Below are 121,896 nucleotides of genomic sequence, written 5' to 3' on the forward strand. Positions count from 1 at the left end.
AACCTTGAAAAGTGATAGCTTGAAATCATGGGGAAATCCAGTGGTCTGGCAGCCCACAGAGGGGTCTGGGTTAGAGCTCCTTAAAAGTCTCCTTCCCCGAGAATTCTCATAATGTGACCTAACTTGTGGTTCCCTGGAAGACCACTTGCAAGGCTGTTCTTATTTCATCTGACTTGGAGCTCCCCCCATGAAAAAAAGCCTTTTCCCCAGGGGCGCTTGTCAAAAACATTTAGAGATACTAGGTTTACTTCATAGTTGCCTAAAGTGGTGGTAACAGCTGGGGCAAACAACAGGCCTTTTTTTAAGAGCTTAAAAGGAAAAGCTGGGTTATGATATTTTCATAGAGCTTTGACAAGCTCTGATATGTTCTTGTGAATTCAGAAGCCATCGTGTGTAAGGTCATGTGAATGCTCAAGAATGACACAATAAAGCCCTAAGTTCTTACCTCTGACTGACCTTGAGGCTCTACACGTGCAGAAGTGAAGGCTGAAGAGGAGTTATCAACTGCCAAGCTGAGTATTGAAAGCAAGCCCCAGGGGCACCTGGGTTGCTCAGTCAGTTAAGGATCAGCTCCTGACTTTGGCTCAGGTCATGATCTCAGGGTTGTGAGCCTGAGCCCTGTATCGAGCCCCACATCAAGCCCCACATGAGGTTCCATGCTCAGTGCAGAGTCTGCTTGAGATTCTTTCCCCCTCCCTCTGCTCCTCCCCCTGCTCATGCTCTCTCTCCCTCTCAAATAAATAAATAAATAAATAAATAAATAAAATCAGAAGGAAGGAAGGAAGGAAGGAAGGAAGGAAGGAAGGAAGGAAGGGAGGGAGGGAGGGAGAATGGAAGGAAGGAAGGAAGGGAGGAAGGAAGGAAGGAAGGAAGGAAGGAAGAATGGAAGGAAGGAAGGAAGCCCTGCACAAACACAAAGCCCCTCAACAAAGACTTATTAGTTCCAGGCATTTAAGGAAATCTCTGTCCCATCATTAGCTGACACTAAGCAAACCAAACAGAGTACAGTGACCAATATGATCAAGGAAGACAGACTTTAGAGAATTACTTCAATAAGGTCACTAAACAAAAAAGCAATAACAACATATAGCAACAACAAAAAACCCTGGTGGGAGAGTGTATGGGAACTGATTTCCAGATTTACCAGATTATATTACTTAAAATGTCCAGTTTTCAATTAAAAGTTGTGGGACATTCAAAGAAACAAGGAAGTACAGACAGTTCCCAGCTTACAACAGTTCGACTTATCATTTTTTTTCTTACTTTATGATGACGCTAAAGAGATATGCACTCAGTAGAAACTATCTTTGAATTCTGAATTTTGATTTTTCCCTGGGCTAGCAATATGTGGTACAATACTCTGTGGTAATGCTGGACTCTCATTCAGCTATGTGATAATGAGGGTAAACCACCAGTACACATTCAACCATTCTGTGCCCATATAACCATTATTTTTCACTTTCAGTACAGTATTCAATGAATTACATGAGCTATTCAATACTTTGTTATAAAGTAGGCTTTGTGTTAGACGAATTTGCGCAAGTGTAGCCAAGGTAAGTGTTCTGAGCACATTTAAGGTTGGCTAGGCTAAGCTCTGAGGTTAGGTGTATAAATACATTTTTGACTTATGATATTTTCAACTTACAATGGGTTTATCAGGGCACAGCCCTGTTGTAAGTAAAGAAAGGTCTATATAATCATACACAGGAAAAAAGCAATCAGTAGAAACTGCTCTTAAAGAATCCCAGACATTTGGCTTATTAAACAGGCTTTAAATCAGCTACTTTCAGTATGTTCAAGGAGCTAACTGAAACATTTATAAAGAACTGAAGAAAAGTCTGAGAATAATGTCTCACCAAATAGAAAATATGAAGAGATGAAATTTATTTTAAAAAGAACCAAATCAAATTTTAGAGTTGAAAAGCACAATAACTGAAACAAAAAAAAATTCACTAGAGGAGGTCAATAGCATATTTAATCAAGCAGAAGAAAGAATCCGAGAACTTGAAGAGAGGTCAACTGAGATTATCCAGTCTGAGGAAGAGAAAGAAAAATGAATGAGCAAAGTGAATAGAGCCTCAGAGACCTCTGGGGTATCATTAAGTGTGCCAACATATGCACAATGGGACTCCCAGAAGGAGCGGAGAGAAAGGAGCCAAAAGAATATTTGAAGAATAATGGCTGAAAACTCCCCAAATTCAATTTAACAAATTAATCTGCAAATCTAGGAAGCTCAACAAACTCCACGGAGAAGAAAGAGAAAAAGAGCCACACCAAGCCACGCCATAATCAAACTTTGAAAGACAAAGAGAGAATCTCAAAAGCAGCAAGAGAGAATGGAGCCATCACATTCAAGGGAGCCTCAGTAAGATGTATAGCTAATATCTCATAAAAACCATGGAGGCCAGAAGCAACAGGACAACACATTCAGAGTGCTAAAAGAAAAGAAAAAAAGGTCAATCAAGAATTCTATATTGGCAACACTATCCTGCAAAAATGAAGGAGAAATTAAAATATTCTCAGATAAATAAAAAACTGAGAGAATTCATTAGTAGCAAACTTGCCCTGCAGGACGGATCAGAGTCCTTCAGGCTGAAATGAAATGATACTAGAAATCACCTGAACCACATGAAGAAATAAAGTAAAGGCAAGTATATAGGTAAACATAAAAGACAGTATTCATGTATTTTTGTTTGTAAGTCTCTTTATTCTCCTGTCTGATTTGAAAGACAACGGCATCAAGCAATAATTATAAATCTGTGTCACTGTCACTTATTTATAAAGATGTAATCTGTATGACAACAAGAGCACAAAGGAGGGAGGGGAAGAGAATGAAGCTATATAGGAGCAAAGATTTTATTACTGAGATCAAGTTGTATGAGTCAGAATTAGATTCTGACAGAGTACGATGTTCATTGGGCAACCAGCAAAACAAAAACTGAAAAAGAAATGACAAAGGCATTAAAATGACACAGTAGGAAAAATATATTTAACACAAAGACAGTAACAGAGATGTTTGAGGAAGGGCATGCAGAAGTGCAGCATGAGAAGGTAAAACTGGAGGAGGGGGATCCTATTGGTCTTGCAAAGCCTGGTAAGCCACAGCTGGGAGTCTGGCGTCTGTTCAGAGGGCAGAGGTGCAGGATTCTGTTGTCTCTGTCTCTCCCTTTGTTTCTCTCTCTCTCTGTGTCTCTCTCTGGTACATAAAATGAATAGCAGGCAAAGTCTAGAGTGTGCCTCCTGTTTCCAGGGGACCCACACCAGATAGAAGTGTAAATCATGTGTAGAACCAAACTAAGAAACTAGGATGGTTTAGACCATTATATAATTAATCATTCAAGGAAAGAACAACTTTGCACAAAAGTAATGTATAATTAACTGTTTTGGTGTGTTGCTGCAGAGGTGGACATTTTTCTATACAGAGTTTCAACAATTTTCCTGCATTTTTGCTCACACTGCTCATTTCTTCATTTGCATTTTATGTGAAGTCAAATGTCAACTTGGATGCCTTCTGGAGTATCGTAGTGCTGATTAATGAGGCTTAATTTTATGAAATACTTCTTGGTGGCAACCTGAATAAAATCCTTTCAAAGCCTTTCCTAATGTCTTGGTATGACTCACAAAAGGTGAAGCCATACTAATCCTTGCACTTCATCAAAGTTGCAGGAAACAAAAACAGGGCAAATTCTTGAAAGTATGTCACCATGTGAGCTGAGTAACTGGAGACCTAGAAGGGTCTGGGTTACTGTGTTTCAAAACCAGTGGATTTTATAGGAAGCTTCAGAGAAAACTGAAGGCTTGCACCTCAGATTTAAGCAGAGGGATTTTTCCTTCTTCTTTTTTTTTTTTTAAAGTAGGCTCCATGTCCAACCTGGAGCCCAACGTGGGGCCTTGAACTCACAACCCTGAGGTCAATACCTGTGCTGAGATCAAGAGTTGGATGCTTAACTGACTAAGCCATCCAGGCACCATGGATTTTTTCTTTCTAACTGTACTTTTAAGAATGGATACTTCATGTCCCATGCCTTGTCTTTGTCAGAGCTCCTACATTACAATAACATCAGGCAAATTAAAAGAAGACTTTAAATGGGAAACTATCCCCCCCTTACCTTCCACAATTCTTAAAACATACTCATTCTTGTCCTACTTCCTCCTTTGGTCCATCCATCTATAAGGTATATTGATGGCTTATGAGATTTCATCATTCATTCATTCAATGAACATTTACTAAGCACGAACCCCAGTCTTTGGGTATGCAAAGATGTTAGTTACGACTCTTGGTTGTAGGAAGCAGAAACAAAAAAGAATATTCTGGAAGAAATAGATGGGAAGCAGGAGAACTGGGCTTGGAAAATGGACAGGAGAAGGAGCAGCTGTGGAGAACCAGTAAGCAGGAGGACAACCACCATTTTTTAGCAGAAACCACTTGGTCGGAATGCTACCACTGCCACCGCAGGTCACTGCTGGATGCCACCATCACCGTGAGCAAGGCCTGCTCATCTCATTGTCTTCTATGTCATTAGCTCAATATTCTGGGTGGGAGAAACGACTGGCCAAGCCAGGTCCCATGTCCATGCCCTGGTGGCTGGAGACAAAGAGTGTTTCTTGTCCTTTTATGCTTCCATAGTGAGAGGTAAACTATGCAATGGCAGGGGAAGGAGGGAGCTCAAAAAATGGGAAGGGCCTTGGTAGCTAAAAACAACTATACATTTCAAAAAAGGAAGGCAGTGACTTTGCTATTAAGACATTCCAAGTCTTGAAGGAGAGACAGACAACAAATAGAGCAAACCCAACACAGAACATGATACCAGAGGCATGATCAAGAAAAAGTACAGTGCCAAAGTTCTGAGCACAAACTTGCAGTCAGTTGAGCTGGGGTTAAGTCTTGGTTCTACTAAATGTAAGCTGTGTGACCCTGAACAGTCATCTAGCCTCTAGTTGCCTCCTCACTTACAAGGAGAGATGAATAATAGTAATCTCTTCAGAGAACAGTCATAAAATGTACAAAGCGGTTGGCATAGTGCCTGGTCACAGTAATACCCCAAAATATGTTAGCAATGAGTATAACTGCAGAAGGCCATGGGAGCCCTACCAGAATTGGCCGAAAAGTTCATTGTTCACACACACAAAACTCAGACCTACAGGCTCGATCCACTCACTTCTTTCCAGAAAATAGAATCATTTTAACTTTGTCTTTAGAAGCAGGTAAGTGACTCTGTCTAAAGCAGGGATGTAGGGGCGCCTGGGTGGTTAAGCATCTGCCTTCGGCTCAGGGTGTGATCCCAGCGTTATGGGATCGAGCCCCACATCAGGCTCTTCTGCTATGAGCCTGCTTCCTCCTCTCCCACTCCCCCTGCTTGTGTTCCCTCTCTCGCTGGCTGTCTCTATCTCTGTCAAATAAATAAATAAATAAATCTTAAAAAAAAAAAAAAGCAGGGATGTAAACTACCAGCATATCTTCCTACCTTTCACCTGTTCCTCATTTAATTCATAGAAAAACAGGCTGGGGGGGGCAGGGATGGGTCAAAATACTTGCCACAGATTCACAGAAGGTTTAGCAACTTCAGGAACAAAGTTGGGAGCCCCCACCCTAGAAGGAAACTGTGCAGAAAGAGGTTTTGAAAATCGTGATGTTGGGAGAGGAACTAGAATTGTATGCACATACCCAAGTAAGGGTGTCCAGAGACGTCAGCTCAAATTTTAAAAACATTACCCGCCTTCCCTGCCCCTCTATCATCCTACATTATCGAATATTCTGGGATTATTTCAGAGAAGAGCATTTCTCTTTGTGGTTCTACTGGCTTGTCCTGTGATCTCTGTCAAACCAGACGATCTTTCCATTTCTCTCATCCTCCGAAGTAGCCCTGTCCACTAGACTTTTCTTCAATGATGGTAACGGTCTCTATCTGCACTGTCCAACACAGTAGCCACTAGTTATTAAGTCTAGTTATTAAGTGCTTGAAATATGACTAGCATGACTGAGAAACTGAATTTTTTATTTTAATTAATTTAAATGTAAATAACTATGTGTAGCTGATGGTTACTATGTGGGATGGTTAATTTTATGTGCCAATTTGTCTGAGCTAAACGATGTTCAGGTGGCTGGCCAAACGTTATTTCTGGCTGTCTGTGAGTGGGTTTCTGGAAGTAATTAGCACTTGGGTCAGTACCCTGAGTCAAGAAGAAAACCCTTACCAATGTGGGTGAGCATCAGCTAAACTGTTGAGGGCCCAACTAGGACAAAAGGTGGAGGAAGGGTGAATCAGAGCATAGTCTTTAGGAGTTTGGAGCCAAACTCTGCCATTACCTACAGATAACTACTCTGCTTTTGAGAAACAGCTCTTGGCTTCCTACCAGACCCCAGTAGAGACTAAATGCTGAATGATGGGTCATTAAGTTATCATGCAACTTGAGCTGCCTGTGAACTGGGGGTGTTCTATGCCATACCACGCCATAAGGTTGGATGTGCCAGGCAATACTCCATCATCAAATGGAAGTGGTATATATGTGATCAGGCTGCAGCAGGTTCTGAAGGCCCAGGAAAGCTGTGTGACTGAGTGGCCCAAATGCCTATGGTCCCTACTCCTGCTATGCTGACTTCCTTCTCCCAGGCTGCATCTATGGCTTTATAGGGAGTTCCCTATAATTAGTTGACAGAGAAAGAAAAGACTCAGGCCTGGTTTACGGATCGTCCTGTATGATATACAGGCACTGCCCAAAAGTGGGCAGCTGCAGCACTACAGCCCCTCTCTGGGACACTCCTGAAAGGTAACATTGAAGGGAAATCCTCTCCGCGGGTAGGACTTTGGGCAGAGAACCTGGTTATGCACTTTGCTTGGAAGGAGAAATGGCCATACATGCAATTATGTACCAATTTATGGTCTGTAGCCACGGATGGTCAGAGACTTGGAAGGAACATGATTGGAAAATGGGTGACAAAGAAATTTGGAGAAAGAGGTATGTGGACAGACCTCCCCAAATGGGCAAAAAATGTGAAGATATTTGAGTCTCATGAGAACACTCACTAAACAGTGACCTCAGCAAAGGAGGATTTTAATAATCAAGTGGTCAGGATGACTTGTTCTGTGGATACCATTCAGATTCTTTCCCAACCCACTCTTGTCATTGCCCATGGGCTCATGAACAAAGTGACTGCGGTGGCAGGGATGGAGGTATACTTGCATTCAGCAACACGGGCTTCTATTCCACAAGGATGACCTGGCTACAGACACTACTGAGTGCCTAATCAGCCAGGAGCAGAGACCAACACTGGCCCTTGATATGGAACCATTCTCGGGAGTGCTTCACCAGCCACCTGGTGGCAGGTCAATTACACTGGACCTCCACCATCATCGAAGGGGCAGCGTTTTGTCTTTACTGCAATACTTACTCTGGATACAGATTTGCCTTCCCTGCATGCAATGCTTCTGCCAAAACTACCATCCATGGACTTAGAGAATGTCCTATCCCCTGCCATGGTATTCCACATGGCATCATTTCTGATCAAGAAATTCACTTCACAGCAAAAGAAGTGCAGCCAGGGCCCATGCTCATTGGTCTTCTAATGTTCCCCCATCCTGAAGCAGCTGGCTTGACAAAATGGCAGCTACAGCACCAGCTCGGTAGTACCACCCTGCTGAGCTATAGCAAGTTTCTCCAGAGTCTATATATGCTCTGAGTCTGTGTCCAATAGATGGGGCTTCTATCTGGTAGCCTGGATCCACTGGTCCAGGAATCAAGAGGTGGGAATGGGAGTGGCACCACTCACTATTACCCCTAGTGACCCACTAGCAACAATTTTGCTTACTGTCCCCACATCTTTATACTCTGCTGGCCTAGAGGTCTGTTCCGGAGGGAGGAACATTTCCATCAGGAGACACAACAATGACTCCACTGAACCGGAAGTTAAGCCTGCCACCCACCCACTCTGGGTGAATCAACAGGCAAAGAAGGGAGTTACAGTTTTGGCCGCAGTGACTGATCCCGACTGCCAAGCACAAACTGGGCAGCTATTCAATAATGAAGATAAGAAGGAGAATGTCTGGGATACAAGAAATTTGTGAGGGGGTCTCTTAGTATTACCATGCCTTGTAATTAAGATCAATGGAAAATGACCACCATCCAGTCCAGGAAGGACTACTAATGGCCCAGAACCCTCAGAAATGAAGGTTTGAATCTCTCCAAGCAAAGAACCATGACCAGCTGAAGTGCTTGCTGAAGACAAAAGGAATACAGAATGAGTAGTAGAAGAAGTTAAGTTGTAAGTATCAGCCATGACCATGTGACCAGCTACAGAAACAAGGACTGCAATTATCATGAGTATTTCCTTCTTGTTTTGTGATGAATATGTCTGTGTGTATATATTCACATATTAGGCAAATATTTTAACATATATTTTATGCATATTATATTTTTATGTATAGTATATATTATATATACACATATACATACATATATAATATACACATATATACATATATATCATATAGAAAATTTTTATTTATATTATATATATTAAAATTATTTATATATTATATATTATATAGTATATTTTATATCTATCATATTTTATGTATATTATATACATATATCTTATATATAGAAATATAGGTATAGGTACAGATATATAGATATAGATCTCTCCATCCTATTGGTTCTGTTTCTCTGGAGAACCCAGACTAACACAAGAACCAAGATTCACAAGCCAGGGCCCCCAAAAAAACCTTAAAAAGGACAGTGTATGGCTTCAGTAATGGGAGGAGAGAATCTAATAAGCTCAGGGAAGACACACTTTCTGATGATAATACCAGTAACAGCTAACATTTATGATGTGTAGATACTGTCCTAAGCATTTTATGTGACTCTTTTTTAATAACAGCTTTATTGAGAGATCATTCACATACCATGCAACTGACCTGTTTAAAGTATACATACAATTGAACGGTTTTTAGTATATTCACAGAGTTGTGCAACTATCACAACCAATTGTAGAACATCTTAATCACCCCAAAAGGAAACCCTGTGCCCATCAGTAGTCACTTCTCATTTTCCCCCAAGTCCTCCAGCCCCTGGAAACACTTCATCTACTATTATCTCTATATTTGCCTATTCTGGACATTATAGAACTCATTTTAATCTTTACAACCACCTTATGAAGCGGGTACTGTGACTGTCCCCCTCTTACGCATAAGGAAAGAGAGACATAGGTCAGGCAGACAGTGGGACAGTGGTGGTGTTAGGGTTTGAACCCAGTTTGTCTCCATGGTCCACATGATATCCCCTAGTTCTTAGCAGCGCAAGCAGCCCTTCTGAGCTATGTTTGAGCAAACCACTCCCTGTATCCCAAGGAGCTTAAAGGTAATGCACCATGTAAATCCCATAAGCCACAAAAAGAATAACAGCTAACATACTTGAAGTGAATACTGCCAGCTAGGCACTCATAGTCCAAAATAACCCTGTGAAGCAGAGGACCTCAGTTCACCAAGAGGGTTGCTTCTGTCTTCCTTCCTAACAGATACCACTGTATCAAGAGCGGCCTACAGAAAAATCAAAATGCACCCCCAATTTCACTGTCAAACTTACAATGCTAGTTGGGGAGGGAGGGATGTCCAGCTTGAGTCTAAATTTTGTGCACCACTGAGATTCACCTATGTCAGGCCCATCTTGGAAGCATTTGGGGAAGAGAAGGGCTAGCGGCCGAACACCAGGTAGCTGTGTGCGTGCCAGGCTGAGAAGTTTATGGGGGAAGCTACCTCTCAGGTGGAAGGGGAAGCAGGAACTGCATGTTTACCTAAAAACAAAGCCTTAGTCACAGAAGTGAATCATCCCTAGGACTGCAAACTACCTTGCCCTCAAGTGTGCCCCTGGCCCAGTCTCAAGTCCCACGCCTGCATCCTAGGGAAGGGAATTATTCATCTGGTTGATTTACTTTTTTAAAAGATTTTATTTATTTATTTATTTATTTATTTATTTATTTAATTTATTTGAGACAGAGAGAAAGCCAGAGACAGAGCAAGAGCAGAGGGGGAATGAGAAGCAGGCTCCCCGCTGAGCAGAGAGCCCAACACCATGCTCACTCCCAGGACCCTGAGCAGAAGGCAGATGCTTAACGGACTAAGCCACCCAGGGGTTCCATCTGGTTGATTTAGGCAGGGCTCTCTGCAACAAACAGTGAGCTAGAAGCCTTGCTTCAGGATCTTTCCGAAAGCAGGAAGAGAGAAAGTGAGCACTCACACCTCTCCTCAGCCTCAGGCCCGGAGTATCTCTAGGGATCTGGTGCCTCAGGAGGACTCTGCGGGGAGCTGGTGAGAACAGCAGAAGAACGGCTCATTTTCCCAAGCACAGCTGTTAAGTGGCCTGCGCCCAACTCCAGAGTCCACCAAGTGGATACCTTGCAGGAAGCCAACCGGACTGCTCTTAGAAATGCACAGCGCCAAGAACCAGTGGGTTTGGGTTTATTACTGCTCATACGACCCCTTGAAACTCAGTGTCCAGCCTCTGACTAGGTTTTAAGAAGCACAAAACTCATCCTAAACAGCCTTCCTACTCTTCCTCTGCAAAATTTTTAGAGTTCCCTTTACATTTTATTTGTTCAGCCAACATTTGTTAAAGCATTCACTACATGCCTGGGGTTATGCCAGGCCCGAGGACATGCAGGTGGATAAAAGCAGTGTTTGTCCTGGGGGAGCTTATGGTCTAGGGAGAGAAGCAGAGACACTATGGGCTGGACCAAGCTGGGAGTGGGGAGAGCACAGTGAGGCGTAGGTGGGAGGCACTTCGCCGGGGGGGGGGGGTAGCCCACATCCCTCAGGGTCTCTCCTCCTTTGACTTTGGAATGACAGTTTTCACCCTAGAAACTCCTCACTTAAGAGCTCAAAAATCCCCTTCGATGACCCAATTCCATTGCTACATTCTTATGGTCACCACCTGCAACCTTCCGCATTCTATTAGAATAAAAATGGAAAGAGTACACATAATCTTCCTTTGGTTACTCGTGAAAACTACATTTGGCCACCTCTACCAATGTCATCCACCTCCCAAAAGTTTGTACTTTTTTTTTTTAAGATTTTATTTATTTATTTGACAGAGAGAGAGACAGCCAGCGAGAGAGGGAACACAAGCAGGGGGAGTGGGAGAGGAAGAAGCAGGCTCATAGCGGAGGAGCCTGATGTGGGGCTCGATCCCAGAACGCCGGGATCACGCCCTGAGCTGAAGGCAGACGCTTAACCACTGTGCCACCCAGGCGCCCCATGTTTGTACTTTTTGAAGGTGGTTATAAGGTACAAACATCCAGTTACAAGATAAGTAAGTCTTGGCTATGTAATGTACAGCCTGGTGACCATAGTTAACAATGCTGTATTACATATTTGAAAGTTGCTAAGAGAATAGATCTTAAAAGTTCTCATCATAGAAAAAAATGTAAGTGTGTGGGTGATAGGTGTTCATTGAACTCACTGTGGTGATCATTTCACAATATATACATATGTCAAATCATTATGCGTGCACGTGAAACAAACACAGTGTCATTTGTCAGTTATATCTCAATTTTAAAAACTGAAAAAAGGGAAGAATACATTTTTAGTATTTACTCTTCCATTAAACAAGATTGAGCATTGCTCACAAAACTTGGTGGTAGAGTCATGCGATGAGTATAAAGCAAACAAATATTCACCCCTTAGAATAAATCAAAGAAAAGGAGAGACATAGTTAAGGACCAGTTTCCTACTAATAACAATGTTTATTCTATTAATAATACCATATTAATAATTACCTTGTTAATTACCTACCATTAGTCATTATACTACTATCAATAACAGTGTTGTTAATTATCAACAATAAAGAATAGATGGACCCTCCTGTAACCCAGATACTCATTAGCCACTCAAACATTCAATGAACCTTCATTTCATGGGATCTTTAGAACTTGAGCAGTTCAAGAGCAAAAGGCATTTTTCTATACTCTTTTTCTAATTACTCTTTTTGAAAAGCATTTCTAGCTAGAACTACTAGTCTAACAAATTGGTGACCCATGTTAACCCTTACAGGCGCTGTGTGGAGAAGTAATAACCCAGGATTTGTCCTTAACTGCCTTCAGTTATTAAGATACCGTTTGTCTTATGGTTTCTCATAGTAGATTGATTTATTATTAGTATTAGTATTAATTTCTTGTTTTTCATAGATTTATTTAAACCTTCTTGTGTTTAGGTCAAGTATTGACTTAAAAAGCTCTGGAGGGCACCATAAAGGGTTAGAGGGAAAGAATCACTGAGAACTTACTCTACTCTCAGGAAAGTAAATCTTGAGTAATAGTGGAGTCATTTTCCAAGGTGGCAAAAATCACTTTCACCTTATCAACACCAACTGCATATCTGCATCATGAGTGACTCTGACACAGTTGTAGCTTTTAAAAGTTTTTCTAGAGGAAGCTGGGTGGATCAGTTGGTTAAGCGTCTGCCTTTGGCTCAGGTCGTGGTCCTAGGATCGAGTCCTGCATCGGGCTCTCTGCTCAGCAGGGAGTCTCCTTCTCCCTCTGCCTCTCCTCCCTGCTCATGCTCTCTCTCAAAATAAATAAAAAAAGTTTTTCTATGTTTCACATGTCCTTGGTCATTAATTTCTCTAAGAGCTGGCCAGGCTGCCATCAAACAAAACATTGACCTTGTGGGGTTCAGGTCAGGACTCTTGCTCTCTTCTCTCTGCCTTAATGACCTCGTCCTGTATTTTCTGGGCCAAGGGAAGAACCTACAACAGTACTTTTATTTGTTAGTTAGTTTGTTTATTATTTGTTTGTTTTGCTTAGTGCTATATAAATTTATTATCTTACAGTTCCGGAGGTCAAAAGTTCCAAAGAGGTCTTTGGGGCTAAAAATCAATGTTTTGGGGGCAACTGGGTGGCACAGCGGTTAAGCGTCCGCCTTCAGCGCAGGGTGGGATCCCGGCGTTGTGGGATCGAGCCTGCTTCTTCCTCTCCCACTCCCCCTGCTTGTGTTCCCTCTCTCGCTGCCTGTCTCTATCTCTGTCTAATAAATAAAAATAAAATCTTTAAAAAAAATCAATGTTTTGGCAGTGCTGTATTTATTCTGGAGACTCTAGGGGAGAATCTGTGTCCCTGGCTTTTCTGGAGGCCACCCACATTTCTTGGCTGTGGCCCCTCCTTCTATCCTCAAAGCACACCACTCCAACATCTGATGGTTACCTCGGGTCTTTTCTTTGCCTCTGACCTTCCTGCCTCCCTCTTATGAGGACTCTTGTGATTACACTGGGCCCATCTGGTAAGTCCAGGATAATATCCCCATTTCAAGATGCTTCAGATTAATTTCATCGCATTGGCAAAGTCTCTTTTACCACACGCTAGAGGCTGAACGTTTGTGTCCCCCAAAACTCATATGTTGAAACCTAATTGCCAGTGTGATGGTATTAGGAGGTGGGGGCCTTCAGGAAGTGATTAGGTCATGAGGGGAGAACCATCATGAATGGTTTCGTGCCTTTAGAGAAGAGGTCCCCGAGAGCTCCCTCACTCCTTCCGCCATAGGAGGACACAGCGAGAACACAGTCGTCTGTGAACCAGGAAGCAAAATCTCACCAGACCCTGAATCTGCCAGCACCTTGACCTTGGATTTCCCAGCCTCCAGAACTGTGAGAAATACATTTCTGTTGTTTATAGCCCCCCCTCCCCCAGTCTATGGAATTCTGTTATAGCAGCCCGAACAGACTAAGACACCATGGAAGAGGACACATTCACAGGTTTTGGAATTAGGATGGGCACATGTTTAGGGACCATTATTCAGCCTGCCACAGTGAGATTTTAAGCTGTAGGCTGCCTACAATCCTGCTTCTACAAATGAATCGAAAATGGAATTTTAGTTCTGGTCTTGATTTTATTAGCTCAGCTGTCGTTACCCAACTTGGCATATGGTAGCCAGACTTAACCAGCCATGGTAACCTCTGAGAGCTGGCAGAATCCCTCTACGGTTGAGCTGCATAAATACCACTTGAAAAGGCTTGAGGCACTGGGTGTTTTTGGCCTCTCTGTTCTATGAACTGGCCAAGATCTGTCCCGTGGCTGGTTTACTCCTTTAGGAAATTTCCAACTATACTTCCAATATTCACACAGTGTTCCCAATGACAAAGTCTTTTAAAAAAAAATCAGAGTCCATGAGAAAAAGGAAGCTATTCCAATCGAAAAGATAAATAAAAGCCCTTTTTACTGTCACCCTTATGAAAATAATAATGCCTCATCTTGCATTCTGTTTTTGCTTGTTTGTTTCAAGTTTTTATTCCAGTTCTAATTAGTTAACATGTAGCATAATATTGGCTTCAGGAGTAGCATTCTACTTTTAAAGAACTATATAGAATTTTTAAAGCTACTGTACAGAATTAGGCAAGGATATAATTTTTTTATTACATTTAGCAGTTTCTAGAATAGTTTGTTATTTTACATGTCATAGAAACTGCAAATGTTTCTATAAGACAAGGACAAATCAACAATGAACATGGACTAAGTAAGCTGAGAGACAGCAATCAGCTCCATCTTTAGATTGGAAATGTGGGGGTGCCTGGGTGGCTCAGTTAAATGTCTGCCTTCAGCTCAGGTCATGATCCCAGGGTTCTGGGATCAAGTCCCGTATCAGGCTTCCTGCTCAGCAGGGAGTCTGCCTCTCTCTCTGCCTGCCGCTCCCCCTGCTTGTGCCCTCTCTCTCTCTTTCTGTCTCTGACAAATAAATAAATAAAATCTTTAAAAAAAAAGATTGGATATGTGTTGTTAACAGAAAGGGAATAATACAGGTTACTTTAAATAATACATTTACCTGAAATCCCCAAAGTCCATTTCAACAAATCAGCGGATGCCATTATTTTATACGACTGAGTGAACAATGACATTAAAGATATTTTTGTGTTTAAGGAAAACAGATGGCACAATTTGTTGCACCATTTTATTTCTGCCTGTGAGCTCATTCTTTTTCAATGATCTCTCACCCATAGGTATGAGGAAATGGAAGAGCAAAAGGTAGGAAGCTAAAGGGTACATGGCATCCACCTGAGATAACAAGATGAACGCCCAAGAACAGAACCAGGTCACGTCCTGCCCACTCCTGGCCTAGTAATCATGGGAAAGTCGTCCTGAGCCATAGCCCTGGCTTCTCAACTGAAAACTGGATATGAGAGACACTTGCTTCATTTCTCAGCGGCTATGTCTTTACCTGAAAAATATTAGTGGGAATGAGAAACGTGAGCAGGGGACACTCTTCACGTTTTATTTGGAGTTCTCAGTTCAGTTGGTCTACAAACAGTTGTGGAATGGGATTGACAAGGTAGACGCAAAAACAGAGCACAGAGTACAGAATCTAATGAGCTCGTAACAGGCAGCAGGACGACTAGCCGCAGCCCAAGTTGGGGCTAGGGAAGGGTCGCCAAATTCCATCTACTTAGAAAGCAAAGACTGGTATGGATGAAATGTCAAAGATGACCAGAATGTCTGATGCCCTGGGTGGAGACACTGTATAATTAATTCCAGTTCAAAGATGTGGGGTTGAGAGCTGGGCTGAAGAAAGCATGAACGGGTCCGTGTGCGGTCTGGTGGACCCAGTTCCCCAGTTCTGGCTCCCCTTCTTGGCCACAGTTGCCCTGAACCATTCCCAGGGGGAGGGGCTAGAAAGCTTGAGAAGTTTCCTGAGCTTTCTGGAAGTGGACAAGTGAGTTTGCAATCGTAGAAAGGCATAAATAATAAACCTACACATGATGAGGAAATGAAGTTTTGATTTAAACTGTCCATCCTGGGGGCACATGGGTGGCTCAGTCGTTAAGCGTCTGCCTTCGGCTCAGGTCATGATCCCAGGGTCTTGGGATCGAGCCCCGCATCGGGCTCCCTGCTCAGTGGTGGGGAGCCTGCTTCTCCCTCTCCCACTCTCCCTGCTTGTGCTCCCTCTCTTGCTGCCTCTCTCTCTGTCAAATAAATAAATAAAATCTTTAAATAAATAAACAAACAAACAAACTGTCCATCCTGGAGTGAAAATTTGTATACATTGTGCTTCTTTTTATAGGCTTTATTCAGTTTTCGATGGTTTGAAACATTTCAGACAATCTGATATACTAGAGAATTTAACATGTAATTTTAATTATAATCCTAAGGAAGATTTAACCAAGTGTGCAGTCAACACTTAAATGTTCAAGAGTTCTGGTTTTCTAAATGTATAAGTTTAATTTTTAAAATATAGAAGTGTTTTAAGATTTTTGTCTTGGGGCACCTGGGTGGCTCAGTTGGTTAAGCGTCCGACTCGCGAATTTGGCTCAGGTCACAACCTCAGAGCCCTGGGATCAAGCCCCGCATAGTGCCTTCTGCTCAGTGGGGAGCCTGCTTCTCTCCCTCTCCCTTTGCCCCTCCTCCCTCAAATAAATAAATAAAGCTTTTAAAAAAGATTTTTATCTTACTAAATGTACTTTTTGATTTATTGGATAAAAGGAATTCAAATCCCTAGCAAAATTTTATTATTAGATTTGTTTTTTCTTAGATGCCTACAAAATTCAGACTTAAGGAAGGGAAAGACCTTACCTTCCTACATAAACCATACAGGAGAATAAGTTTTTTTAGAAGAATACCAGCTAATGAATTCAGAAGGAACGATAGGCTTGGAAAGGCATCTTTCTGCAAACTTTAATGAAGCAATGATTCTGGGCAATGACCCTCACCTGCCAAAATCAGCAGTGAAAAGCTGAGGAGTTATGTTGACAATAGATACATCTGGCAAAACCCTGAATCCATGGATCCTTCTTCACATCACCGAAAGAGAAACAACCAGTTATTATGTGTCTCCTGATGGAAGAACACAACACTGTCCTGAATGTACTCTTGCCAAAAAACCAAACCTGCATATGATCAAATCTCTAGATTGTGGTTGTCAAATGTAGCAAATAAAAATACAAGATGATCAGATATTGCATGGAGCATTCTTACACTAAAAATAAATAAATAAATAGATAGATAGATAGATAAATAAATAATTCACTGTTAAGTTGAAACTCAAATTTAACTGAGAGTCCTGTATTTTCTGTGGAAACCCTACTCTAGGTCTACCCAGAAGTTCACAGGAAATACATAGGCATTCAATCAGCAAAATGTAGAATGTAGAAAATTCTACAGGACAAATGTCCTTCAACAAATAAACTGCAAAGAAACAATAGGGCTTTTTAGCTAATTGGAAGAGAAACATGATTTGTTCCTTGACAGGTAAATTGCAAGAATTGAAAAGGGTGGAAACCTAGAGATCCTTTAGATTCAAAGAGATTAAAAGGCACAGCAATGAATTTAATATATGGATTCTGGATTCTGATTTGAATAAACATTTGAGGCACAATTTAGGAAACTTGAATGCTAATTGAATATTAAAGAATTATTGCTAAAGGTTTCAAGTGTCAGGGTGCCTGGCTGGCTCAGTCGGTAGAGCATGTGACTCTTGGTCTTGGGGGGGTCATGAGTTCAAGCCCCACGTTGGGCACAGATTTAACTTAAAAAAAAAAGTTTTAAGTGTCATGGCTGTGCTTCACAGAAGAATATTGGCCTCCTGAGGATACATAGTGAAGTGTTATGGATGAAATGATATGATGTCCTAGATTCGCTTCAAAACAATCCTGGGACAAGATGGGATGGGAAAGGGGCCGGGCTAGAGATGAAATGAGAAGAGCAGGTGCTGACAGGTGTCGAAGCTGGGTGGGAAATGTGTGAGGGTTCTTTATATAAACCATGTGCTCTTTGCATATATTTGGAATTTTTTAAAAAGTTTTTTTAAAGGGCTGTTTAAGAAAAACTAAAGCTTAAATGTATAATTTAAACAGAATATTAAGAGGCAAACAAGACGCAAACAAACGCCTCACCGACTGAGCCACCCAGGGGCCCCCCTGGATGTCTTCTCCATAGACACATACATGCCCCACAGAAAATGGACAGCATCATATCGTGTGTTTTGCTCACTTGTCTTGAGCGACTTTCTTGCCTAAATGACCCCTGATTAAGGTGAGGAAATCAAGATACTGACTGATAAACACTGTGATAACACTCTTGTATAATTTGTTTAAAACAAACATAAAATGACTCCTAGAGGCTAAGAAGAACTACCAAGAAGCTAAGGATTTGGGTTAGTAGATAAGAACTTGCTCTGTTGCTTTGACAGTGGCATTAGCCTGACGAAATCTGCTATCATCTCAGCTGAGGCAGAAAAGGAGCCCCCTCCATTGTCCCCCCATGGCTGGCCGCCCTCTCAGCTAGGTCCTGCTGTCCTCCCCCTGAGCATCGACAGCCGACAGGGCCACTCTGGGACCAGGACGGAGCCACACAGAAGCCAGACCACTGGGGCCTCATGCCCGATAACAGACACAACCGAGAACCACCCAGCCACCAAGGCCCAACCACCCCTCCCCCAGCCAATGTGAGCGGCCCCTGCTGCTGCTTTACCAACACCTGCAGCAACCTCTCTCGGTGCTCCCCTTCCTGTACTCTTTATCAACGTATCCAATCATAGAACAAGCCTTGCTTCCGACAGGAACCTAACATCCAACTCGGAGCAAACCTTCACTTCCATGGCCCCGCATGAAATCACCTCCCGTGAGTGCAGAGCCTGTAATAAGGTCCCACCATCTCTCGGAGCGAACCAGGGGGCCCTGGGGAGTGTTCGGCCTGTCTCCAAGGAGGAAGCAAGCCAGCTTGTTTACAGACGGGGGTGTTCCTGGTCATCCTAGCCTCGCAAGCTTTTTTTCTTGAAAACTTCAGAAACAGTGGACCCTGCCCTCAAATACTCCTAGATCAAGCCTCATTAACGATTGCTTTCCATAGTGCCTTTAGTAATCGCCTTCCCAATATCCCACCACTTCCCTTCTTTTGGGAAACCATCGCACTCAGCCTACCTGTTCAAGTCCTTGGCTTCCAGGGGCCCCAGAGACTCTGGTCCTCCAGGAGGCCAGTGTAGACCTCCTCTCCTAGTGCCCAGGGAGCCACCGGGTCCACCCTGCAGGGCCCTCCAAGCTGACTGCCAAGCATCTTCCCAGGGCTGGGCAGGCCCAGGGCCTTACTTCACTCAGAGGCAGAAGGCCCAGAGCTGCTCGGTGGCAAAGGAGGGGCAGATGAACTGGAGGTGGAAATGATTCTTATTCCATGTTTATTTTTTTCCCTTATTACATGTTTAAATGTGTCTGTGTGCAGGTTTTTGTTTTTTGATGAAGTTGGAATTCTAACATAAATAAAAGTTATTTGCCATCTTTTTCTTACTTTATCATTTCCTCCAAAGTGCTCCAAATTTCTTGAATTCAAATGTTTGGAACAGACCTCAGCTCATCTGTTTGATGTAAAATCTCTCTCTCTTTCTGTAACTCTTTCTATTCAACTTTCGTGACTACTTTAGAAGAGTCACTGGGGTGCTTAGGTGGCTCAGGCGCTTTAGCGCTGGACTCTTGATCTTGGCTCAGGTCTTCATCTCAGGGTTGTGAGTTCAAGCCCTGTGTTGGGCTCCATGCTGAGTGCAGAGCCTATTTATATTTTTATTTTTATTAAGATTTTATTTATTTTTGCAAGAGAGAGCTAGAGCACTAGCACGAGCTGGGGGGAGGGGTTAGAGGGAGAAGAAGACGCTCCGCTGAGCAGAAATCGTGATAGGGAACTTGATCCCAGGACCCTGGAATCATGACCTAAGCAAAGGCAGATGCTTAACCCACGAGCCACCCATGCGCCCAGGAGCCTACTTATAAATAAATAATGAGTCACATTTTCTTGGGCGCCACTGTTATTCCAAGGACTATGTAATATACACAATGCCTGCACTTTTTAGGGAAGGACTTTTAAAATATGCTTTTGTCTCCACCTATTAACTAAGTTATTAACCTTAAGGTAATGATGAGCCTGCTTACTTTAGACCAAAGTGATGATGCATCTGAAACGGAAAACACACCCGTAAAATTTATTTAGTGATAAATCTGTCCAATAGAACCCTAAAAGCACAAGCACCTATTCTTTGGGTGTGGACTTTTTCGGCTGTATAAGCATATTGCCTCAGGTACAGCTGTCCCATTTAAAACAAAATCGAGGAACTCAAGTGCTTTGCGCCTAGCTGTCTCCAGCGCACAAAATCCTGTCAGTCAGGCACTGAGCAGCCAGCAAAAACCTCTCTTTTTATATTTAAAAAAAGTTGCTTGTTTGTTTGTTTTCGGCAAGGAAGACCTATAATATTTAACTAGGTTTTTTCTTTTTTACATTAAAGATTCAAAGCAACATAGTAAAAAATCAAATAGTACAAAAAATTAAAAATAAAAATCTTTCTTCACCCCAAATCCTTCTGGGTCTATTCTCTAGAAAACATTCCTATTACTAGTGTATCCTTCCATTTATAAATGTCTATGTATATATTATTCTTTTAAAAAAACAGAAATAGGACCACCCCTTATACACAGTTCGAGTCTCCTTTCACTGAACATATATGCCAGCCCATATAACCTGTGTCCATGTTTTTCCAATGGTGCATAATATTCCATTGTATGGACACACCACAGTTTATTTACTCAGGCCCCTCTTGATAAACATTCAGGTTGTTTCATTTTTTTCTGCTAGAAAAAATGTGAAAGTCAACATTTTCTTTTTTTTTTTTTTAAGATTTTATTTATTTATTTGACAGAGATAGAGACAGCCAGCGAGAGAAGGAACACAAGCAGGGGGAGTGGGAGAGGAAGAAGCAGGCTCATAGCGGAGGAGCCTGATGTGGGGCTTGATCCCAGAACGCTGGGATCATGCCCTGAGCCGAAGGCAGACGCTTAACCGCTGTGCCACCCAGGCGCCCCTGAAAGTCAACACTTTCATACTAACAATTTTGTGCATTGATGTATAAGCATCTGTGGAATAAATCCCTACTAGTAAAATGGAGTCAAAGGCTTGGGTGTTGGATCGTTTGAGAGCAATTACCAAAGTGTTTTGCAAGAAGGCAGCCCTGTTAACGCATCTTCCTGCGTATATCACGCATACTGCATGCTGCCTGACATGTGGGCCAACAATGGATTTTCAACTTAAAAAAATTTTTTTTCAGATTAATTTATTTTAGAGAGAGACACAGCACGTGCACACTTGAGCAGAGAGAGGGACAGTGGGAGCAGGAGGGAGAGAATCCTGAAGCAGACTCCCTGCGGAGCTGAGCTTGGAGCCCCACTCAGGGCTCGATTCCACAACCCATGAGATCAACAACCTGAACTGAAAGGAAGAGCTGGAGCCGACTACACCGCTACCCAGATGCCCCTCAACTTAAAAAAAAAAATTTTTTTTATCTTTGCCAGTCTGATAGGTGGGAAATGGTATGAGCACGCCCGCGGACGCTCTTAACCAGTATACGACGACTGCAAAGGTTGCCGCCATTTTTGCACGTGGTGACCCAGTTAAATAAAATCAGGGTAGTAACAGGGATGGAGGCTATTTCAAAAGTTTATCCTTACTCCTAAGCATGAGTAGTTGGCTTTACAGCCTAAATTGGAAAGATTAATTATATACTGAGCATCGCCTCCACGTCACTTTCAGAGTCCTCCTTGATCTTAAAATGTCAAACTAAGAATTAAAGGGAACTCTCCCCAAAACATAAGAAATAATTACAGTTTTGATTCAGTTGTTTAGAAATGCCAGCACATGTCATTTGTAATATTGATAATGATGACAATTCACACTGTTATCTTTACGTGAAACAGGCAGTCTCAAGAACAGGCTAAATAGAAAAGTGAGTATAGTCAGTCTTCAAACTTTTCCTTACCTCTCATGAACAGCTTTGAAAGAAAGTTATTACTGCCACTGAGAGGAATTTTAAATCCTTTCTTGAAATACATTTCAATAATCTTTTTTATTTTAAATATATTTATTTGAGAGAGAGCAAGCACGGTGGGAAAGGGAGAAGCAGACTCCTCAACGAGCAGGGAGCCCAACTTGGGGCTCGATCCCAGGACCCTGGGACCATGACCTGAGCCAAAGGCAGATGCTTAATTGACTGAGCCACCCAGGCGCCCCTAATCCTTTATTTTAGAAGAATTTTAGATTTACAGAAAAATTGCAAAGATGGTACAGACAAGTCCCCATACGCCCCACAGTTTCCCTCTTTATTAACACTTGACATTAGTTGTTCCCTTCCGTCATTTTTCTGTTCCTGGATCGTATTTCGGATCCCACAGTACATTTAGCTGTCATGCCTCCTTTGCTTCCGCTTGGCTGTGATAGTTCTTCAGACTTTCCTTGTTTTTGATGACCTTGACAGTTTTGAGTACTGGCTAGGTGTTTTGTAGAATGTCCTCCAGCTGGGATTTGTCTGATGTTTTCCTCATGATTAGACTGGGCTTATGGATTAGAAGGGAGAAGACCCCACAGGTAAAGTGCCCTGTTCATCACACCATATCCACTATCATACTGTCAGCATGACTAATCACTATAGCTTTTGACCTTGATCACCGGGCTGAGTGAAACACATTTATAAACTTCCTGTGTTGACATAAGCAAAGTTACAGTGATGAATGGAATCTTGAGGGTTTCCAAAGTAAATTGTGGTGGCAAGGCTGAGTATTAGGGGACAGGAGACCCCTAATTCTCTAGGAGACCCTGCCAGGGGAGTGGAGAGAACTCTATGCCAGAGTACACTGAACTTTGACGCAATATTGGAAATATATAAATACAATGTTCAGAATAATCCCAGTGGGGTAAGGACAGTAGTCTTCCCTTATTGGCAGGGGTATGTTCTAAGACCCCCCAGAGGATGCCTGGAATCACAGATAGAAACAAACCCTATATACCGTATTATGTTTTTCCCAACACACACATACCTATGGTAAAGTGCAATTTATATATTAGACACAGTAAGAGATTAACAACAATAATAATAAAACAGAACACTTGTAACAAGACACTGTCATAAAAGTTACATGGATGTGGTCTCTCTCAAAATACCTTCCCTGGACCGAACTCACCCCTCGCTGTGAGGATGTGAGATGATAAAGTGCCTACATGATGACCTGAAGTGAGGTGACTGGTGTGGGCGTTGACCTTCAGGCTACTGTTGACCTTCTGACCAGCTGTCAGGAGGATCACCTGCTCCTGGATCAGGGTAGACTGTGGGTAGTTTCATGGAAGTGAAACTGCAGATAAGGGGGACTACTGTACTGTTACTTACACTTTGCAGCGGAGGAAACGGAAGCACCGTGCCACGGACACCAGCGAGCTGAGATGCAGTCCGCACAGTCTGGGCACAGGGTCCAGGCTCCTACCGCTGTGCGCACCGCCTCACCAATGCTATCGTTAGTCTTAGCTTGCCCTTCCCGGACTATTAGTGAGACCAGATATCTTGCATTTGGTTTATTAGCTAATGGGAGTCTTTTCAAGACCTCAGTGTGGTGCGTTACTGGTGCCAGCAGCTGGGATCAGGATCATCCCAGAGTATAATTTCAGCATGACCCTGGGCTACGGTTGCCAGATTTAGCAAAGAAAAATACAAGATACCCACTTAAATTTGAACTTCAGATGAACCACAAATAAACATGTTCCAACTGAAATTCAAATTGCCTGGCATCCTGTACCTTATCTGGCAGCCTTCCCTCTGGCTCCAGGGCCCCCAGGCCTCACTTCTTAGGCCACCGCAAGTTTCTGTGACTTACTTCTCTTTCAAAAATCTCTTCACTGCTTCAAAAAGCTGTGGCAGAGTCTACTGTATGCCCGTAAAACATCTTACACCGTGACTCTATCAGTGTGGGAAGGTAAGTGAAAGACCTGGAAGGCTGAGGGTTTCAAGAAAAGAATGTTGTTGTTTTCCAAAAAGGAAAATGCATTTTGAATGTCTGTGTTCCCACAGTTAGGTGACAGTTCCTTGCTGGTGCTGCTTTGCCTGATGTAAACACAGTGAATCTCAGTCTTTGACTGGGATGTGTTGAATCTCAAATCTTTGAGCACTCAGTCTAGTAAAGATGTTGTCATGTATAATAACGAGCTAGCTGAATTAACTATGTGAGGTTAACTATTAATAAATTTCAACATTTTTCAAAATAAAAAAAAGAAAAGAATGGGAGAAAACACAATGATCCGAGGAAGAGGAAAAAGTACAGTGTGCTTACTATGCCGTGTCTTTCCAGAGAATTCTACTTCAGGGATCATTATGAAACAAATCGTAACACCTGCTTGCCTCATCTGCTTATGTTCCGTGCTGGAGTTCCACAAGCTTTGGAGTTGGTGACACCTGGAATAGTTGTGCACCTTTGCTTTACAGATGGATGATGAGAGATTTTCAGGCGTCCTGGCTCGCACACAGCAAAGCTGGGGTGAGAGCAAAGGTCTCCAGATTCGTGGATGCCATTCTGTTTTCATTAATCCTACTTCTGACTTCCAGAACTACAGGATAAATCTGTCAGGCCTTAGATATCAGTGTCTCCTGCCTTCTCTTCATCTTCTCTTTACCAGTTCAAAAGTGTCCAATTTTTACAAGAATTCTTCATTTTATATAGTTTCCAAACTCTTCCCTGCCTTGCTTATTTTTTGAACCCTGTTCCTCTAAAAATGCCCAGGAATTGAACAGAATGATCCACAACCGGGCATAAAGAGAACTATTGCCTCTCTCCCTCCATCCAAACAACAGAGGCTGAGATTTCGTTGACTTTTGGTCATAAATGCACATTTGTTGGCGCATGATGTGCAGTTAGCTAAAATCTCTCGGCCTTTTTTTTTTTTTTAATGATTTTATTTATTTTTTTTGGAAAGAGAGAGAACAAGCAGTGGAAAAGGCAGAGGGAGGGAGGGAGAGAGAGAGAGAGCGAGCAGCAGACTCCCTGCTGAGCAGGAAGCAGGATGCGGGGCTCGATGCCAGGACCTGGAGATCATGACCTGAGCCTAAGGTAGACGCTTAAACTGCTGAGCCACCCAGGCGCCCCAACAGGGCTTTTTTGTAAGAACTCTCTCATCCTGTACTACTACATCTAATTATTTCTAACTAACTGCAGAGTTTGCATTTATCCTTCATTAAATGTATCTTTTTAGTTTGGATCCACAACCATAATTTGCTGATTTTCTTCTTTGAAATCTTGATTTTTTAAAAGAAGTTTATCATCATTATTATTATTATTATTTTAGCAATCTCTATACCGAGTGTGGGGCTCGAAATCAAAACCCCGAGATCAAGAGTCCCAAGCTCTACCAACTGAGCCAGCCAGGAGCCCCTTTGATCTTGATTTGATGCAATTATCCAACACCCGAATCACACATCTCAGCTCTGTCTCATGGGCCGATCTTAAATACATTCTCCCATAAACCATCCATCAAGGATTGCTGCTCATTCTTCCTGGTAAAGCAATGACACCTGACCTCGGCTTTATGGGATTATTTCACTTTCTCTTTACTTCAGCTTCCGCCTTTCTCCTTCACTTCCAGAATTGGTACTGGTAGAATTCTCTGAACCACCTCGCCCACCAGACCCCTAGATTTGGTCTGACCACATCCATCTTCCTCATTCATAACTGTATCTTATCTAGGTTTCTCATTTAAAAATGCGATTTAAAATTAATGTTAAAAGCGCATATGTTAGCAGTGTGTGAGAAACATTCAAACTCAAGGTGCGGGACAGAATTTCAAACGGCTTTTCTGCTCTGACGGTATACGTTTGTTCCATCACTGGATCAATGAAGCTAGGGTGAATTACAGGTGAGACAGATCTTCCACGTCACAAGTAGAGAAACAGGTACAGACTAGTCTGGATTAACCTTTATCCTCAACCTCATTTCGGACTGAGGAATGGATCTGATTCTCTGAACGAGGTCTCTGCTGCCACCTGGTGGTAATTATTTCCCGGCTTCCAAGATGTAAACGTTTCCTAAGTCCTGGGCTCTAAACGTTACACCTTGAGCTCCTTTCTGCCATCTCTACTTTAGACTTTCCAACTCTGTCAGAGCCTTTTGTGGAGAAAACGTTTACACTTTGTTGTATCAAATGTGTCCAAAATGTTCACAGAAGGAAAAAAAAGTTTTGATTCCTTTAAGGTTACAGATTGACCCAAGCCTTTTAAAGCCAGCAAAAACATTAGTTACTGGGATGCTTTCCAGATGGGAAAGAAAACTCACCTATATTGAGTTTTCTTTCTTTTTTCTTTTTTCCATTTCTGATTTCCATTAGGAAAAGAAGAAAAAACATAGTATTGCAGGGTGCTCTAAATTAAGAAGGTAACAGAAGAAAGTAAAGTCTGGCCTGGCCCCGACCTTTAAGCCAAAGTACCTCCCAGCTTGGGCCAGTGTGTGCTGGCAAACTTTCAACCTTCCAAAAGCACCAGGGGGTGGGAGAGAATGGCTTCCTGAATGTCAATCCAGAGCCAGGACAGCCAAGAGCTGAGTTCAATGACATGACATAGGTCATTTTTAATCTAACCATGGTCTCTTCCTTTATATGATATCTGGACTTAATGTAGCAAAATAAAGGTAGTAATCAAAGACTGTTTTCAGATTTATGCTACCATAAGAAGTATTTTTATGATAGAAGAAATGCTCTTTTCTCACCGTTTTCTGTTAGTCCAATCTGAAAGAGTTTATCCATGGGCTGCACCCATTACACAGACAGGCAGTCTCCTTGGTGGCAGCTCTGGGGACTTCTGCTCTCTGGTTTGGGAGGTAATAACCAGTCTCCCAGGATGAGCTGTATATTTTCGAAGTGATGGCAGATGCCACATGTATCATTTACTTCTGGGAGTTTTAACTGCTTTTTGGACCACAGGTATGGGTGGAAAATAATTACAACCACCGTAAGGGAACAGAGTTGAAGGACTAAAATCGGAACAAGAAACGAGAACCTAAGATGGGAGAAGGAATTGATTTTTCCTCCCCTACGGTGGGCAGGACAGAACAAGTCCACAAGCTGCTGTGTGACTGGTTACAAGATCCACTGACCGTTACTCAAGAAAGTCTTCGGTTAGGTTCCAGAGCCAGTCTAGCATTGTCTCAGTCAATGCCCAAAGTTCATACTTGTTTCTCAGAACCAACTGTGGTGAATCACAGTGTCTCGCTTTCCTTTCTTTCTCTTTTTTCTTTCTTTCTCTTTCTTTCTTTTCTTTTCTTTAACAAACTTTAAGATAATTATAGATTCCCACGCAGTTTTAAGAAATAACACAGAGACACTCTGTGTACTTTTTGTCCAGTTTCCTCCAAAGGCAACATCCGGCAAGACTGCAGGACAGTATCATACCCAGGATTCCCCCCCCCTTTTTACAGCTTTATTGAGCTGTAATTGATATTTTAAAAATTGCACATATTTAATGTATACATTTTGATGAGTTTGGACATTTGTAAAACTTGTGATACCACAATCAAGGTAATAAACACATCCACATCTCCAACAGTCTTGTCACACCCAGGATATTGACCCTGATGCAATCCACTGATGATTCACATTTCTCCAGTTTTACCTGTACTTATTCACGTGTGATTCTGCGCAATTTTATCATACGTGTAGTGCTGTATGCACCACAATCAATATGCACAACTGTTCCATCATCACGAGGATCTCTTGTTGCTGCCCTTGGACAACCATACTTCCTGCCTGCCCCTCCCCCAGCCCCTGACAACCAGTAGTCTTTTCTCCAGCCTGATAATGTTGTCATTTCAAGAGTGGTTATGTAATGAGAATCATACTACTGTGACCTGTTGGGATTGGCTTTTTTTACTCCGCATAATTCCCGTAAGAGTCATCCAAGTGGTTATGTGTATCACAGCTCATTCCTTGTTATTGATAAGCAGTGTTCACGGTACAGATGTGCCATCGTTAACTGTTCACTTGTTGCAGGACGCCTGGGCTACCTCCATCTGGGGGCTATCACAAATCTTAGCCACTTTAGTATGATTTTCTCTGTTTATTTCTTTTTAAGATTTTATTTTTAAGTAATCTCTACCACCCAAATGGGGCTTGAACTTACAACCCCGAGATCAAGAGTCACATGTTCCACCAACTGAGCCAGCCAGGCGCCCCAGTTTCCTCTGTTTCTCATGTCTTGCCTTCCTGTGGTTACTTGAACATTTTTAGAAACTCATCTTGATGTATGTATATATTTTTTTCTCCTTTCAAGTTTTTCCATTGTGACCAAATACATAAAATACAAAATTTGTTATTTTAACCATTTTTAAGGGTACAGCCAGTGGCATTAAGTGTATTTACAGTGTTGTACAGCCATCACCCTTGTCCATCTCCATAAATGTTTTCATCTTAGAAACTGGAAGCTCGATATTCGTTAAGTAATAACTCCCCATTCCCTACTGCTCCTAGCTGCAGGCAGCCACCATTCCACTTTCTAGGATTTTGACTACTTTAAATACCCTATGTAAGTGGAATCATACAGTCATTTCTGTATGAAATGACTCATTCATTTCACTTAGCATAATGTCCTTCAGGCTCATGCATTTTGTAGCATATTGCAGAATTCCTTCCTTATTTTAAGGCTGAATAATATTCCATTGTATAAATATACCACATTTCACTTACCCATTCAACTGATGATGAACTCTTGGGTTCTTGCTTCCATGTTTTAGCTATTGTGACTAACGTTGCTATGAACGTGGGTGTACAAATAACTCTTTGGGACCCTTCTTTCAATTCTTTTAGGTATACGTATACCCAGAAGTGGAAATGGCCATTAATTCCATATAGAACTGTGTGGTAATCCTATTTTTAACTTTTTGAGGAACCGCCAAACTGTTTTGCACAGCAACTGTACCATTTTACATTTACAGTGTTTTTGAGTGTATCACACTAAGCAGTTTTCTTAGTGGTGGCTCTGCGTATTACAACATACATGTGACGCCACAGCCAACTGGTATTAACATTTTTCCCCTTTGGGTGAAGTGTGGAATCCTTCCTTCCATTTAGGTCCCTTTACTTCCCCACTTTTAAATATCGTTGTTTTGAGTATCAAATGAGGTTATAATTTTTGTTTTGATCGTCAAACATGATTTATATAACTCATGAGGATAATTATTGCATGGACCCATATTTCTTTTTTTTTTAATGATTTTTTATTATATTATGTTAGTCACCATACAGTACACCCATCCCCGGTTTCCGATGTAAAGTTCGATGATTCATTAGTTGCGTATAACACATATTTCTGCTCTTGCCACTATTCCTTCCTCCTTTCTGATGCTCCAACATTCCTTCCTCTACCATTCATTTCTGTTTGAAAACTTCCTTTGACTATTCTTTTAAGGTATGTCTGCAATCACAAATTCTTTTCGTTTCCCCTTCATCCTGCAGGATAGGTTTGCTGGATATGTAATTCTGGGTCGATAGTTCTTTTCTTTCAGCTCTTGGAAAATGTCCACCTCTTTCAAGCCTCCAGAGTATCAGATGAGAACTTCGTTTTCATTTGAATTGGTGTTCTCTTGGAGATAATGTATGGTTTCTCTCTGGTGCTTTCAAGATTTTTCCTTTGTCCGTTGTTTTCCAAAGTTTAATTATGATGTGTCTTGATGTGGATTTCTTTGGGCTTATCCTGTTTTGCCAAATCAATAAATTAAAAATTTTTAGATAAATAAATAAATCCCAAGTAGTTAAACAGAAGGTTTATGTTTTTCACTAACTTTGGGGAGTTTCTGGCCATTATTTCTTTGAATGCTATTTTTTTGAAACTTTCCAGTCCCCTTCTGGGAGTCTGATGCTTCAAATGTATCTTTTGTTATTGTCCCTATGATTCTGATTTTTTCTTTTCCGGTCACCTTTTCTCTATTCAGGTTGGGTAAATTCTACCCTCAAATTCATTAATTCTGTTCTCTGTCATCTCCATTCTACTCTTGACTTCATCCAGCAAGTTTTAAAAGCTTGCTATTGTATTTTCAGTTCTATAAACTCCTTTTGGTTACTTTTTTTTATAACTTCTATTTCTTTGCTGAGACTTTTCTACATTTTTGTTTCAAGAGAATTTGTAACTGGTTGTGGAAGCTTTTTTATGATGGTTGCTTTAAAATCCTTGTCAATGGGACACCTGGGTGACTCAGTAGGTTAAGAGTCTGCTCAGGTCATGATCCCAGTGTCCTGGGATCGAATCCTGCATTGGGCTCCCTGCTCAGCCGGGAGACTGCTTCTCCCCTTCCCTCTGTCTGCCATTCCCCATGCTTGTGCTCTCTCCATCTCTCTGTCAAATAAATAAAATCTTTTTAAAAATTAAAAATAAAAAACCTTGTCAAGAGATTCAAACATCTATTCATCACAGTGTTGCATCGGTCAATTATCTTTTCTATTCAAGTTGTGTCAGCCTGGTTCTTGGTGTGACAGGTGATTTTCTATTGTATCCTGAACATTTTAGCTATTATGTTAAGAGGCCCTGGGTCCTATTTAAATCTTATATTTTAGCAGGCAGTCACCTTATTCAGGTTTAATGTTTATAAGTGGGCCTGGCCTACTTTTCTGGACTGCAGTTCCAATGACAATTTAATTTTCAGAGCCTTTGTGATGTTATTTTGGGATGCTTAATTTATCTGGAGCCACTGGGGCTCCTCTGGTCCCTGCTGGTGCTGTCTGAAGGGGCTAAAGGAGTTTTCCAGGCCGGCTGCCTGGTCCCTCTGGGCATGTGGGAATAAAGAAGCTTCCTGAGCCAGGTGCTGTCTATAGTGAGATTCCCCTTGCCAGTGTCTCTAGCCACCTGGTGTCTCAGTATGAGATTGCTCACTGGTCACCAGGTGTCTTTCAGTGGGAAAGAGAGTCTCAGACCCAGAGGGGAAGGAGAGCATCTCCCCAGTTGCTAGACATAAATGGGACTGCCCTGCTGCTTGGTGTCAGTGAGTTCCCAGCCAGTCTTTCACTGGGGCTGCCAGGCTCACCTGGCCTTGGAGCTCTTGTTCCACCTGGGCTGCTTTCTACTGCTACGCTGGGGGTTGGAAAATGCTGGGTGCAGGTTACTTTCTTCAGCTGTGTGGGGGGTTGTAAAATGTCTTCCCTCTGTGTTGTTCCTCCAGCCCTGGCATCCCTACCAATTCACCTCTCTTTTTCCACCTTGCAGAGTTCTCTGGGTGTTGCCTGTATTGCTTCCAGAGTTAACAGTTACACTTTGCAGGGACAAGCAGGGAGAGGCAAGACTACCCTGTCCTGTCCAGACCAGGAGTCCTGGCGCACTACTGTACCCGTTTTGGTATTTCCTAGGTAGTACTGCTGCAAACGGAAAGTTCTTCTTTTACATTTATTACATTCATAAAGTATTGTCAAGTGAGAAAGGCTAACTGCAGTGTAAAGCATATAATACAACCACATCATTCTACAAACAAAAAATAACCTTCTAGTATTTATTTGTTTGCACATTTGTATGTGAACAAAATGTATAAGGATAAGCACAAGGCTGTTAACGCTGGTTGCTGGGGAGGCAGGAGGAAGAGTATTAATTTTGTTTCCACATATTCTTTCACCAATTGCAGTGAAAACTTTTTTTGTTTTTGAAGAAGAGATTAAAATAATTTTCAAAATCAATTCTGAAGACTGGAAACAACACAAATGTCCTTCAGTAGATGAATAGTTAGACACGCTGTAGTCCATCCATACCATGGAATCTACTAAGCAATAAAAAGGGACAAGCTATTGATACACAGAGCAACTTGGCTGGATTCAAGGGAATTACAATGAATGAAAAAAGCCAATCTCAAAAGATTATATACTGTATGATTTCCATTTATAGAACATTCTTGAAACTACACAATTCCAGATCTGGAAAATAAATTGGTGGTTGCCAGGAGCTTAGGAGGTGGTGGTGGGGGTGGTGCGGGTGATGGTGGCTATCACAGGGCAGCATGAGGGACCATGACTCTATATAGTTGACTGCTGTGGTGGTGGATACATGAATATACATGTGATTATACTGCACAGAACTAAACACACACACGCATGCACGAGGGCATCTAAAACTGGTGACTAAGGTTGATGGAGAGTATCAAAGTCAACTTCCTGGTTGTGATATTTATTACAATTACACAAGATGTTGCCATAGGGAGAAAGTGGGTGATGAGTATACCAGATCACTTTGTACTATTTCTTACAACTGTATGTGAATCTACAATGACCCAAAAATTAAAAGATTAAGAGAATAAATTCTGAAAAACCTCATGGCTACCAGAGGGGAGGTTGGTGGGGAGACGGGTAAAATAGAGGAAGGGGATTAAGAGGTACAAACTTCCAGTTATAAAATAAGTAAGTCACAAAGGTGAAAGGTATAGCATAGAGTAGTAATAACATTGTATGGTGACAGATGCTAACTACACTTACCATGGCAAGCACTGAATAATGTTCAGAATTGTCAGATCACTATGTTGTACATCTGAAACTAATATAACATTGCATGTCAACTATACCTCAATAATTAATAAAAATAAATAAAATTTTAAAAAGAAAAAAAAACCCAAAAAATAGAGTCATGAAGTGCAAAAAAAAAAAAAAAAAAAAAAGAATAAATTCTGACACAATAAGATAGTGGTACAGGGAAGTATAAGCTCCCTGTGCTTGTTCTTAGTAACAGCTGCTCTCACTCTGGGAAGCAGTACCGACGTCGACCATACGTTTTTCCCAAAGAGATGGTTTTCATCTCTTTTTGCCTTAGTGTCTGTATTCCCACTGTCGCCGTCCTAATTAAGGCACAGAAATAGACTTCTAACCAGTGTCCCTTTCCACCATCTCTTCACCTCTAATTTGCACATGGTCAAATTAAAACCTGACCTGTCACTCTCCCATTTAACTCTCTTCAATGGCTCCCCATCATCTACAGCAGTTATTTCTCAAGTAAGAGCCTCAAATCATGGGTGTTCCCAATTGGTCTGCATGTCAAGCCCTCGATGGGAAAAGGATAATTTGCTGTGTGTAGATGTTTCATCAAATTTGACACATGATATTAACTACAATTTTAATAAACATCTCATTTCTTAATTATATGTTCTTAATGATATCCTCAGAGTTTGCACATGTGCATATAAAGACTGTGCTGGCCATTTCACCTTGTCTATCAAATGAGTATGTTGTCTATTAAATTTGCATTTTCACTATTACTAGTATGTAACATATCTCCAATTTCAAAAATGGATCAATGGCTTAAAAAGACTAACTGAAAAATAAAAATAGTGATAAAAGTGGACTAACTTTCTTACACACACACACATAGTCAAAATGGATTACAGACCTAAATGCAGGACATGAAACTATAAAACTCCTAGAAGAAAACACTGGCAATAATTTATTTGATATTGTCTGTCACAACATTTTTCTAGATATGTCTCCTGAAGCAAGGGAAACAAAAGCAAAAATAAACTATTGGGACTACATCAAATAAAAAGCTTTTGTGCAGCAAAGGAAATTATCAGCAAAATGAAAAGGTAACCTATGGAATGGGAGAAGATACCTGCAAATGGTATATCTGATAAGGGGTTAACGTCCAAAATATATAAAGACATATACAACTCAACACCAAAAAACCCCAAATAATCCAAATAAAAAGGGGCAGAGTACCTGAATAGACATTTTTCCAAAGACATACAGATGGCCAGCAGACACATGAAAAGATGCTCAACATCACTAATCATCAGAGAAATACGAATCAAAACTACAGTGAGATATCCCCTTATACCTGTTAGAATAGCTAGAATAAAAAAGACAAGAAACAAGTGTTGGCAAGGGTGTAGAAGAAAAGGAACCCGCAGGCACTGTTGGTGGGAATGTATACTGGTACGGCCACTGTGGAAAACAGTATGGACGTTCCCCTAAAAAATTAAAAATAGAAATACCGTGCAATCCAGTAATTCCACTGCTCAGTATTTACCCAAAGAAAACAAAAATGCTAACTTGAAAAGATACATGTTTACGCAGCACTATTTACAATAGCCAAGACATGGAAGATGTTTTATATAATACCAACTGTCCATCCACAGGTGAATGGATAAAGAAGATGTGATAAATACCATATGAGATGAGGAATCTAGAAAACAAAACATACCAAAAAAAAAAAAAAAAGCAGAAACAGACCCATAAATACAGAGAACATGTTGACTGTTGCCAGAAGTAGGGGGGTGGAGACATGGGCAAAACGGGTGAAGAGGAGTGGGAGGTATAGGCTTTCAGTTATGGAATGAGTAACTCATGGAAATAAAAGGCACAGCGTAGAGAATACAGTCACTGGTATTGTAATAGCCTGTAGGATGACAGATGGCAGCTATACTTGTGGTGAGCATAGCATAAGGTAAAAAGTTGTCGAATCACTATGTTGTACACTTGAAACTAATGTAATATTGTGTATCAACTATACTTCAATTTTTATTTTTTCCTAAGAGTTCAAGTCTACTCCACTTTTTTTTTATTCAACACTTCCATATATCACCCAGCACTCATCATGACAAGTGCACTCCTTAATCCTCATAATCTATTTAACTCATCCCCCAATCGACCTCCCCTCTGGTAACCACCAGTTTGTTCTCTATAGTTAAGAATCTGTTTCTTGATTTGCCACTCTCTCTCCCCCTCTTAATCCCTCTCATTTTTCCCCTTCGCTTGTTGGTTTTGTTTCTTAAATTCCACATATGAATGAGATCATATGGCATTTGTCTCTCACTGACTTATTTTGCTTAGCATAATGCTCTCTAGCTCCATCCATGTCATTGCAAATGGCAAGATTTCATTCTTCTTGATGGCTGAGTAATATTCCATTGAATATATACACCACATCTTTATCCATTCATCAATCAATGGACACCTGGGCTGTTTCCATAATTTGGCTACTGTAGATAATGCTGCTATAAACACTGGGTGCATGGATCCCTTTGAATAAGTATTTTTGTATTCTTTGGGTAAACATCGAGTAGTGCGATTGCTGGACTTGTAGGGTAGTTCTATTTTTAATGTACAGAGAAACCTCCGTACTGTTTCCACAGTGGCTGCACCAGTTTGCATTCCACCAAGAGTACAAGAGGGTTCCCTTTTCTCCACATCCTCGCCAACGCCTGTTGATTCTTGTGTTGTTGATTTCAGCCATTCTGACAGGTATAAGATGATATCTCATTGTAGTTTTGATATGCATTTACCTGATGATAAGAGGTCTTTGAGCATCTTTTCATGTGTCTGTTGGCCAAGTGTATGTATGTCTCTGGAAAAATGTCTATTCATGTCTTCTGTCCATTTTTAATTGGATTATTCATTTTTGGGGTGTTGAGTTTGTTTGTTTTTAGTAGACTCCATATTGGCCATGGAGCCCAATGAGGGGCTTGAACTCACAATGCTGAAATCAAGACCTAGCTGAGATCAACAGTTGGTCACTTAACCAAATGAGCCACCCAGGCATCCCTGGGGAGTGAGTTTTACAAGCTCTTTATATATTTTGGATACTAACCCTTTATCAGATATGTCACTTGCAAATATTTTCTCCCATTCCGTAGGATGTCTTTTAGTTTTGTTGATGGTTTCATCACTGCACAGAAGCTTTAATTTTGATGTAATCCCAATAGTTTATTTTTGCTTTTGTTTCCCTTGCCTCAGGAGACATATCTAGAAAGAAGTTGAGATGGCCCTTGTCAAAGAACTTACTGCCTGTGTTCTCTTCTAGGATTTTTATGGTTTCAGGTCTCACATTTAGGTCTTTAATCCATTTTGAATTTATTTTTGTCTATGATGTAAGAAAGTGGTCCAGGGGCACCTGGGTGGCTCAGTTGGTTAAGTGTCTGCCTTTGGCTCAGGTCATGATCTCAGGGTCCTGGGATCGAGCCCCACATCAGGCTCCCTGCTCAGCGGGGAGTCTGTTTCTCCCTCTCCCTCTGCCCTTCCCCCCACTTGTGCTCCTCTATGTCTCAAATAAATAGATAAAATCATTAAAAAAATAAAGTGGTCCAGTTTCATTCTTCTGCGAGTTGCTATCCAATTTTCCCAACACCATTTGTTGAAGAGACTATCTTTCTCCCATTGGATATTCTTTCCTGCTTTGTAAAAGGTTAACTGACCATATAACTATGGGTTCATTTCTGGGTTTTCTATTCTGTTCCATTGATCTGTGTGTCTATTTTTGTGCTGGTACCATACTGTCTTGATTACTACAGCCTTGTGATATAACTTGAAGTCTGGAATTATGATGCCTCCAGCTTTGCTTTTCTTTTTCAAGATTGCTTTGGCTATTTAGGGTCTTTGGGGTTCCATACAAATTTTAGGATTGTTTGTTCTAGCTCTATGAAGAATGCTGTTGGTACTTTGATAGGGATTGCATTAAATGTGTAGATTGTTTTGAGTAGTACAGACATTTAAACAGTATTTGTTCTTCTAATCCATGAATGTGGCATGTTTTTCCATTGCTTTGCATCATCTTGAATTTTTCTTTTTCTTTTCTTTCTCTTCTTTTCTTTCTTTCCTTTCCTCTTCTTTTTTTTTTTTATGTCTGATCTTATTTGTTACTCTTTAAAAAAAATCTCATTTTTGACTGGACTCAGACTTAAAGGTAAGAAGCTCTCAGAGAGGACAGCGTCTGTCTCTTGGCAATCTGTTCCTGGCATTTTTCTTTGGCCTCCTTCATTCTCTTCGCCAAACATTTAGCATATTCTACAGCCTCTTCCTTATTTTTCTTAGTGTGCTGTTTCTTCAAAGCAATATGCTGACGTTTGTGTTAGAGGACACGAAGAGTAACAAGATGCTGAATCTTGGGCACTTTGGTTCTAGGTTTCCTACCTTCTTTGTTCAGGGGCTTTCTCATAATATACTGGTAGACATAATCTTTAAAGAGACTGAAAAAGTTTGCGGATTCTGTTAGTTCTTTTGGGCCCCAGGCAAGGAGGCACAGTAGTATCAGTGAGTCCAGGAATATCGTTCCCCCCCTTTTTTTTTTACAATCACCAAGTTGAGAACACTGAGACAGCATCCACAATGCAACCCCAAACAGATTTGTGCTTTCTTTCTCTAGTCCTCATTGGTCTGTAGCAGGAATACTCCTTACACAGCAGCAGGCAGCCACGGCCATGGGTCAAGACACCCTGTTTCATGGGGAAGCCTTGTTTGTCACTGCCACCACTGATTTGGACCACATAACCTTTCCATTCTTCACCCAGAGCAACGGCAGCATCTTCTGTGGTCATATACTTCTCATAAAATGTATGAAGTTTGCGTTCATCATCCACTTCAATGAGTTTCTCACAGACAGTAGCTGGAAAAGAGATGTTCAGCTTCATCCTGAAGCCAGCCTGCCACCTCTGAGGTGCCATGAGAAAGAGCATCTTGAATTTCTTTCATCAGTGTTTTACGGTTTTTAGAGTACAGATATTTCACCTCTTTGATTAGGTATATTCCTAGGTTACCATTTTGGTTTTGGTGTAATTGTAAATGGGATTCCTTAATTCTCTTTCTGCTGCTTCATTATTGGTATATAGAAATGCAATAGATTTCTATATGTTGATTTTGTATCTGAGACTTTACTGAATTCATTTATCAGTTCTAGCATTTTGGTGGGGTCTTTAGGGTTTTCTATATATAGTATCATATCATCTGCGAATAGTGAAAATTTTACTTCTTTTTTGTTGATTTGGATGCCCTTTCTTTTTGTTGTCTGATTGCTGTCACTAAGACTTCCAGTACTATGTTGAATAAAAGTGGTGAGAGTGGACATCCCCACCTTATTCCTGACCATAGAGGAGAAGCTCTCAGTTTCCCTCCATTTAGGATATTAGTTGTGGGTTTTTCATATATAGCCTTTATATGTTGACGTATGATCCCTCTAAATTTACTTTATTGAGCGTTTTTATCATGAATGGATGTTGTACTTCGTCAAACACTTTTAATGCATCTACTGAAATGATCATATGGTTCTTATCCTTTCTTTTACTGGTGTGGTATATCACATTCACTGATTTGCAAATAATGAACCACCTGTGCGAGCCACAAATAAATCCCATTTGATCACAGTGAATGATTTTTTTAAAACGTATTGCTGGATTTGGTTTGCTAGTATTTTATTGAGAATTTTTGCAGCTATATTCATCAGGGATATTGGCCTGTACTCTTTTTTAGTGGTGTCTTTATTAGTTTTGGGATCAGGATAATGCTGTCCTCATTGAATGAATTTGGAAGTTTTCCTTCCTTTTCTATTTTTCGGAATAGTTTGAGGAGTAGGTATTAACTCTTCTTTAAATGTTTGGTAGAACTTGCCTGTGAAGCCACTTAGTCCTAGGCTTTTGTTTGCTGGAGTTTTTTTTATTATGGATTCAATTTTGTCGCTAGTTATCGGTCTGTTTTCTGTTCCTTCCTGTTTCAGTTTTGGTAATTTATATGTTTCTAGGAATTTGCCCATTTCTTCTTGGTTGTCCAATTTGTTGGCATATAGCTTTTCATAATATATTTCATAATTTATATTTCTGTGGTGTTCATTAGTTCTCCTTTCTAATTTGTGATTCTATTTATTTGGGTCCTTTCTCTTTTCTTTTGGATAAGTCTGGCTAGAGGTTTGTCAATTTTATTAATTTTTTCAAAGAACCAGCTCCTGGTTTCATCGATCTGTTTTTGTTGTTGTTGTTGTTGTTTTTAGTTTCCGTATCATTTATTTCTGCTCTAATTTTTATTATTTCCTTCCTTCTGCTGGCTTTAGGTTTTGTTTGTTGTTCTTTTCTAGCTCCTTTAGTTGTAAGGTTAGGTTGTTTAAGATTTTTCTTGCTCCTTGAGCTAGGCATGTATTGCTATATATTTTCCTCTTAGGACCACTTTTGCTGCATCCCAAAAGTTTGGGACAAGTGTGTTTTCATTTTCATTTGTTTTCAATTACTTTTTAAATTTCTTCTATTTCCTGGTGGACGCATCCATTGTTTAGTAGCATCTTATTTAACCTACTTGTATTTTGGGTCTTTCCAGATTTTTTCTTGTGGTTGACTTCTAGTTTCATAGCTCTGTGGTCAGAAAAGGTGTGTGGTATGACTTCAATTCTTCTTGTATTTGTTGAGACCTGTTTTGTGGCCTCATATGTGATCTATTCTGGAGAATGTTCCACGTGCACTTGAAAAGAATCTGCATTCTGTTGTTCTAGAATGAAATGTTCTGAATATATATGTTAAGTCCATCTGGTCCAGTGTGTTATTCAAAGCCACTGTTTCCTTGTTGATTTTCTGTTTCCTTCTGATTTTCTGTGACCTGTCCCCATCGATATAATAGGGGTATTAAAGTCCCCTACTTTATCATAATAGATTAGTACCTCTATGTTTGTTATTACTGTTTTATGTATCTGAGTGCTCCCATGTTGGGTGTATACATATTTATAATTGTTATACCTTCTTGCTGAATTGTCCCCTTTATTACTATACAGTGCCCTTTTTTTTTTTTAAGATTTATTTATTTATTTGAGAGAAAGAGAGCAGGGGGAGGGGCAGAGGGAGATGGAGAGAGAGAATCCCAAGCAGACTCCATGCTCAGCATAGAGCCTGATGCAGGGCTTGGCCCTGAGATCATGATCCAAGCCAAAATCAAGAGTTAGTCACTCAACCGAGCCACCCAGGTGCCCCATATAGTGCCCTTGTGTCTTGTTACAATCTTTGTTTTAAAGTCTAGTTTGTCTAAGTGTTGCTACTCCTTCTTTCTTTTGACATTCATTTGCATGACAAATGTTTCTCCATTCCCTCACTTTTAATCTGCAAGTGTCTTTAGGTCTAAAATGAATCACTTGTAGGTAATGGATGGGTCTTGACCCCACAATCCTCAGTAAGAAATGAATTTACAGTGTGATCCATTATACATGTGAGTGTGTAGATATGCACTCATAACAGGTTACACAAAATGATATTCACCCTTCATATGGTACATGCTCACCATTTCTCTTCTACTCCATTTCATTTTTTAAATGCTGGTTTCTATATACTAAATCAATTTCACAATCCATTACTGGGTCCTCACCTATAGTTTAAAGCAGTGATGTACAACACATTTTGAAACATGTACTTATATTTCTTAAGTTAATCAATTTGGAATTGTAAAATTCTAAGAAACAAATATATATTCCAGTAGAAATATCAAAAAGATATCTCTTTTCCTGGCAGATATAATATGTGAAGAGTTGAAAATCATTCTGAAGAATAAAACACGTGGACCACAGTCATGTGGAATGCAGATAAACAAAAAAACGGAGTCTGTGACAGAGCCCAAATGAAGAGTGGAAGGAACTTACCGGAACTCAGACAACCTGCTCAGTGGCAATGCGAGACTCGAAAATCAATGTTGTGAAGCCATCTAATTTTCCTTTTGCTAAATGAAATGATTAAAAGACTCTAGGGCTTGGAGCACCTGGGGGGGGGTGCAGTCAGTTGAGCATCCAACTCTTGGTTTCAGCTCAGGTTGTGATCTCAGGCTCATGGGATAGAATCCCACATCAGGCTCCACGCTCAGCATAGAGTCTGCTTAAGATTCTCTCTCCTTCTTTCTCCGCCCCACCCACCCCACCCCACGCTCTCTAAAATAAATAAATAAATCTTAAAAAAAAAAAAAAAGACTCTTGGAGTTGGAAAGAAAATATCAAATTCTAGTTTCTCTGTCAGATGACAAGATTAAATCAGCATTTCCTTTGAAAGTCTAAGCACTGACTCTGGTTCTACCCCAAAGAGTTAACTTCAATTAGAAACAAAATAAAAACAATTTCACAAAAAATTGTTCAACCTTTTTTTTTTTCCAAACAATTACCTGACTTTTATTAGCCAAGGGAGAGCAGCTTGAAGAGAAATAACAAACATAAGATACAGCTTTAAAGTCCTTAAGTACATCATGTATTTATAATTTAAGTATCATTTTTAAAGGCCACTTATCCATCAGTTCATTTAAATGTACCAACTTATAACACAGACCCACTGATCAACTAAGTTAATGTCCACTGTCCTTCAGCTCAGGAGACTGTCCTTTGTATCCGACCTTGGTCTGAAATGGCATCAGAAAGGATGCTGTTCAGTGGTTTAACGTTAACACCCTGAAGGTAAACACGGCTCTGGAGGCAGGGGCTTTTCTTGAAGAAGACTTCCACCTGGCTATGTGGCTCTGCACGATGGCCCTCCTACTTCCCAGTGACATCCATGCCATCCACAGCCAAACAGAAGAGAAGCAAAGGCTCAGGAACAGCTGGTGTGGTGGCAGTCTTTGAGGGGAACACGCTCCAGTCTAGTCGGGAATGGCCTTCTGGAGCCTCCCTCCTGGTGGAGAGCTTGTCATCCAACATTTATGGAATCCTCTGGGATTTGCGACAACTCCCATCATCTGTTAAGTTCAGAACGTGCTTTCAAGCAGGCAGTGACATCCACACCCGGTGGGACACACCTCCTGGGTCCGAAACCACTCCATCATGTGGCTGGTATGCCCACCATGCCCGCAGGTCAGGCAGAAATTGGACGATCCTCGTACCGCCACGTGGCAGATGGCACACTGGAATGTGAAGCCTTTGCAGATGGCACACTGCGTGCCACGGACCTCGCTCCGGCAGTGGCTGCAGTACACGCCAAACTCTGCAGACAGTTGGAGATGGCCGAAACAAGACAAATGGGAAATTAGTTCTGCAAAAGGAAACTGGGCATGGTGAGTAATGATGTCTTCATCTTAGGAGCCTGCAGGGATTCTTTACAACAATGATTCTCTCTCTTTTTTTTTTTAAACAGCAGAAGCCCTTCTTCCATAATCTCACTAAGTCTTACAAAGACAAGCTGCTGTCACTGCAGGCTGGGTGCAGGGGGTCAGTGCAGGAGATGCCTGGCTGTTGGGAGGCCTGGTGTGAAAAGCCCAGGTGATGGCTACGTCTCATCCTCTCCTACGCCAATGGCTGCAGGGGCCTGGCTCATAGAGGTGGCCACCAACTGTTTGTTGACAGAACTGAAGGACTCAGTGACACCCAGCAACAGCTGATCAGTGTCACAGTGTCTTCCTGACTTGTACACCGATGACCAAGTGGCACAAGATGTGCCGAGTCAGGACCCTGCGGTCAGGGCCAGCTGGTCCCCAGGTCCCTGGAAGAGACCCCGAGGGCTAACCCCACCACCCGCACATCCCAGTGCACCTCAAGCACGACTCTGAGTCTGGGCGGCCTATGTGGATCCCTGTCTCCCCTGCCCAGCTTCCAGTGTGCCACCCCAGGAACAGGCCTTCCCATGACTGTGCACTCTCCTCCGACAGCACCCTCGGCACCTGGCCCCGCCTGGAGCCTGCCGCCTCTGCCGGCCTCTGGAGGAAAGGCTGCTTCGGTCTGGAGTCCCAAGGAGCGCCGGGGCAGGAGAGGCACGCCCCATTACTGCCTGAAGACCATTACCTCTCCCCTGAGGAAATGCCACCTGGCTTCACCATCCTTGCCTCTTCTCTGCCCTCACCTATGACAGTGTGGATACACCCCCAACCCCCGTCCCCTCAGGACTTCTGTTCTTGGTTCTCACTCTTTCTCTTGACCCGTTTTTGGCACCATCCCTCGTGCCTTCAAAACCCACTCCCAACCCTGTGCACACCTGGCCTCCCAGGTCCTCGCCCGTCCTGTCCTGTCTTCACCCTTTCTGGCAACAGGTGCCCCTGGGGCCAGCCTGAGTAACACGGACCAACATTATCATCACTTTCTTGCAAGTATCCCCAACTCCCTCCACGGTACCACCAGCAGAACCTCCAGCCCAGATGAGTGCTGTCGGCTGCCTATGCCATGTCTGCCCTCAGCGTTCCTGAGGGAAGGCGCACCGGCCAGATGCGCTTCTCACTAAATACACGACAACCAACCCACGGACTCCCAGGGCGGCACCGTCTCCCCGAGCACTCCTGCACAGCCCCTGCTCCCCTCTCTCACCTGCTGGCCTCCCCTCTTCCCTGGAAAAAGAGAAGCCTTAATCTCCAGCCACCAAGCCTTCAAATTTCCCTACTTGCTCCTCTTCTCCTTTCACCTCCTGCAACAGAGGAAGGCTCCTTTCTTGTACCTGAGCCAGTTCCTCTGCCTCAGGACAAATGGCAGTCACAAAAATGTACCAATAAAGACTTTTAAAATTCATGGTAACTAAGGAAAAATGTTATGATAGCCCTACTTCAGGTAAATCCTGAGGCAAATTAGATGGGTTTGATAAGTTTGGTGAAAAATAGCCATGTCTTGTCCATCTATGCGTAACTTTTCATGTTAGGTAAGACTTTGGCTTTTGTTCTTGTGAAAAGCCTAATTAGTTTAAATTTCTTAAATTTCCTTTACTGGTTTTATTGGTTGGACAAGATTCAACCTTTAAAATTATGAGAATGTAAAAACTGCACATTCAATAAATTGAATTACGTCTTTAAAAAGGGGCTGTTCTTTGACATTTGAGATAACTGTAAATGTAAACTTAATTATTCTCCAGATCTATCTTGGTAAAATTATTAAAATGTCATCTCCCTGAAAAACTCAGTATGTCATTAGTAACTGTGTTTCTCCATACTGTCAGCTTAAATGTAACCTCCAAAATCATTATTAAGACTTTGAACTAATATTTCATTTAATTAATTAATGAATCATTTGGGGGGATGTGGCCAATTTCTAAGTGGATATAAATTCACAAAGACAGGAAATACAAAGACGCTAAGTCACTAAGCATAATTTTAATATTTCTCTCTTGCCTCTCACTGTCCTACATAATGGAACGGCCGTTAGTTGAGAAGGACAGGCACACATTTGGGCCATGCTGGTGTACAGACTAACTTTTGCCACATTTGGAGCTACAAAGGGATGCAGAGTTCGTGTGAAATCACAAGCTGTCAAGGTGTCTTTTACAGGAACACTGACAAACTGGGGGAATCTCAGGGAAGGAAGCAGATGACCACAGTTACAGGCTTTGCAGGTGAAACCCAGCAGAGGCAAAATGGATCACTCCTGGTTCCTAATGGACAAACTAATAAAGACAATAAAAACACACCTGGCACGTAAATGATCAAATTATGATTCCTAAGGCTTTATGAAACCTCCAGGCAGGAGCCATATCCCAAGTCTTAGCACCATATGGCCCTACATACAGAAGAGCTGTGTGTATTAATTACCATCAATTACACAAATGTAAATAAAACCAACCAAAAAAACAAGACGTTAAATTAATAAATGTAGAAGCAGAAAATGGCTGAACAAAATTTAGATGAGCAGACGCACGCCTCTGAGGCAGGATTTGGGGGGCAGGTCAAACACCTTGCCTCTGCCACCAAGATGACCAAGCGCCACATACCACAATGGAAAAAAAACAAAATCAAAAATCATCTTGTAATGGAGACGGTTTATTAAAAACATATTCTGTCTAGCACCATCCCCTCAAAAAAATGAAGCCTTGAGCCCTTTCTATAAATCTAACCCTTTAAATGAACAGAATTTTATCCCTAAAATTTGCCACTGATATGGGATGACCCTTGCAGATGTGGTAAGTGTGAGGGGAAATTGCTGCTTTTCCAGCAATTTGGAGACTAACGGTAGCCCTGGTAACCCTGTAGTATTTTTCTCTCAATATCTGCTGTTTGCTAGATTTGAGCAGTCTAATTCTTCCAAAGTAATAAATAATAAAGATGAAAATACTTAATGCTTTTGTTTGAGTCTATCTTTCCTATCCCCTTTGAAATCTTGCAATACTGTTTGTAATGGTATTTGGACACTCTATTCATTCTTCAGGATCATTTAAGTCTTCATGAGTTCCTGTTTTACTTCTCTGACTGGATTATTCTTTCTGACACCATCTCCCCTAAACCACACCTCGCGTTTCCTTGTATAGCCAACAGAACCTGGCATGACGCTTATAACTGATGTCAGTAAGAACGCCTTGTAACAGTTACCTATCTCTGTGATTCGTACATTTTCCTGAAAACTAATTCTAAATGACAAATTGCTCCAGGCCTTCATTACTCTCTCTGATACACTTTAATGCACTTAGATGCTCTGAAAAATACATCGCCCAAATAGCATTTTGCATCTTTGCGTTTCCTCAAGTATATACACCGAAATAATCCATATTAAAACAATCCTTGTTATTTGATATCTAAATCTCTGTATTACTCCGGTTTTTTTTTAAAGTGATTTTAAGTAATCTCTACACCCAACGTGGGGTTCGAACTCACAACCCCAAGATCGAGAGTCACATGCTCCACCGACTGAGCCAGCCCAACACCCCTTGTTTGGGTTTTTTAATTGAAACTACATACATACAACTTGAAGAGTCAAATAATGCTATACGTCTGATTAACAAAACCAGCATTCCCTTCCACCCCCTCTCCCGTCACTCCCGGGAGGAAATCCTTCCAACGCATTTAACTTTTTGTTTCTACCTTCTATCTCCAAACACCCCTTTATGAAGCCAATTCTTAATTTCCACATTTAAGCATTATCTCAACTTTCCCGTGGAAGCTTCTTTCACTCCCCAATCCCTCTAGCCACACACATACCCCATCCCTCATCTTCCCCATGCAGTTCCATTGCTACTTGGTTAGATCAGCGTTCTGTTTTTACATCATCTATCTAGGTGAACGTTATTCAAGCCAAGCCACACACCATGACCACTCTTCCTTTCTTGCACGCTTGGTTTTTCTTAGTAACCGTCTTGTTTTTGTTGGCTTAGTTTGCTTATCATAATTGACTTGCAAACCCTCTCTCAAATATCTGAATCTCTATAAATATACTGGACACTGAAATCCACTAGCTATTTTTCTAACTTTCTCTTCTTGGACACAATGCTCCTAAAACCCCAACCTGGACGGGTCTGTCTCTGGGTCTGCCACGCGCATCTCCCTTTACCGTCATCCTGACATCCTGACTTCCTGCCTTCCTGGATAGGCTGAAAGTTTACTTTCACCTGTGACGGATCGTTTGGAGCAGGATTCTAGGTTAGAAATCATTTTCTGGAGAATTCCAAAGGCACTGCTGCATTGCCCTCTCCTTTCCAGTATCTAGTTGACCACTCCTGAGACATGTGGTGCTGCCCATATTCCTTATCCTCTGTATGGGACCTGCTCTCTCTCTGGAAGCTCCCAGGGTACTTTCTTTATCCCGGGTCTTTGTTCATTCACCACACTAGGTGCTTAGTGGGCCCTTTCAATCTGGAAAGCTGTTTGACTTCTCTGGAGAACGAAAATTCCTGATTTTCTGTTGTGATAGAGGAAGGGTCATTACCTGCTCTGCACACTAGGAGCAGGGCCCTGGGGACCCTAAAAAGGCCATCAAACAATACTCCTGTGACTGGTCCCACCTTCGTGCCACTTCCAGAGGTGCCAAGCATCACTAAATCCTGAGCCATCGGGAGTGGAGGTGGGGCTTCTGTCATGTGTGGTACTGTTTTTCTGCCAGTCAGTTCAGGCCCTGTAAAATCAGTTACCACTAAGCTATATGCCTCCCTGGTCCCAAATGCTATCAACAACATGATTCTTTTTGCACGGTTATGCCTTTTCAGGAAAGCTCTGGATAGACGCTTTGTGGTGGGGGAGGGGTGTCAATGTGTGGGAGAGAGAGGAAATCAATGTGTGTTCAGACACACACACACACCCACGGCGGTCTTCCACATCACCCTTTAAAACCCTTCTCTTAGCTCCTTTCAGATCACACTCTGGCTTTTCTTCAAAACTCACCGGTGTCTCCTTCTGAGTCCATCTCTGGCTCTTCACGTAGACTCACGTTGCAGGTACTGGCTTCTCTCAAGGCCCGGAGTGGGTGGGCTCTTGCTCTCCCTGTACTCTTCCTCCCCACCCCCAGGTCCCAGGTCAATATACCCATTCTCACAGCTCCAGTACCACCTACATGCTGAAGATTCTCAAAATTGCTAGTTCTCGCCCCACGCTCCACTTTGGGCTCCAGACTCACATCTGGCCACCTACATGACTTTACGGTCTGGCAGCACACACACATCTTTGGCTGTCCCAAACAGATTTTAATTTTCTTAATTTTCTTCCAGCCTCTTCTATCTTAGAACATGGCACCACCACCTACCCACTTGCCCAAGCAGGAAACCTGGGAATCATCTAAGCTCTGTCCCTTCCTCTCAATCCCACATCCAATTTGTTAGCATATTATGTGGAGTCTACCCCTAAAAAGTACTTCCAATCCACCCCTCTACCTCCATTGAAATCGTCCGAGACTAGGCCGTCGACCTTCCTCTGAGTACCCTAACGGTCTTCAAAGTTCCACCCCACCTTCCTCCAATCCTTTCTCCATGTAACAGCCACTGATTCTCTCAAAATAGAAACCAGAGCATGTCACTTACCTCTTAATACCCTTTGAAGCTTACCATCAGACTCAGAATACAATCCCAATTCTGTACCATGACTTGCAAGTCCCTAATTATCCTACAATCTAATTTGGCACCCCTCTTCCCGCTCACTGTGTTCTAGCCACAGATGGCTTCTCATCCCTCGACCGCAGCCCCTCAGAAAGGCCTTCCCCGCACACGGCCAGACATCACCTGAAATTCTCCCTCCCTGCTCTCCCTGCGCCAACATCCTTTTTGTTTGTTCATAAACACTGATCACAACCTATAATTATTTAATTGTGAGTTCCATGAGGGGAAGGAATGTGCCAGCACTGTGCCTCACAGGAGCTCGATATGTCTTAGTTAAATATATGAATGAGTACCCCTCCTTCGAATCAATATCTGAGTACTGTATATAAAACTTAGAAGAGAAATGTAGTCTTGTCATGAAATGCAAGGGTTTTCGGAAGGTTGGAGCAGACTCAAAATGCTTCAGAAATTTCTGCTCCTAAGTGAGAAGCTAAAAGACTTCACTCCAAGTCTTCTGTTTACAGACAAACTACATTATAGGACCTTTCACAGAGCAATGGGAAAAGAAAGAAATGTGTATTCACCAATCCCTTTGTGAGGATCAGGAGGATAGGAGACAAACTTCAGCACCTCAGCTCGTTTCTCTCTCAGACCCCAGCGATAGAGGATTTCTCCATAGCATTTCTTAAAGTCATCAAATTGCTGGGTATTGGCGGGGTCCAGAAGCCTGGATAAAACTCAAAAGATTTCCTGTCAGTTCCTTTAAGAAAAAACAAGCTCGATACCTAATGAACTAATTAACATACCTCTCTTACAGCAAGAATCTTGATTTTGGGGAATCTAAGCATTATGAAATTGCAGCTCTCGCCTGGGAAGGCTGTTACCTTTTATTTTTATCATGCTGATCACGTTCCCGTTCACGGGGATCGCTGTAGGTAAGGCTCCCAAAGCGGATTTCTTCTGGAGAAGACTCTCCCCAAGGTGAGGAGACATGTTCTGCCTCTCTTCCCGCTGAAGCAAATCAAATGGGAAGGGAAAGGGAAATCAGAGAAGGCGTGGAAAGTGTCTGAAAACTCTCATAATGCAGAGTGTGCTCAATTTAGTCACTGGAAGAAAAATAAACTGGGCTGAAGATGCTGAGAAATATAACCAAGCAGAATTCTTTCCTAGCCTTACCTTTTTATCTAGATATTTACTGCTAAGGTAACTTGACAACTAAGTACACACATAATGATTAAGCAGCGTTATGGTACAGTGATATAGAATATTAGATAAAGCAGTCATTATTGATAAAGACTTTTTAAATGACATAAGAATGCTCATGATAAAATTAAAAACAGAACACAAAATCATATATATAGAATGACCCTTCACACACACACACACACACACGCAGATTGGGAAAAAATGTTTTGGAATGTTAATAGACATTATTTCTAGGTGGAGGTTCAGTGATGATTATATACTTTTTTTTTCCCACCAAGCATGTATTACCTTTTTTTTTTAAGATTTATTTATTTATTTGAGAGAGAGAGAGAGAGAGAGACTATTCATGTGCACATATGCACGTGCAGGGGAGAGGGGCAGAAAGAGAGGGAGAGAGAGAGAATCTCTAGCAGACTCCCCGCTGACCACAGAGCTCGATGCGGGGCTCAACCTCACAACCCAGAGATCATCACCTGAGCTCGAACCAAGAGTTGGACACTTAACCAACTAAGCCACCCAGGCACCCCCATGCAATTACTCTTATAATCAAGAAAATTAAAGGAACAAGATTTGTCTTTTCCACCCCATTCCCCTAAATGGGTTTTCCAGGAAAGAGAAACGTCACTTTGTGAAACATTTAAAAATTTCAAAACATCTTCAAGTTTCATAGTTTTAAAGCCATTTTCAATATAATAAAAGAACATTCCTGACTTCTTGTGCAAATGGTACTGGTAAAATGTTTTTCTGCATGACACAGAATCACTGTCGGCAAAACAGTGATATTCTCTTAGGAAATTATTTGACACTGTGCTTACTGGCCACAAACTACTGCTTTTTGTTTGGGTCTTTTTTTTTTCTTAATACCTTCTGGCTCTTCCTATCAAACTACTGGAACTACGACTTCTTTGCCTGCCCTGCCTCTAACAGGCTCTACCTCCTACTTCAAAGTCTCTATATGTGTAGCTTCTACTCTAGAGACTGGGAAACTACATCACCAACCTCATTCAAGTTCTATACAGGATAAGAATAAATTCTAAGGAAAAAAAAAAGAAAAGAAAATTAAGATAATTTTTAAAAAGAAATCTCAAAAATCTGGAAGCCACAAACACACTTATTCGTTAAACAGACCTTTATGGCCAGCTGGAATCAGGCTCATCTTCATTTCTCTACAGTGAAAGGAGGCAAGTGGGAAGAGACAGCTAACAAGAAGTGGCAGGTGACTGGAGTGGTGTGGGGGACATGTGAGGGAGAAAAGATGAGGGCTGGACTAAACCGGGTGAACACTGAAGTTCCACTGTCAGTCTCTCAAGGTTACGAGTTGAAAAGCAACCCAGCCAGGCACAAAGACATACCAGAACCTGGTCTGTTCGAGTCCAGGCCTTGCTAACTACAGCATCCCCATCATATTAAATTGGAAGAGAAATGAGCAACAAGGAAGATACAGAGTGCATCTATCAACTCAAGTTGACACAGTTAACGAGTCACACACAGTTTTTACAGTACTGGAAATCCAGCTTGGCTAAGTCAGCTCCATACCAACCTATGTTCCAGCCACCAGTGTTGAGCCCTGGGTCTGACATGCTTGAGCAGGAGCCCGAGGAAGTAAAGCTGGGCTGCAGGACAAATAGGAGCAGTGTCAGAACACGCTTCCCTTTAGGAGAGGTCAGACACAACGCACAAGGCCACAAGCTTACATATCGGCTGTGAGACACCACAAGGTTAGAGGAACGGCCGGGAAAGGGTCCGAAGGGGTTGGGTATTCCCTGAGGCCGAGACTGGGCTTCAAACACACTGCAGAGCATGGCCAATGTCTGGACATCCCGGAGTCGGCAGTAGTGAGCCAACCTGGAGGAAAAGAGGAGAGAAAAAAGTCAAGAGAAGAGATACAGGAAGGATAACTGTCACAACTGTGGTGGGTTGCTGACACAGGGGTAGAATTCTGCCTTACAAAACCGTTGGGAACCAGGGCTTTCTACACATCCGGCAGCTTGCACTTTGAGTCTGGCTAAATTTGTTTTGGAGAAGAATGTATCCAAGTATTACAAATGAGCTGGATAACCCATCTGAAAGCCTTTGGTTGGCATCCAGACATGGCTCAGACCTGAATGTAGCTTCTCCAAGAACTAAGTGGATTAAACTAACATCTGAATGAGGCCATGCATGTGCTCTTGGTCTCCCCAACTCCAAGAAGAATCACTCTTCACTCGTAACCTACACGAAGGCACTGTACCACCAGCACAGTATGGAGAGCTGGCGATAGAGTCAAAGGTGGAATTATGAATATGAGCTACTAAATAAGAATAACAAGGAATATTTTTAGCTTTTAGGTACTCACGTCCTCTTTGCTCCTTTTGGGACCACTATGCTAGGATGTGAGGTAGGGATCAGAGCAACTTGGCCTTTGTGATAGAATGATACTGATACTTTCCTACCAAGCAATGTATGGTATTTCTTAAAAGTGTTTTCATACCACCATATTTGAGCCTTATGGGATGTGGATAGAACAACCATTATCATCCCTGCATCACCATGAGGCAACTGAAACTTCAGCATAGGTCCCAGGTCCGACCTCAACAAGTAACCCAAGCAATCCTCCACCTGAAGGAATTTGAGCTTCTCTGTCTCTCTGTCAGGCTCTGAGCCTCACAGTTATGAAGGTTCAAGTGGTAAACCATTTTCACATTGTATTTCCAGCTTGCCACATTTCAGTGCAATAAATCCGACACAAATTCAATGTTTCCATAAAGTGCCAAAGTGGGTGAACATATCATTACCCTTGGAAAACATAGAGTCAACACGGAATTAGAGAATCTGCTCTTGGGGGAAAAAGTCTATAGCACCCAAAAGATTTACCATTTCAAAAGTTCAAACTCCTGTGTTCAGACTGGTGTGACTTATGGGTTAAAGCATATATCTCTAAAGGACACATGAGTCTCAAATCCTTGTTGTAAATAACAAATACCGTATACTTCCTTTTGCTATTAAGAATTTAGTTCTGCACAGAAATTATTATAGCACTAATGGGAAAGATCTCACTTTTTCCCGTTCCTCAGACCTCTTTGATGAAAACACTGCAAGGGTTTAGAGACCTAAAATTTACATCACTCGCTTTCCTCACTTTTAGCTCTCAAAACCTACAGGGACTCCAGCAGCTGTCGCCCAAACGGATGTCGAGCCCAGGGTGTTTCCAAATCTGGGTCAGACTTGGGACCAAGGCAAAGATCTGTAGCAACTGTAGCCAGCGACCAAACCTGGAACAGATTGAAGAGAAACCCTCGAAGTCAGACTGGTGAGGACAGGACCAGGAAGCATGAAAGAACCCCACCTCTCCTCCACACACAGCCTACAGCCTTGCTGTTCTGAGGGCGATAAGAACTGGGAATATTAGGCCCCCTTCCAGACACACTGAATCAAAATTTGCATTTTAACAAGATTCTCTGGGGACTTTAATGCTCGAGAAACACCAGTCTTAAAAACTTTTATTAAGCAAATTTCAAAGAAATGACACCATACATTAACTCGAAGGGGTTGTCTCAAGTGACTTCTGTTGCCTCATTAGTGAACAGGCACGGAGAGGAAAAAAAGCATCACATTTCAGATCTGTCCTTTGCCCAAGTAACGGAAAACTTTGTTGCTTTCATTACAAAAGTTTCAGTATACTCTCAAAGCTAAAGAAGAATAGGCCAGGACAAAATAGACTTGACTTTTTGTTGACATCAAATCTGAGGAATATCTCCAAACTTGAAATCTCACAGGGCTTGGGGCCATCAAGCAGAAACTAACATTCACTAGATGTCTATTAAATCCAAGATTTAACACATGCTAATATTAAATACATTGTGCTGTCAACAGAGCCTCCTTCCCTCCACATTTTTAAAAATGGAATACTACCTGGAAATCTTTCTTAGTAGCAATACATCACTGTGTGCCCACTACCTGGATAACACTATACTAGACTCTGTGAGAAACTTAAAAGGAAGAAAATACGGACTTTAATCGACAAGTCTATAATCTAAGAAAAAAGAATAAACAAAAATACTGAAAAATGGGTAGAGAAACACATCAGATATGTGAAAAATCAATTAAATTAGGTGGCACCAATATACTCAAGCACCAAGTATTGATTAAGACAAGATACATGAGGTTTACTTTCATCTCTATCACCAATGACCCACCTGAACAGTTGCTGAGAGAAGTTAATGTCTCTCTGGGATAGGACAGGATGTTTACTACCCTGGCTGACAATTTAGGCATGTTACTTCCTCACTTTTTAAAAAAAGATTTACTTATTTATTTTAGAGAGAGAGAGGGACAGAGCACGGGAAGGGCAAAGGGAGAAGGAGGGAGAATTTCAAGCAGACCCCCTGCTGAGTGCAGAGCCTGGTGCGGGGCTCGATCTCACGACCCTCAGATCATGACCTGAGCCGAAACCAAGAGTTCGAAGCTTAACCGACTGAGCCACCCAGATGCCCTGTTACTTCCTCACTTTTAATATACATTTCCTAAATGGCTTCAACAGGAATAGTTGACATTTGGGTTTATTTCTGCAAGTCTTTGCAAAACAGTAGACGCACCATCATCAACATGTGGGTAAAAAAGAACAAAAAAACAATCTTCAAGCATTTGCACTGATGCCATTTCCGTCCCTTTACATGTACCATGCCACAAATGATGACAATAATTACAGGAACAGAGTGGCAACTGTCCCACATATTGGATATTTGCCATCCAGCAGAGATAGGTATGGGAGTTTTACATATATGACCTTATTTCTTTCTCATAGTAAGTACTAGAATCAGGACTATTTCATGGTCAAGGAAATTGAAGTTCAGAAAGATTAAGTGCTGCCCAGGATCACACAACATTTTTTTTTTTTAAAGTAGGTTTCATACCCAGCACGGAGCCTAACATGGGGTTTAAAAATCATGACCCTGAGATCAAGACCTGAGCTGAAATCAAAAGTCAGATGCTTGGGGCGCCTGGGTGGCACAGGGGTTAAGTGTCTGCCTTTGGCTCAGGGCGTGATCCCGGCGTTATGGGATTGAGCCCCACATCAGGCTCCTCCGCTATGAGCCTGCTTCTTCCTCTCCCACTCACCCTGCTTGTGTTCCCTCTCTCGCTGGCTGTCTCTATCTCTGTCAAATAAATAAATAAAAATCTTTAAAAAAAAAAAAGTCAGATGCTTAACCAAACGAGCTAGCCAGGCGCCCCTCAAAGATTTTATTTTTAAATAATCTTTACACCCAATATGGGGCTTGAACTTACAACCCCAAGATCAAGAGTCACATGTTCTACTGACTGAGCCAACCAAGCGTCTCGCCCACAATTTTTTTTTTAATTATAAGTGAACTCTACACCACACATGGGACCTGAACTCCCAATCCCGAGATCAAGAGTCACATGCTCTACTGACTGAGCCAGCCAGACGCCCTCTTGAAACAAAGCAATTTTTTTTAAAGATTTATTTATTTATTTGAGAAATAGAGAGCACCAGCAGGAGAGGCAGAGGAAGAGGGAGAAGAGAATCCAAAGCAGATTCCGTGTTGAACTCAGAGCCCAACACGGGGCTTGATCTCATGACCCTGAGATCACAACCTGACCCAAAACCAAGAGTCAGATGCCCAACTGACTGAGCCACCCAGGCGCCCCTGAAACAAAGCATTTTTGAAAGTATAAAAACCCCAGCACAACAGAATTGAGAGTCCAAAAGGCAAAGGCACAGATAGGCACATTTATGTGTGTAACAATCACCACGGTATCAGAGTAGAAATGTAATAAAAAATTTTTAGTATGTGCTTTAAGATCTTCTCAACTAAACTGTAATAAGAGAAAGACCCAAAGGGGGCCGCCTGGCTGGGTGGCTCGGTTGGAAGAGCATGCAACTCGTGATCTCGGGGTCATGAGTTCAAGCCCCACACTGGGGGTAGAGATTACTTAAAGAAATAAATATTTTTTAAAAAAGAGAGAAAACCCAAAGGATTTAGAAAGCTGCTCTAGCCCTGTAGTTTGGCAAAGAAAGTGGGAGAGGAATTGCAAAATAGGAAGCAGGCCTTGGAAGGCCACTAACCCAATATTGTGCAGCGAAAACAATCGGCTCAAAAAGCAAACTTCAGATGGCCATCAGAAAGGATGTACAATACCTGGACAAGGTCCTTCCTTCCAACAAGCAAGGCAGAAGTGGCATTCTTCTGGCATGTTTCCTGAATATCATTCACATTCAATCTGAAATGTAAAAAGAAGGAAAAAGTTTATTTCTAGTCTAACCTCCTAAATCAGGGACCCCTGGTTTAACAGACAAACTAAAAACTGCCTCTTGAGTTGTCACCCAAAATGTTTAATCCATGTTGGCCTCAAGCTTCAACCTTGCTACATAATATGGAGAAAAAGCTTACCCAACAGCTCAGGCTGTGGGTTCATGCCTGGGGAAGGTGAAATTGTTCACCTCTCTAAAGTCAAGACAGGAAGCCAGCCCCAAATGTCAATTTGGCAACCAGCTTTTCTGTGGATTTCCCCAGGCTTAAAGGTTGAATAAAAAGGAATTTAAATATGTGCAACACTGTGGTTTCTAACACAAAGAGTGCTGTGCTGCGTATATATTACAAAATAAACACTTTTTGTTACGTGTTCCAGTTCAAGAAGAAGGGTGACCACAGGCCAGCCTCTGTATGCCTGTCACTAGCCTCCCAACTCCCTTCAACCAAAGTGGCTCTGCTTTTAAGTGTTTTACATATCAGTATGGAAAGCAGAATTCTGAGGCTGTTCCCAAGATTTCTGTGCCACCCCCCCAACACATTTAATATAATCCCCCCCTTTAATTATGGGTGATATCAGTGAATACTGATGGGCTACCACACCCAAGATTAGGTTATTGAACAGTCCACTCTGAATGTGCCAAAAGGGAGATTATTGTAGGTGGGCCTGATCTAATCAGGTGAGACCTTAGAAAGAAAGTGAAGCATCAGAGAGAAACTCCTGCTGGTCTCACAGATGAAAATCACGAAGTTCTATGTCTTCAAGGAACTAAATTCTGCTAACAACCTGAATGAGCTTGGGAGAGGACTCTGAGCATTGGATAAGACCACTACCTGGCCACCTCTACAATTCAGCCTGGTGAGACCTGAGCAAGGACCCAGCTAAGCCATGCCTGGACCCAGACCCATGGAAACTGAGATAAGAAGTGTATGTTATTTTAAGCTGCTAAGTTTGTGGTACCTTGTTATGCAGCAATAAAAAGCTCATACACTGGTGTCCTCCTAAAACTTCTTCTGAAGAAAGGGTTCCAATATTTACTTATTTTTTTTAGAGAGAGATAAAGACACAGAGAGAGAGCATGTGCAGGGGGGTAGGGGTGGAGGGGCTGGGAGAGGGAGACAGAAAATCTCAAGGAGGCTCCACGCCCAGCACAGAGCCTGACACAGGGCTTGAACTCACCACCCTGATATCATGACCTGAGCTGAAATCAAGAGCCGATCGCTTAACCGACTGAGCCATCCAGGCGCCCCAAAAGGGTTCCAACACTTTAAAAAAAAGAAACAGGGGCGCCTGGGTGGCACAGCGGTTAAGCGTCTGCCTTCGGCTCAGGGCGTGATCCCGGCGATCTGGGATCGAGCCCCACATCAGGCTCTTCTGCTATGAGCCTGCTTCTTCCTCTCCCACTCCCCCTGCTTGTGTTCCCTCTCTCGCTGGCTGTCTCTATCTCTGTCGAATAAATAAATAAAATCTTTAAAAAAAAAAAAAATAAATAAATAAATAAAAAAAAGAAACAAAACCACGTGGATTACAATGACCGTGTGATAAGCATGGCAGACTTACATGTACAGTTCTCCCAGTGATTTGTGAACAGGAAGAAGACACGCAGTGTCCTGGATGATAACCTTCCCAGCAGCCTTGATCGGTCGATTGCCAGAGTCCGATCCCTCACGCTTGCTTTTCCATCTCCTGGATTTCTGGGGGAGACGACGAGATATAACTAATGGGGACTTTGATGAATGGAAACCTACAGTCGCAGAGCACATCAGAGTTGGGGCATTGGTTATTTGCAGAGACTTTGCATTACATCATGCCCACAATTATATGAATCAGCATCTGTAGGAAATAAAAGGATGGCAAAGGGCATTGAGCTCTTGGTTCCAAAATCCTAACAGGAAAATATGCACCTGCTGCAGTGCTACATACATTGTGCAGGTGCCCAAAAATAGATACCTTGAATCTAGAATTAAAAAAAATAAAAGAAAGAAAGAACAGCAGGTAAATAAGTTAGTAAAGACCACAAAAATGTGGGAGAAGAGCAACTTTCAAGGTTGGGATCAGCCTTAGGTTCAAAGTTCTTGCTTGAAACTAATCAAAAGTTTTTTTTCTTCTCAGTTAATAGGATTTGTTGAAATTTAATTCAGACACAGCAGTGTGGGCTCTGCAAACCTTAATCTGTGGCAGGCAGACAGAGAAACTCAGCAGCTCAAGGAGAATTACCCGGTTTTTCCTAGTAGACTTGAATTACTTCTAAATATGATCATTTTAGAATGTCAAAAATACTTGAGCAGAGGGTCCTGGGTAATGGACATGGAAGGTCATGAGCAACTGTCCTATTTCCCCAGAGCCTCCCCTACATAAGAGCCTGTGTGTGGGAAAATGAGAGATGTCCTGGAAAGGGAGAATTATCAGTGTAGCCCTATGTGGTTTCTTCAAAATGACAACCAACTGAGGGAGCAATATTCTATTTTATTTTATTGCTGAAAGTTAAAAAGGAGGCCACCAAAGTGATTCAACTCAGGGGGGAGGTGACACCTTATAAACAAAGTTGCTAGGAAAGGGGCCTGCAATCTGGAGTCAGAACACCAACGTGTGCTGTTCTTACTACCACCTGTGCTGGTTCAGTGTGATCCTGGGCGAGTTACTTATTTGCTATGAATTAGTCTCATGTCGTCCTCTTTGCTCACTGGTAACTAGGCCTCAAGATGAGCTCCATTCCGATCTTGCATGTCTAGTAAGGCCACAATGAAAAGGTGAGAGTGCAGACTGAAAACGTGCCATTAAAAAATCTGTAATGATTATAAGTGTATCATAAGCCCTCCGGCATTTAGATTAGATCATTACTTAGATTACTCACAAATAATACATTTTCCGCAAGTGATTTTTATATAATCACTCTTCCATTCATTAGTCATGGTCTGTATTTAGTCGCTTCTGACCAGGGATGTTCCGTCTAATCCCCAAAGGTGCCCAAAGCATGTAACTTCCTATGGGCTCAGTAAGTGTTATGGAACCTACTAGATCTGGGACACCTGGACTCCATTCGTGGCAGATAAGTTTAGCTGAGGTCTCTGAACGGTTTATCATAATTTGTAAATACATGTGCTACATTATCATTTTGGAACTTTGACCCAGTTGATCTTAGGAAGCAACTGAGTTACTTTGTGCTTTTTATTCATACACGTTACTATCAATACAAGAGAAGCCTCGTCTACTACTGTCCACTACTGTCCGGCAGCCCTTCGATTCTTGATTTGTGCTGGCTAGTTTCTAAAGAATTACGTACACACTCACAAAAATACTAGCCTTTTAGCCACAAATATCCTGAAGAGGATGCAAGTAAGGGGAGAATGAGCTAAAGAGCATACAGTCTGTCAGAACAGGCTGGAGCCTGGCGGTATTAACCAACACAAAACAGATGTCGTCCATGTGCATGAAATAATTTGACGTGACAGGTTGTAGGTAGGGTAATTTTGTGGGCATCTACCGGGCAGTGACAGGAACAGCACAGTGTGGTGAACTGGAACAGGGAGGGTGTTAAGTACACAAACTTTTTCATCCAGGCTCTAGGAATTTAAAAATTCTAGGAAACAACACCCGTATGTCCCACATAATTGGATATCTCAAATGAGATTTAGGGTACTGGATTAAAAAAGTAAGAAAGAGGGGCGCCTGGGTAGTGCAGTCGTTAAGCGTCTGCCTTCGGCTCAGGGCGTGATCCCGGCTTTCCGGGATCGAGTCCCACATCGGGCTCCTCGGCTAGGAGCCTGCTTCTTCCTCTCCCACTCCCCTGCTGTGTTCCCTCTCTTGCTGGCTGTCTCTCTGTCACATAAATAAATAAAATCTTTAAAAAAAAAAAAAGTAAGAAAGAAACAAAAGGAAGAGATCTACACTAAAGATTCCATCTGGATGGAATATGATCTGTCTCATTGGTTTTCTGTGTTGGGTGGAAGGCTTCTAAAACACTGTTCCAGGCAGACACTCTGGCTTGTTGTGACAAGAGAAAATAAGCAGCGTTTGAACAACTGGGTACTTCACTATAGCTCCATGTAACTAAACAGTGGAAATAAATGGAGGTCTCATGAGGGATGGAGTCTACTAGCTTTCAGACCACACTGAAAACCACAACTCCTGTCTTTTTAAGCAAGCTTAATGAAAGCAAAATATTAAGGCCTATGTGCCAAAATGGTCCCTTTGCACACAGACTAGCTCGTTTAAAAATGTTTTTCCTAACAACATGAATTATTTCTGAAAGTGATCACCTTAGAACGCCAAAAATACTTGAGCAGAAGGACCTGGGTAATGGACATGAAGGTCATGAGCAACTGTCCTATTTCCCCACAGCCTCATCTTCGTATGGCCATAGAGGGTCTTGTATGTGGAAAATGAGAGATGTCCTGGACACAAGTGCAAGCGTATAAATGTTTGACTCAGGATTTACAGATGTGTCTGTTATTATGAACACCGCGAGCTCCTGCTCTGGGCTGCTCCCTCTCTGCGAGCGTGGGCATCACCACAGCTCTCTGAAAGGCAGGCTGCTGCTTCTGTGTCCCAAATGAGGATGTGAGGCCACACTCCTAAGAGCTGAGATTTGAACACAGGCTGTCAGGCTGCTAAGCCCATCCTGATTAACCTGCTTTTGAGTGCATGATTTTGGATTAACAAGGAAAAAAAAAAAAGGCCCAAGACTAAGCTACCTGTTACTATGTAAACAGTCTGGCCCATTTTTAAATGGATCCATTTCTGCATATAAGGAGATCAACATCTGACGGTAGTGAGGCCCGTCCGACACCCCAGCCTCTACAATTACGTCTCATTTCACTTCTCTGCCAAGTATCCCAAGCACTTTGTGCCAAGCCAGAGCAGCATGCTGGATCCCAGCAGACAAGAGGCGGCCGCGGCTACTGGCTTCACGTGGGGGCTCACCGGGCTCAGACCCAGGCGCTGTATTTCAGGCCAGGCTCAAGAGCCTGACCCTCACTCTGTTTCATCCCCTTTCTGGGTGTGGTAAGAGCAGGCACGTTCAGAGGGAAAAGAACGGAGTCCAAAGAGATGCCTTCGGACTCTTTCCTCTGCCCATCTGTGGTCCTTGGTTACAGAGACAGGGAGAAACAAACCCATGTGAGTCATCAATAGGTACTTGATGAAAATGTAAAGACAGTGGTCTTGGACAACTTCCTATAATCATTATGGAAATCACAGTCTGGATTTCCTGGGACTTGCTTGGCAACTTCTTGAGACAGCAGGCTTCTAGGTGGTTTCCCCAATCCGTTCTGATGTACAGGCGATGTGCGGTGGAAAGTCACTAAGCTGCCTTTGAGCCTGTAACAGCAGGAGGTTCGCCACCACTGGATCACCCTAACCACAGCTGCCACCAAGCCTCAAACTATAAAAGCAATGAGGGGACAGCGCTGTGCATTCATTTAATCCAGCAAGGAATAACTGCAAAACATTATCAAAAATCTGTAAGGGGTCATAAAAGAGTTTTGTTTTTTCTATCTAGTGGTTGGTGGTTTTTAAATATGAAGTACCTCCCCTCAGGCTAGAGGGGTCACCCAGTACTCCAGTCTAGTGACCAATTATTCCGGGGATGCAAATGTAACAAGGCTGCCTAAATAAAGACATGCTCAATCTCAAATCAGATGTCGGGGCCTTAGGTCCTCGCTACTCCCGAATGAGCACAGATAACTTCTGTAGCAGAAAGGGTTCATATTCCATCCACACTTTTCCAAGACTTCTTTTTCCCTTACATCTCACTGGTGATCTGGGGAATCTCTCATCTGTGCAACTGTCAGATGACGACACACAGAGAACAGTGACACACCAGGCTGAGGTGTGGCTCAACTTTCCAGGTGTGGGGAAGGCACTTTGGCCGCAAAGCCCCCGAAACCTCCTGCATTGCTCCAGTCCCACTCTGATGGGCTTCAATGTGGATGCTTTTCTGTGCAGTAGGATCGGTCCCTCTGGGGAGCAAAGGGCCCTGCGTTTCTCTTAGGTCTTCTCAATGCCCCATCACAGAAAATGCCCCTTCCCCACAGATTTCATAAGCAGGGATTGAGGGAAGAGAGACAAAACGAGACAGACAATTATCACATGATGAGCACCGGGATGCTCTTCTGAACATACCAAGAAGGCGTTCATGGAATCATAGGAAGGAGGACAGGGAGGAAAGGACTCGGGGGGTGGGGGGAGGCATTGGTGCGAATAGCACTGAATGACAACCAATATAGCCAGCTTGCGACTGTACCACCAGTGTTACTGCTACAATCGGAGGCAACATCAATGCCAATAAATGGGTTAAATGTAAAAACAGCCCAAGAATAAGCCACCAACTGCTTCGCAGCAACCCCACCAACAATGCATAATCAGCAGAGTGGGCAGTGAGTCAACATGAGTTCCTATTTCAATAGCAGCAGGAGCGGAGACTTCTGGAAATCAGTGGAAATCCAGCAGTCGGGTTGGCTGGGACAGGCTTTTTGAGGAAAGGCGGCCATGTTGGCAGCTCCACCTGCAAGCTGTCAGCAGCAGTGGTACATGCTAATCAGGGGTTCCTGATTTCAACTGGGTTCAATAGGAAAAGGCTATATGACTATTGCCCCCAAAATTTTTTACACCGAATGAAATTTACACAAAAGCCGCAAGGCCGCCTTGCGCAGCCTGAGGCCACCTTGGCACTAGTGAAACACGAAGGGGGTGGGAGAGGAAGACAGAAGAGGGGGGATGGCCAAAAGGAATGAGGAAGAGAGAAAAGGAAGAGAGGATGTCCACAGCAAAGGTTTCATTGCAATACAAAATACTGATGGTAAGGAAAAAAATTGTTCCAGAAAGTTCCCGAAGGATTAAAAACTAGCTTATGCATCATGCCAATGAAGCAGGTGAGCACTTCCCTCTTTGAACTAGACCAAGACGATAAAAACAGAGAGACAAAATGGTGGAAGCCTCTTATATCTTCCTCTGCTTCACCCCATGCCAAAGGTAGGCTTTTGAAAGCTCCAGAAAATTATACAAATACTCCAAATGAAATCAGGTGAGCTAAAGGCTTACAGTTGGGGTTCTTTCCAAGAAACCCAGTGTTTGGCTTCATTTTCAAAGAAGCCCATTCACAATCCTTAACGGTCTCAGTATTTGAAAGTGGATGAAACAAGGAGGAAGTCCTTGGTGCCTAACTCCCAAGAGTAAAAAATTTATTGTGCTGGTTCTGAATACCAGACAGCCTGTCACTCAGGTTCCTCAAAGCCAGGCAGGTGGCATTTTATTCTTGGGCCTTTGGGCAGACAGGATTAGTCAAGGAGAGCATTTGCACAGCGCACAATACCGGGAAGTCGTTAATTGCTTGTATGGACCAACGTCGCCGGGCAGAGCGAGGAGACATCTGTGCGTGAAAACGTTACACCCAGGAGGAGGGAAGAAAAACACCAAGAAAATTAAAAGGGAAAAATATAGAATAAAATGAAAGCTTCCCACACATCTGATGGATTAAAAGGTACCACAATATACTGCAAAATCAGGTTTGAGTGACTAAAAATCTGAACCTATGCACAGCAATATTTGGATTCCCTCACCTCCCTCCCAACCCATCACACTCTGAACCCAGTTTCAATGTCATCGTTCTTCAGTTCAAAACACATTTCAAGATAAAAGGAGGCTGAGGTCAAGGTTGGGGTACTCTAGGAAGGATTGCAGGGCAAGTAGAGAAATGGGTGGAGGGTCTACCCTCTCCATCAAGAGCACATGCATGTGCGAGAAGATTCTCATTACTAAAAAGGAAGAAGTCCTTTGGTAGACTTGACACCAGACTGCTTCTGGTGTGTGGTTTGGGGGGCACTGGGGAAACTGGAAGCCTTGACCTCAGGGCTGTAGGACTATTTTCAGAGTGATGGGTAAGCAAGCACAAGTGAGAAATGGAGGGAAAGAGGGAGCAAGGCTGAAGAGCTGCCCTCCCGAGGGCACCTGCTAACAACATGAGCATCAGTGTGAAACTGGGGCCAAAAAGCGCTGTTTACGGAAATCAGAAATTATTCTATTAACTTCAAGACCGCCTCAGTTATTTACATTAGAGCTATTTTAGTGACATAAACTGAAGCATGGGTGGAAGTTGCAAAATTTTAGAAATGTTTATAGGCCAAGGCCTAATGTTTATCACAAGTTCTGGGTCTTCTGATTTGCCCCAGGAATAAACAATACTTCATCAACTATTAATAGTTGGTCCAGTTACCAAATATATGTTAGCATCTCTCTGAGCTTTCTAACATCCTATGAAATTTGATAGCTGGTTTTTGTTATTGTTTTTTTTAGGTCTCTCACATTTTTAAATGTTTAGGAACGAACCTCGGAATTCCATCTGGAGAACATTTGGGTGAATATAATAATATGACCTAAGTAGGGCAGGTTAAAAACACATAAAAACAAGAGAAACAAACAGTAAAATCCCCAATGGTTCTATAAAGCTTATTTATAATCTCCAAAACACTCTATAATTCCTTCACTGCTACACTTTAATGCAGTTATATTCTTTTCCTTTGCTCTTACTCATTTAACGATCTCAAGGGTAGAGATCTGAAAGAGAATAAAAATACGTGGGGAAAAAACTGGGGCTGAAAATAAAGACTTAAGCACAGAGAAATGCAATAATCTGGAATCATTTTGAGAACAAAAGTAATAAAAGTGGTATTATTTGACATGTCAAGCTAGATACCTGAGGATAAGAAAATACTCCTTGAGGGATAAAACTATATTGGCCTCTAAGAGGAAGGAAGATGGCCACTATAAGATATCATGGCTGTGTTTCATTTCCCTGACTTCCACATCCCCCGCCCTCTGCCCCATGTAATGGGATGGACATGAACAAGGTTCAAGGAGGGATGAATTTATTTCAGATTCATCACAAAATGACTCACTCGTGTAACTTCTTATGAGGTCGAACCACATGAAACTTTCTGAGATTAAAAATGGTCAAATATCAGTAATTGCATAGGATTTCACCTAATAACTACTATATGTCACCCGCTGAGATGTGCTTCCCTCCCCCAGAGCTTCTAGGGTTCTTATAATGTTCTATTTCTTGGCCTGTGTGGCTGTTAATTCACTAAATTATACGCTTATGATTTGTGAACTTTTCTGTATGTATGTTACACAGAAATACAGACGTTTCATATAAAATTACAATAAGTGTCTGTCCCCATTTTATACGGTCAGTCTCGGAAATAAAACTTAAAGATCACTTACTATACTAGGTCATCCGTAAGGGACTGTAACTGCCTGTTTTCTGTGGAGAAGCTGTATACTGGGAGTCATCCCAAAGTGAAGTATCACAGTCCTTCCCCTCCTCCCCAGCAGATCCTGTCTGATAAAAGGTAATTATCTATGTGCCTTTGGTCCCTCTTTATGATTATGGTGTTTATGGTGAAAGAAGCCAGACCGTGAAAAACATGAACGTAAGGCTTTTCAAATGCTTCTGCATTAGGAGAGTCCCATCGTGGAACTGGAGTTATTTGGACAAGGCGTGGCCTTTCTGCACTGTCAGAGTCAAAAGTGCTAATCCACCTATTTTCCCAATCCAAACCCAAGCATGAATAACACATGACATGCCTCACAGGAGGATTCAGAACTGTTTCTTTGACTAAAAGATCTCCTCAGCCCGGCCCTAATGCTAAAGAAAATTCCATTTACCCAATCATGAGTTCGTTTGACTATTATGTCAATAAAATGCCTACTAGCTAGCTTAGGGGTGCAGAAAACCTAAAAATTTTGAATGTAAAGGACTTAGGAAAATATAGGTGTTCCAAGAAGGTCAGTGACAGCCAGGGGGGCACAATTCCATCAGCGAGGTGAAGAAGGGGACTACAGAAAGGCAACAATCACCGTCCCCATTCAATGCAGTGGTTTTGTCCAAGGCTGGTCCTGTCTCAAGCATCAGCTCCTGCTGCTCATTTCAGTCACATGCAAACTCTAAGACTAGACAAAGTCAGAGGTGGCCAACTACCCGTGTAAACCAAGGCTAGACACTGCATTGCAATCAAAGTGCAGACACCTCTAACACTTGCTGGAAATTGGGTTTTTTATTTATAATAATTCAATTTTTTAAAAAACACATTTCACTTATACTCAATCCACCATTTCTCAATTACTTGGGGACAGTAACAAAGAATTCCTAAGGACTGAGCTGGTTAACAGCTTGGAGGTAGCTCTGTTTAAAACGTCGTGTCAGTTAAAAGCCAGTTTAAACCAGCTTCTCTATCTGACAACACAGAAAGAGTTCTTAGAAGCATTCCTACGCTCTGCCAACATTTTCTACATTGTCGTCACCAAAGGCTTCTGACAGCTTAATAGCTACATTAGGGACAATGAGTTCCTGAAGAACCCAGAAACACAAGGATGGGGTCAGGTGATTTTCATATAAACTTATCCATTCAGGTGGGCACTTCGGTGTAGACTTAGTAAAGTCTAAGACCCCTCAGAGATCAACTTTAAAACTTCTCACCGCTATGACGTTCTAAATATATGGAGATCCCAAGCCTTCAGAAGCATCCCTTAATTTGCTGACAAACATCAGAACACCAAGGAAGATATGCAGCTAAATTAGTCTTCCTGAAACAATGGGAATCACCTTAACAAATGGGGGTAACAAGGATAGGGTTAAATGGGGAGTGAAGAATATGGATTATAAGAACCAACCCACCCTTCCACACACACAATTCACAGTCGTTAAAACCAACTGGAAGGAACAAAGCAAAGGTCCTTCCAGAACAAACTAACTTTGAAAGTTAAAGACTACAGGGGAATTACTATCTTAGTTGCTGTGCATAGCAGGCAGGGAAACAAAGAACAAGAATCCAGAAGGAATAAGAATCGAAGGCCATGGCTCTGCTGCTTACCCGCTCCTTGTAGTAGAAGGAGCTGATGGAGACCTGCTCTTTCTCACTGCGAGTGGGGCTCCCACTGTATAAACGAAGGTTCCCAGGGGCCTCCGTGCGGATCTTCATGGGCGCAATCAAACCAGTATGATAAGCAGACAAGGCTGACAGAGACCTGTGGTTGAAAACACAGAATTAACCATACTGGCTACAGTCTTTCCATTTCTAAGTAGTGTCGCTCTTAAGCACATGATGAAACCAAGAGAAAAGATGGGTAAAATGGGGAAAAAAGGAAACTAAAAAAAAGAATAAAATGAACTTATAGAACAGAAAGATGCTTTGTCTGCAAAAGCAGAAAATACTTCTGACTGTATACATAGGAAATTCAAAGGAATCTACAAGCTAGTAGAGCTAATAAATAGGAAGCCAATCTATAAAAATCTACTTATTTCTATACATTAGAAACAAACATTTGGAAATAAATATTAAAAAAATTTCATTTAAAATAGCATCAAATACCTAGAAATAAATGTAATTTAAAAATGTGCACTGAAAATACAAAATACTGCTGAAGAATTAAAGAAGACCCAAAACAATAGATATATACCATGTTAGTGAATTGGAAGATTCCATATTATTGTCAAGGTGTCTGTTTTCTCCAAACTGATCTGTAGAGTCAACACATTTCCAATCAAAATATGAATAGGCTTTTTTCTGTAGAAACCAATAAGCCATTTCATATTTTTATAAGAATGAAAAAGACCCAGAGTAGCCAACATAATCCTGAAGAATGATAAAGTTGGAGGACACACCCTGGCAGATTTGAAGACTTACTATATAAAAGCTACATTAAGAGTATAGTGTTGGCATACAGAGAAACCAACAGATCAAAGGGGAAAAAAACAGACTCCAGAAACAGACCCACAAACATAGGGTCAATTGATTTTCAACAACTGTATCAGTGCAATTTTTTTTAAAGAAATACTTATTTGAGAAAGAGAGAGAAAGAGCACAAGTGAGGGGAGGGGCAGAGGGAGAGGGAGAGGGAGAAGCAGATTCCCCACTAAGCAGGGAGCCCAACGCAGGGCTTGATCCCAGGACCCCGGGATCATGACCTGAGCTGAAGGCAGACGCTTAACCGACTGAGCCACCCAGGCGTCCCAATTCAATTTTTTCTTAATCAATGCAAATTCAATGAGAAAAGTCAGATTTTTCCGTAAATGGTGCTGGAACAATTATGTACTTCTACTGAAAAAAGTGAACTTTGACCCTTATCTCACATAATACACAAAAATTAATTTGAGATTGACTATAGGCCTTAAAAAAGGAATCTTTATCAACTTAAAAAAGAAAATTGAATATTTTTGTGACCTTGGGTAGGCTTTTTTTCCTAGAACACAAAGGCACTAACCATTGAATTTTTAAAGTGACAGATAGGACTTTTTCACAATTTAAAACTTCCTTTTATCGAAAATCATTAGGGAAGGAAAAAGGCAAGCCACAGATTAAGAGAAAATCAATACATACTTCTAGCAAAGAATAAAAAACTGCCAGAATAACCAGAATAAAAAACTACCACAAATAAATGATAAGAAACAGTCCTAAAGAAATGGGCAAAATACTTGAACAGGCACATCACAAAAGAAGATACCCAAACGGTCAATGAGCACACAAAAGCTGCCCAACATCACTAGTCATCACCACAATGAGATACCACACACCCACCACAATGGTTAAAGCTGAAAAGACTGAAAACACCTAATTTTGGAGAGAATGTGGAGCAACCAGAACTCTGCAACATTGCTGGTAAGATGGCACGACCAATGGGGACAGACTTTTTGGTGATACTAAAAACAAAAATCATACATACACCTATCCTAGGACCCAGGGTTTCTACTCCTTGGGTAGGGAAATTAATATACATGTCCATAAAAAGACCTGAATGTGTAGGTCTACTCAAAATAGCCCCAAACTGGAAATAACCCAAATATCCCTCAAGAGGAGAATGATAAACAAACTGTATTATTTCATACAATGGAACCACTGACATACATGGCTATATGGATCCATTTCAAAAATATTGAGTTGGGGATGCCTGGGTGACTGGTTAAGTGAGTTGGTTAAGCGTCTGCCTTCGGCTCAGGTCATGATCTCAGGGTCCTGGGATTGAGCCCCATGTCCCTGCTTGGCAGGGAGCCTGCTTCTCCCTCCCCATCTGCACCCTCACTCATTATCTCTTTCTCAAATAAATAAATAAAATCTTTAAAAAGTTTATTAAAAAAACAAAAACATTAAGTTGAACAGAATAGGTGAGACATAAAATAGCACATGCTGCATGACGTTCTGTTGAGATGAAGTTCAAGCACAGGCAAAACTAAAACTGCAATGATGGAAGTCACAAGACTGGTTTTCTCTGGGTGAAAGGATAGGGAACCTTTGCTCTGTATCTTGGTCTGGGTGTTGGTCACAAGGTGTACACTTCACATCCGTGTGCTGTAAATTATGCCTCAGTGAAATGCTGTTCTGATCCAAAGTCCAGATACACATATTCTTGTTTCCCTCTGAGAGTAGGCAATTGTTTTTTAGTACAATCTTTCAAATAAGGAACCCAAAGTAATGTATGGGGTCTCTGACACTTAACTCCCCACTCCTGTCAGCCAAGGTCTCATCTGCCGGGATTACTGCAAAGATTGGCAGACTCTCAGGACAGCAGTAGTTCCACCTCCTTTCCTGTAAATATGCTAATTATATCACATGCAACACACCTAGGTGTTTGCAGCGGGAGGGCTTCTGTGTTACCCCGCTGCCGCACTGCAGAACCAGAGGTCTACCATATATAGCTGATAATATTTAAGCTTAAAAAACCAGTGGTATGGAGGAGGTTGTGCATGTGTGGGGGCAGGGGTGTATACCAGAACTCTCTGGACTTTCCACTCAATATTGCTACATACTCAAAACTGTTCTAAAACATAAAGTTGATTAATGAAGAAAAATAAAACCCTTTACAATATGATCCGCTCCCATACATATACCTGAGAAAAATGAAAATCTAGGCCCACACAAAAACTTATATATGAATGCTCATAACAGCCTCATTCATAATAGCCAAAAAGTGGAAATAACCCAAACATCTATCAACTGATGAACAAATAAAGAAAATGTGGCATATACATATGATAAAATATTATCTGGCAATAAAAAGAAAGGAAGTTCTGACACATGCTACATGTATGAGCATTGAAAACACTACACGAAGTGAAAGAAGCCAGTCACAAAGGCCCACATAACTATATGATTCTATTTATATAAAATGCCGAATAGGCAAATTTATGTGCAGCCATCACTACAGTCAATTCTAAAACATTTTTAATGACCCCCAAAAGAAACTGCACCCCCCAGCTGTCAACACTCCCAAGTCCCCCATTCCTCTAGGGCTGGGCAAACACTAATACACTTTCTGTCTATATCTGTAAATTATACAACAAGCCACTGAAATTATTTTAAGTGGGTCAACTATATACTATATGCATTATACGTCAATAAAGCAGTAAAAACACAAAAAAACAAAAACAAGAACAAAAAAAACAACCAGTAGTAATAATAGGAAACACAGAGCAATGTGCCAGGAATGGTTCTAAATGCTTCTCAGGGACGAACACGTTTAATCTTCCCAGCAACTGAAGCAAGTAGGTGCCACTATCATCCCCAAGTTATCGTTGAGAAAACTCAAGCACAGTTTAGTAACTTGCTTAAAGTCACAGAACAGCAGGGCCAAGATGTGCACCCAGTGGCTTGGCTCCAAAGTCCACATTCCCATTTGCTACTTTAGATTGCTTCTTAAAAAAAAAAAAAAAAAAAAAAAGCAAACTAAAAAACCCACACACAGAAAAATAATGGAGACCAGACAGAAAGCATGTTAAATTGCTGACAGTGACTCGCCAAGGAAAAACAGAGCTTTCAAATTTTAATTTAAAACTTCCATACTGTGAGTTTTTCCAACCACTTAATGTCATTTTTAAAAATTTAACATGTTTTGGTAATGTTAGAAGTGGCGTATTAGTGCTGTGGACCTGCAGATGATCTTTTTTGTTACTTTTCTATTTGTATTGAATATTCAGATAATACTTTAGCGATAGGGGAAAAGCCCATTAAAAAATAATTTGCCTTGTTTTGACAACAGCTTTTATCAAACTACTTCTTCTGGTGGTTTGGTAGTAACCGGACCTCCCAAATCTCAGCTTAGTGGCAATTTCATGAACCTCATCTTTCTCGAATAAATCTTAGAGTGGGTATTTACTGAAGAACTAAAACCACTTGTCCAAAGACAAACTCAGTGCTCACTCCCAGATGTCTGCCCACTTATGGCCCCATGAACGCAGCTGACATCTGCATCTCTCAGGCTCACCTTGGAGTAGGTTCTGTCGGAGACACTGCTCGATGCATCGTCATCGGCCTTGTGAAATACACCAGATACCCTGACAAAGGAGACACCACATGTGCACATCAAGGTCAATGAGCTGCACGTGGGAAATCCTAAGGCAGCCCTGGTCAGTCCTGACTGTAGCCATACGTAACAAGGACAAAGGTCAGAATCTCTAGGATCCAGGAGGGTTGGGATATGTGTGGTGTGGAAAAAATCTTCTTGGGTACCTTATATTTCTTTGCTAGGGGACCCGCCCTGTGTTGAGAATCACAGATCTGAATAAGATTCGCATTCACACTCATCAGAATGAAAGAATAAAAACTCTAATTCAGTCGAACATTCCTAGGATATGTCTAGAGAAGCCAATTCAACATCAAACCATTTAACACTACAGCAATATTCTGAGTTCTCAGGAAACAAAAACAAATGAAAATTTCCTGATTTTTCGGAGATTTCTTTATAGACTATAGGACATTCTGAGCTTCTTGCTCGCAAAATCGAGAATCAGAGAACCAAAAAACAGACCAACCTGCTCCGCAGAACCTGGCCCCCGAGGTCCTAGGGAAGGGAATATTGGCATCCTGGTATGACCCATAGGCTGTGGTCACCCGGGCAAAGGTTGGTAAGGGTGGAGTGACGGAGTTTGGGAGTGCAAAAGGGTTGCTGGAAGTGCTATCTTCTTGGTTCTGAAATTTAAAAATTAACAGAATAAAAACCACAAGCTGTCTTAAAGCTGACTTACAAAATAAGGATACATTTGTTTGGGGAGGAATAAACAAAACCAAACATCAAAGCATAGGTTGGTACAAGAATCCCACCACAAAAGACTCAAGGCAGGAGACGAGCTGGCGCAGGCAGGGCTCCAAACAACTCTGGTTTCGTTTCACTTTTTGCAGGGAAGTGTCTTTCAGGATCTAGAAAAGGCACGAAACACAGTCAAGAATAGCAACATTCCTTCTCCTGATTCACTTTTATTCTTCAAAGCAGTGGGAAGTCGTGAAGACTCAGGGAGACAGGAGCGTGGCTGTGTCTGAGGGTTCCAGTGCAGCATCCTACTTTCCACCTGCTCTGGAGGCTCACGGAGCAGATTCGAGAAGCCCTCTCCTTAGCCAGGGCAGGCACAGCTGGAGAGGGCACATTTCTTTACTGTGACTTCTACTCCTTTCCTCTCCTCCTAGCTTAACCCCCACCCCATCATGAAAATCTCAGTATCCTAGAAGTAATACCCAATGCAAGCCAGGGGGAACAGATTTCACTTTGATAGGAATTACAATGTGTATATATATATATATATATATATATATTTTTTTTTTTGCTTCTGTAAAAATATAAATCCTAACATTTTAAGGCACATGCTATAGACATAAACTGACACAGATACTGAAGACAGGCACGTAAACTGGGCCTGCGTGGTCCAATACAGAAGTCATTACCCACACAGGGCTATACAGCATGTGAAGTGAGGTAAGTCTGAACTGAGATGTGCTGGGGCGCGTCGGTGGCTCAGTCGGCTAAGCGTCTGCCTTCGGCTCAAGTCATGATCTCAGGGGTCCTGGGACTAAGCCCAGCTTCAGGCTCCCTGCGCAGCAGGGAGTCTACTTCTTCCTCTCCCTCTGCTTCACCCCGCTGCTTGTTCTCTCTCTCTCCCTCAAATAAATAAAATCTTAAAAATTAAAAAAAAATAGGAAAGGGCCATCCTCAGTTGCTAAGCATGCTGAATTGAGATGTGTTGTAAGTGTAAAATTCATACCAAGTGTTGAAGATTTAGCACAAAAAAAAGAATGCAAACTCTCGCAATAATTTTTATATGGTTTACATGTTGAGATGATAATACTTTGCATATATTGGATTAAGTAAAAATATCACTGAAATTAATTTACCTGCCACTTTCAATTTTTTTTTAGTGCGGCTACTAGAAAATTTTAAATTATATGTAGCCTGCATTATATTTTTATCGGACAGCGCTGAATTAGACCTTTAAAGATACTTCCCAATCCTATCATTTTTAAAACAAGAGGAAAATCTTTTTTGTATGTGCAAATATGACAATGAAATATTCGAATTCCAAGTACAAACAAAAAAAGAGACTCTCAACTAGAGAGAACAAACAGATGGTTCCCAGAGGGGAGGTGGGTGGGGGGATGGGTGGAACAGGTGATGGGGATTAAGGAGCGCACTTGTCGTGATGAGCACTGAGTAATGTAGAGAATTGCTGAGTCACTATATTGCACTCCTGAAACTCATTTAATATAACACTACATGTTCATTATACTTAGATAAAAAAAAAATTTCCAAGCATAAAATGTACCTTTACTACAAAATCAAAGCAGCACTTGAGAGATCCTTACACCACTTGAAAAATTTCTTGGCTATGTATCTTCCTCCAGGAAGATGGGTCAAGTGTATGTGATACAAACTAGGAAAAGGTGAAGAGCATTTGGGTCATCTTGGTTTGTCAGAACATTTCAGTCACTTCACTCATGACACTGCTCAAAATGAAAACAAGGTGTACCGTGCCCAGCTCGTGGGGCTTTTTTAATGGAGATTCTGCCCAATTAGCTCTGTGTGAACTGCCAAAGCAAGCTCCTGAGGCTTCAGGAGCAAGAACCAGATCCAGGCTATCCCACCTCCATTCAGGCCCCGCCATCCCTCCAGACACCTCACCTGGGCAGCCAGCCAGCCTCACCTGAGGATCACACCACCTCCTTTCATGGAATGGATTTTTTTAAATTACCTTACATTTTGTTTTCGTTTGTTTTTTAAGTAGGCTCCATGTCCAGCATGGAGCCCAATGCAGGGCTTGAACTCATGACCCTGAGATCAAGACCTGAGCTGAGATCAAGAGTCGAATGCTTAACTGACTGAGCCACTCAGGCACCCTTGTTTTCCGATTATAAAATATCTTTTAGCTTCAGAATACAGCTTGCCTACTGTTTCCAGATAAGTGAAAATGTCCTGCAGGGTTCTTAACCTGGGATTAATGCATAGTTTTAATGAGATCTATGAGCAGATTATATACAATTATAGAACTACAACCATTTACACGCAATATTTCTAAAATTATTTACAACATTTGTGCAAATTTCTCTGGGGAAGGGTCAGTTGTTTCCATTAAATGTTCAAAGGGGGTCCATGATCCAAAAACGGTAAGAACCATGTTCTGATGTTTTCTATACACAATGAACTTAACACCGAAGTACATACGCACAGATGACTTTCCAATCTAATCTACTGGCGTTTTCATTCAACTTTACCACTCAACTTAGATGCTGATGCCCATGAACAGAGGTTTCCTCTTAAAACATAAAGAGAACGTGTGAACACAGACCCCCACCTTTAGCAGCTTCGCTTTCATTGTGGATGTGATGGTGGTGGGGTTGATAAACTGGAAGGAAGGGGCAGCATTGTTGGGGTACTGCGCGGGGAACTTCACCAGCATCTTGACACGGTGGCCACTGCAGTGCACGGACACCGTGCAGCTCCTGTCTGCCGCGTCCATCTGCAGATGACAAAGGGACAACTGCTCAGGAGATGAACCATCAGGCATCACCGGAGGCAAATGAATTTATTTATTTTTTTTTAAGATCTTATTTAGTTATTTGTTAGAGAGAGAAAGAGAGCACAAGCAGGGAGAGCTGCAGGCAGAGGGAGCCCAATGCGGGACTCAATTCCCGGACCCCAGGATCATGACCTGAGCTGAAGGCAGACGCTTAATCGACTGAACCACCCAGACATCCCGGATGCAAATGATTTTAAACAAGCTAACCGTAAGCTCCAGGTTCCTGGGACCTGGGTGATGGGAGACTCTCCAGAGACAAATGACTTTGGAAGATTTAGACAACTCATGCTCAAGACATATTTTTAATTTTAGCACTGATTTAATAAGTTCAAAGTATTTTGACTTAAAAAAGCTTCATCCTAAAGCTGTGAGGTAGACTAAAACTTGTTATATTTATTTTGAGATGAGAAAATAAAGCAGGAAGAAATGAAATACCAGACTCGAGTTAAAAAGCACTCCTGGGAAAATCCATGGAGACAGAAAGCAGATTAGTGGGTGTCAGGGGCAGGGTGGGGGGGCAACGGGACGTGACTGCAAATGGGTAGAGGATTTTTTAGGGATGATGAAATGATGAAAATGCTTTGGAATTAGGGATGATGGTGGCATAGCCTTGTGACTATACTACGAACCACCAAACTGTACACTTCAGAAGGGTAAATTTTAGGGTACGTGAGTTATATTTCAATACTTTTAAAAAAAGCACTCCTGGAAAAGGAATCAAGATCTCCTTCTTAAACTAGAATCACTTGGCTATCCACACCGTCCTCAACTGTTCTCAAGAAAGGGGGTATGATCTGAACTGATACAGATACCCAATTAATCAAAGAATCCTTTCTCTCTCTTGATTTCTCACGCTGCCAACCAGAGAAGGCAGCTGGAGTAAACAGAAAAAAGGCACACATGCAGGAAATCTGGAGACAGATCCAAATATTATCTCTTCCACCAAATAGCTGCTGACTTCAGATAAGTCATTACATCTCTTAGTGGTGGTTTCTTCTTCTGTAAAGTAGGGAGAAAAGCATATATTGCAGAGTTGTTTTAAAGGCCAAAGGAAGGGTGCCTGGTTGGCTCAGCCGGTTAAGTGTCCGACTCTTGATTTCAGCTCAGGTCATGATCTCAGGATTGTGAGATGGAGCCCCATATTGGGCTACGTGCTGGGCCTGGAGCCTGCTTGGGATTCTCTCTCTCCCTCTGCCTCCCCCACCAGAAAGGCCAAAGGAGATAATTATGCACATGCACATATCCATGCCTACCGTTAGTTCAATCTGGGCAAAAAAGAAACGAATCAAGCTTCAAAACTCCTTCACAGACTCAATTCTTTGAAGGAAATCATTTCAATACCTCCCCAAAAGGAAGACAGTAAACCTTTTCATGTGTTAAATGAACAAAGAAGTTTGGTGACCTTCTTACTATGAATCTGAGTCATTAAGGAAATGACCAGCTTTAAGGGAAGACAGTAGAGCAGGGCACAAAGAACCTTGGGAGGTCAGGAGGTTTGGCTTCCAAACTCAGCTCTGCCATTAACTATACCAGTAACCTTTGCCAAATCACTAAGCCTTCCTGGCTCTAAGTAACTTCACACATGGTAGAACGAGGTGTTGGAGCAGCTAAGAGGATTTCAAAACACATGAGCATCAGTTTATTCCTTGGTTCATCTTACGAGAAAATACTATCGTGAGACTATAATTTGCATTTGGAAAACATCTATTTCTCTAGAAAACCTAGAAAATAAAAAAGCAAGCAGAGAGATTCCCTTGTTAGAGTAGCAAAGCTCTTTGCTAGCCGAAATCAGAGCTGAAAGAGCCCCGTCTCCCACCGACTGCCATCAGCAAGTAGGAGAACAAGGCTGTAAACCAGTGAGCACCTCCACGTTGACGTTCCGGATCTGCACGTTGATGAGGGAGAACTCCTGCTGCAGAGTCTGAGGCAGCCCCGGCTGCTCCGATTTCTTCTCTTCCAGGACATTGCTCGGGGGGTCTTCCTTTAAGACTAGCAGGAGAGAGAGGTTCTTCAGTTGTTGGAAAACATTTTTGAAAATGGGCCTGAGAGCAGTTCTAGGGTATCTGCTGTAACTCTGAGATGCACACAGGGGCACCTCACCTGAAACACCCGTTTGCCCGGTTACCTTCTTCCTCCCCATGGCTCGAGTTGTGCTGGTGATCTGTATCTTGAGTGTGAAGGGTCTTCTCTGGTTCCGGCAGAAGAGAAATGCTCTCAATGAACTCATCCACGCCATCTAATATGTCATTTGCACAGAGCTGCAACAAAGGGTAGAAGATCTAGGTCTATAGAAGTCAGTGGAAATGATCGCCATGTCTGGTTGGGGTTCTGACTTAAAAATGGGAACCACGAAGGCTAAAGATGTCGACCAAAAACCGATACAATCAAAATAGGTTTTACCCACCACCAAATCTCCCTGGTTAAATACACAGGAGAAGAGACTTTTATCTACCCTGGAAATTTCTCATCCTGTTCATAGTTTATGGAAGCCTCAGAAAACATTATTTTAAATTCCAAGCCTTTATGGAGTTGTTCAGTTAACCCAAGACCAAAAATGAACAAATAGCACTTTCTGGAAAAAATGTATTTGAAAGGCAATAAGGTGATAATACTTGACCAAAATGCTCAAGAGTGATTTTGTACTGAGCAGTGTTGCAAAATGTTTTTTAAGATTGGATGATTGATTGACTGACTGCTTTTTAAGTAATCTCTACAGCCAACGTGGGGCTCGAACACACAATCCTAAGATCAAGAGTTGCATGTTCTCTGGGGCACCTGGGTGGCTCAGTCTGTTGAGTGTCTGACTCTTGGTCTCGGCTCAGGTCATGATCTCGGGATTGTGAGACTGAGGCTCATGTCTCTCTAATTAATTAATTTTTTAAAAATCTTTTTAAAAAAGAGAGAGAGTTGCATGCTCTTGTTCCCAGGTTTTGGCACCAAAAAAAAAAAAAAAAAAAAAAAGGAGCTGCTCTACCAACTGAGCCAGCCAGGCACCCCACAGTGTTGTAAATTTTACCCAGCATTTTCTATTCACCCTCTACAGAGCACTGTGGGGGAGGCTGCACAAGGAGGCACGGTTCCTGCCTTTAAGGAATGTCGCCACTGAATGGAAGAACCGTGTTGAGGCGGAGCACAGCAAGGGCCACAGCAAGGTACCAACCACTGTGGTTCATATAAGAAACAGGTATCATTTGTGGGGCAAAAATTGAAAAGGGCTTCATAGGACAGGTGGTGTCGCTGATGGATGTAAAGGGCTCTGAACACTGCAGAGCGTAAGGTTAGACGTCCTAGTTCATTTAGAAGAAGAGAAAGAAATGAAGCCCACAGGCCATCTGCTCAGTAGGCTACCCACACTCTCATACCGGGACAAGAGAAAAGGCAGTCAGAGGCTTTTCACGCTTAAAAGTGCCCAATACTGAAGTTGGCTCTTGAAGACCTCAAAGCCTCAGTGTGGTCTACACAAGCCACTCGGCCAACCAGCAAGTATTATCACATGTCCACCACGTACCCTCTGACTTCCCCAAATACTAATCTCCTATTTTTTTTTAAAGTTTCTAGCGTACCCAGTTACATTCCTCCACACAGCACCGCATACATACCCTCTGCATCTGGGAATCCACCCGCCACATTCTCAAGGTCTGATCCCGTGACCACGTAACCAGCTGGTAGTCCTTGGACCCTAGAAATCACCAAATAAGAATCCTGGATTTTTTTTTTTAATTCAACATCGATTTTGCCACAGGTTGCAATGGAGTGAGATTCCTTCATCCATCCAACAAATACTTGGTGACCACCTCCTGGACGTCCGGCACTGTTCTAGGTACTGGGACAAGCGTGAATACTACAGTCTCTGTCTTTATAGATCTCACAATCCAGGGGTAGCACCAGACAAATGGATAAATACATAATAAAAAATAAAAAATACATAAAAAATACATAATAAAAATATCTGGTAGTGACAGTGTTATTAAAAAAAAGAAAGGAAAGAAAGAAAGAAAAAAAAAACCAACACCCAGGATAAGAGAACGAATGGCGGAGCTATTTTTAGACAGGCCTCCCTGAGGAAGTCACATTTGAGCAGAAACTTAAATGAAGTGAAATAATATCTGGCAGCTCAGCAGGTGAAGAGGGATGCTGGGATTTAACGTCACATTGAACTTTCGCCTCCACAAATGTTCCTCCTTTTATATGCTCCAGAGGAGCTGAGCATGAATATGATTTCTGTGAAACGAACTGCCTTAAATGCATAACGACACCTTACCATTTAAAAGAATTTTTTGATAAAGAGATGCATCTCTTTATAAAATGGATAATCAATCTTGAATGTTCTTAATTGACTGAGTTATGATTTTCACATATCAGGTCTGGTCAGAGGGAAACAATTCTAAAATCGTTTAGGGAGCTTTATGAAAGATCAAGGCATTTCAGAGTAATTAGGTCGTATCTAGAATCTCCTTTATGGCCATCCTTTGAGAGCAAAGAATTTAGAGGAGTTTATAATTTAATTCCATCCAATTCCTTCATTTTACAGATGGGAAAATGGAGGCAGCAGAGAACATGATGTGTCCAAGTTAAAAGGGTGGGTGAGGGGCAGAAGTTCCTTCTCTGTGTCACTGCCCTCAATCGGGCCTTCGCTCCTCAGTGTGTTACTGTATCCTTGTGTGTGCCTAACGGGACACAAGTCTTCTGAACGGCTGCCTGCCAGGAGTCCCCCCCGACCCCGTACAGACTCATATTCACGTCAGCAATTGTCTGCCTCCACATCTGGCTTCTTTTCGTGACCCTGACTGTGGAGAAAAGTTACCCCTAATTCCGTTCTAATCCCAACCCCTTCACTAGTGCCTTCACCCCCATTCCCTCTCACTCTCACAGGGCCCTTGCTTTCCCACGTGCCCCCTCTCTTGCACCCTCTCCTTGCCCTCAGAGAGAGGGGCAGCAGCTTTAAGATCAACTTAGTCTACTCCTTGCTTGTGAAGGCAACTTCATTCACAAAACCAGGTCCTGCTGCCTCTGTTCATGTTGCCTTACAATCTGGCTTCTATCCTCAATCTGCTTCTGGAACTCGTCTCTTAATAATCACATAGCTTCCTATTTGTCCAAGTAAATGCTCTTCTCTTATTCTGCACGTTGATCCTTCAGCAACATCTGAAATCAGTGACTGGCGCTTCCTTCATGAAGCATCCTCTTCCCTTGGCCACGGCATCCCAATTCTCTTGCTAGCTCTCTAAAAGCTCCCACACCGCAATGAAAACCCAAGTCAAAACCTGAGATAATCCAGTAAAAACTGACTAAGAAAACATGGCAGTAAAATGAAACGGAGCGGCATTGGTTGTAGAAGAAGTAAAATAGAAGAATACATGCGGGAGGATTACATCTACAAAAGGTCGAACCAGCGAGCTGAAATTACTTCGAGGGATGCATCAACAGGTGGCAAAACTATAAAAATAACAACAGAAATCACACTCATAAATGTTAGGACAGCGTTTCCTTCTGGGGAAGAGAAGGGACTATGATCTGGGGCTTGAGCAATGTTCCCTTTCTAGACCACTGTGGTAGTTACATAGATTTTCACTTCAAAATTTGTAAGACTGTCCATGTTTCATGCAATTTTCTAGACAGATGATATACTTTACAATAAAAAGGAATTTGAAGAAACACCTGTAACTTGCACTCAAAATCTCACTACTGACTAGATGGTCCCAATTTGCACAATTCACACTACCAGCTTACAGATGACATAGATAACTGAAAACAGGATGCTAAAAACTTTTTGTTTCAAGCCAAAGCTACAGGCCAACCTCTCCCTGCCAGACCATGAGGAAACGACTTCATCTGTTTACTGTCGCAAAGTGCAAGAGAGGAAGTTGAAAGCCAAAGTCATGCATGCAAATTGATGGGATAAAGACCAAGCAGCCTCATGTTTCTAGAAGCGGGGATATTCGGGAAATAAAGATGAGAAAATTAAGAGGATGATCAAAAGAGTCCCTTCAAAAGAGGGTCCCTGGAAAAGAGGCTTGTGAAGGTCACAAATAAGCCGGGATAAGATGAGTGCTCTAGGGGCGCCTGGGTAGCGCAGTCATTAGGCGGCTTCCTTCGGCTCAGGGCATGATCCTGGCGTTCCAGGATCGAGTCCCACATCGGGCTCCTCCGCTGGGAGCCTGCTTCTTCCTCTCCCACTCCCCCTGCTTGTGTTCCCTCTCTCGCTGGCTGTCTCTCTGTCACATAAATAAATAAAATCTTAAAAAAAAAAAAAAAAAAAGAGTGCTCTAATCCCAGGTCTACCAGAGACCTTTCCTGGGACTCTGACAGGTCACACCATTCCACTGCCTGGCTTTCCTTCTGTAATATGGAAAGACCAAGAAATATACTTCTATTCCATAAAATCTTTAGAGATCATGACAATAAGATCTCAGGAAAAGAGAGGGTGCAACTGAGTTTGCATGGTGAGCTGCTGGAGAAGCTGAAGCCGAGGGCTTCTGACTCCATTACACCTGACCTTGCATTAGTGAGGGCTGGCCAGGTGAAGCTGCAATAACAAACAAATCTCAGTGGCTTAAAGCAAGGACATCTTGTTCACGGGCGCAGCTCCAGCTGGAGTTTTGCCAGTTACGGTGGCAGAAGCAAAGAGTGTGTAATTGCACAATGGCTGCTAATGCTTCAACCCAGAAGAGATTGTATCACTCTGTTCGTGTCTCATGATCAAAGCAAGACATGTGGCCAAACCCATCTTCAAGGAGATGGCAGAGAAAACACCACTATGCATTGTGAAGGGAACTAGGAATACATGGTGGGAGGTGCTGATGATGACCTCCCCAGAGTGGCAAGGAGCAAACTCCAGAATTCTGAGGATTGTGACCCCAGAGTTTTTCAGCCCTAGAGATGATCCAACAGTAAGTCTATCCATCTCTTACAGATCTCTTCCATGTAGGTGAGAAATGACACTGAACCTAAGAGAAGAGACGGAAGCTTGGGAGAGAAGCCACAGCGCCACACCCTTTTACCCATCTACAGTGAATGGTGGCTGTCTCCCTGACTCTCCCGTTCCTCAAGCCCAGCGCTGAGGGGTCTGCGTCCTCCGCACTGGACCACACGGCCAATCCTACTGGAGCTGCTGTGAATAGGGCTCAGAAGGAAATCCGGCTCCCACTCACCCTCCTTCTGTTTCCTCCACTGGAACTCCAGCACCACGTCATCATGCCCCACAAAGGTATGGACTGGGGTGTTTAAGTCAAAGACGTTCCACAAGAGAAGACTATTTTCCCTCCGCAGCTGGGGGACCATCACAGTCACCAATCCATTGCTGAAAGGCTACGGCAGGAAAGGGAAAAGCAGGTGATTATTCCAGGGAGAGTCAGCTAAATCTTGAATTACCAAAGTTGGAAAGCTTTCCTAACTAACATAAATGAGATGATGGAAGGCCCCAACCCACCTGGGGAAATGTTTTCCAAATACCATAAGTTATCCATCACATCTCCTTTTCTTTTGCATTTATTCTACTCTTTCCTTGCGTGGAAAGGACCACAGTGAGTAAAAAATAAAGCTAAGCCAAATACTTGGAGAACTTTAAATTCTAAAATAAGCAAATGGCTCGGATTGCTGCACACCAGAACACAGTGTTTCACATCCAGAACGAGTATGCAAGACACACTGGGGAAAACCCCAGAGCAGCAAACAGTACTCTTGCCATGTGGAAATGCACCAGAAGCATACAGCATCCACACAAAGCATCACCTTCCCACGGCCCCAAAACTGCAGCTATTCGGAGGGAAACCCTCCAATTTCAGGACCGACATGTTCTACTTATTGACACCTAATCTGCTAGGTAGCTAAGGGGTCTATTTGGTAGATAATCAGACTCTGTTCTTGAAGGAATAAACCACAGTCACCTAACAGCACATTTATCTTCACTTTCCCTCCTGACAGCACTCCTGGACTTCTCTGTTTATTTTTTAAAGTAAACATATTAATCGAGAGAAGTATTTCAATTCATAAGAACAATGTCTGATTTCTTGACAAGCGCTCCCAGATGCAAAAGCCACTTAATACCTAAATTATCTTCTATGTTCCACAGCGCCTCAGGGTGACAGCCTAACGCATGAAGGCAGCTTTATTCATCCCTGTGCTCCCTTTCAAGTTGACACCGAAGAAAATGTATTATCTCTGATCAGAAGCTATCAATGTGGCAATGGGAAAACGGCTGAAAGACTAATAGCCTATCCCCTATATCTGTAGCATCTGACGGTTTATAAAGCATTTTCACATACCATTTTTCAAAAGGAAAGGCATATTGTGCATGTGCTAAATGCCACTGAATTGCATATTTTAAAATGCTAAATTTTATCATAATAATAAAAAGGAAGGCCTGGTAAAAATTATTATTCATATGCTACAGAGGAGGAAACTATTGCTCAAAAGCATCCAGCAGCTTGCCCAAGGCCACACAAATATTAAATGGCTCATTGCAAATATGGAAACAATCTAAGTGATCTAAGTGTCCATCAATGGATCAACAAAGAAGATAAAACAGATTAAAAAAATAGGTAAAGAAGATGCGTTTTTCACACACACACACACACACACACACACACACACACACACACTGGAATATTATTCAGCCACAAGAAAAAAGGAAATCCCGTCATGTGCCACAACATGTGTGGAGCTGAGGGCATTGTACTAAGTGAAATAAGTCAGAGAGAGACAAATACTGTCTGACATCAGTTACATATGGAATCTAAAAAAGCTGAACTCATAGTAACGGAGAGTAGAATGGTGGTTACCAAGGGCTGATGGGTGGGGAAAATGGGGAGATGTCGGTTAAACTTCCAGTTCGAAGATGAGTGAGTTCTGGGGATCCAACATACAGCATGGTGATGATAGTAAATAATACTGTTTATATTCTTGAAAGTTGCTAAGAGAGTAGATGTTAAATGTTCTCAATCCAAAAGAAATGGTAATTATGTGATGTGACAGAGATATTAGCCAACGCTGTGGTACTAACAGTCTTGCAATATAGCAGCGTATCAAATCAACGGGTGTACACCTTGAACCTATACAATGTTACACGTCAATTACACCTCAATAAATCTTGGGAAAAAATTAAAAGGCACAGATGTACCCAAAACCCAGGTCTTCTGAATCTAAAGCCAGATTTCTTTGCAACACGATCCACTGACCGCAAGCCCTGCAGCCCTCTGGCTCCACCTGCCCCCTTCCCCTGCCATTAATGACCACTGTCCTGTGGTTCCGCCTCCCAATCTATGGTGAGCAGTCCTCACACAGACGCTTCCTCAACATCCCCAGGGCAAGTTTTTAAAATACATAACAGCTTTTATGCTGTCAGGACCGCCTTGGCCTCACACCTCAGCCAAGACAGAAAGAGAGAACTGCCTCACAAAGGAAGTAAGAGAAAACAGCCCTTGGCTCCCATGTCTGGAACACTAAGATGAAGCTCCCAGCAGGAGGTGGGGTGTCCCACTCACAGTGTATCTGGCCTTCCAGACAGGCACCTGGCAAGGGAGAATACTGAGGTATTTCCGAGGCTGGCGGTAATCCCAGAACTGGAAGAAAGAAAACAGGATAATTTGTGAAGTAAATGCCATTAAAAAACTCAGCGATTGAAATAAGGGCAGCCTGCGGTCCCTTCACTCTCTGTCCTCAGTGTGTTCCCGGCAGCCCGCCAACCAGGGGAGCGGAGCAGACACACAGAACCTTTCCCATATATAAACATTACAGGAGAATTTCCCAACTTCCCAAGGACCAGGCCTCGGGGCAGAGCAGCGTCAGCCTGCCTATTAAACAGGCCTGCGGGTGACAGGTCAGAGCGACAAGTTTTCACCCTGCGTCACTTTTACACCACGCAGGGCAAACCACTAAGGACAGCTGATGTGCTGCGTACTTACAGCATTCCAGACAGAGTTCAGAGCTTCAGGGGTTTTATCCCATTTCATCTTTACAACAACCAAATACTGGGTGTCATTCCATTCTTTCTCAAAAGCTAAATTACTAAACAGGCTAACTTGCCCAAGGTCACACAGGAAAGAGGTGGCTGTTTGGACACCAACACACTCACGTACACACTCACCCGCTCCACCACTGACCGTGCGGAACTTGAGGCTGCAGAGCAGAGAGAGGTGAGCTGGACACACTCTGCCTTAGAGACGCCTGCGCTTTCAATGAAGGGACACAACTATACTCAGAGCCCAAGCGTTTGTCATGAAGCAGGAAATGGCAGAGCACCAAAGGTAGGATGACCAAGACTGAAACTCTGAACTATTCCAGTATTCAGAAATTATTTTCAAAAATAGATGACAGTTTGGCTGTTTCTCAAAAAGTTAAACGCATATACCACTGACCCAATGATCCCAACTCCTAACTGTTTGTCCTGCAAAATGGAAAATCTACACGTGAATGTTTATAGCAGCTCTATTCACAATCATCAAAAACTGGAAACAGCCAATCAATATCCCTCAATGGGTCAACAGATAATAAACTGTAGGACATCCATACAGTGGATTACTACTCGCCAACTAAAAGTATATCATCTATTGATTCTTAAAACAACTTGGATGAATCTTGAAGGTGCTCTCTTGAGTAAAAGAAGCCAACTCAGAAAGTTACATACTGAATGATTCCATTTAAATGACCCTCTCAAAACTACAGTGATGGAGAACATATCAGTGGCTGCTAGATATTAGGGGCTGGGGGAGGATGTGGCTTTAAAGGGATTACATGAGGTAATACCTGTTTCTTCTGACACTTTTTGCCAAATTCGGGCGCCATATTCAAAATAATAAAATTTAGTTAAAATGTCTTTTCCATCTAAACTGCTTCTGGGTTTCCCCGATGGCTACAGGGAAAACTGCAACTTGCTCCCACAACTTATAAAAGAAGGGAAACTAGAAATCATTAGGTCTGCTTAGCAATTCTCCAGATTTTTAATTAGATCAATACTTCGTGAATGCCTTCCTGTTATCAAGTCTACCAACGTGGAAAAACTAGCAAATAAAGAAGTTCAACCTCCCTAAGTTAATTACATACAGGTAAAATATTAATACTATGAATATATTTCAGCAATTGGTTACTTTTCATGTTTATTTACAGACTGTCACAATAACTGTTAACAAAATCAATCCTTAAGAGAAAAAAAAAAGATGTGTTTCCAGATTTAAATATGCTCAACTGGTGATCATTATAACATATAATTATGGGACAAGTTAGAAGACCCTGGGGATTTGACCAAGTCCTCACTCACTTCATAATCTGATCTTATGCTCAGAGCGACCACTGCCAGTCTTATGAAATAATTATATGCTGCACGTGAATGACTTCAGTTTGTTTCAATCTGACAGACTGATCACTATAAGGACCAGGGCAGCCATGCCGCCCTCTCGTCCACAGGTGCTTTCTGTTTTTCTCTTACTTGCCAAAAGGCCCTTGCTACAAGCTACAGATCAGAAAGAAAGGCTTCTGAAGAAATATCAGAAGAGCCTCAGGCAAGAAAGAACCAGGTTCTTGAACAGCCTCATGGGTATAGGACTCTCAGTAAGGCTGACCTTGGCCCACAGGCAGACACATCTGTCAGGATGTACCAAGGAACTGTGTCTGGATTTCCAGGACTCTTCGTCTAGAAGAAGGCAATGTTTTAAACTAGACTGCTTAACCCAAGATCAGGGAAAAAACAATCATTAAACTGATATGAAGTGATTGTGGTTAATGTTCTATTTTTAAGGGCCATACAAGAAAAATCCTTTTCTTTCTTCTTGATCTAGCTCTAAACCCTAAATTCAACAGTTTCACAGTTTAACAATTTACAAACTCAGGCAAAACATTCATTCAATGGGATCTTGTTCCAGCATACCCCTTCAATTCAGAAAATAAAAATATAATAAAAATATATTACTACAAATTATAAGCTAACCTATTGTCAGGTCAACTTAAGAAAATGATTACGCAGGAAAAAATGACATATTGATCCTGATCTACAAATTACTAAAAATGATGGTTGAATATTACACAAAGTGCATCTAAAACTGCTTCACTTTTTACAATTATGCTATTTATATACATTCAATAAAAACCGTCTTCCTTCCACTAGGATATGGTGGAATAAATTAAATACCATGTGCAAAGTCTCACTTAATTCATAAGCTCAGCCTACACGTAAGGAACAAGGACTGAGTCTCACATGTGGAAACTGGCCTGTTGCCTGCTTCCATACCCGCGGAATCCAGCCTCACAGGTGGTAAAGATGTCACTGAACAGCGGCAAACTTGAGGAAAGAGGAGGAGGGGAACTAGATAGTTTCTGGGTTCTGAACTTGGATGACAAGGTGACAAAAACCCAAACCCAAAACAAACAGACCAAAAAAACCCTCTCTGGCACATAAAAGTAAATGACAACCCTAAAAGACTTAAAAACCTCAAGACAGAATTTAACTTTTTAGGCCTTGTGTTGTGATTCCAGTTTTGCTCACCATACCAAAAAATGACACTGTCTGCGTGCCCATGTAAACAAAGCATTACGTTAATGATGCTGAATCACAAAATTGCTAAGCAAACTTCTGTGGTCAAGTCTCTGTCCTTCCAGACAGGGGCCTGACCACAAGGAGGGCCTGTGGAATGAGGCTGGCCCTGTGGCCTGCATCCTTCTAAACGCATCACACCCCACAGTCAGGACCAGAAAAACAAACAACAAGAAATGCTGCGCTCTGAGATAAACCAAAAATGATAGGGTCACGGAAACACACAAACCCTTGAGCATTTCCTGTAAGTTAGAGAGAATCTCTAGTAAAACAACGCTCTCCTTGACTGTGGCGATGCTGCTGACCGAAGATGTCCCAACTTCTGCAGATACGATAATCGTGAGAGAAAACTGCTGGTTTTCCACCCCAGGGAGACTAATCGGAAACTCGGTAACCCTAACAATTTTGTGGGCTTTTTTCCTTTACTGATCTATCTGGTTTGGTTTGGTTTTGTGTTGTTTTTCCCTGAAATCTGACTTCCTGGCAACTACTTGGCAAATAAACTTTTCCCTTCTAAATGGTTTCGTCTCTGACGTCTTTCACAAAGGGAAAGCAAACGCTCTGAACAAATCCCCAGAGCCCCGTCAGAGATACGCTACCCCGTCATTCCTGCTGGCCTACACAGCCGGGCTCGCCCGCCCAGCACCCTAAAGCACACACACTGTGCTTACTGTAGCTCTCTTTCCGAAGGAAGGGCCACTACGAAATCTGATGCCTCCCACACAGCTCCCCCAACTGTCCCCGGGGGTCACTCACCTTGACAGAGTTGTCTTGACTGGAGGTAGCAAGAATGTGCTCAATGTCTGGGTGCCAGTCCAGGCCGTGGATTTTGGAGAGGTGGGCTGCAAGATATTCCACTGCTGTGCTGGGTTTCTACAACAGGATCGGCACTGAGTGTTGTCAATTTATAAAGAACTCCCCGAGTGTCTACCATGTAACAGTCTGCTGGGGGCTGGGTGGGGACACAAAAACACTACCAGGTACTGTCTCTACCCTCAAGAAACTCCACTTTGTTTTCTTCAAAACAAACAAAACAGAAAAAGACTTTTCCAACCCTCCTTCACGCATGCTCTGTATACGGGCCTGTGAACCTGGTTTCTTCCCGCTCCAGCCCCAGGCATGGCTTTAATGAAGGATACAGGGTAGTGGGTGCGCCTCCCCTGAGAGGTGCAGTCTGCAATCCCTGCTCCCCTTCCTCACTATCACCCAGGAAGAGGGGCTGGGACATTCAAACAGACCTGACCTTGAGACCGGAAGGAAAACCACCAATCTTAAAGTAATCGAGCACCAAGACCCCCAAAGAGAATGAACACACATCACAGAAGATAACTACACATGATTAATAAGCTTACACGAAACACGCAAACTTAGGAGGAAACCTCAGAAATATACATTCAAGTCAGATTTTATTAAGCTATCAAATTAGAAGTTACTTGTAAATAATACTCAATGTTGGCAAGGCTACATTTGTCACTGCTGGTGTTTATACAAAATAGTACAACCTTTTGGCAAAAAACTTTGACAATTTTTATCAAGCAACTTAAAATTTTCCTTTCTTAAGAGACTATTCCAATTTCACCAAAAGCTTTAGATAACAAAAGATGTTCATCTTGGTGTTATTTGGAACACCAGAAAACTAGAAACAACACAAGTAGTAAATGGGGAATAATTAAATTTTAGAGTCAATTACAGTATAGCTATCCAACATAATGTGATATAGCCACTAAATGTTAGACTTAGGGATTACAGCACAGGAAAAATGCTATTAAATGGGAAAAGTATGCACGACCATGTATGTGATATGATGAACCACGTTTTTTAAAAAGCACAAGAAAACACCAAAATGTTAGCATTTGTCCTGGGTAATAGGCCTATAAATGTTTTTATTTTCTCTTTTACATTTTCTACAAGGAGCATCTGTTACTTCTATAATCAGCATTGGTCTATGAGGTTACAAGCAGTCTTCAGAACCAGCCTCCCTGAGTTCAAATCCCAACAACAAACCAGGCCTCGGTTTGCTCATCTGTAGAATGGGGATAAAAAAATAGTACTTACTTTAAAGGCTAGTTATAGAGAGAGTTCTTAGAACAATGCCTTGTGCATTATAAACAGGTAGTAAATGTTACTACTATTCATCATCTGGGTGTTTGAATGAAACCAACATTGCCACCCACAACCACACTTTTTTAAGCCTCTGATACTTGGTGTCATCAGTGCTGCCTTGGCACTAGAAAGTGCCAGAGAGGTAAAAACATGAACTACAAGTTTTACAATCCATCTGGGCAAAAATCCTAAGTATTAATAGCAAAAAAAAAAAAAAAAAAGTTAAAACCCTTTAAACAAAATAAATAAAATTGCTGAGGGAAGTCAGGTTCTTAGTGGACTGACTGGAAGACTAGAGAGGAATAGTTTGGCAGTCTCCTTCTTCAAGATAAGGAATACTACTGGTTTTCCAATACTAGTTTGGAAGACAAGTATGACAGGATTTATGGCTAAATACCAAATGGTTTATTTTGCCTATGGCCTGAAAACAATACAAAGCAAGTCTGTATGCACTGCAAACTAACCAAATATTTTATTAAACCATTTACAAATTTAAAAGCTATGCTGGTGATGAAAGGAACAAAACCAATCACCACTTTAAAAAATCAAGAGAGGGGAGAATGGCTATTACGAGACCAGACTAAGGGACAGAGACAAAAACTAACACATAGAAGACGTACCTGTCTAACCCCTACTTACAAAATCACCTTCTCATCCAAGAGCCAGGTAAGGCAGAGGGCTTAGGCCAACACACCGCTTCCCTAGCAAGCTGTGGCGCCCAAGCCAGCAGACTCCCCATCCCTGCTTCATTTCCTTCTCCTCTGCCCAACTGTCTGCCCCGCTCCCTGCCACAAGGGAAGGGACGGAAGTCATGCTAAGATGGGACAGCACCCAGGCTGACAGTTTCAGGAAAACTGAAAGTGGGTGTTTCCCACAGAAGCTGAGGAGCTCTAGCCTCCAGTTTCAGAAAGCAGGAGGCAGTACGACACCCCAGATCTTACAAAGTTGACTGCCCCGTGCATTACTACCCAAGCACCTGGCAGTTGGGTACAGGCAGGCCTTTTCCTGCATCACTGTTGTCAGTGATGCCAACAAACCAAACTCTCAACAGACTCTCCATCGCGGTGGCCGCCCAGGACCCTGCACCTCTTCCGTGCCCATCAGTTACACAGGTTGTGCAGGGAGAATATATGCTCTGCAGGCTCTTGTGAGGCTGATGGGACAGCTGGATGTCTAAGGGAGGACTGGAGCACCCTAAGTACCTCGCCTCGGCAATTTATACCACAAATACCCAGGATGGAATATGTCCTAGAACAACCAGTTTGTGCTCTGCAATCCGGGCAGGGATAAGAAGCCTGCTGACCATTCTAGAATAGTGTCTGGTCCCTAGGCTTGACCTTCTCAACGACACACTCACTATTATCACCTTCGTTTTGAAGATAAGGTAACTGACGCTTGGAGAAGTGTAGTGGCTCAGCTGATATTTTAACTAGGAGGCAGCAAAATGGGGCTTTAACTTAGGTCAGGCCCAGTTCTTTTCTTAACCACTGATCACAATATTCTCTATCTTCCTTCAAATCAATTTGACCAGGAAGCAAATGTCATCGGGTACTGTGATCTTAAAATGGCAATTTGCTCAGTGCGCAGGGCACCCTGGCCTCTCAAGATGAGTTCTGCTACTCACAGCATCCTCCTCACACCCCCTGGGAGGGACTAAAGACCAACTGGGGCGGGGGAGGGCAGAGATTACTCACCCGCTTGTCCCATATCCGCACATCCCCGTCATGACTGGTGGCGAGGCAATTAGCATTTTTTTTATTCCATTTGACCTGTGAGGCACCGGCTGCAAAGAAGAATCAGGGGAAGAAAGCGGCTGCCCTCAACCCCCTGGCACCGCAGTACAGCGCCTCCAGAGCGGCTGGATAATGAGTTCCAGCTGAAGGAGAACAGAACCCTTCAGGTTCTGACTGCACCAGCTCCACCGTTAAAGAGAAAATGAGGCCAAAAAATAAATGAATTAACACATCGGAACAGGCTCAGAGTCACCTAATTGAGGAAATAATCTCACCCAGGAAAAAACTCCATGGGCTACCTCCGTGCAGAATCAGCAGGGAAACATGGTTTCTCCTGAGCAGCAGCTCAACATGGCTGTTGGCTGGCAACTGACTACTCATCACACAACCTGGCTCTTCACCATCCCCAGCGACCAGCCTGGCGCTCCCACTCAGAGAGCCTCAGCGCAATGCCTGCTCCTTCCCACTTACTCACCCACTTACTTACCTACTGAGGAGGGCAACCTTGGAGAAACAAAGGTTCCTGAACCTCAGCTGAAGAATAAGCCCCTGGGTTGCCCAGTTCTGCCCTCAGAAGGGTCTGCGCACCAGCCCCCTCCTGCACTCTCTCCTCCCAGCAGCGATTACACGTGGCCACTGGCCCTGTGTTAAGTAAGGGAACGGGAACGTCCCCCACACTGTGAACCGAGTCCCTTCCCCACTCTGCCAACACAAAGAGGTAACAACAGTAACAAGGGAGCTATACGAGAGGAGGCATAGCGTGAGATGCCAGAGGGGCTGAAACCTGCGGAAAACTAGGACATATCAGCACTTCTAGCTGACTCTTAAAAATAACCAAGTTAATTAAGTTCAACCAGAACAACACAATGGCTCTCCTTCCCACCTCTTCTTGTCCTTGCTCAGACCACACATATTTCTCCCTTTGGGTGGGTGTTTATTACTGGGGACACCGTCATGGATCCAGGGCTTTGGAAGGCAACCTGATCCAAGAAGAGTGGGACTGACACATTAAGGACTCAGAATCTAACAGCAAATGGAGTTAAGACCCAGAAGTTATCCTTGCTTGGTTTCGGTGAGGGTCATTTGTTTGTTGTGGTTTTTTTGCTTGAGACACAGGGCATCTTAAGCCACCTAGGAATGAATGGTGGAGACCCCTAAAGGAGGAAGCTAGTGTAGGAGACCCAGTTTCTTTGCAAGAAAGGCTATAAGCTAGAGGAGAAAGTGAGTAGGAAGAGCCTGCCCCATTTCCTCAAGACAGATTACTCAAAGACGTCCAAAAGAAATATACTTTCCCCAGTGCAGGGGTCCATCAGACCATGAAGCCTTCCAAAGGGTTCTGGGAACCCCCTAATTCAATCTGTTCTACTAGGATCATGACAACAGGGTCAAACAGAGTTCCCAAATGTTAGGTGTTCTGACAGAGACTACTCTGGGGTACACACAAGCTCTTGCTTACTCTCTACCCCAAAGGCATAAACAACGTGCTTAAGGAAGAGATAGGGACAACGGACTCTGAGAAGCAATACTAGCCAAGGTTGCACCTTCGGGGAATGTTAAATTAAGCAGCTTACCAAAATCCACAGCCTCTCATTTGCCTCTTTTCTCCCAGGGCAGCTTTGCCACCACTGAGAAATCTCACTGAGGTACAAAAAAAGAGGGAAATCTCCCACCTCTCTTCTTTAGAGGACTTAAAACAGAAAAGAAAGCAATCAGAACAAGTGGGCTGAAAAAAAGAACTGTCTTTCTTTCTACAGCTCCTCCACGACCAGCCTAACTTAGAAACCTCCAAGTAGAAGCAACAAAACCCCAGGGAGGTAACTGAGGCATTGACAGACCATTTGTATCTTTATTCAGTTGGATGCCCTCTGCAACCACGTCTGTGGGCCATCATGTGTCTCAGATCGTAAGCGCCTAAAAGCCGAGGTGGCGGGAATAAGGAAGGGGAAAGGGGGCTGGGGTCCAGAGCAACAGGTTTATTAAGCACTTGGCACAGAGGCACAGGTGCTTGATTCCCACCGCCATTTAACAAACATTTACAGAGCATCTCCTCGGGTCAGACAGGTGGCCTGACCTTTGGTCTACAGCGCTGAACAAAACAGACATGGTCCCTAACTGCACAGGACAGATGATCCACCTGCTTAATACAGTAGTGGTGCCCAATGTCTCTAAATGATGAGGCGTGGAGATGTGGCAGAAAAAAGAAGAATCATGTATTCATTTTGGAGCAAACACCAAATGTGAATTCAAATGTACCGAAAAGATACAAAGGAGCAGGATTTAAGAGACAGATAATGTCTGTTTTTAACAAAGATGCCAAAACACAATACTGATCGGGCACCTGTGTGGGACAGTCAGTTAAGTCGCCAACTCTTGGTTTCAGCTCAGGTCATGACCTTGGGGTTGTGAGATAGAGTCCCACATTGGGCTCTTCGCGCTCAGTGCAGAGTCTGCTTAGATTCTCTCCCTCTCCCTCTGCCCTCCCCCGGCACCACCCTTTTTCTCTTTCCAAAACAATCAATTTTCAAAACACAATATTGATGACTGGGCTTCATCACTGTAAAATATACCAGTTATATGCCCAAATTCTACTCTCCGTAAATACGCCGTAACAGCCCCAAAGCAGAATTCCAAAAACAGTCAATTCCAACTGAGCAATGAAAACAGGGGAACCAGAAAGTAATTTCGAAGTTTCAGTACATCCACATTAAATGAAAACATGGGGTCACAATCAGCATAATCTAGATTATGGGAAAACCACAGGACAAACAACCTGGTTTCTTCAATAAATAAAACTCAGGAAAAGAAAAATAAACCAAAAGAGGAGACAGAGAAGAAATCTACCAATTGTAAAAGATGAGAAATACATCAACCACTTATAAGTATGCTTTTTATCTGGATTCTGACTTAAGTAATTCGTAAAACAACAACCGAGATTAGGGAAATCTGAATACCGCTTAAATATTTGCTATTAAAGAGCCACTGTTAACATTTTTAGGTCCGTTTATGGTATTGTGGTTATGTTTTCTTACAGGATTCTTCTCTTGTAGATACATCACTTACTGAAATATTTGCTGAGGAAATGATATGACACCCAGGACACGCTTCAAAATAATTCTTTTTTTTTTTTTTAAGTAGGCTTCATGCCCAATGCAGGGCTTGAACTCACAACCTTGAGATCAAGACCTGAGCCGAGATCAATAGTCAGATGTTTAACTGACTGAGCCACCCCACCCAGGCACCCCTTCAAGATAATTCCTAAAGAGATGGGAGTTGGGGGTGGGACAGTGGGTGGAGGAAAAGATGAAATAAGTAAGACTGGCTAGACAGTGACAGCTGCTAAAGCTGGATCGTGAAAACAAAGCAATTTCATCTTCTGTTTTCATACATGTTTGAAATTTCCACAATAAAAAGTTTAAAAACAAACCATTTTGGCTCCTGTCCTTGAATCCTGAAATAAGTTCCTGACTACGTTCAGCAGTCCTGACTCTAACTTCCGAGAACAGCCTGAAGAAAGCCCCTTACCATGAGGGACTTAAAATCCCACCCAGCCAAGCCAGGGACTGGGGCAGGGGCGGTTCCATGAGGGAAGGGATGGAAGGAATGAACCAGACCCGGGGGGAGCACACACTCACCTACAGCAGACAGCGCAACCGTGGGCTTCCTTGTATCTCTGGAATAGAAAAGTCAGAGATCAATGCCCGATTTGTACGCCACCATCCACCTGGTACTTTCCACCCTCTGAACACAGTTCTCCACTCCCCTTTCAGTGCATGCTTAGAGTTCAGAAGGAACCTGAGGGCCTTAAAAACAAGTGTAAAGAGAGGCCTATCTCCCTTCAGGGACAAACCTTCTCAACTGCTTCAAATGAGCCAAGTCTGAAATTCAAATCACAGTTGTAGCCACAGAAAGCAAACGACATGATTCAGCACGGCCTGTGTGACCCTAATGGAGGGGTGGAGGAAGCCAAAAGAATCCCCTCCCGGTGCCATTTCTCCTAGTGGCAATGAAGTGATAGTCATGGAGGCATAACTCTGCAAGGACCATCCTAGCAGCACTTCAAAGCTGGAGTAAAAAACTACTCTCATACTCGCAGTCACTAAGGCAGAGAAGCAGCCCAAGGGTCCACCAACAGATGAACGGATAAACAAAATGTGGTTTATACATACAGTGGACTACTACTCAGCCTGAAGATGGAAGGAAATCCTGTCACATATGCTACAACACGGATGGACCTTGAGGACATTACGGTAAGTCAGAAAACTCAGTCACAAAAAGACAAATACCGCATGATTTCACTTCCACTTGTATGAAGTATCTCAAGTAGTCAAATCCACAGAAACAGAAAGTGGGAAGGTGTGTAATGAGTAGAGTTTTAGCTTTGTTAAGATGAGAAAGTTCTGGGGACCTGTTGGGCAACAATGTGAATATATTTTACTGAACTGTATACTTAAAAATGGCAAAGGGGGGGGCGCCTGGGTGGCTCAGTTGGTTGAACGTCTGACTCATGATTTCGGCTCAGATCACGATCTCAGGGTTGTGACACAGAGCCCCGCGTCGGGCTCTGAGCTGGGTGTGGAGCCTGCTTGAGATTTTCTCTCTCTCCCCCTCTGCTCCTCCCCCTGCTCTCTAAATACATACATACATACATAAATAAAATCTTTTTAAAAAAATGGTGAAGATGGTAAATTTTATGTTTTGGGTTTTTTGACCACAATTAAAAACAAAACAAAAACAAACCCTACTCCTGGATAGAATGGGAGACTCTCAGAGAGAGAGATTCCTGGTTTACTACAAAGCCAGAGGGCAACTTCTCCACCAAATGGTAATGTGACAGAACTGCTCTACGAAGGGAGAAGGGAACAGACGTTTATTAAGAACTTACGACATGCCAGGCCCTGGCGCTCCTTCACTTGTCACTTCACGAAGAGTAACCCTGAGAGGTGGCTCAGTGGCACGTACGAGGGGGCGGGGGGGAATGGAAGCCTCACAAAGAGCACGGCACATGTGCCTTAGAGCACTGCCTGCTGGAGCAGATGTGTGTCTGTACCCATCACACCCCCCACCGTCACCTGCCACTTCAGCTAAACTTCTGCTCAACTTCCAAACGCCAGCACCTATGTTTCTGTGCCAGAGGGATTTCCCTGCTTGCTGAAGCCCATTTCGCAAACCTCTGTGACAGGCCAGAAGCGCCAGGGAAGTGAGGCCACAAGGGACAGGCTTCAACCAATGACTGAGAGTGGATGGCACCCCCACTTCCTGAGCCCTCGAGGGTGGGACACTTCTGAGAAGGGAGTTTTGCACTAGCACCTGGCAGTCCCCAGAAGGAGTGACCTCCACCTGTTCACAGCGGTACCTAGGTGGATAACACGCCCTCTACCTGTAGCCTTCTAGTCTTGTCTCTTTTCTCTATCCCCCACCAGCATTTCTGTCACTTCCTAAACAATGTGCTTGCAATGTACCCCCATCTCAAGGTCTGCATCCAAGGGAAACCAAACTAAGACCACTGATCTCTAAAACAAAGGTCCCAGATTGTCCCACAGCCTGGTGGTTTGGCCTTTTAATTGTTCTTACTTGATATCCCAAATGTAGATGTAGGTGTCCACAGAGCTGGTAACCAGGAGATCTGGCTCAAACACGGCCCAGTCCAAGTCACTGGGAACATGGAAAATAAACAGAACGACAATGAAGAGAAAAAATTCAGAGTCCAGTTCCAAAGCACCAGCAGATTTAGTTTCTAGTGGCTTCAGAGAGTCACCATTAATGGGTCTCCTTAATATGACTTAGGGTGGCAATCTCCAAACATCTTTGGGAATGAACAAGACTTAACTGAGCTCCAAAGGAAACTTTCAGGTTCTTCCCCCTGTCATCACCAGCTATACTATCACTTGCTCCCAAAAAAGAAATGGAGGATTTCAACTTCAAACACACACACAAACACACAAAGCAAAAACACAAAGTAATTTTTGACTTCTCATTCTCTAAATCAGATTCAACCACAGGTACCTTGAGTAAAACCAACATCTCTTAAAGCAGTGGCAAACTGCCACGTTGCCACGTAGCATTTAAGAAGGGCAAGTCCTCCCTACCCAGGTCCTCCCTCCCAGAAAGGCAGTTCCTGCGCAATTAACACAGGCCAGAGGCCTAGCCTTTCCCAGCACTTCCTGGATCAGCTTCCCCACTCCTGCACTCCCTGCTTGCTACTTCTTAGGAGGAGTTTTCCCCATCCAGAGAGAGTGACCTAAGTCAGGATGAGTCAAGAAACACTCCAGAGGCCAAGGCCACAGGCGGGAGGCGACGGTGCAGCTGGATAACCGACTCTGACGCAGGAGCTCTGTGTGGTGCCCCACAGCTTCTGGAGAAAGAGCAAAGGGTTGCATCCTGCTCTCTGTACTCCTGGGCACTGCCAATAGTGAGTGGAGCAATTCTGCTGGCAGAACTGTATCTCCCTCCCATGGCAAAGATCAGCTCTAATCCTTTACTCCAGACTGGGCTGTACCTGTCTGAGTGTCTCCTGGGATCGGGGTTAGCAGTTACACGAATGCTGGTTCCTAAATACTGGTTGATCTTCGCTGTGAGAGCCATCACTACCATGAACGCTAAGGACTCAGCAGCCACCCGCAGCCAATGCAACACAGATGGTCAGGCCATGGAAGGAGGATGGTGTCTTCATTTCAGTTCCCACAGGACAATGACAAAGTGAGACAGGCCAGGAGCTGCGGAAGGCTGGTGCCTACCTGATGACACGAGTGTGGCCTTGTAAGGTTGTGCCAACTTCCCCGCTGCCATCTTTCCACTTATAAAGGTCGACTCGCTGGTTACTCTGAAAAGAAACAAGGGAAAGAAGGCAGCCAGTAACTCATCAGAACATATGCTCTCATTGCAATCTGCCTAGGGCTGAGAAGAGGAAGCCATGCAGAAACCAACGTGCATGGCAGAGATCCTACACACTGACTTCCTTACAAAGCCATCAGAAATGATGACACTTAACATCTGAGCCAACCTCAGCTCAGTACATAGGACTCTAAAGGGCAGTGCTGTCTTCAAAGTGAACCTACCCTGAGCAGGTACAGTTGAACTGAAGCTACAGAGGCACTACTGAGCACGTGCGTGATGGGTTATGGAGATGTCCCCTGGCCACTAGAGGGACCACTTCCCAACTCAGAAGGTCACACACCTGTCTCTCCAGCTGCTGTCACACTAGATGTTTTTAGTTTGCCCTTCCCACTTATCAAACATCTGGAGTCCTTCCACCATGCTTTAAAAACACACATGCATGAGAAAGAAAACAGAACTAACACCAAAGAGGTGTCTTAGAAGGCAAAATTATACAAGATTCCTTGAAATATGCCTATACCGAATTTCTTAAAGGGTTAAGCAAAAAGACAGAGGAAAAACTGGCCAGAAGAAACCACACTACAATAGGGAAAGGAGGAAAGAAAAAGCTACATTTCACTGAAAGAAACTACAAGCCAGCAAAATATCCAAATATCATGAACTTATGAAACACACCAAAAGTGAATAAAGATTATAATACTCTGTTTACTAATAGATATCTAATAATTTCTGAACTGATATAGAAGATGCAGGTACATTAATATCTATATATTACCAAACTGATTTTCATTTTAGCTCAGAGACAGACAGATGTACAAAGTTCTGAGGTTTTTATCCAGAAATGCCAATTTCCAATTCTAAATAGATAAGGTTCCTGGTCGAAAGGTTAGGATTCAAAACAGAATCCAATGAGAACAGGAATGAGAAGTAAAGTCCCCTCATCTTACAATACTATCCCCTGTCATTTCCAGAGGCTCTGCTAGTGCCAGTCCACACACTAGGAATCGTAAGAGCCCTGCCCCCTGCTCTTTCACACCATGCTGCACACTGGCTGTCATCACCCACGTTACAGGGGAGGCGGAGTTGGGAGAGCACTAGGGATAAAATAGTGAGTGTCAAAACTAGGACTTGACCTCAGACGTGCCTAACTCCAAAGCTCTTTCTCCTGAAAAAGGTTGTCTTCCAACCAAGAGCAGTAAAAGAAAAAAATCAATAAATTGAACTTCATCAGAATCAAAACTTTCATATATCAAAGGACATTATCAATAAAGTAAAAAGACGATCTACAGAATCGGAGACATATTTGAATATCATATCTCTGGAGCACCTGGGTGGCTCAGGGGGATAAGCAGCCGACTCTTGGTTTTGGCTCAGGTCATGATCTCAGGGTCATGAGATCGAGCCCCGAGTTGGGCTCTGTGCTCAATGGGGAGTTTGCCTGTCCCTCTCCCTCTGCTCCTCTCCCTGCTCTCCCTATCTGTCTAAAATAAATAAATAAAACTTTCAAAAATCATATCTCTGATAAGAATCCAGTATCAAGAATATATAAAGAACTCTGAAAACTTGGCAGCAAGATGCTCAACATCACTAGTCATTAGGCAAATGTAAATGAAAACCACAGCGAGATATCACTTTATACCCACCACAATGGCTGTAATTTAAAAATTAAAGAAAAAAAGGGTGCCTGGGTGGCTCAGTCCGTTGAGCGTCTGCCTTAGGTTTGGGTCATGATCTGGGAGTCCTGGGACCGGGGCCCTGTGTCAGGCTCCCTGCTCAGCAGGGAGTCTGTTTCTTCCTTCTCCCTCTGCCCCTCCCCCTTGCTTGTGCTCTCTCACGCACCCTCTCTCTCTCAAATAAATGAAATATTTTTTAAAATAAAAAAATAAAAATTAAAGAAAAAAAAACAGAAAACAATTTTGGTGAGGATGTAGAGAAACCGGAACCTTCGTCCATTGCTGGTAGGACCATAAAACCATTCAGTTACTGTAGAAAAAAGTCTGATCGTTCCTCAGACTTAGCATATGACCCTGCAATTCCACTCCTAAGTATATACCCAAAAGAACTGAAAACAAGTAGTCAAAGAAGTACATGTACACACGTGTTCATTTCTGCCTTACAACAGCCAGCCCAAATGTTCACCAATGAATGAACCGTTAAATAAATCTGTTACAGCCGTACAATGGAACAGTACTCGGCCATAAAAAGGAGTAAAGCACCGATTCATGCTACAACAGAGAAAAGAAAGTAGAGACAAAAGGCACGTACTGTATGGTTCCGTTTATATGAAATATCCAGAACAGATAAATCCACAGAGACAGAGCACAGACTGGTGGTTGCCAGGGGCTGTGAGGGGGAATTCGGAGAAACTGCTAAATGGTAAGGTGTTTTACTTTGGAGTGATGGAAATGTTTGCGAACTAGAGAGGGGCATAGTTATATAACATCATGAATGTAGTAAATGACATTAAATTGTCCACTTTAAAATGACTGTCAAAAAAATAAAAAGAAAAAAAAGAAAACAACTGTCAAAAAAAAGGGGGGGGCTATCTCACCGCTGGTAAACAAATGCACTGTTAATTCACCCGGGCCAAGTACTGACTGACCAGCCTAAATCAGTGGCTTCTAATCAGGGGCGATTTTGCTTCCCAGGGACATTTAACAACGTCTAGGGGCATCTTTAGTTGTCATGATGGCGGGGAGGGTGAGGAGGCCACAGGTACTTGTAGACAGAGACTAGGGTGCTGCTTGATCTCTCACAGTGCACAGGGCAGCCCCTGCCACAAAGAATTGTCTGGCCTGAGATGTCACTAGTGCCGAGACTGAGGACTCCTGGACCAAATGATCAGGGCCTGAGGGTGAGAGGGGAGAGAAAGTCCTAAAGGTATAAACCAACAAAAAGAACACTGTTCGTAACACACGGGAAAGGGGTCGGGAATGGGAAAGCAGTAGACTTGCCCTCCCTTCTCCTTCGGAACAGTCCCCTAAACCAGCTCCACCTCAGACGTCTACGGTGAGAGTCAGACAGTCAGATTCTATTTTGGAAATGACGGGGAAGAGCAGCTTTTTGTTCCTTCTAAAGCTGACAGTGTTGCTCTTCTTTCTCCTTCCTCAGATGCTTTCCTCTCACAGACTGTCATTTCTGATAAGAACAGACCCAGACAGCACCATGAATAGTTGCATCACCTGGATGATAAGATGGGTTCCTTTAAATACAGTCCTCCTGGCCCAGTGCAAAAGAAGCCAAAGGTTTAGATTTCTAATCATTCTAGGAGATAGAATGCTAATAGAGAATCTGGCGAAAGATCCCAGAGATGATCTAGCCCACATCTTTTTTCGGTCATGAATCCCTTGGAAAATCTAATAAAATGTCTGCATCTTTTCTCTGGAAAAATTCACATATAAATAGGCACATAAAATCTCAGGGGGTTAGCTGATCTAATGAATCCCAATCAAGACAGAATCCCTTCCGTTGAGTGGAAGGGTGTGTGGAGTCTTCTGATCCCTCTGAAAGCAATAAAGGTCAGAGTCCCTGGCCAGTTACCTTTCTGCCAGTGAAAACAGGTTCCTATCACACACAGAAATGGAGGCATCTACTCATTTCCCTTTCAAAATCTGGAGCCTCAGAAACACAAGACCCGACACCACGGGTACCAGCAAATCTGCTCACGTCTACAAACACACATGCGTACATGTGTATATATCTGTCAGTAATTTGCTTCAATCTTCCTTTTAGAACCACCCATACTTCTTTTCTGCCTGAGCAGTGAGGGTTACATTCTCTTCTCTACATATAACACAGACTTACTGGCCCCAGCTCACACTTTTAAAGGCCTTTTCCTGTAACTCTTTAAATGAGCTCACCGAAGCTGCAAAATAGTGTGCGAAGCTGTCATGAGGATTCCACTGCACAGCTCCAATGTCCCATTTGCTCTGGCGAGAGATCTTTCGGTGACCTTCGAAAGGGGCATCTAGATTAACGATGTATAAGAATCGGCGGCTAGGAAAACAACATCAACATCATAACGGTATAACAGCATTAGCATTAAGACAGAAAAGCACATCTGGAATTACAAACGGTTTGCAAACAGTGCTCAAAAAATCCCCGGATGTGTATGACATTTATCTACTCTGAAAGGCATACGAGTGACAAGAGGACGTCAAAGTGAGTGTTAAGCAAGCAGGAGCCACATCCCTGTGAGAGAATGTGGCTTTCCCCCTGGATCCTCGGAAGTCTGACATCTGCCCACTGGATTCAGCTCCAAGCCTCTCCGGTCTTTCCCAATCGCCCCACTAGGGTTGGTCCCTGCTTCCACACTGCTCCCACTGTGTGGTTTCTATTGTGACGGTAGCATTTATCTCTGTAGAACTACTGATGGTAAACCTTCGGTCCTGAACCGACTAAGCGGAATAGGGACCGTGTCTCCAATCTCTACATGTCCCTCCTCACCAGGCACAGTGCTTTGCATTCAGTAAACGTGCGTCACACACACATCACTCATCCCTTAGCCAACTATCCCGGAGAAAATCTCAAATTCCCTTGCAAGTTGACGACCTGGTGAAAGCAACTAAATCAAGCCTATCGGGAAGGAAATGATAACCAATAAAGTAATAATGAAAATAACATACTGAGCACTGACAATGTTCAAGGTACCAATCAACATAAAGGCTCTGAAAACAGGAGTGTCTTGTGTTCACCTATCTTCCCTTTGCTTTAAGTGAAAAATCCTTGGTGTGTGAATCAACGTCTCAGCAGCCATTAGCTGTCGTTAGATCCAAGCCCCTGGGTATCACTGAGGATAGGTGGGCTCAATGATAAAGAAAAGGATGAATCGTCCCTGCTCAGAAGAGATAGGAAATGCAAGTTAAAATGGCACATAAAACTCTAGCAGAAACCCTACAAGAGAGAGCTGGGGGAAGCAGGAAAACACAGGCAAGACACAAATTCACAGAACTTCCGGAACTTCTGGTGCAGAACAAAGATCTACAATCTCTGACCCCCTCCGAAGGAATCACCTGATCCTGTAGTAGGGAGGCTGGCATCTCTCCATTAGCACCGACAACAGGGAAAGGCCGAGAGCTATCCATATGGGGCCCGTGTCAACAGGGGAAGTCAGAGGCATTACAGAGCAAAGGCAGCGCTGCAGAAAATGACCACTTCAGGATAAACACATCTGACTGAACATCCATGTTTATCTTCATCCCCCCCCCGAAGACCCACAAAAGTAAGGATAAAAACATAAAACAGAGAAACCCACAAAGACAAAGACAAAGAGAGAGGAAGTGAATAGCACATGGACAAATGGTAACTGATGGAAAGAAAGCAAACACCCACGTGCCTATAGAGGGGAAGTGAATGAGAGGCAAGCTGATTCACGCTGCAGAACCGAGGCCGGCCCAGGAGCTGGAGGCTTCGGCCTATGGCTGGAGAACCAAAAGCAGAACAGAAGAGGCATGGCTTGAAAGAGCACTAAGGACAGCAGTTTATGCACACCACAGAGCCAGGTGACCACCTCTCCTTCACCCGGGTGGAGGGGGAGACATGCTTTAGAGAAAGGACTTGAGCGGAGCCCCAGGCCTGGGACAACAGGCACAGCAGCGTGTAAGGATGAGTTGTGCTCAAAACAGGGCACGAGGTGGGAGTACGAGGCCCCCCGGCCTCTTTCCTACTCAGCACTCCCAACACTGAGCTTTTGTCTTGGGACAATGACAAGTGACAAGAGGATTGTTCTCAGGGGAAAATGACTAGCCCCCCCCCACCCAAAAAGCAAGTAAGTTAAGAACAAAGAACCCTGGAGTTAATGACATCTGGGCACCCTCTGAGAAAAGGGGTCTGGTTCCCACACGATCTCCCTCCAATGAACCCCCACCGACACACATGTAAACTGATCACTCTTTGACAGTAACAGAGAGCCAGTGAGTATCAGTCACCAGAGGAAACACGAAGGACAGGAACCAACAGGATCGAAAGAAAAAAAAAAAAAAAAGGAAATAGGTAGTGCAGAGGAAAGAAGAAACCTAGAGCGAACAATGACAGAGAGGTAAAAGAAGACAAGGTAAAGAACAGAGAACAAGAGAGAGCGCCTGGAAACGAAAAGCATAACTGAAATAAAGAAATCTGATAAAAGAGTGGGAAGTTAAAGCTGAAGGAAACTCACAGAATAAAAAATAAAAAGGACAAAAAGAGAATTCACATAGGATATCCAACACGGACTAGGAGCAGCTCCAGGAAGAATGAGAGCAGGAAGTACAGGGGCAGAAATTACCAAAGACGCAGTGCAGGAAAACTTCTCCAAACTGAAAGACACAGGCTTCCAGAATGAAAGGGCCTTCCGACAGTGCTCAAAATTACTCTGGACCTTAATCTGAAAGGAGATCATGAGGGTGTACGTATTTGTAAATTTACTTGAGCTGTTCACTTAAGTACATACTTTATATATTTTCAAGTTCCATGTAAGAATACGAAATGGTGAACCTTCAAGGTCTTGTTGAAAAATAAGACGGATATATATGTATCTAAGAGCACACCAAAACAGGAATGCTCGCCTGATTTCCAGTGAAGTGATCCCATTCCCTCCCAGGATGCTACAATGACAACAGCCACATCGGTGAATGCAGAAAAGTCCAACATTTGAGACACAGTTATTCCTTAGCACCTCTTGTATTTTATGGGTTGTTAATACGGCTACATGATGCCAAGTAAATTTATGATTCTGTTTAGATAAAACAAGGAATGATGTTAAAAAAATAAAATACTATAAAAAAGAGGAGCCCTCCAAGTGCCCAGCACAATGAATGAAAAAAAGACATACACCAAAGCAATCACAGTAAAAAATTTCACACACCTGGACGTAAAAGTAACACTAGAGACAAAGATAGCATTTTAAAGCTTCCAAACACAAAAAATAGGTCACAAAGTCCAGAATCAGAATGGTATAGGACCTCTCAAAATTACTCTGAGAAAAGAACCCCAAATACTGATTCAACCCAAAAATTGTTATATAACTATGTTGGAAGGAGGGGGAAGGTCACGTAAGGGACTCACAGAGGAAAATAAAAGTGCTAAATCCTCATCTATTTTAGGAAGTCACTTTGTTGTTATCTATGACAGATAAATCAAGACACCAAGTATATGTATACTATCTGGAAAAATGGAGGCAACCCCAAAGAGACAGCTAAAAGAGTCTCAACTAGTTGTTTCTAGTGAGTGGGATCAGTGGTAGGGAAAAGGTGAGGTAGGATTCTGCTGTCTGACAATAGAACCCTTGTAATGTTATACTGACTTTTTCAATTAAATATATGTATTCCCTTAATTAAAAAAAAAAAGGTCTAAAAACTCAGTAGTTAATGAATAATATATCCCCAAACCCGTGACCTGCACACTTGAAATGGGTAAATTGCACGGTCTGTGAATTATATCTCAATAAAGCTGTTTTTTTTTTTTAAGTGAGTGCGGAGGTGGCAGAGGAGAGACATACGAATTGTTCCTTATCTGTGCATCCAGTATGACACAAGAAAATGGTATTGGTAACTGTCTCTGGGGAGAGGAGCCAAAGGGGGGAGGAAAACTTACTTCTTAATGTATAGCCTTTTGAATTATTTAAATGTGTGCTACATTTTTTAAGGTAAATTAAAATATGATTTCAAAATAAAACAATGAAACAGAAAATAATTCGTTAATTTATAAGTGGGTTCACGGGTGCCCTGGCTGGCTCAGTCAGTAGAGCACGTGACTCTTGATCTCCGGGTTGTGAGCTCGAGCCCCACGTTGGGTGCAGACACACTTAAAAATAATATCTTTTTAAAAAAATTATAAATGGGTTCATAAACAACTAAGTTAATGAAAACAGAGCAAACTTAGAGAGGTAGTGACTATGAAAGGGGAGGGGAGAGTCTGGCCATTAAGTGGCATCACACTGAACAATGGTGATGTGATTAGCAAATGCTGGGATGGTGCTTTGTTGCCAGATCTTAAAAATGCTGGGCCAGAAGACACCACAGAGATTATGTAGTTCAATTTCTTCATAATGAAATCAAATTCCTTCACAAGAAAACTGAAGTCCAGGGAGGCCAACTGGATAAATGTCCCGGGACTCATTAATTAATGGCATTGCCAAACTAGAACCCAGATGCCCTTCATCCTGGTAACTACCTGAGACCATACCAGAAAGCACTCTTCTGCAGAGTCCGTGCAATAAACAGAAAACTGCAATTCCAAGACCAAAGTCCCAGTCACAAAAATTTCAAAGGAATTTTATTGCTTACATGTTAGGGCAGAGACAAAAAACAATCCCTCTAAATAACCCCAAGGTCACTAGGAGAGCAGAACTAAACTCTATGACCACAATCCTTACAGAGAAAGAGTATTTTCTAACTTCCCAGAAGCCTCTTGATTTGCAATTTGTTCCCAGAAATCGCAGCAGAGGAACACTGCAAGCTCACTTACCCGGAAAGCACAGCATGCTGCCCCAGACAGTCCACAGACATCGCAGTCGCCTGTGAGAGAGAACACACATTCAGTTCCGCCAGCAAAGCCAGCTCAGGCTGGAGAAGACAGGCGGGTAGTCACATCGGGGTCTTCCTCTTCCTAAGGCCCGGGGAAGTCCCAGCTGGCAGGTATGACTCGTTGCTTACAGTGGATGCTTTTACCCCCTTCTAATCCTCATCCCCATCTCACACTCACCTGCCACAACGGGGTGGTTGCTATCTGTTCCCCAACACCAGGATTACACACAAGCAACCTGGCATATTCTAAATTGCTAAGACATAATCTTAGGACCCTCAGAGAATCTAACTACCTCGGAGCTAACAAAGCTACTAAGACCCCTTCCACTTCCAAACAAAACCTAACCTGGGACATCACACATGCACACACATACACACCCACGCACACACCATACCAGGTCACCCCACCCCACCCCCTTTCCAAAGGGCATAGACTCCACCTCCAAGCCAAATGGCAGGCAAGTGGTAATATTCAAACACCACCCGTGCTGAATCCATGGTCATAGTCTTGTTATTGAGATGCTCAGCTCCCATTTAATCTGAGATTTCTAGCACATTCTAATGATTTCCATTTCCCAGGTCTCCCAGTTCCTAGGGGGCACCATCTTTTCAGGATCCAATGTCCAATTCTCAAAAGACCAGACTGAATCAAATGAATTTGCATTCAGGCTGAAGCATGAGGGTGACTTTAATCATGGCAGTTATAGCCTTAAAGTCTCTTATTTGGACAAGTCCAAATCCTGCTGCATTCTCAGGACATTGTTGCTCATGCTCATACATCCTCAAGAAATGTGTCACAGGTAATACTGGGGACGAGAAGCCAGAGCGCTCTCACTGGAGGCTAAGACGTGATTGTTATGCACCCTTCATCCCACTAGAGTCGTGAGCAGAGAAAAGCCCAGCTGGAAAGGCAGGCAGTGAAATGCGATGCGATTTCCACACTCTTCTGAACAATTTGTAGACAAAGGTATGAAAGAAGGCAAGATGGTACCTCCAACTAGAGGCAGTACAATCTTTCTACAGGGTGTGTGGTAGGCAGAATCTGAAGCTGGCTCCAACATTCTGGGCCCTTGGTGCACACACACACTCTCCCCATTATTCAAACACTAATCTAGGTGCTGTTGAGAAGGGATTTAGCAGACGTGATTAAGGACCCACATCAGCTGACCTTAAGATAAAGAGATCTGAAACAACCCAAATGGCCATCAGCAGGTGCATGGATAAACAAAACATGGTATACACATACAATGGCCTACATACCATGATATGGATGAACCTTGAAAATATTATGCTAAGTGAAACAAGCCAAGCACACAAGAACAAATATCGCATGATTCCACTTACATGAGGTACCTAAGACAGGTAAATTCATAAAACCAGAAAGTAGAATAGAGGTGGCAGGGGGTGGGGAGTGGGGAATGGGGAGTTAATGTTTAATGAGTACAGAGTTTCTGTCTGAAATTTTTTTTAAAGATTTTATTTATTTATTTATTTATTTATTTATTTGATAGAGAGCACAAGCAGAGGGAGCGACAGGGCAAGAAGGAGAGGGAGCCAGATGCAGGGCTCAATCCCAGGACCTTGGGATCATGACCTGAGCCGAAGGCAGATGCTTAACTGACTGAGCCACCCAGGCACCCCCAGAGTTTCTGTTTGAGATGATGAAAAGTTCTTGACGGTTGTGGGGCGACAGAGAAACCCAATCCCATCAGCCCTTTAAATCAAGGTCTAGAGGTCAGAGACAGAGGCAGTCAGAGATTCTAAGGGTGAAGTATTTAATGTGAGGAACACTGTTGCTGGCTGTGGAGAAGGTGGGACCGCATGGCAAGGCCCTGAAAATGGCCTCTAGGAGCTGACAGTGACCCCTAAATAACAACCAGCAAGAAAACAGGGACCTCGGGGGCACCTGGGTGGCTCAGTCAGCTCAAGTCAAGATCTCACAGTCGCGAGGGGCGCCTGGGTGGCTCAGCCGTTAAGCGTCTGCCTTCTGCTCAGGTCCCGATCTCAGGGTCCTGGGATTGAGCCCTGCTCGGCGGGAAGCCTGCTTCTCCTTCTCACAGGCCCCTTGCTTGTGCTCCCTCTCTGCTGTCTCTCTGTCAAATTAAGAAATAAAATCTTAAAAAAAAAAAATCTCACAATCGCGGGATCCCATGCTGAGTGTGCCTCTGCCCTCCCCCTAACCCCCATACCCCTGCTCTCGGGTGCTCTCTCTCCCTCCCTCTCTCTCTCTCAAATAAACAAACAAAATAAATCTTTTAAAAAAGAGAAAGAGGGGCGCCTGGGTGGCTCAGTCCTTAAGCGTCTGCCTTCGGCTCAGGGCGTGATCCCGGCGTTCTGGGATCGAGCCCCGCATCGGGCTCCTCCGCTGGGAGCCTGCTTCTTCCTCTCCCACTCCCCCTGCTGTGTTCCCGCTCTCGCTGGCTGTCTCTCTCTCTGTCAAATAAATAAATAAAATCTTAAAAAAAAAAAAGAGAGAAAGAAAAGGGATGGGTCGCTTATCTGGCTCAGTGGAAAGAGCATGCAACTCTTGATCTTGGGGTCATGAGTTCGAGCCCCATGTTGAGTGCAGAGATTACTTTAAAAAATAAATAAATAAATTTAAAAAATAATAAAAGACATCAAGCCTATTTTAAATAAATATATAATTTTTTTAAAAAGGAGCACCTGGCTCTGACTCAGTTGGTAGAGCACGTGACTCTAGATCTCAGGGGTCATGAGTTCAAGCCCTATGTTGGGAGTACAGGTTTCTTAAAAAATGAAAGAAAAAAAGGAAGAAAGGAGGGGAGGGAGGGAAAGGAAGAAAGAGAAATAAACGGGTACTGTTTCAAGCCACCAAGTTTGTGGTACAGTGATAAGAGAGTGGTCTAGTAATAAGAATAATAATAATGATAATAAAAGTCAGGCCCTTTGACTCAAAAATTCCACCTCCAGAATCCAGCCAAAACACAGAAAAACTTTTATACACAGAGTTGCTTATTTCATGTTATCTACAAGTAAATGGTGCATATTTATATAACAATATTCTCAAAAGGTTTAAAAATGACACGGAAAAACGCAGGAACCAAGACTGCAAATAGAGTACCATAACTCACCGTATCCCTTTATCAGAGGAAGTTATTTTTAAAAAGTAAGACACAAAAGCACACCCAACTGATATGTCCCTACTCCTACCCCAGAAAAAGGGGGCTGACACCATGTTCGTAGCACATTAAGGAGGGTCATGGTAGGCTGTCCCAAATGGAGAATGGAGAGGAAGAGAAGGGCACCTAATCAGAGTAAAGCTGGCGCTCTGTGGGGGACAGGAGTCCCCCTGGAGGCCTCCTCACCTCAGGCACCAGGCAGGGAGCGACTGAGAGATGCTAAGTCTGGGAGTCAGGGGGTTAAGAACCACAGGAGCCACAGGATCCTACTACATGAGAAGGAGCGGAGACCCAGTGATGGCTGAGAGAGAGAGAAGGAAATTTCCCAGCAGCCGGCAGGAAGGGGCTTGGGCCAGATTACAGACAGTATATAGGAGTAAAGGAAAGCGGTATTTTATACCACGGTAGGAACTGAAATTTCAATCAGCTACTTATGCCTAAAAAACACTGAAGAAAGTCTATCAGAATGCTTAGATGGCAGTCGTTCCTATGGGGTTTTTGTTTCATTCCTCCACATGAGCCTATGTTTTTGTATTATTTACATATTCACATGATTTTATAATAAAAAATACTATCTTTCAAAGGCATCCCAAGCCTCTTCTGTTCCCACGCCTCTCTTCCTGGCCTGGAGCTCTCCAGGCCTGCCATCTGGCCTATAGCAACTCCCTCCAAACAGTGTACCTTCCCCTCTCCCTTTTTTGCTCCACCCCGCACAAAATTTCTGAAAGCAGACTTCTGATTACATCAATCCACTGCTCTAAAACCTTCCTCAGTTTTCCACTGAAGACAATCAAGTGGAAACTCCTCAGCCTTCAGACCCTTCCAAATGAGGTGCTTACAGAACTTTTCAGTCGGATTCTCCCTCTCTACTTGCCCAGGCCGTACCCATTTAAAGCATTCACGTTTCCGGAAGGTCGGCAAAGCTCCCAATTCTAAAAAGATGCTTAAGTACCTCCCTCCGCCATGAAAGTCCTTGTCTCCTACTCGGCTGTTGAAATCCTGCTTATCTTTTAGGTCCTAAGACACACCTCCTCTAGAAGTTCACCCAAGGGCTGCCACGGGGATTCCACCTTCTCCCAAAGCACCGCCCCTGGCCCTCTGTCACCCGACTTGCTGTCACTTGCTATGCGGTAGGTGTTACTGCACACATTTATCTTCTCCCACTAGCTGGGGAGTCTATCTTATTTCTCCCAGAGCACCAATGAGGGGCTCTGTGACCATGAGCTGTTTGGAAGATAGGTCAGAGCCAGGTCAAAATCCGGGTCCTTCCAGCCCATAACATGCCAAGGAGTTCCTTGACAGCTCAAAGAATTTTTTCAGTAGTTTCCCTTGATAATTTATCATGCATGAATTTATCTACATCTCTAAAGTTCCTTCACTTCTTTAATACTTTCTAGAATAATAACCTTCAGGAGTTCACTGCCTGCTGTGTGAAACCTTCAACTAGAATAGAGAAATCCGAGGAACAAAACATGTGCACCTTATCCACACTTTATAATGTAAAATTCCAATTAAACCTTCTTTCAACTTTTGTTTTTAGATAACTGAACAGTCCTCTCCCGCCTGTAGGAAACAAACTTACTGTTCAGAACTGCTCCCTGTCAAAAGCAGTATCTTGAAACAGAAGAGAATAAAGTTCTTAATAGCCCTTGTTCCTCCAGTTGCAAGATGGTGGCTTTTGTGACACACTTCAGGAATCATATGACCTTTATGAAATAAGACTACCATAGCATTGATATAGGGCTTGATTCTTGCTGGCCTGGAAAATACGTAACTAATAATTTGGAAAAGACAGGCTGATGGCTAATAAAAACATATCAACTCCATGAGACTATGTAAGCCTCCGTACACAAATGGCAGTACCAGAACTAAGGAGGGGATGCTGGGTGGCTCAGTCGGGTAAGCATCTGCCTTCGGCTCAGGTCATGATCCCAGGGTCCTGGGATTAAGCCCCACATCGGGCTTTCTGCTGAGCAGAGAGCCTGCTTCTCCCTCTCCCCACAGTTCGTGCTCTCTCTCTCGCTATCTCGCTCTCTCTCAAATAAAATCTTAGAAACAAACAAAAAACCAGGGGCACCTGGGTGGCTCAGTCAGTTAAGTGACTGCCTTCCGCTCAGGTCATGATCTCAGGGTGATGAGATGGAGCCCTTCCTTGGGTTCCATGCTCAGTGGGGAGTCTGCTTGAGATTCTCTCTCTCCTCCTCCCTATAGCCCTCCTCCCAACCCTTTCGAGCACATATTTGCTCTAAAAAAACAAAAACCAAAAAAACCAAAAACCTAAGTGAAAGAAGTTAATCAAGAAGACCACTTCCATTTCTATGAAACGTCTAAATAGGCAAACCTATAGAGAAGCAGATCAGTGATTGCTTAAGGCTGGGGAAGCTGGAGGACTGGGGGGTGATGGCTAAAGGGTACAACGTTTCTTCTTGGGGTAAGGACTATGTTCTAAAAATGATGGTGATGCTGGTTTCACTCTGTGAACATACTGAAACCCACTGAATTACGTACACTTCAAGCAAGTGAATTATATGATGTGTGAGCTATATCTCAATAAAACTCTACCCAAAAAAGCTTACGCTATACCATTTTCATCTTTTAGACAACAGGTATGATACTTTACAATGGTCAGGTGACAATGAATTTGGAGATGGATTGCATTACCAATCCATTTTGGATTTACAGCTAAATTTTGGTACAAACACAATGGCTCCCTCAGAAAAGTTTATCTCTCTGGTAAGAATCTGTAAAATGCAGCTTCGTCGGACTATCTCTCTACCTGATTCAACGCAGAAGAAAGCCCCTCTACAGAGACCACTGCTATCTGCAGAACAAAATGCTGGTTTATATGAAGGGACTAGGAAAGAAATCAACTCTTCCCCTTTCAACTCCAGCTGAATTAGAAAGAGCTGTTCAAAAATATGAAAACATTTTGCCCGTTCATCCCTCCAAATGATGCAAAGTGGAAACACCCAATCAACACAAGTCAGAGCTAGATCAGTTCCCCGAAAATCAGTTTGTCACGCGTCTGAGCAACGACTGTAATGTATGTACCATCAGATTTCATAGAATAAAACCACAAACTAAAACCCACTGACATAAAAAGGATCAGAGCATTTCAAAAGACAAGATCCAATGCCTTTAAATCAGAGACCGACACTGCTGCCAAGGCTGCTTTGAAACATCCTCGTCTAATGCCTTCTAGAGGTTTGTATCCGAGGTTGTGTTCACAAGCTCAGCACAATGGGTGTTCCTGGGAAGTCTCCCTCTTTATTTATTTATTTTTTTTTTTAGATTTTATTTATTTATTGGAGAGAAAGAGAGAGATTGGGAGAGCAGGAGCAGCGTGAGGCTTGATCCCAGGACCCTGGGATCATGACCTGAACCGAAGGCAGACAATTAACCAACTGAGCCACCCAGGTGCCCCAAGAAGTCTCCTTCTTTAAAATGAGAACATTCTCGCGTTCTTGCAAGCTAAAATGGCACACGCTGGGTATGCTAGGAAAATTACCTAACCTTTCTCAGTCCCAGGTTTCTCATCTGCTAAATAAGAAAGTGAATGAGCTGTCTTCCAAAGGTCCTCTCAGCTCCATAAAACTATTTGTCAGGCGATTTGTTGCTTCCTTACACAAGTTTTCTAATATAATCATAATAATTTACATGTATCAAGTACTTAACATATGCTGGTCACTGTGCTAAGTGCTCTGTGTTGTTTATCTCATACAATCCTCACAGTAGCTATCAGGTGGTGTGCAGAAAAAAGCGTAGCAGGCACAAGACTGCAAACCTCAGAAAGGCCTGCTTGCGAGGCTGGTTCTTGGCTCACGTCTGGGAACTGGGGATTTGCAGCGTTCCCACCATTCCCTAACTGATAAGAATGGCTCACTGTATCTACAAGGTGCGCACAAACAATGTGGTTTATGCTGAGCACCTGCTGCCCTGCTGGGGGTGTGCAGTTGCGGTTCACGCTAGCCAGAGGATGCTTATGTGACCAGCCCCAAATAAAAACCTTGGGCACTGAGTCCCTAATGAGCGTCCCTGGTAACATTTCTTATGTATTGCTATAATTCGATGCAGGAGGAATTAAGCACGTCCTGAGTGACTCCACGGCGAAAGGTCTCTTGCACCTACTTTCCTCCAGACTTTACACCAAGTGCTTTCTTACTCTGAATTTGCTTTGTGTCCTTTCACTGCAATAAACCATAACTGCAAATATAACTGTGAATCCTCCTAGCATGGCATGGTGTGGGGAACCCTGGACACAGGCAGATACTATTATTCTTGTTTTATGGATAAAGAAACTGAGGCTTAAGAGGAACTAACTTGCCCAAGATCACATGGCAGAGAGATAACATAACCTGGATCCCAACACTGGCACTCCAGCTCCATACCCCTGAACTCTTGGCTATACCCTCCCCACTCCTCCCCCATTTTTCACTGCATTTTGACATCAAATTTTCTAGAAAACAATTTACAGCATTCACAACATAATAGTCACTTCCACCAAAAATAGCCCTACTGTGCACTTCCGTCCCCATAGTTTCCAAAATGAACTTTAAGTAAAACTAGAAAAACAAGGACCAAAGCTGGATGGCTCCAGGAAAACGTCTGGACTATTCATAACACTCCTCTTAGCTAAAAAATTCGCCAAGTTGTGTTTTGGTTTTTATTTTGTTTATTTAGAGCAGGGGAAAAAAAAGGCCTCAATTTTTATCTGTCTGGAAAAGTCACAGTAATGCTGAGAATAGTAAGTCACCCACCATTAGGGTAGCAGGGAACACACTTTCTGCTGAGTTGCCTCATTTTTCATTTCAAGAAGCAAGAAACTGAGTAGCAAGAAAAAACTTATTGGAGAACGTCTCTATGAACCCAGGATATAGATTTTTCTTAAGAAGACTAAAAAAGCACAATCTATAAATTCAACTGCATTAAAAATACACTTCTGTTCATCAGAAGATACCACAAAGACAATGAAAAGGCAAGCCACAACCTGGGAGACTATAACACAGGTAACTAACAGATTAGAAACCAGAAAAAAAATGTGTAATTCTTCCTAATCTAGAAATGAGACAATTCAATAAAAAAAGGACATAAGACATACACAGGCGTTTCATGGAAGAAACACAATGCCAATTAAATATATGAAAATATATTTATCTTAATCAATAATCAGGGAAATACAAATTAAACCCCAAAACAGGAAACCATTTCATATGCACCCGATAGGTGGAAATCAGAAGGACAGGAGTTGACGTGGGCAGGCATTTTTGTCCATTTCGTGCACTGCTTATTTTAGTCCATTCAGGCTGTTATAACAAATTACCATAGGGACGCCTGGGTGCCTCAGTGGGTTAAGCGTCTGCCTTTGGCTCAGGTCATGATCCCAGGGTCCTGGGATCGAGCCCCACGTCAGGCTCCCTGCTTGGCCGGGAGTCTGCTTCTCCCTCTCCCTCTGCCCCTCTCTACTCATGCACTCTCTCTCTCTCAACTAGATAAATAAAATCTATTTTTTTAAAAAAAGAAAGCAATATTAAAAAAAAAAAACAAAAAACAAATTACCATAGACTGGGTGGCTTATAAACTGCAGAAATTTATTTCTCACTGTTGTGGAGGTTGGAAGTCCGAGATCAAAATGCTGGCATACTGTTTGGTCTGGATTCATTCCCTAGACTACCTGGGTGTAACCTCATGCGGCAGAGGCGGAAGGGAGCGGAGCCCAGGCAAGGGCACTAATCCCACTCAGGAGTGCTCCACACTTATGACCTAATAATTTCCTAAAGGCCCCACCACCTACTACCATAACCTTGGGGTTAAACGTCTACATATGAGTTGTGGAAGGGGCCACAAATATTCACACTATTATACCACTATATCTAGGGTCTGGCATACAACTGACTCTCAACAAGTAAATGCTGAAAGGATAGGAAATTTGAATGCCTGATAACCCCAAGTGTTGACGAGGTTATGACTCAAAAGGAATTTTCAAGCACACTGCTAGGAATATAAAATCTGAACCACTTTGGAAAACAGTTTGCTATCTGCTGATGAGGCTGAAGAACATGCACAATCCGTGGCCCAGCAATTCTACTCCTACATAAATACCATATTTACATATGATCATCTACAATAAAAATTGGAAACAACCCAAATGCTTAATGACAGAAGGATAAATCGACGGTGCCACATTCACACAATGGAACACTACCTCACAGCAAAATGAGTAAACCACAGGCATGGTAGTCAGCACGGATGAACTTCAAACACAATAGAGTAGGACTAAAAAAAGAAAAGCAAGACTCACAAAATTCATACCATACGATTTCATCTATAGAATAGTCAAAAACAATCAAAATAGAACAAAACACTGTTTACAATTACATTTTTGTGTGCTAAAACTACAGAGAAAAGCAAAGAAATGATTAATCCAGAAGTCAGGGCACTCACTGCCTCTAAAGGGTCTGAAGAAAGGGATGTGTTCTGGAAAGGGTATCCAGGGTGTAAATTTAACTAGAATGGTCTATTATGTAAGCTATGTGGAGGGTACATTTTATTCATATTCTTCACATGGTACCCATATCACTCACATGTGTGATAAATTCCTAATAAAATAATTTTTAAGCCAAAAAATTTTTAAATGTCATTAGAAGAATGCCTCATAGGGATGTCTGGGTGGCTCAGTCAGTTAAGCATCAGACTCTTGGATCTCAGCTCAGTCTTGATCTCAGGGTCATGAGTTCAAGCCCCGAGTTGGGTTCCACACTGGGCATGGGGCCTACTTAAAAAAAAAAAAAAAAGGCACGTGACTCTTGATTTCAGCTCAGGTCATGATATCAGGGTGCTAAAATTGTTCCCCATATTGGGCTCTCTACTCAGTGCTTAAGACTCTTTCTCCCTTTCCCTCTGCCCCTCCCCCAACTCTCTCTCTAAAATAAATAAATCTTTAAGAAAAAAAGAATGCCTCATAGAGACTATTCCACAGGGGTACCTGGCTGGCTCAGTCGGTGGAGCATGGGACTCCTGATCTCGGGGCTGTGAGTTCAAGCCCCACGTTCACTGCAGAGACTATTTAAAAATAGAATCTTAAGGGGCACGTGGGTGGCTCAGTCAGTTGAGCTTCTGACTCTTGATTTCGGCTCAGGTCATGATCTTGGGGTTGTGAGATCAAAATCAGTGTTGGGCTCTGTGCTCAGTGTGGAGTCTGCTTAAGATTCTCTCTCTCTCTACCCCACCCCCTACCCTCTTGAGCACACAAGCGTGCACTCTCTCTAAATAAATAAAATCTTTAAAAAAAAATGAGTAAATAATAAAATAAAATCTTAGGGGGGAAAAAAACAAGGGGCACCTGGATGGCTGATTTGGTTGAGCATCTGCCTCTGGCTCAGGTCATGGTCCCAGGAGCCTGGCATCAAGCCCTGAGTTGGGCTCCCTGCTCAGCAGGCAGCCTGCTGGAGTTCTCCCTCTCCCTCTGCCCCTCCGCCCTGCTTGTGCTCTCTCTCTTTCAATCTATCTCAAAAAAATAAAAACTAAATTAAAAAAAAAAAGACTAAACCATAGTGTGGAGAAGTGAAAAAGTCTGCTTAAAAATGATGAAGACCTTAGTGGAGTCTGTAAGACCAAAAGGGAAAAGAATTGTACATAAGCACTGTGCTCTAGCTGATAAAGTCCCTGCTATACAGGTTAACAATTCCGAAACCATTATACAGGTCTTTTGGAATGAACAAATAAGTAAACGGATGGAGGATGGCAGGGTGGCCCACTTTCTCACAGTAAGGGTGGGAGGTTACTGATAAGCAAAGGGTGGAGCCATTGACACTTCTGATAATGGATTAGAGTAGAAGCTGTTAAGTATGAACTCATGTTCAGCTTAATATAGATACAGATGATTACAGATGGAAATATTTACAGATATTATGTATATACATGGATTAGTACCCACATACATTTCCTGTTTTGTCAGATGAGAGTGCCTAGAGGCAGTAACACCCCAAAAGCAGCGAGCACATCCAGCGCCAGATCTTGGTTTCTAACGTCATTCTCCAATAAAAGAAACCAGGGATCCCTAGAGAAATGGCTAATTTTAGGACTACAGCAGGAAATATACATGATAAAAGTTAAGCATCTTGCAGAGCCAGAAAATAAGGAAGTCCTGTATATTTAAAAGACACAGAGGGGCTACTGGGTGGCTAAGTCGGTTAAGCAGCTGCCTTTAGCTCAGGTCATGATCTCAGGGTGTTGGGATAGAGCCCCACATGGGACTCCCTCCTCAACAGGGAGCCTGCTTCTCCCTCTCCTCCCTGCTTGTACTCCCTCTTGCTATCTCTCTCTCCCAAATAAATAAAATCTTTTTAAAAATAATAAATAATAATTAAAAAAAAGACATACAAACAGCAAATGAAAACAATGATGGGGGTATGTCACAAGAACACATGAACCACCTGAGAACTCCCAATGGTGAATGAAAGCTGGGACAATTTTGAGAAACAAAGTAAAAATAATAAAATAAAGTAGTACTGGATTATAATCCAAAGTATAAAATAAATATCTAAGAATTCACACTGATATAAGCAACTAACTGAAGAGAAAGAAAGAAAGAAAGAAAGAAAGAAAGAAAGGCAGGAAGAAGTGAAGGAAGGAAGAAAAGAAGAAAGAAAGAGAGAGGGAGGGAGGGAAGGAAGGAAGGAAGGGAGGGAGAAAGAAGTCCCCACTCTTTAAGTCTGGGCTGCATATACTGACTATTTTCCAAAGAGTATAGTATAGACAGAAGGCAAAAAGAGTTAAGTTGACAGTAGAGAAACCTAACAAGCACTACCTCATCCGGGTCAACATCAACAGTGATATGCCATGTTCATAGTAAGCAGCCCTGATACGATGGGATGAGAATGACATATTACCTCTGGGGTCTTCCTCCCCAAAACCCATAATCCCAGTCTAATAATGAGAAAGACATCAGACACATCCCAACTGAGGGACATTCTACAAAATACCTGACTAGTACTCCTCAGGGCTGTCAACGTCATCAGACAGTCTGAGAAACTGTCACAGCCAAGGAGTCCGAGAAGACATGAGGACTAAATGTAATGTGGTATCTTAAATGGAATCCCAGAACAGAACAAGGACATTAGGTAAAAAGTAAGGAAATCTGAGTAAAGTATGGATTTGGGTTAATGATATCGATATGACTTCGATAATTGTAGAAAATGTACCATACTAGCGTTAAGATGTTTTCAATAGGGGTAACTGGGTGCAGGGTATATGGAAACCCTCTGTACTATCTTCCCAGTGTTTCTGTAAGTCTAAATTTATTCTAAAATTTATTTTTTAAACCATGAAAACCTAAACACTTTTTCCTAATCCCTGTTAGTACTATTAACATAATCAATTTTTTAAAACTTACTCATTCAACAAATATTTGAGTGCTACTGCATACCAAGCACTATTCTAGGCACCAGGGAGACAGGAGGAGTCAACAAGACAAAATCTCTACCCTCAGGGAGCTCACACTGGAGCAGCAGCAGAAAGATGAAAATAAACAGTGACAGAGGGGGAAAGCAAATGTAAGATGTGACCTGAGAAGTAGGCCAAGACCAGCACATAAAACAGTCCAAAATAAGGAATTTATATTCTACACTCGGTGCAACAGGAAGTCACTGAAGCATTTTCATCAGAGAAGGGTAAGTTAGGGTTTTTTTTAAAAGATTTTATTTATTTGAGAGAGAGGGAGAGAAGGAGAGAGCACAAGCAGGGGGAGGGGAAAAGGCAGAGGGAGAAGCAGACTCCCCACTGAGCAGAGAGCCTGATGTGGGGCTCAATCCCAGGACCCTGGGATCATGACCTGATCTGAAGTCAGATGCTTGACAGACTGAGCCACCCAGGCGCCCCTAGGTTTTCCAGTTAGGTTTTAAAAAATCACCTTGATATTTTATCATGGCTTTAATCATAATCGCCAAAAAGTGGTAGCAACCTGAATATCCACAAACAGGTGAATGGGTATAGACTGTGGTCTCTCCATACGCTGGAATGCTACTGGTGGGCAATAAAAAAGAACAGACTAACTGATGCTCAACATGGATGAATCTCAAAGGCACTGGGTTAGGTGTGAGACCAGGCTCAAAGGGTTCTACACTGTACATTCCTTGTCTTACAGAAATCATCTCAGCAGCTGCCAGACAGAGGCGCTACGACTGGCTACACAGGGGCATCAGGGAACTCTCTGGAGTGTTCTATATGTTACCTGTGGTGCTGGTTACAGAACTACATACATTGGAAAAACTCAACAAATTGTCCACTCAAAAGGGGGCATTTTATGTACATTAATTACACTTCAATAAACCTGGTTTAAAAAAAACAACAACAATGTTCTGGCTCTGGGGAAGATGAACTGGAAGGCAGTTAAAAGCTAGGGTGCAAGGAGTGGTCCCTGAGTGTGGCCGGCTACTTTGGAATACTGAGTTTGAGACATCTCATAGATGCCAAAGCAGAGACATTAAGCAAACTGTTGCTCTGAGTTCGAATTCCTGTCTTCATCACATTTTCTGGACTATTTCTGCTCTTCCCGTTGATTTAGAGACTTGAGAACTGCGCATTCTGCCATCTTACCTCTGCCAGAGGAAACGATTTCATCCCCAACGCACTTTCTAATAGCACAGCCACTTGCTACAAGTGGCTATTTAAATGGCAATTGATTCAATTTTAATTAAATTAAAAATGCAATTTCTCGGTTGCACTAGCACCATTACAAGTGTTCAATGGCCACATTTCCCTCATCACCAAAAATTCTACAGGAGAGTGTTGCTCTAGAAAGTTATCTCTAAGTTTTCTCAACACTCATCGATTCCAGGGATCATTTCAGAGTAGTTGCCAAGCGCCACAGTTTCTTCGCTATTAATCAGTGACAGTAACATCTCAAGGCATGGTTTTATAAAGTGAATGGCAGTTGTAGAAACTGTAGAAAAAGAATTTCACCTTTCAGGCTGGGCTTTTTCTCCGAAAAACCAAAATGCTCTTATTTTTTTAAAAAGTGATTTTTAAAAGAGGCAGGGGTTTTTAAAAAATTTATTGTTCTGTCCTCCCTTTTCCGAAAGATAATACGAAGAGTTTTGATTTTTTCTTTCTACGTGAATAAATTTAGTAAAGTGGGTCTAGAACCCTCACAGTTGCCACCAGAAACAACCACGAAACCATGCTAATTCAAACTAAGTTGTACCCTTCCAACTGAAAAGAAAAAGAAAAAAGAAAAAGAAAAACCCCCGCAAGGCAGTTAAATTACCCAATTTACTTTGTTCTCTTACTATGACCACTGCTGTTCAGGTTTAATTATTTGATATTACTTCATACATCCTAATGTATGAGTCAGCACCCTCTCTGCGGGTCTCTTCAATTGCAGCTCTATACAGAAGGAGGGGTGAAGACTACCTGGGTTTCTCTGAGAATTAAAGCCTTTGCAGATTATTAGTTTCCAAATTAGCAGGCTCAGAGGTAACTATACATGACTCTGTTCCCAGTCCCCAGCGAAAGCAATTAACAAGAAGGGTAACAGGAATACAGTTCTTTTTCCCTAGGAGTCTGGCGCCTCCCATGGGACAGCAGGCCTCCCAGAGACACCGCGCTGACAGTGCAAAGTGCCTTTAGAATCCTTTAATCCAAATGTTGCTGCTCAAATTCTCCACGGAGGCTATGTATCAGAACCACAGAGCAAATCGGTGGGTGGCCCCTCCACTCATTAATCTTCATGGCAAAAAAGGGATGGAGTTTTAGAAAGAAGAAACCACATCACCCCTTGTTGTAATCCAGATTTGCCTTCAGTGTAAATTACTTGAGTACTGATACAGTGTGCAGTGCTCTCCTAGCAAGGGCTCAGTAAATTCTTGTTGAATAAATCTGTGAATGAAAGCCTGGCACACAGAAGGTAGTCAATAAATATTTGTTGAATAAATAGAGAGAATCACCAAGACACTGTCCTAGGTGATGGGGAAGGGGAAATGGAGTATTAATTGTGGAATGACTGTATGGCAGAATGCTACAGTAGGGAGCAAAGTACTGCAAAGAATCCAACAAGAGCCCTGAGGCCAGATGCCTGCATTCAAATCCCAATTCCGCCACATAATGGGAGACCTTGGCCAAGTCACTTGAGATCAGCCAAAAAGAGATCATCTCCCCAGTCTGGAAAAAGGGGATAACATCTACTTATCTTGGTTCTTTCATGAATTAGAAAAAGTAAATGTAGATAAATCACTTAGCACAAGGGCTAGCGTTAGAAAGGCACGAAATACAAAAAAAAAAAAAAGGTAAAAAAAAAAAAAGAAAGAAAGAAAGAAAGAAAGAAAGAAAGAAAGAAAGAAAAAGAAAAACCCTAGTAAATGCTAAAGTTTCTTGAGGCTAACCACGTGCCATCACTGTGCCACATATCCTAAATATACCATAAAATTCTCACGCCAACCCTATGAGGCAGGTACGACTCACACCTCCATAGAGGTGAGAAAGCGGATGAGCTGAGAGGGGATGACAGGCTAGGTAGGGCGTAGCCGGGATTTCGAACCAGGGATTCGAACCTGGGCAATACGTGCAGCGCACACTCCAATTCCCTGTGTGGGATTTTTCACTATTCTAGCATCAGCAACCATTTAAAAGTTTAGTTGCCAAAACAGGCACTTTATAGTTTTGTGTTTCTTTTAATCGAATCCACTCCAAAGTCCTGTGAGGCAAGGTTACGTCCACGCAGCTGAGGGCCAGAGAAGTTCTGCGATTTACCCAAAGTCACCAAGCTTCGAGTCCTCCAGCCTCGGAGAGCAAACCCCCTCGCTCACCACCCTGGTGCTGGGAAGCCTCTCCTCAGCACTCACTCGCGCGCAGTCTCTGCGTTTGGGTGTCCCAAGGCAGACCCTACTCCCCGGACCCTCGCGGGGAACCCCCATACCCCGTCCGAGCCCGCCCCAACAGCCCCCAACGGTCATCAAGGCTCTCCTCGCCCACTCGAGTCTGACAGCTCTGGGTCACCCCCTTACCCATCTCCCCGGCCGGAGCTGGGGAGTCGCTCCGCCACCCCTGAGACGGACCCGGCAGCGTGGGGGAGGGGAACGAGAGAAGGCGCATGCCCAGAGGGCTCCATTTGGCCCCCGACTCACCTGGGAGTCGCGGAACTCCACCACCACGTTCTCGCTGCTCCATCGCGCCGCCATCTCCTGCACCCGGCCGCCCCCACCACAGGATTGCGCGTTCCCACCCCCCCAAACCGGCGCTCCCGGACTCGGTGAGCCCCACGCAGCCCGCGAGTAAGCCCTGCCACGCCCCGTCCCCCTCTTCCGCCTGACCTCAAACCATTGGCTGACCCAAACACTGGCTCCGCCCCCTCTCCCGGCTCCTCCAATTGCGGCACCGAGCCTACCCAAAACAGGCACGCCCCCTCCACTAACGTCACTCGGCCTGAGTGACCCATGCTCCCCGCAGCTGCAGGCACTCGCCCCCTACCGCAAGCTCTACCGGGAGTCGTAGTCCGAGTGTGAGCAGCGCGTGGGTAACTCGCCGAGAGCTCGCGAGTGCGGGTTTGGCGAGGGGAGGCGCATGTTGTATTCCCTGTCTCCTCGCCGGTGTACCCCGCAAGGCC

General features: G+C 42.8%; 1 protein-coding gene and 1 pseudogene across 6 annotated transcripts; both read right to left on the reverse strand.

The window, feature by feature from the left end:
* Window positions 1-36,412: 36,412 nt before the first annotated feature.
* On the reverse strand, window positions 36,413-39,376 carry LOC113252491 (40S ribosomal protein S6-like; annotated as a pseudogene).
* A 1,246-nt stretch (window positions 39,377-40,622) lies between these two features.
* On the reverse strand, window positions 40,623-121,587 carry WDR59 (WD repeat domain 59). Of its 6 annotated transcripts, XM_044382506.3 has the most exons (28): window positions 121,418-121,587; window positions 105,101-105,150; window positions 100,519-100,654; window positions 96,559-96,644; window positions 95,396-95,476; window positions 93,457-93,494; window positions 89,786-89,874; window positions 86,745-86,861; window positions 82,948-83,025; window positions 80,617-80,773; window positions 77,065-77,144; window positions 75,591-75,723; window positions 75,330-75,454; window positions 73,241-73,405; window positions 70,725-70,820; window positions 70,436-70,592; window positions 69,889-69,958; window positions 65,505-65,658; window positions 61,946-62,002; window positions 56,194-56,327; window positions 54,522-54,603; window positions 51,520-51,632; window positions 50,076-50,226; window positions 49,922-49,994; window positions 48,060-48,186; window positions 47,760-47,902; window positions 46,077-46,262; window positions 40,623-41,454 (listed from the first exon to the last, which is right to left on the reverse strand). In XM_044382506.3, exons 1-28 carry the CDS (start codon window positions 121,469-121,471, stop codon window positions 41,219-41,221), a joined length of 3,168 nt encoding a protein of 1,055 aa, XP_044238441.1. In that variant the 5' UTR covers window positions 121,472-121,587; the 3' UTR covers window positions 40,623-41,218. The 6 variants fall into 6 exon arrangements, with proteins under 6 accessions (XP_044238441.1, XP_026351008.1, XP_044238443.1 ...); XM_026495223.4 differs by lacking the exon at window positions 61,946-62,002; XM_044382508.3 differs by lacking the exon at window positions 46,077-46,262.
* Between the last annotated feature and the right edge of the window lie 309 nt (window positions 121,588-121,896).

Source organism: Ursus arctos, unplaced genomic scaffold (assembly GCF_023065955.2).
Source record: "Ursus arctos isolate Adak ecotype North America unplaced genomic scaffold, UrsArc2.0 scaffold_19, whole genome shotgun sequence".
Classification (NCBI taxonomy): domain Eukaryota; kingdom Metazoa; phylum Chordata; class Mammalia; order Carnivora; family Ursidae; genus Ursus; species Ursus arctos.

Coding starts and splice junctions, on each gene's coding strand:
- WDR59 (XM_044382506.3), bottom strand. CDS start 121,471: ATGGCGGCGCGATGGAGCAGCGAGAACGTGGTGGTGGAGTTCCGCGAC. Junction 83,026..86,744: donor GTCAAGACAACTCTGTCAAG/GTGAGTGACCCC, acceptor TCTTTCTTCCAG/TTCTGGGATTACCGCCAGCC. Junction 65,659..69,888: donor CCGACAGAACCTACTCCAAG/GTGAGCCTGAGA, acceptor TTTCAACCACAG/GTCTCTGTCAGCCTTGTCTG.